Source organism: Homalodisca vitripennis, chromosome 8 (genome assembly GCF_021130785.1).
Source record: "Homalodisca vitripennis isolate AUS2020 chromosome 8, UT_GWSS_2.1, whole genome shotgun sequence".
In the NCBI taxonomy this organism is placed as follows: Eukaryota; Metazoa; Arthropoda; class Insecta; order Hemiptera; family Cicadellidae; genus Homalodisca; species Homalodisca vitripennis.
The window spans coordinates 21241321-21385499 of NC_060214.1; the positions used below are offsets into that span (position 1 = coordinate 21241321).

General features: G+C 36.1%; 1 protein-coding gene and 1 non-coding gene across 2 annotated transcripts; both read right to left on the reverse strand.

Annotated features, from left to right (window-relative positions):
* Positions 1-5385: 5385 nt before the first annotated feature.
* On the reverse strand, positions 5386-116832 carry LOC124367411. The gene is given in 3 exon segments (XM_046824208.1): positions 5386-5694; positions 112298-113808; positions 113810-116832. Coding segments are annotated over 3 exon segments (4452 nt in total). The 5' UTR covers positions 116684-116832; the 3' UTR covers positions 5386-5627.
* Positions 107922-107992, reverse strand: Trnav-aac. Its single transcript has one exon. It is a non-coding gene; the product is annotated as a tRNA-Val (tRNA).
* Positions 116833-144179: the final 27347 nt, after the last annotated feature.

Consider the following 144179-nt stretch of genomic DNA (forward strand, 5'->3'; position numbering starts at 1 on the left):
GAGTGCTTTTGAACTTCTAATCTACTAAACTTCACTTTTTCCGACTACAGCTGCAATGTGTAACCAAAATGCTCGTCAGTCGACATCATATAAAGTTTTAAATAATTATTAAGTTTGTATGCAAAATTCCCATAGAACATTAGAACCATTGGACTCACACACATGATATCATTTAGTTCACTTTCACTCTATTTGGCAGCAACGTATAAATACATTATTTTATGTTTAACAAGCATTTAGAAGTGATGCTTATATATTTATTTGCCACAAATCGAGTATTCTAAGTTTGTACAAAAGTACAAAGTTCTAAGTTTATTTTATTTATTTATTATAAGCTTCATATAGGTTTATAATTTTCAGCATAGCTAAAGATAAACATATGAATTGTCAATGTTAAAAATAAACTAATAAACTAAACTAAACTAATCAAGAAGCAGTTACATATATGCAAAGCTTAGTAAGCTTAGTCTAAAAATTCAATAATAGGAACTAGTAAATAACTGTTATTCATTTAACTGAATAGTATGCCCGGTTAATGAGGTAGCATTTTAGGGAAGTTCTAAATGCATTTATGGAATTCTCCTTCTTTAGATTTGGAGGTAATTTATTAAGTTTTAGCAATTAAAGTTTGGTTTCTATAAAGTTTATTTGGTTCTATAAAGTTATTATTGTAGATATATATACAAGGGTGAATTTTCTTTATATTTAGCAGATAATAGTAGACATGATTATGCAAATATGCAGAATTAATCGTATATCTTGAAGTGCATAGAATTTTTGTGATATTTGAAAGAAATATTGGTTGGTATAAAACCAAAACCGCTGTGTGTAAAATTCTTTCCTCACTGAATAATTGCCTATTCAACGAAGACGCCCTATTTCCTATTCCATAGGGGAGAGGGACAGTACTGGGTGACAAATCGTCTGATAATGCAGCAAAGTCTTTAAAGAAGAGATCGTGGTCTGGTAATCTTCTCTTATAAGGGATTATAATATTAGGAAGGGGCCAAAATACTAAAACTAAAAAACATAAACAAATACACGACAAATAGGAAATAGCGTTTTGTTCATAAAAATATTGCTAACTAAAAAAATCCTCTTTGAACTTTAATTATTCTATCAGTAAAACTTTCTTCACGAAATACCTAGTTTCATTCAACAAATTACAATCTTAAATTAGCTTAAAAGCCGGTTTTACAATAAACCATCTTAATTTTAGGTTATAAGAACTGTGTTAAACTTCAAGCCTTATTTTCAATTATGGAATTTATTTGATATCTAATTTTGTATAAATAATAAACAAAAAGCGTCTTATTCTTTGATTCTTCAACGGTTAATCATAAGAAAATCTGTATCTTTATTTTATCTTCACAAAATAAAAAATAGTTTTAGATGTGCATTACTGGTACTTTTAAAATGAGACGACGCGTTCCATTATTATACAAGAACAATAAGAGTGTACGAATGTTTGAAGCCTCAGCAATGTTCTTATGTAGTAAGACATGGTTTTACAGCATGGTGCAATTGATTCTGGGTTTGGAATATATGTTTTATGTTAAATTCATAGTCCCTTATTATAACTTCCCTGAGTACATAAAAATTAGAAACATATTTTTATATATCTCCACGTCAACTTATAGGAATTTAAAATAGGAAATTTAGACAATATTTTTGACTAAATAAAAGCCCAAATAACTGTTTTAATTTCGTGGATAAAAATATATTTTTACAGTATAAACGTGAGTTTTAAAAATTTAATCTTTTTAAGATAAGAAATATTTTATAAAGTAATCTTCTGAATTATATTTAATGATAAATAAAATTTTTTGAAGTCATAATTGAATTTCATACATATCACTTCCCGAAGGTGTGACGATTGTACATACTGTAAAAATACAGAGTGTACCTTTGACATTTTTATTTTATCTAGAATAAAAAAAAAAAAATACAAAATTTCCTACTTAAAACCCCATAATTACATATAAATGATCCAAATGTATTCTGTACTCAGGATCGATAGTACCAGCTATCGTTTTCACCCATGCATTCTTGTACGTGGTATTATTTTTCCTACAGGTCCATATCACGGCAACGATCTATCATTACAATGATGACTCAGCGCGTTGCTAACAATACAGTCGATCATTACAGATGATAATGCTCCGGTGTTGGTGTATATAATCACATAATGATAATGGTACTTCATTACAACTCCTCTCACTCAATTACTCGTAGTTTAAACCCATCATAGTCAGTCCTTCCTACATTGCAGTCATAGGATTTATTTAGGGTCAAGTGGAATATTAGGATGTATCGTGTATCCTTATTTTGGCCAGTCTTGTGTTGTGGATCTGAAAGTTGGAAGGGACAAAAGAAAAGAAAAGCTGATAGTCTTTAAGAATAAAGTACTGCAGAAAGTGTATGGAGCAACTTCACAACAAGGTGGATTGAGGATAAAGCATAACATGGAGAACAATGGTAGATACAAGGATAGTAAAATGGTTATTTAGATCAAGTGCAGGAGGAATAAGGTGGGCAGCACAACTACTTAGAACAGGAGAGGAACGTCGACTAAAACTGCTTACAAAAAGAAACCCTGAAGGAAGGCAACTCCGAAGAAGATTGAGGAAGAGATGTTAGTTGTCTCAGATCGTCTTAGCCAGGGAATGTTTAGTGGTAGAATTTATCTTCTACACTGGCTTGGATGGTACTCAAAGATCTCAATCTTTAACTGAGTCTCTAATCTACTCATTTGCTCAAACTTGGTTCCCCAAGGAGGCCGAAGGCGAGTGTTACAATCTACTCAGTTGAAAATTGAGTTCCTTGCTCTCTGTCTTCGAGTACCATCCAAGCCAGTCTGGGAGACTAAACTCTTCTACTAAGACAAATATGATGGAGCCAGGTAAAATCTGATATAGATCTCTTTGGAGACAAAGAAAAGATGCAGAACACTGATCAAGGTGGAGGATACATGTTGGTATGGTTGGATATCAAGTTAGATATAGATGGCCATGAGAGTAGGTACATAAATAAGTATATCTTTATTCTACTGTACTTATATAACGTTTCAATGTATTGTGGCCTTTGGCTTTTAATAGGCCTAACATTTATAATAGAAAAATAACATCAGTTCCAAATTGTTATTTAAACTTTCACGAGGACTGAGATAGAACAAGCCCATATTATGTAGAAGAAGATCAAAAATCTAGACATATTCTTTGTTAGGATCGTTAAGAAATAACTAAAGAAATAAATTTTACCTGAATTTACATCAAATTTACGTTTGTTACAAACGTAAAAATAAATTTATTCTGTAATATGTAAGAGTGATCTTTGTGGAAAGTATATTATATTAGTAAGTGAAGGTTACACTAAACAATATCCAGAGACTTAGAACAATATTTCCTCATGAATCAAAGTTGATACGAGTTAAATCATTATTTTCCCTTTAATTAAATAGCCTATTGTCTAACTGCCTTCTGCCACAGGCTGACGCAGTAATTAAAAGTCTATAATATAGACTTCAAAGTGGTGCTCTGAGCTTTCTTTTTGATCTGGAACTTTTGTTATCAATTTGCACAAATTATAGTTGGTTTTTTACTTAAGATGTTCCACGAAGTGATTGTCTCCGTTACCTTGTAACATAGATCTGAAAAATCATTTCCTCTTAATGATAAAATTTTCCATTTTGTACATTGTCCGAAAATATTGCCTCCTGATGGCAAACATTGTTTTATGTCTAATTAAAAAGAACTTATCTTTAAGAAGAATCACCGCAACTGTATTTTCAATGTTATTTCATTACTTACCTTTTATTCTCTAAAAAGACTACATTTTCTGTCAGAAGTTGATTGATCCTTGGTGAATTAGCGTTGTTTCCTACTGACATTTGTACTGTTCTAACCATAACCAATTCTGCTTACATGAATTAACTCTCCAAACCTTCACATCCGTGCTGTGGTAATAAATAATTTTTTGATTTAAAGGTTTTATTTTAACTAGCAGTTGCCCGCAATTTCGCACATAGTTTGGTTTTGAAAACAAGAAACCCCATGTGCATATTCTTTTTAAATAGCTTTCCAAAAATACTTAAATAGACTATTGTCACTGAAATATATTCTAATCTCTTGATCCATTTTAGATTTAAATGTAAAGACGTCGCGACAAAGAGTAAAACTTTTTTATGAGTTAAATTTTTCTAATTTTCCTCAAATTTTTAATATCAGTAAATAGCACCAACTATTTTAAGCCAGTGTGAAGAAATCTTAGACTAAAGTAGAAGTCCTCAGCTTTTCAGTTAACACAGTTACTATGTAATAAATGATGGCATTTTATTGCAGTTGTTAAAATCTCGATAAAAACATATTCAGACGAAGAAAAACTTCTGCAAGTTACATGACATTTGTAAAGTGTAAATGATTTTGACAGATGTATAACAACAAACATTTACTATCACCTGTTTAAATGTGTATAAATTATTATATTTATTATTCTTGACTTTGACAGGGGATTAAAAAGACTTTTACTATCTTCTGATTAAACCAAAAAGGGAGATTTCAAGACCAGTGGGGCCTGACCTAGAGGGATTTTATAAATAGAAACATGCTCAAATGTTAACCAAAGACCGTAAAAATGTTCATGTAAAATTTACGTACAATTGTTCCGGCAGTTTTTACGTGATTGAGTAAAGACACAGAGGAAATAGATTTTCAAATAATAGTATTGTATACGACAATTACCGTATTCAGAGTGTAATGTACTTTACAACTTACTCGTTTTAAACCATTAGTTTGTAAAGGAAAATAAATAAAAAATGCTCATAGTGTCTGTAATAATAACACGAAAGTAACATGTCTAATCTAGACTAGAAATAATTTAAACAGAAATGAAAGAGTATATGACTTTGTCATGATTGAGTTGTATATCAATATTCTGTTATGACAAGGCTTCGTAGAATAATATGATGTAATATAATGCAACTGAATACATCAAATGTACTATGCTTGAGTATGGGAAACCCCAGAAAACATGCTCAGGGATCTACTTTTGAGAAAGTCCATTTTTTTATATACTGTACGTTTGCATACATTCATATATTGGCAAATATAAAAAAGTAGTACACATTTATATTTGTAGATCTAAGTTATTGTTTAAAAATTTTAATAAAAACTTAAAAAAAATTGCTTGCTTGGCAGTTGTTCTATGCTATGCCGTCTTGTATTTTCTAAACATTTCACAAGTTTTTTACACACTTTGAGCTTATTTTTCTTACAAATATTCAAATAGTTTTGCTATAACTTGCCACCCATCTTCATAGTGCAGTGTGGAGAACACAATTGATTAAGGAGGGGAAAGGGGTTGAAATAAAATCCAAAACACAGCGTCTTACAAAACTTAACATAAACACACTAATATATTCATTTAACGATGTTTATAAATATTTGTATATAGTAGTTAGGTAGCATCAGCACTGTCGATCGTAGTCAGTGTGTCCAACGTAACGACAATACAGTAACGTGGGGTGGGGCACAGCCATGGAGGGGGGTGCAGTCACAGTCAGTCGGAGCCAAGGGGGCGCAGTCCCCCCTCCCCTACCAGTGTGGTGGCTGGAAGGGGGTCAGCCAGGGTCAGTCACCAGCCACGGTCACAGGGGTCGTCCACTGCCAAGGCGAGGAGTAGCTCTTCTGCTGGTGGCTGGAACAGAACAGAAAACAGAGTTAGTATGATGAAGAAAAAGCCAAATTTGGACATTAATACTGAAGAACATAGCCATGAACAAATTTGTGGGGGGGGGGGGGTAAAGCAAGTATAATAATAATAGTTTGCTAAAAAGGTTATGTGAACAATTCTAAATTTTGGGGGTCCGGACCCCTCGCTAGCTACGTCCCCGATACTACTGCATTTTCAATGGAGTAGTTCATCCTTAAAGTATGTAAAAATTACTTCAGTGTGCCGCCCAGAGACAGCGCTGCCGTCGCATGAAGTTCTGGCGGATTCTGCCTTGGATCCAAATGCCGTTAGCTGTACTTCGTGGCAGTGTTTTCTGTCTTGTAATTAACGTAGTGTTAGATAGATACTAATAGTTATTTTCTGGCAAGAATGATGGTATCATCTATTTCTTTATTAATAAACAGAAAAAGTCAGAAAATATTTTGTCAAAGGATTTACGGTGTTGCTTTGATTTACAGTAGGTAGAAGGGTATGGATTATATCTTCTGAATAAAGCTACCATAAATAATTCAATACCCAAAAATACAAAAATTCAATACAAAAATAATTACCAAGAGACACTACATCTAGCCTAAAATATTAAGAATTACAACAAAGACAACATAAATCGGCGAATCCGAACGGAAGAAAAATATAGAATGATTATCAGAAATAATATGAGAACGAATAAAGTGATAAAGTATAGGAACCATAATATGCCCTAATCATGTGGAAGCTAATTCAAATTTAAGTAATATATAAGAGATATTGTAATACAAAATATTTGAGAATGATACGTATTTGTTTTCTTTCTTAAAAATTCTTTTTTAATGTCTATCGCAGATTGAAAAAATAATTCATTCTCTCTAAAGTAACCTTGGCTCAAAGACAGATCATTGTAAATATATACTTTTGTATCTTACGCGTTTTAAAAAATCGCGTGAATGAAAAACACTGAAAACTCACTATGGCACTACTTGAAAAAGCGAGAACTCTCATCTGCTACACCTAAATTCTAAATTCACATCTTTAACTCTAATTCCACATTTTCAGCATTCAAGTCTATTGAATTCCAAAGTTATTCATTTGCTACTTACTACTAGTTTGGAAATTCTCCCTTTTTATGACTCAAAATACATAACAAATTAAACCACTTTTCCTTACTTGGTGAGCTAAAATTTAAAATATAAACTCAAATCACGTGACGTGTTCATTTTAAAAAATTCAGGACGATTACTTAACTAATTAAATTAATAGCTTTTACATTGGTCTTATAGTTACGATAGGTAACCATTATGGTAACTGAAAATCCAGAATAAACGAATTTGTAAACAAATTGCGTACAATCAAACATATGTAATTTTAACACGCAACTAAACTATCGCAACATCATATTTTGGTGAATTGGTTATGTACACTGGTATGAAACCAACTTTATGAATACTGTACAAAATGAGAACGAATAATGAAGTAAGAATTTTCGATAAAATATGTATCTGTAGACTTTTTGGAATTTCATTACCACATAAACAAGAATGACTTTTATGATGTGCATGACCAACCATGGAAATAGGCTGAGCGGTATTGAAGCTATTACTTAGTATGCTGACACAATTTTACTTTTTTTACTGGAGGATGTAATATTGTTTTCCGTATGTTAGTCGGTACTAAATTTTGAGAATGAAATGAGATACGGACTTTAAAATTTGCGTGTAAACTCAGCTATTCCTGACGTTCCGCATCAAAACAGTTGGAATTGTGCAAGTTTTACTGTACGTCTACAAACTTGGTACGTGTAGAAATTAAAAATAAAAAATTAAAGGAATAGAACGGCTTTATATTTTGACACTAATGTGTTGTGATATTGTCACAAGTTAAAATTAACTGTAATTTTTACAATATTATAAAAAATAAAATAGGAATAATTTTTTTACTACATTAGTTGAACGTAAAGTAGGAATTGTTTAAAAAAAACCTTTTTTACATTACTGATTTAGAAAAGAAGACAGTAATGGGCAAATTTATAGACATGAACAAGGTATACGTAAAAAACAAAGAACAAGAACAAAATTATTAAATTTAATAAACTATTAACATTGTTCATTGAAGTGAACACATATGCTAACAATAATAAACGCCCAAAAAATATTTAAAAATAAATAAATTACGATTTTTGTAGTTTTTTTATATATAATTAATACAATTTTAAAAATATTTTTGTCTTATCTGTTATAAATATTTCTATACAGAATTAACATAACCCGTAAATAAAATTGTTCATTCTATAACATCTAACTGTCACATCTTCAAACTGACTAAAAACAAAAATCAAATAAATTGTTTGTTAAATTCAAATTAGATCCGACACAAATAGAGTAAATAAATGCAAGAGCCACGCAAGCACACCGATGAACTTTTAATCAACACATTGATGTCATCGAATAACCAAGCACAGCTGAGACCTGACGTCAAGTTCTCATCTTCATTGTTACCGTCGTTCTCCAAGTACATTGCTGACGTCATCGCAATCGCAGTCATTGAGCTCTGCTGTATTGTATAACCTCGTATTGCCTAGGTCGTGTCAACATTTATTTATTTAACGATGGTGACTCTCCAACTGGCTACAACCAGTATTCGAATAGAACAATTTAAAAATCAACGGTATAGTCGGTTTATTTATTATTCGATTCCGTCTGTGATTCTATCATGATCACATCATGACCATGATCATTTGTTATAGAGAGTATTTGAATAGATAAAATTAATTTCGATTATACATTTCTTTCAAATTCAATGACGTCTGTGTTTCCATCATGATACCATTTGTTACAGAGAGTATTCGAATAGATAACATAAAAAGTCGATTATACAGTCGTTTTATTTGTTATTCGATTACGTCTGTAATTGTATCATGATACCATTTATTACAGCTAAGATTCGAATAGATAAAATTAAATTCGATTATACAGTTGCTTGATTTGTTATTCGATGTCGTCTGTGATTCTATCATGATACCATTTGTCACAGAGAGTATTCGAATAGATAAAATGAAGTCGATTAAACAGTGGTTTTATTTGTTATTCGATGTCGTCTGTGATTCTGTCATGATACCATTTGTTACAGAGAGTATTCGAATAGATAACATAAAAAGTCGATTATACAGTCGTTTTATTTGTTATTCGATTACGTCTGTAATTGTATCGTTATACCATTTATTACAGCTAAGATTCGAATAGATAAAATTAAATTCGATTACACAGTTGCGTGATTTGTTATTCGATTACGTCTGTGTTTCCATTATGATACCATTTGTTACAGTGAGCAATCGAATAGATAAAATGAAGTCGATTAAACAATTGGTTGATTTGTTATTCGATGTCGTCTGTGATTCTGTCATGATACCATTTGTTACAGAGAGTATTCGAATAGATAAAATTAATTTCAACTATACAGTTTCTTTCTTTAATTCAATGGTCGTCTATGTTTTCATTATGATACCATTTTGTTACAGACTGAACTTCAATAAATAAGATAAAAAGTCAATTAAACAGTAGATTGATTTGTTATTCAATGACGTCTGTGATTCTACCATGACACCATTTGTTACAGAGAGTATTCGGATAACATTTAAGTCGATTATACAGTTAGTTTATTTGATATTCGATGTCGTCTGTGATTTAATCATGATAACATTCGTTAAAACCAGGATTCTAATAAATTAAATTAAATTCGATTATAGAGTCAATTTATTTATTATTCGATGACGTCTGGGTTTCTATCATAGCATTTCTTTAAGTCTGATTCGAATATATTAAATTAAATTCGATTGTAAAGTCGGGCCTTTTGTTACTTTATCACGTCTGCATTCCATAATGGCCCCATTAGTTACACCCAGCATTCAAATAGATAAAAATTAAAAAAACCGACGGTACAGTTGGTTTGTCTCTAATGGCATCATCTATTAGTCTGTATTTCCTTAATTATGCCATATTTTGCAGTCAGTATTCATGAAATTACATCTAAAGGTTTTGAAATTACAAAAATTGTTGTTCTTATTTACTGTTTTAGAATATTACTGTCGTAAACCCTTACAACTAGAAAATAATTAGAAACGTATTAAGTATTTTAAAATTTGGTTCGACTTTCATAATCATTAGAATGTTTTGAAAGAAAATCTAATGTAAGGTTAAAATAAAATTTAAGAATTATTGACGGTTGCATTAGTTAAGTTATATCTTTTACAGTATTTTCATCCTGTTTTTGCGTCCATCCGAGTTCCCTCACTCGCCCTTGATGAGGGGTGAGCCTGACGTGATGAGATTCCAAGGGTTCGGATTAGAGATAGTCAGTCTACCCCCCTCCCCCCTCCCACCAACGTCCTTACCAAAGTTTGGCGATGAGGGGGGGGGCGAGCCTGATGAGATGGATCCATTGTAGGGTTAAGTTTGTGGTTAAAGGATTAGCAAGGATGTGGTTAATTGATTTTCAAGCGTTAGTTTGGACGCAAGACGTTTTTAATTAAAATTCTGTAAACGGCGCTGTGAAGAATTGAAGAACATCAATACCCTTATACTATCATTTTGTTCCACTGTCTTGAAGAGCTCCTTTTCAAGTTTTCCCTTACCGCTGACGCAAATAATAAAAGAAACTGGCAAAAAACAAAGTACGAAGTAAATTGAACAAAGTATCCATACTTGTATAGGATTGGATAATCTTGATATAGTAAATGGTGATAGGAAGGAAAATCTAATATCAAATTTCAAAGATCTTTCAACTCTCTAACTGTAATTTTGAAAACTTTTGGTACAAATTTCTCGTAACTGTACTAGAAGGCGACATAAAGGCAACATAATGAACTAGAAGGGGTTTGGGTAATAGGTGTAGGATAAGGTAGAGCAATGGTGGGAAGGGGTGATTCAATAAGATTATTGAGTTCAGCTGCAGTTCACCTTCCACTTGGTGCAGCGTCTGAAAAGTCTAACGCTGTGACAGATTTGACTCCTGGAATCTGGAATCAAAATCCATCTGAAGAGATCCAAAACAGTCGGCGACGAAGAATGTAATCAAGATGAAGTGGTGTTCTCATTGTCTCATAAGGTACACAATTGGCAATGAGATACAATGAGACAATGAGAACACCACTTCATCTTGATTACATTCTTCGTCGCCGACTGTTTGGATCTCTTCAGATGGATTTTGATTCCAGATTCCAGGAGTCAAACCTGTCACAGCGTTAGACTCTTCAGACGCTGCACTAAGTGGAAGGTGAACTGCAGCTGAACTTAACATCCTTATTGTAGGATAAGGATACCTACATTATCAATTTTGTTTTGTGTTTTTGGTTTCCATCAAAGTGATGATCACGAATTCCACAGTGTTCATGGACGAAGAAGAGACTCTCATGGTTGTGGCCCTGAGCTGTTGTTATCAGCTACGGGCATTAAACTCTATCAGCCTTGACTGATAAGTGCTGATATCAGTTATATAAATGCGTTATCTCGCCCGTACCACCGAATGGTGTTTACGTGTCCGTCACATTCATCCGGTTGTTGTTATGTTTATATAAGTTGTGTCTGAGGGCTTCTACATACAGACTACGCCATACATAAGGGATTTTTTTTTAGAATTTGTTCTTTATGTAAGCCCAGCTAATGCTGAACCAATCATAATTACTGAGTATTTTCCTCCTCCAAAGCCCTTCAGTTTCATTCCACGTAATCAACTTCAAACGTAGAACTGTTTTTAGAGAGATTGAATCAAACGGTGTTTTCATTAAATCGATTTGTGTTTGCAAAGCATATTCTTTACTTTATCATTTTACTACTCAAAATAAGCATCATAAAATAAGCAAAATAACATTTGTCTTTGACGTGCATATAATGTTTATTTATGGACGTATATAAATCAATTCAGGTATTGATTCGGAAATTGGATGACCAGTTAAGTGAAATTCAGGTAATATTCAAATAAGGTTGCACTCTTGATAATTATATACTCTAATATAAAAATTAATAGTTAAAGTTTGAAATAACACTCACACGGATTGATGTATTTATTTTTTAAATAACATTTTTAGTTATGCTGTGGTATTTAATTAACACCAAGGGAATGTTTGTCAAAGCTACAACATTTATAATTTAACTTCTAGTTCTAGACAAACTTTTTACAATTTTCGTTACTTTAGAACACTACTCTTCAAACTTCATAACATATATTTTGTTTTTAAGAGGAACAAAATGAAAATTGTAAAACATAATAATTTAAATGTAATTTTATTGTGCATTGGAATTATTATATAGGTTATAAATTAATGTCCACAATATCCCTTGGAGGTTTCCTTGACAGAAGTTAATTCGTAATACAATTCGTAAGAAATCTTGTATTCAATTTAGTTGTTCAATTTTTTATGAATGATTTACCTAGAGTGATTGGCTTGACGCCCGTACATGATTTGTGAGATTTCAGGGCCGCCATTTTTTTAATTATGTGAGATAGACCGTAATAAGCTCTACATATTCCAAACTAGTCCATTCCTCTGTCAATTCAAATCTGGAGATAAAAAACGTTTTGACAAGAACTGAAACAGCATCACTGGTTTCTCGCAGTCTTGTGGTGATAATGAAGAACGTAATTAACAACTTGAGACAATAAAAGAATTCTAAATAAAACCACCCAAAATAATATCTTGCAATGAAAGTCTACGTTTCTGCAAGGACCGTGTAGACCGTTCGATTGTTGTGGTCAACTCAGAAACAGTTGTGTAAATTTCATCGTGGCAGACCGTGGAATAATACCTAGACCAGAACAGGTTAGTGACCGAGTTACAGATGCTGCGGCAAAGGTAATGATTTTGAAAAAGGTCAGCATTATAAAGGGCCGTTCCTGTCACACTTTACCCCTTTTTACCGCTGTAACTTACTCCCTTCTTAATTATGTTTTTGTTGTTGGAAATTCAAGAAAATCAAGTCTTCTTGTCCAAACTTCCACAAATTTCGTGCAAATTTTTGGTAATGAAATTTGTGTTTGATCATGTTACTTATTTTTAATTGTTTATGTAATTGTTGATGTTCCACGAGAAGTTGCAGGCATTTATGCAATGTTTGGAAGCAGTTTGTATTTAGGCCCTCAGGTAAACGCCTATCGATAGGGATATATTTTTACAGGATATACATGAGAACCTCCTGAAGGGAGTAACATGTTTCATATAATAAAAATATAATTGATAAGGGTAAAATTTGTCAAAAAATCAGATATAAAAACAATAAAATTTATGTATTTTTCCATCTATTTTTAAAAGTATCTATTCCTTAAATATAGAGTTTTAAAACACGCCCACTACTGAAAACATGCTATTACTAAATAGTTCATAATAAAACTGATAAAAATCATTTCATATTTTTAGCTGTTTTTTGCTGGGCCTAAAAAATTTCCCAAAATACCTATTTTGCATGCTAACAGATCCTTTGGGGTTGCCAACAATTTATACTTTTTTTGTATTAAGGAATTTATTTAAAGACAGTGAAATTTTTAAAATTCATACAATCCTAAGACTCGTATTATCGCCTGACCACCGCAAATAGATGTTCAAGTACATCCCATATTGTTAATCATCCTGCACCCAATTAAAATTAAAGAAAAAGTTTTTGGCGAATCTTTCACCGAAAAGTATTTTAGTTTCGCACTGTTTTATTTAAAGAAAACAACCAACTATAAGACTTGCTTAACAGCAATGACACTCTTGCCAAGAAGTTATGGAATAACGCCAAGGACGTTGAAAGGAATTTGATATTTCAACATACATCTTTGCACATCGATGTATAATTAACTAATCGACCTTCTGTGTGGCGTCGGAGAAGGCTGTGGCCGAAAGGTCACGCGTTCTATTCCGTCCAAATGGATTTGGACATTTCCTCTTAAAAAAGTATGACGTCATTAATTAAAGCGCTTCTGGCGAGGAAAGAGCTCCAAGAAGAAGCACCTACATTACACGTTTGGATGGGAGCTGAACATTTATTACCTGTGTTAATACACTTAAGAGAGAACCATTCACTTGAAAGACATAGTTTCTGTGTAGATATTCAATCCCTCAAACGGTGAATTTTGCCTTATTACTGTTGTTACGAAGCATGGAATTTCTACCGAGTTCTCAATGGATGTATAAATAATTGTTAGTATGATTCACCTGTTATACAAGGCGCAAGCTACAGCATACCACGGGTCATGTACAGAATCCGCTAAGGATACAATGCCAGAAGTCCCATGATCAAATTCGAAGTTTCCCTGAAATTTTGAGTCTGTAGCTCAATTTGTTCTCGAGATCCACATTATCGTCTAAATCGATCTTGCCTATGTAGTAATTATGATTCATACAACATTTTAAGTCTACATCTCAATTTATTCTTGAGATATCCTGAAGACAGACAGACATGCAGGGGAAATATATTGTAAACCCTCTCAGAGTTAGGCTTCGCTTACGCTCAGCCAATTATAATTTTGGCTTTATTTTCTATGGAAAAAGGAAGTAACTGCTACAGTAATTCTTGTAAAATTATGTTAGAAACGTTTCTCTTTTAATCATCAACTGAATTTACCAAGTAATTTTATTGATTTGAACAGTGAATATGCAATTTCCATAATACTTCAAAATTTGACGAAAGTTTTTATTAAGACACTGTATAATCTTTTAGCACTACTCAACTTAATAAAATAATAAGGATAAAAGTTTAGGCAAAAATAAAAGTGTAATTTACAAAATTAACTGTAAATATTGTGATAAGATTTATATTGGCCAGATAAAAAGAACAATAAAAAGATTTAAAAAACATGAAAGATATAAATACGAACAAACTCAAAAATCTATTGCCAAACATACATTAGAAACAAATCACGCCTTTAAAAACTTCACATTATTAAAAAAAGTCCATAAACAAGAAGAACTCGACGCTTATGAAACATTAAACATAAAAAACAGAACTAAATTCTTTTTTTACTTAAACTTTTATACATATCTTAATACATTATTTTCCAGAATGTTAATGCATTAAAACACTGTAAAACCTTTTTTATAAAGAAGTTAATAAAGAATATAGCAATAATTTACTTGTGTAGTTATTTTATTTTACTTTTAATTATACACATCTTGTATTAAGCTTTATTCAGCTGATAATTGTAAAATAATGTAAAATATTTATACTATTTCAAATTGTTGATTCACACCTGACAATGGCATCTTAGATGTCGAAAGGTCTCGTGTGAGAAAATTAAAATTAATGGAAAACCGTGAATTTTCTTTTTTACAAAATAATAGAAAAAGTATAGTTTTTATTTAAAAATAAAAAAGCAAAAATGTAAAACAGGTGTGAAAAAAGAAATATTATAAACCCTCCAATTTAAAATATTCCCAAAAACAAGGTGTTTATACAAAACATAAAATGTGATACGTTACCGAAAAGGAATCTTATTCCTCCCTGACAAATTAGTATAGGCGTGATAGGATGAACGCACTGTCCTAATGATAATTATTAATTGACATGTAATTTGGTAGAAGATCGTAAACGTGGTGCGAACAAATTAATACGTAAAACATTAACAGAAGAAAGTTAAAACATAGAAAATGTGTAAACTAACGATATAGGCGAACCACTAGCGGTGAGTTGGTGTACAGACATTGCGCAGAGGCACCTGCGCTGTGTAACAGCTCTTGTGCGCATGCGCTTTGTTAACAGTAGATCCATTTCAATTAAAGCACTTTCACACCTGAGGCCGCTACGCAGTCACAGGTTAGAATGGCACGTTGCATAAAAGGGCCTCATTCCAATGCGTGCAAGTCAGTTCATCTGCAGTCGCTGCGAAAGCTGCAGCCGTTGCGAAACATTCTGATCATTCTTGCAAATCATGTATTATAACTCATTTACTCCAGTAAAGTTTATTGCTAATTTGAATATGAAATGTGGATATACGAGTGTATTATTGTGGAAATAATTTTGGTGCAAAAGGCAGCAAAATAAAATAAAAACCGCCTGAATATAAAATGATGCAACCCCAGCACTTGAGGTGTACAGGGTTGACTAACCTACCCTTATGAAGGCTCTCCTCATCTCTTCGTCCTCCAAAAATACACATGGTGCCATAGAGAGAAGCGCCTACCTATTCTCCTTCAGTAGTCAACACAGTCAAAAACGTGTGCTTACGATTAGACCTGTTACATAATTTAAAATAGTTGTATACTTTTAACTATTTTTTACAAATCAAAAAAATACAACTTTGGTTACAAGCCCTCTATACTAATTGCTACCTAGATTTAAATAGTTTTAAAAGACAACAGGATTTCAAACATTTGCTACGTTTCGAGGGTTGATATCCACCCTCTTCATCTGGTATAAAAATGGATGGATTCCAATTCTCGAAAATAGATTTTGAGTCCTATTAGCCTTTTGAAACATCCATCGTCAATAGCAAAATTTAAATATATAACACGGTTTATCATTTTACTTTTTTTCGTTCTGGTGTATAAGATATCTTAATTATTGAACAAAAACCAAAATTGTATTAGTTTACGGTTAGATATGGAAATAAAGATTAAATATATTTTTAATGTGTGAAAATAAGGGTATAAAATAATGTATGGTCAATTTTTAACATTTTATTTAAAAGTGTTGTTCTTCTTTTGTTTTTAGAATAGACAACTCTAAAGTGTGAAAAAAACTTACAAAAATGGGTAATGATGCGTTATACTAACCACAACCACTTTACTTCTTTTGGATACTAAAATAGTAGGAAGTATGGCTATGTTAGGTTTGCTCATTTATAATATTAATACAAGTTTTAATTATAATTATGTAAAAAGATAAGGTTTAGTAGTACTTTAAAAATAGGTATTTGCTCTTTCAAGTTCTTTTCCCAGCCTACAATGATGATCGGAAGCATTCGCGATAAGAAATTCTTGAATTTGACGTGTTAAATAAGTTTAAGAATAGAACCATAACTACTATCTATATTATAAATAAACAAAACTAACCTAGCCATAACTTCCTTCCAATTTCTTATCTATACAGTTAAAACTTGCTGGCGAGCATTGTTGCTTTCCGGGAGTTTGTTAGGTGGCATTAATTCGTGATTTTTGTCAATAAACAATTTTATAATTCCTAAATTTTCCCGCAAAAAACGGATAATCTTCCTATTAAAAAAATCTACCTAATATATAAATGAAGTGTGGTCGGTATAGTGCAGTTGTGTTTCTCTAATGAATGAATATTTTTTTGTTACTTTCTGGGAGTTTGTTAGGTGGCATTAATTCGTAATTTGTGTCAATAAACAATTTTAAAATTCTTAAATTTTCCTGTCAAAAACGTATAATTTTCCTATTTAAAACAATCTAGCAAATACATACATTAAGTGTGGTCGGTATATTGCACAAACTGGACAGTCTAACATAATCATTATTACATCATAAACTATATACCACCAATTAGAAAACAGGCTTTAAGTTTATTTGTAAGAAGAAATAACACCAGACAGAGTGCAGTGCCCAGAGGTAGTCCTCATTCAGCCGCCAGTTTCCCGCGCTTCCTTCTGCAACTAATTCGTAAGCTGTGTTTCTCTAATGAATGAAGTATTTTTTTATTTTCTCGCCAAAAAAGAAGAAGTATGAATACTGTGGTCGGTATATTACACAAACTAGGCAATCTAACATAATCATTATTACATCAAAAACTATATAGCACCAATTAGAAGATAGGCTTTAAGTCTATTTGTAAGAAGAAATATCACTGGACACAGTGCACCGCCCACAGGTAGTCCGCATCCAGCCGCCAGTTTTCCGCGCTTCTTTCTACAATTAATTCGTAAGCTGTGTTTCTTGAATGAATGAATATTTTTTGTATTTTCCCTGCCAAAAACGTATAATGTTCCTTTTTTAATTAATACTCTAATGAAGTGTGGTCGGCATAGTGCATAATCTACTCAATCATAATAATCATTATTACATCATAAACTACATAGTACCAATTAGAAGACGGTTTTTTAAGGTTATTTGTAAGAAGAAATAACACTGGACACAGTGCAGCGCCCAGAGGTAGTCCGCGTTCCACCGCCAGTTTCCCGCGCTTCCTTCTGCAAGGTCCACCAGACTCGGCAAGGCCGATGTAGAAAGGAATGGTAGGAGGGGGGAGGGGCGTGATAAGAGAAGAACGGCGAGGTGCAGCAAGACAAGCGACTAGCAGTTCCCGCGCAAGAACCGGTACTGGACAAGAGGCTAGAGAACGAACTTGTAGCCTGTACCCGCGGTGCAACTGCAGTGAAAGGAATGCGATTCCCGTTTATTCAACTCCCACAACACGTAGTTCTCACACGGGTCGGCTGTAGGCTACGGAATGCATTTTCTTACAGCTGTTAAGTTTACTTTACTGTGAGAAACGTGTTACCTTTCACAACACGAATACATAGTTGAATAAATTGCAATGCACTTTTGCCATTGCGTAAATGTTTACAGTTTAAGTACGCGATCTACCGCGAAACCGCAATTATCGCTAGCAACATTTGAGGTAATGCTGGTCTTGCACTTGAGGACCCCTGGATATTTCTTAATGAAGAATGTCTCATATCGAATGCGTTGTTAACATACTAGTAGACAGTCCTACTTGATATGGAGTAATTTTCAACACAATTTTCACATGCAAACTTCTATTACATTTCATAGATCCCTATTTTGCAATCATCCTTCTGGCAGAATTTCCGCTGAATCTGCGCCATTATCATACTTCGATCCCAAAACCACTCCTTACACAAATTCATGATTGATAAAACTAATATTCCGAGTGTTATGTACTGAAATTTAGTGAAGTTGAGTCAACGTAACCTCTCAATGATACGGATTAATGAACAATAAATTAATGAATGTGAGATATAAAAACCTATATAAAGGTTTACCTGGTTGAAAATTATTGGCATATATTGTAAATCGTATTAGAGCCACACACGCGTAAAATTATGGTTATGAGTGAATTATTTAATTGATGATTCATACAGAGAGGTTTTCATGACAAATAAAGTTATCTAAAATATAGGGCTTTTACCTTCATATAGCATTTTTATCTGGGTTCTATCTGCCCACAATGAGTTTTTTATCAATATAAAAATAAATGTTTTAACAATTCTATTTTACCGACAACAGGTCACGTTAAACCCGCGACGTTCTATTTTGCCGATAATAGTAATAAGCAAAAAAATAATTTTAAACAATGAAATAAAAATAAATGTTTGACGATTTCTCTTTTCTTGTTGATCAATGTTGTTATATAAAATACAATAGTTCCGCAAGAAATTAAACTTCGCGGAAGCCACTGTTTGTCTTGAACAAAAATAAATCTGGACCGCACGTTAGATTAGATAAGGAAATTGAGAGATAAACAATGCAAACTCAGTGGCCTATTTGAAGAAGACCAGACATTTTCTCTCTTCTGAGAGAAAAGGTAGATAGATATTATTCATTTAAAAAACTTTTCAATTCAAATAGATTACCCCAACCAAAAACTTTCTGCTCCACCAACATAATCATACCTGTATTACATTCAATACCACTATCAAAGTCTAGGTCACTTTGGAAACCCAAAATTGTATTGCGCTGCAATTTGACATGCGTTGACGCTGATCAACGATCGGAAATTGGAAGTCCGCTCATTAGAGAAGTCACGTCCAGAGTCCAGAGTGGACCTTCCGGTCTACTTGCGGCGGTTCCGGTGTGGCCATGGAAGCGGAAACGAGGAAGTTGGTGCGAGATGGAATTTCATCACTAATATGCTGCTGGTAATAAACTGCTGCAGGTCACAATAATCGCAAGTTACTGTTATTAGTTTCAATGAATATTGTTGTTCAATGATGTAAGTACAAATAGCAGATTAGCTTTACATTAGCAACTCCAGTGGAATTCAGCACAAGAAAACATAATTGTTGAAAAACCTCTTAGCTGAATTTACATAGAATGAGTGTTTAGTAAAACAGTGGAAATATGTTTTTTACTTACTGACCGATTAAGTGCAAAAAGGCTTATATTTATGTGTCTAAAATGTTGCTATTACGTAAGTTTTAAGAAATAAATTTGATACGTAGTTTAAACAGGCCACAAATTTGAATCCAAACTAAATATTTGTTTTATTTTAGCTCAAAAGGTATTTTTATGTTTTGAAATATATAGCCTACTGCTGTACAAGACTATCATAAATTATTTTTATTTAGGATTAAAGAGAGACATAAATTTAAGCACTGTTGACTCATATTTACGTAAATTTTGTGGTTGTTTTGACACAAAAATTAAAAAATATCACACAGGTGAATTTTGTATTTGTGTATATAGTGGTTGGAAATTGTTATACGTTTTGATTTTTAAAATGACCGGTTATTAATTCTCACACATATAAATGCCAGTTACATTGAAAGATTTTTTATTAATACATTATACATTTTGAAACAATTTTAACCTTAAACTCCAACTATACAGAAGCTGTCTTTTTATAATGGATCCCGTAAGGCTATCTCAAATTACAATTTCTATTGCAGCATTCTATCCTGACACTTGTGCACCTGTCTGTCTTTAGAAGCCACATAATGCTTTATTGGTTATACCTAAGGTCGTAAAAACTTCATTTGTGAATTATATTTTTAAATATTTTACATAAGCATATTATCTGAAACTATGGATTAAAATGAAGTAGGATGAATTAGTTTTATTAATAAAGAATATAAAATAGTTATGTTTATTAATCTAGTTTTTTAGTCCTCGGAACATACATTAATATTTTTAATACAGAGTTACTTTTTTATTTTTTATTTTTAGTAGATTCTGTGATTAGTAAAAAATATGGTATTCAGAGCGTTTTCGGTTTTTTTGAATATCCAGTGACCTATGACTTTGGCAAGTTCATTACCACGTATCCACAGAATATTAAGTTATTTGATTGTTCATACTTAAATTAAGTCTTTAGGTTTTTTTCACGTGATGAATGGGATAGATTCAAATCCTCGAAACATAATGTTGTGTTTGTTTTAACATTGATGACAAATGTCTGAAAATGTCACCATTTTTTTATATTCTTTTAACACAATTTTCGCAAAACCTTTCACGTTTCATAGCTTATAACAAATTTAATGCTTCACGGAGTCTGAGGGAACGTTAAAATTCGCCAGTAATTGCAAATCTTCAGTAGTGACCCCAGGGTTGAAGCATAGTGTCTATCAATTAAACACGAATAAGTTTACAAATACCTAGTACTTATAATTTCCAAATAGCTCTTGGTATTTCTATTCGTTGACCTCCAAGATAGACCCACTAGAATCAACAGAGAGACCCCACAGACCTTACAGTTCATTGAAGTATACAAAGTTACTGGGAGAGACCCCACAAACAGTTCCCAAAAATGTGGTGTGGTCAGTTTTATTTACGAGCCAACATTACAGAAGCCGTCGGAAGGACAGTGTTGACGTCGACAGACGTCCTTGACTCACACCCTCCCTGTCCCTGGGCCATTGTTAATATTATTGTGGCTTGTTTCCGGTGAGGGCTCTTCCTGTGAAAGTGCGACGCTGTCACTATAGTAGGGGCCACGAAAGAGTGCAGTTGATGGTGGCCAATAGAATGGACAGGCCCGTACGACGTTGCCACACAGCACTTCAAATGTTTTAGCGGAAAGTTTGGCAACGTCTCCTCGTTGGCTGCTTCAAGGTCACGCGCCAAAACGGCTCCTCCCTCAACTGCACTTTTTGGTGATCCCTGCTGTAGTATATTCGTACGTAGCTAATGCAGCAAAGATCATAGTTGACAAAGGTTTCAGACTTTAGGATGGATTGGTGCTTTAACCCTCCAATGGTTCATTGTAATATACCTGGTGGTTCAGCGTATTTTGTGGCTTCTGCAGACTTGCATTCAAAAAATGAGTTTCTCATTCAAGAGTACTCTACCAATTAGCTATCTATTTTAGAAGGTCCGGAAATAAGGCACTTGACCGTAACCTTATTTCGGAAATTTAAATCTCTCCTATCTTCCCTTCAGACTTAAAAATTATTATCTCTTCTACAGACAGGACATCTCTCCTAAAGGTATTTTACTGTTCACAATTTTCCATACACGGAAAATTGTGTATGGATTCCCTACATCTCTTGCGTCGCGAGATCACATTTGTACAACAGACACGAAACTCATCTCTCCTACTCATGGGACTCCTTTGTTCTTCTACAAACACGAGACTTGTTTCTCCTACGAAACGAATAAATTTATCGTACAAACACAATCTTTCTCCTACATACACGAAAATCATCTTCTCTAGAGACAAGAGACCAATGTCGTCTTCCCAACAGATATGAGAGTTATATCTTCTACGAATCGTTAACTCTTTCCACTCTTGAAAACAAAAGACTCCATTTCTCCAACAGACACGAAATTCTTCTCTCCTACGAAACGAATAAATTTATCGTACAAACACAATCTTTCTCCTACATACACGAAAATCATCTTCTCTAGAGACAAGAGACCCATGTCGTCTTCCCAACAGATGTAAGAGTTATCTCTTCTTCTACGAATCTCCTTACTCTCTTTCAGACAACAGACACGAAAATCGTCTGACGCACTACAAAAGATTCCTGTTTCTCCTATCTACATCTACATGAAGAAAAGTAATGTCATTTCTCCAGCAGACACGAAAAGTATATCTTCTACAGAGTCACGACTTTTTTACTTTTCTGCAGATACGAGACCTTTTTTCCCTACAGGTAGGAGTCTCTTCTCAGGTGTCTACGAAAGACCATATTAGGATTTTTTTTAATAATCTCAATATTTAGACTATTATAACTTAAATATTTTATTTATTTTTGAAGGAAATAGGATCTTTTCGGACATTTTGCCATTGTTCAGTGATACAAAAATATCAGTAACTCAAGTACCAAAGTAACACAAGTAACTCAAGTAACACAGATGGTGTTACTGATTATTTGAATCACTGAAGGATGGCAAATGTCCGGAAAATCCTGTTCCCTTCACAATCCTTCCATCGTCAAAAACAAACTTCAAACCAAGTATTTATTTTTCTTGTATCATTAATTCTGAGAATGTCCTATCGAAATTTCAATAGATGGTAAATTCCTTTAACTCTGAACTGATATAAGTGTACGTGGGTAAAAAGCTACCTCTAAAATTGTATTACTGAATCAACTAAGACAATTCGTTTTTATCAATATTCTCTGTGATTTTGTGAATGCGCTGGCTGCAACGTTGTGCAAAATTATCACGGCATTAGTTAAGACTTCATTCAGTCCGGTACAACTGGTAAAGTGTGGATGACCTTAGTGATTGTCACATACTCGGTGTTAACTTACACAAGGTTGAGTTAACCAGTCGTTGAGGCAGTTCCGTATGCAGGAAGTGGTTTTATAGGAGACCACAAACATCATGCAATATTAAACCGGATTGTGGTGGGGCCTTCATTTAAAAATAGATGATTTACACACGTAAGAAAATAGGACTGAATTAGTAGATAACCAGCAGATTCTTCGTTCCGCAACGCTTTGTTTAAAACGTATTTCCTTCTACCATGGACTAATAACCTGACTGATATAAACAACTATTCTCATAAAAATGTGTATGTCCTTTGAAGTTTATTTCTGACGATGGAAGGATTGTGAAGGAAACGGGATTTTTCCGGACATTTGCCATCGTTCAGTGACACAAAAATCGGTAACACTACGTTTCGAGATCTGCAATCTGATCTCTTCTTCAGGTAAATAACTAACCTAACACGTAATTACAAACTAGGTTAAAATAAACAAATCATACCAGAGCGTTGTGACACGCGTAAGTCAGGAATCACAACCGCCATGTTGTATGTCAGCTTCACTAACTTTACTCTAGTGTTGATTAGTTTTTTTTTTTTTAATTAAATGCATGTTTTAGAGTTGATCCTAACAAGACAAGAATTTGATGTTACACCAGGAGGCGTTTTCCTTTCTCTTCAATGCAAATAAAGATGCTTTTGACCCCTTTCAGTAAAGCATAGTATACGTTATCGTCATATTTGTACAGGTGTTTTGGTTCGGTGAATGCAAGTCAATTCAACTGAATTTCTTAGTTACATTTTCAATATTTAGTCATACAGAACAGTTTTTTTGTATGACTAAATATTGAAAATGTACGCTGTGCAAGTAATAAAGTAAAGTATTGTGTTGTGTGTCTACTTTTGTAAAAATGTATTATTACACTACTGACTATTCCCTTTCTCGAAGTCGTCAAATTTTATTTTTTTTCATCGGAATATAATATTATGAACATGGGCTTTTAAAATGAAAAAAATATTATGGTTTTAAATTTATAGGTAAGAGTAGATCACTGAAAATATACAACACGGAAGTATCATTGGATACGGTAAACGGACAGTAGGTCCATGCAATAAAACTGTCAGGACTATTAATTTTGTTACCCACTTCTGAAGGGGCGGACACTAGGTCCACGGTCACGGCCTAGGACCTACTGTCCGACTCATGAGTTTTTTTATGAGGGGTGACAAAGCATCTTACTCACACTGCAAGTACTTGAACTGATGTTTCGAGATCCAAACAGAGCTGTGTAATAAAGTAATCATAAAGTAATAAAAGTAATAAAGTAATCCCCTGTATTTCAGTTCATTACTGCAGGCATATATCATTCGTAAATTTTAGTGAAATATCTAATAGTAGAATTCAAAAATATTATTTTGTAATATGATATCATTATAATTTGTGATAAACATCTTGGATTTTTAGACTGTGCATACGAATATCTTAGCCTTGTATAATTAACCATTTCCAGTAATTTGTTACAGTTAGAAATGTGACATATATTGGAACACGATTGGGCAGTTTGTTGAATTAATGACAGTTGACGTGTAACACTCCTGGTATATTACCAGTATTACACTATTGACGGAACAAAGCGGAAGCAGAATTCTACTTCTACTTTACTTAAATGATCCATTAACAATTTATACGTTATTAGAGACATTTTGATGCTCTTAACAAACAGCAACTATTTATAATTAATATTAAGCATTAAAACCGGTAAGCGCAGTATTATTGCAGACGCATATAAGATATTAATCATTAGTATGATTATGTATTACTCAGATGTATCGAATGACGATAACACATGGGAGTGGTGACTTCTGAGGTCGTAGTAATAAATACTCGAATTGCAAAGTTTACTTATAAGTTCAATTTAATTAATGAAACATACAAGCACCACTTTTAGTTGGTAAATTAAATGTATGCCTTGCCACGTTGCTGCCAATTAGAGTACAAGAACTAAAAATGTTTATCTGATAGGTGGACCTAAAATATCCAATGTTCTACGGAATTATGCCTACGATATTTCACTTTATAAAACTTTAAGATTTTACTTCCTTTCGCAATATGTAGACTCACAACCCGGGCATCGGCGTCTTGGCACGAGACATTGAAGCTGTAGTCTAAGAAGGGTTATTTCTAGTCGGTAATTACTAGAAGAGGAGTAGAAGTTATGAAAGTGGTAGCCATCTACTCAAATAATACGTGAGCTCGCCTAAAACAAATTCGCGACGGTATTAGCCATTTAATGAGACAAAAACTTATCACGACAACGTGCTCGTCAGAAGGACGACGCCACAAGTTGTATTTATTTCAATCAAGCAAATAAAAGATCTTCAAGGGTAAGTTACTTTACTATTTACAACTTTACTTTACGTTACATTCATTTTGATATGTTTGGCATCAAAGGGCTAATTTATTAATGCGAAAATATAAATTTTACTTACGGACATAGCGCGCGAGGTGAAATCGGTCACGTAGTTGGGCTGCTACGAAGGGTTACAATAAAATATTCATACGCGTGCCAATTAGGTAGTTAGTCCGCCGATAATTTAGTTCCGGAACATTGGATAAAAAATAATATTAAGTTGTACTGGCTAACTAGGTTGTGAAATGTTGCATTATATAAAATGGAATTAACTAACGGTACACAGAAATATACTGTTGTTTGCAGTTAGTTTCAAAAAGTAATCATAATTAATTAAGATTCAAAAATCTGGGAATCGAGTGTTAACGATCCCATACACTTCTTCATTTTGCTTTTCGAAATACCCTACTTTTTTCCGAGCACGGTAACGTTTTGCGTTTAGATCGTTGAAACGGACAAATCTTAATAAACATAACTTTATTTGCCGTAACTTTTATTCAAACAATGATCATTGTATTCCTATTATTTGTGTTAGACAAATTCACTGCTGGTCCTGTATAATATAACATTCCTCGTTCGTAGTTTTTACCGAATTGGATATTATTTTAACTAAATTACGCGCTTGACTATTGGATGTGACTACAATAGTTCAACATACGTACAATATCAACAAACTTGTTAAGCAATCAAATACGTTTCATGTGAGTAAATATTAAAACTGCGTTAATTAAATAATTTCACGTTACATTTTATGACTTGTCGTGCCAGTATTTGTTTTCAATAACAACAGTTTCAATACAATGCGAGTTCTTGTTTACAGAAATACTAATATTAAAACCAAGCAATCGTAAAAATCTCAATAGCGATGACGCGATTTGGCTGTAAAACATATTTTGGTATAATTTTGCTGCCCTAAAAGTTCCTAGCTAATAAGACGAATATTGGTGTTTTGAATTTGTTCTAGTTTTGGTTTGAGTAAACTGTTGTTATTGTTTACTACCACAGCAATACGATATATTATGAAAGCATCACCAGATTGAACAGTGATCAGGTGGAAACACTATAGTAGGCGCCACGAAAGAATACAGTTGGCGGTGACCAATAAAAGGACAGGACCGTGCGACATTGCCACATATAATACTTAACTGCAACCAGACACGGATCGCTGCAGTTCATCGGTGAATAAGTTTGGCAACGTCGCACAGTCCTCATTGGCTGCTTCAAGGTCACGCGCCAAATAAGCTCCTCCCTCAACTGCACTTTCTGGTGAGTCCTACTGTAATGTTGAGCTAGGTAAAAGTAGGATCGGTAGTCCACAGGCATCAGCGTGGACTCACTGTCCTAACTTGTAGAAATGTGACGTCAGCCACCCTCGTCAAAATTAGGCGTGGACCTTCAGTCCTACAATCCATTGGATATAGTCGACAACTCCATCTACGGTCAGACCTTGAAACTAGCAATTCTACATATCGAGCTCTCTTTTACTTGTATTAGTACGAACCTTAACGTATCTATATAGCTTTGCATTGTCTTTGGTGAAACCTTTGTGCACGGTTTTAGGTAGGTATCTCAAAGACGAATTGGATATAGTCGACAACTCCATCTACGGTCAGACCTTGAAACTAGCAATTCTACATATCGAGCTCTCTTTTACTTGTATTAGTACGAACCTTAACGTATCTATATAGCTTTGCATTGTCTTTGGTGAAACCTTTTGTGCACGGTTTAGGTAGGTATCTCAAAGACGAATTGGATATAGTCGACAACTCCATCTACGGTCAGACCTTGAAACTAGCAATTCTACATATCGAGCTCTCTTTTACTTGTATTAGTACGAACCTTAACGTATCTATATAGCTTTGCATTGTCTTTGGTGAAACCTTTGTGCACGGTTTAGGGTAGGTATCTCAAAGACGAATTGGATATAGTCGACAACTCCATCTACGGTCAGACCTTGAAACTAGCAATTCTACATATCGAGCTCTCTTTTACTTGTATTAGTACGAACCTTAACGTTATCTATATAGCTTTGTATTGTCTTTGGGTGAAACCTTTGTGCACGGTTTAGGTAAGTATCTCAAAGACGAATTGGATATAGGTCGACAAACTCCATCTACGGTCAGACCTTGAAACTAGCAATTCTACATATCGAGCTCTCTTTTACTTGTATTAGTACGAACCTTAACGTATCTATGTAGCTTTGCATTGTCTTGGGTGAAACCTTTGTGCACGGTTTAGGTAGGTATCTCAAGACGAATTGGATATAGTCGACAACTCCATCTACGGTCAGACCTTGAAACTAGCAATTCTACATATCGAGCTCTCTTTTACTTGTATTAGTACGAACCTTAACGTATCTATATAGCTTTGCATTGTCTTTGGTGAAACCTTTGTGCACGGTTTAGGTAGGTATCTCAAAGACGAATTGGATATAGTCGACAACTCCATCTACGGTCAGACCTTGAAACTAGCAATTCTACATATCGAGCTCTCTTTTACTTGTATTAGTACGAACCTTAACGTATCTATATAGCTTTGCATTGTCTTTGGTGAAACCTTTGTGCACGGTTTAGGTAGGTATCTCAAAGACGAATTGGATATAGTCGACAACTCCATCTACGGTCAGACCTTGAAACTAGCAATTCTACATATCGAGCTCTCTTTTACTTGTATTAGTACGAACCTTAAACGTATCTATATAGCTTTGCATTGTCTTTGGTGAAACCTTTGTGCACGGTTTAGGTAGGTATCTCAAAGACGAATTGGATATAGTCGACAACTCCATCTACGGTCGGACCTTGAAACTAGCAATTCTACATATCGAGCTCTCTTTTACTTGTATTAGTACGAACCTTAACGTATCTATATAGCTTTGCATTGTCTTGGGTGAAACCTTTGTGCACGGTTTTAGGTAAGTATCTCAAAGACGAATTGGATATAGTCGACAACTCCATCTACGGTCAGACCTTGAAACTAGCAATTCTACATATCGCCTCTTTTACTTGTATTAGTCGAACCTTAACGTCTATGTAGATTTGTATAGCTTTGGGTGAAACCTTTGTGCACGGTTAGGTAAGTATCTCAAAGACGAATTGGATAGTCGACAACTCCATTACGGTCAGACCTTGAAACTAGCAATTTACCATATCGAGCTCCACGTATTTGTAGCTTTGCATTGTCTTTGGTGAAACCTTTGTGCACGGTTTGGTAAGTATCTCAAAGACGAATTGGATATAGTCGACAACTCCATCTACGGTCAGACCTTGAAACTAGCAATTTACATATCGAGCTCTCTACGACGAACCTTAAGTATCTAAATAGCAATTCTCAGACCTTGAAAACTCCATATCGAGTACTTGTATTAGTACGAACCTTAACGCCCCTATGTAGCTTTGTATTGTCGTGGGTGCAAACCTTTGTGCAATTTCTACATATCGAGCTCTCTTTTACTTGTATTAGTACGAACCTTAACGTATCTATATAGCTTTGCATTGTCTTTGGTGAAACCTTTGTGCACGGTTTAGGTAGGTATCTCAAAGACGAATTTAATTTATTCACTGAAAATTCCCTTTATTTTAATTTGTGCAAATATTGAAATAACACATTTTTTCTTCATATTAAACCATTTTTCACAGTAAAATTACCAATCTAATGAGAAATCTTTTAGTCGCTCAGGAGTTTGTTTTACCCAAAATATTCTTTTTCAAATTTCCGCGTAATTTCCTGACATTGTAAAACTAACATCAAGCAAACAAATAGGGAACAGTGATTACAAAGGACGGTCACGTTATTTGTAAAATTAGGAGTGGCCCTTCTCTACCTGAATGGCCTCTTCTCTTCCCCTAACTCAGTTTCAACTTCCTAGTTGTGACAAATAGAGAGTTGCGGGGTTGAGGTGGTGACAAAGGAGTTTCCCACTCACCACTTAAAGAGGGTAGCCTTTGTTGAGGACAATGGACTGAGGACAGGCGAGAGTCCTGGACCGCCGGCCACTGACTTGATTATGGCATTGTGGCCATTGGAATTGGCCACCGATTGGGGTGGCCTGACTGACTCTCCCCCTCCCCTCCCTCGACTGAGACTTCCTCTATTGATTTCAAAGCCTCCTCCACCGCCTTCAGTTAATCAACTGTTAGATAAGGTTCGAAAACTCCACGCTTCCCAATATCCTTTGGATATCCAGTTTACAAATTGGTGGATTTATTTTCACCCAAACAGTCGGTTTCAGACAGTTAGGTCTAGAGCTATGTCCAAAGATTTCATGAGATTTTCACGAGGCACGTTGAGTGTAATTCTGTCAATGTGTGGTTCACAGTGCGTTGAAAATATAAGTGCACTAATGATAAAAATAGATCAAGAAAATTATTTGGCCTCCAACGTAGATTAGTTTGATGGAAGAAATCGCAATGGAAATCTGGCTAAAATACGAAAATTACAAGTCTAAATGATACGATAGTTCTGTTTAAACATAAAACAAACGATCCAGAGTGAAAAAGTTCCAGAGTGAATTCTGAAAAAGAAATGTTCCCACAAGGGGAACTGTTGTATTTGTAACAAGATAAAAATCTATAGATATTGTAGTAACTATACAAGAATGCTTATAATACGCGTTATAATATTTTGTACGTTGTTATACGCTGCGTTCTGATGTTGTAAAGAGGTAAAGGTTACTATTTTGACCGCAAGTAAACACTTTTTTTTATTTAAAAGCATTTCACGAGTTTTCTATTGCACTTTGTACTGTAAAAATCTTCATCTAGACGGCCAATTTTTTTCAAAGCTAGCTCTTTTACTACCAAGAGAATTGTATAGTAGTGTTGAAAAATTCACGAACCACAAGGGTAATAATATAAATAATTGGAAACATTCCATATTAAAGTAATTATAAATTACATATGACAAAAGAATTTATTATTTTAAAATTTACATTCACTAAAAACCTTAAACGCCTCACTGAAGGTCGTATATTAAAATTGTATTACTAATTTATCGGCATTGGTTTCTACGACTTTAATTCTTTTTGCTCTACATAAGTAACTAAATATATCAAAATTGTTGGGTTAACATACATAATTATTCTGAATCCTTCTTATAATTGTTCCATTATTGTCACTTTAAGAATAAAAAAATTTAGTATAGAACTATAAAAAGCGTATTATTAAATTTTCCACGCGCTATTTTGGAATGGAATTGTGTTTCAGTTAGGAAAAATTCTAAAACTATTCTAACCCATTCTCAAAATTATGAATTAAACAAACTGTAGTATCTAAATCTAAGTAACGATAAATATCAGATCATACAAGGCCAACATTACCAACCGCATTTCTCACATGTTTTTGCGTCAAAGGCGTGAAAAAAATCGAGTCGTAAGCCGAGAGCCATCCTCCATGGGACAGGGTATATAGAGGAATCCCGGAAGGGTTGTGGAAGCCACGCGCCACAGTGCAGTGTCAGCAGGGGTTGGTGGGGTTTTTGTTTGGCACCGATTTAAGCCGCCGCAAAAAGTATTGTTTGTAGGGTCGAGGCTGCTATTTCCATAACCACCCTAAGGGGGGGGGGGGAGAATTAGGCAACAAAATTACACCACACCACCTTACACCCAATACTGCGATCCTGAGCAGGGAAACGGGCGGGACAGAATCCTGCACACCCTGTATTTGTAGGGACTTACATGTGTTTCGCCACTATAATCATGGGTCTTAACACACATGTGGAATTTATAGTTAAAGTGATACAATTGTAGCCCTACAGTTAAAGTTTGCAACTATCGAATATTTGAAAAAATGTAACTGAAAATATCACAGCTTAATAGTTTAACACTTAGTGAATTTACAAAATGAAAATCTTATTTGCATAGATAAACTAAACAACAACGTAGTACATCCCGCAAGTAAAATCTATATATATAAAAATGAATGTTTGTATGTTTGTCCTTTATGGAATCGTGAACTATTGGACCGATCATGATGAAAATTTGTACGTATATGTATTTTTCCACGGAGAAGGTTTATAAGCTATGCCCATCCCTTTCCCGATTCAGGATTCCGCCCCACTGGTTACAGAAATACCCATAAGAAATGCATTGCAGCAAACATATGTTAACGTCTTTTCAAATTTTTAATCAGCTGTTCTTTGTAAACATATATTACACTTATAGTTTTAAAGCATAGAGTAAGCTTAAGAGAAACGACAAATTTTGTTTAAACTGTTTTTGCAATCACTGTTAAACATAGACTTTACTATCCAGATAATACAATTCAAATTTGACGTAAAAATTCACCTTTAACTGCAATATTTATTTAATATAAACCATGTTCATGCTTGATCAGAAGAGTAATGCAGATATCATAATTACTATCTTACGTTGGCTACAAATATAAAGAATGTTATAAAATCAACCTTAGTTGTTTTTTTTGACAGAAGTATGGTTCTCAAAACTCCGTGTGTACATATTCTCTCGATCGAGACAACAAAGCAAGCTCAATCGTGGCATCGGAGATATAACTAATTTAATCTAAAATTTATTATAGTAAAAAAAAAAATTTACTATAAGGACTTCGGTTCTTAAGATTTGCGTGCGAAGCCGTGGGTAACAGCTAGATAGAGGCAGGAATATGGTACATACCTTCATAATACGCCCAAGAGGCTCACGATGGAACGACTATCAATTATCTCAGCAATGTTTAGAATGTGATAGAAAAAGAATAAGTGAATATAGTGTACTGTTTTCAACGAGAAATTGCGTGCGAAGCCGCGGGCAACTTTTGCAAAAAATTATTGAAATGCGCAGCAAAGCGCGCCGGGCCCGCTAGTATTATATAATCAGAAGGCTTCAATTTAATATGTAATGTGGCAATGGTAGGAAGGGTTGATTCAATTTGAATGTTGAGTTTAGCTACAGTTCACCTTCCTTTTATATTGCAGTGTCTGGTGTCTGTCGCTGTCTCACACTTGACTCCTGGAATCTGGAGTCATGTTCGTCTGAAGAGATCGAAATAAAGTGCAATGAGACTGCCACTTCACCTAGATTACACTATATCGCTGTACCTTGTAGTCGAGGTGTCTCTGATGTCGAAACGATGTAAAGGTTCGTTTTGAGCTTCTTCGCGCCGACTTTATTTACTACTCTTCGGACGAATATGACTCCAAATTCTAGGAGTTAAATCTGAGACAGCGTCAGACGCCAGACGCTAGAGGTATTTAATACGGTTAATAAGTACTTTTATAAAATAATTGTAAATAATATTATTCCAATATAATAATAACAAATGTTTTCCAAAAAAGCGTACAATTTATCAGCACACTAAAAACTAAAGCAATTTATGCACTGTAAATAGCGAATAATTAAATACTTAGCCTAGAAAATAAGAAAAAGTATTATTCAGTAAATGCCACACTTGCATTTACATAAGAAATTTTCGTTATAAAGCTGCAGGATTGAATAATTTTTTATAAAATGATTATGAGCTGTGAAACTGATTATTTGAATAGTTTGAGATTTATAACAATCACTATGCAAGTCTGACTTTTTAGTAGTGTATATCTAACGAATTTAAACTAGATATTTATATTTTTTGCATAATAAGTGGCTAAAGATTCCATAAAACTAGCCTGCATAAAAATTCATTATCTATATGATAAAAATTTATTTTTCGCGTAAAACTACAATTAAAACTATGGGAATAAAAATGAACGACTTAAAAAACCTAAAATGCCAGTACTCTAAACGGTACAGAGTTCATTACGAAACGAAAGGAAACGTTTGCTATATTTTGGCAGGATTTTCGCGCTAGTAAAAAAGGTGTAATTAAAAAATCTCCACAGAACGATGGTAATGTGTCATACATATTTTAAACATATATTACTTTTTCCAACTAAACGAATTGTGTAAAAACGTGAACTAAATTACGCCTGCCATTTTGAAATGTACATCCAAACGCAGATAAAAGATAATTTAACTTCCATCTTCTCTCCAAATCAACGTCCATTTAGACTTTACGACTACGGCTATTCTTGGCAGGGTAAGACGTATATGACCGTAACGGAGTCTGAGACGCCCTAGCAGCTGTCATTTGGTTTTTATTTTCATTGAAAATAACCCTTTTCATGTCACCAGTATCTTAGTACAGTAATTTAGGTTATGTCTTTTTTATCCTCGCCGGACGCACCAAAAGTATTAATTTAGTTGTATTGTACGAATTTGAAGCTCCGGAAAATGTGCTTAGTTATTAAACATGAACGGGCGATAATTTTAATTCCGTTCCTTGAACCCCACATACAACGACATCCAGATAATGTTTTTCTAGGTGTGTAAAAATATTTTCTACTTTTCCACTTTGCAATAAACGTTTAATTGACGTTTTTCACACGAATTTACCGTTCTTAAAAAAAAAATTATTTTAATACTTTCTATATTTTAAGAAGTTGCAACTGTTAATAATATCAACATTATGGTACATCTTTATCTTCAACCTTAGACGACGTAACCATATCACACCCTTCATCAATCAGTTACATCTTCTAAAATCGAACCTACTCCGTCAGTTCCACATTCTTAGGCCTTTTTTATTTGACTGAATGTTTTTTTTTCTGAAACAAGCAATTGGAATACTCGACGTGGAGCCTCTTTTATGTGTATTCCTGTTCATATATCTTCTATTTACAAAATCATTCACAGTCACTGCTTGTCGACTCTGGAATAATCTCCCGGATCATATCAGAGGTATTCGTAGTCGGGAGCGGTTTCAGAGGGTGCTAAAGACCATCTGTTTCGGGCCTCGTCGGGTTGACAATTTAGTAGCATTGGGTATGGGAGGATGGCTTTGTATGAATGGTGATGGGTGAATGTCTGTTAATTTCCTTTCAGTTTTGATATTATTTATTTATTTTTTAATGCCATTAAGAACCTTCTTTTCATTTTATTATTTTATATAAGTATACATTATCATTTTTTAGTGTAAAACAGTAATGCAGACTATACTGTGGCTCTGTTTCACGTGCACTAAAAGTAGCGTTTATAAATTTAAGGTTAGGTGTAAGAGAGGACTTAATAGTCCTAACCTCGCCAATTGAATATGTCTTTCTTTGTGTTCAATAAAGTCATCTTTCATTTCATTTCATCTTTCTTATACCTACATTTTGACAAGCGTGGTAGCAGGATTAAATGTGGGTAATTCTAAGCAATATATGGGTCAACCTCGATTTTTCTCATATCACAATATAATGTTCCAATAGTCAATTAGAAAAGGAAATGACTAGAATTTCTTGCCGGAAAGCAGTTATAGGGAGCAGGCAACTCATATTACAATATAATGTTCCAATAGTCAATTAGAAAAGGAAATGACTGGAATTTCTTGCCGGAAAGCAGTTATAGGGAGCAGGCAACTCATATTACAATATAATGTTCCAATAGTCAATTAGAAAAGGAAATGACTGGAATTTCTTGCTGGAAAGCAGTTATAGGGAGCAGGCAACTCATATTACAATATAATGTTCCAATAGTCAATTAGAAAAGGAAATGACTGGAATTTCTTGCTGGAAAGCAGTTATAGGGAGCAGGCAACTCATATTACAATATAATGTTCCAATAGTCAATTAGAGAAAAGGAAATGACTGGAATTTCTTGCCGGAAAGCAGTTATAGGGAGCAGGCAACTCATATTACAATATAATGTTCCAATAGTCAATTAGAAAAGGAAATGACTGGAATTTCTTGCCGGAAAGCAGTTATAGGGAGCAGGCAACTCATATTACAATATAATGTTCCAATAGTCAATTAGAAAAGGAAATGACTGGAATTTCTTGCTGGAAAGCAGTTATAGGGAGCAGGCAACTCATATTACAATATAATGTTCCAATAGTCAATTAGAAAAGGAAATGACTAGAATTTCTTGCTGGAAAGCAGTTATAGGGAGCAGGCAACCGCGAGAATTACCTATTAGTGATCAGGGGCACTGACGTGATCTGGGCTTCAAATTTGGAACTACTCGAGTTAATTTTTATTTCTAAAAGAGCAAGCAGCGCGAAGCGCTGCGCAGCGGGCAAGCATCGTGCGTGATCTTCGTATATACTGAATTGATTCAGGCCAATGGAATGACACAGATTCCTTTACCAGATTTTTACGGAGATATTGTATTGGGCGGATTATATTGGTTTACTTTGCTTTCCAGCATGTAATTATGTGTTTAAAATTGTTTTACATATATTACCTACATTATATTGTAATATGTAATAACAATTTATTAGAAATTTTTAATAAAAAAAGGATCACGCACGATGCCTGCCCGCTGCTTGCTCTTTTAGAAAAAAAAATTAACTCGAGTAGTTCCAAATTTGAAGCCCAGATTACGTCAGTGCCCCTGATCACTAATAGGTAACTCTAAGCAATATATGACCGTCTGGCGGTTGCCTGCTCCCTATAACTGCTTTCCGGCAAGAAATTCTAGTCATTTCCTTTTCTAATTGACTATTGGAACATTATATTGTAATATGAGAAAAATCGAGGTTGACCCATCTATTGCTTAGAATTACCTAAATGTGTTACTATATCAAGTGCTAAAATGTATATAATTGTACTCACTTTGTTTACCAATTTATTTACTATGCGATTTTACTTATTGCTATCATGATCACCCTAAGACCAAAGTAACAAAGTTCGCTAACTCTGCCTAACCCTCGTATAAGTGTCATGTAATATTGTCTTACTCTTGTTGCTTTAAATAAAAATCTTCGTAAGACATTTCAAGCCAATCACAGGATTTCGGACATTTGCCATCGTTATATGTTACAAAAGGTATAACACAAAGTTTCGAGGATTGAAATCTAACATCTTCGTCAGTTGAGGAAATCACCTGACGAAGAGGTTAAAGTCCAATCCTCGAAACGTTGTGTTATACCTTTTTTAACATATAACGATGGCAAATGTCCGAAATCCTGTTATCCTTTCAAACCTTCCATCGTCAATAACAAACTTTAAACAAAAAATCTATAGGTAAGTTTTTTTGAGGATATAAATGCCCAAGTACAATTTTCCAGCCCTTCAAGTGATACGTCCGAAGGAAGTGACGTATAGACTTGAAATATTCATAAAACTTCACTTCTTATACAGGCAACATCGATGATGGTTCATACCGTTCCATGGGATTATCTCTGAAGGTTAGCAAATATTTTATATTAGACCTACTCTTAGAATGAACCACGATAGAATGAGGAAATGTAAAAAAACTTTTTACCCAATCTGAGTACAATCATATGGCATTTTAACATGTGACACACAAGGTTATGACGTAATGAAATGAGCAAAATACTTAGAACTGGCATACAACCTCAGCAAAGCGGCATGTGGTGTGGCATAATCCTATATTGTGATGTATACTACCAAAGCCAGAGGTTTACAACCATTCAGACTCTCTCGAAACAGAATAACCTTTAATAGAATTTGTGACTAAGGTGATAATTAAAGTGCAAAGTAAATATTGGAGGAAGCTAGTTGTACTAAAGAATCACATTGGGCTTTTGTAATAAAGAACTAACTAGGATTGTACTCTATGAAAAGCATATTTTGTCAATCACCATAGAGAAATGTAGGGACTTCTGTTCTACTTGGTATTCTTCGATGATGAAAGGAAGAAGGTAAGGAGAAAAGATTAGGAACTATTTTAAAAAATTTGTTTGTAGTTTCACTATTTGTTTGGTACTCTATTACTTTTTCAAGATCTAGTTTGAATGGTTTTACTAGCACTTACCCGCGGCTTTGTACACAATTTTGTAGGTGTTGCACTTGAAAGAGCACTTCTGGTTTGATTGAATTATGTTTCCGACGCTAATGTTGAGTTTGCCTTGTTGCCACGATCAAGAAAATATATATCACAGACCAGAGAAACCTCCTTCTGTCAAAAGACAACTAAGTTGTACTTTATAACAATCTTTTATTTGCTAAAAATGTACAGTCAAAAGCAATTTAAAAAGGGCACTATTGACGTGTTTTTTGCTTTATAAACTGAAAAATACTTTTAATATTTTAGAACATTTAGACCTGGAATTAGTACGTTAGTTCAAATGCACAGGCCAGTGAATTTTCATCTATATTTTTTCATCATAGATCTTGCAGACTGCTTTAAAGGCAGTATTCGGATTCAAATTCTGACCCTCGTATGTTTTTTATATGGACATTTTCTAAAAGGTTAGGTTCTTACCTAATCGCTGAAATCTAAAAACGGCATGAAAATTAATGGTACCTGTAGAGTATTTACATACAATATAAGCAGACAAATTGAAAATAGTGGCTATATTACTTATGGTTGTACTGCATAGTACAATGTTTACAAAAGGGCTGTTTTTTTTTTTAATTTGGCATGCTCTTTCTATTAATATTTCACAACTTTAGAGACCAAAATAGGATTTTTCGCTACATTAAAACCATTGGGGTTTTTATTAGATTTTCGTAATAACAATAGGCCTATATTTATCCCAGAATATTCCTCACAATTTTACTGCAAAGTGCACTACAATGGGTTGAATAGTTTATGCTTAAAACAAAAAAAAAACAAAGGCACTTTCGCGTTTATTGTATTGTCATAATTAAGATTTTCCAAACGTAATACATTTTGGTATGCAAGATTGTAAACCGTTATTCAAATCGATCCAGTGCTCGTGTGGTTTATCGAAGTCCACATGTGTCTAAACTGTGGTAACTGCGAAGTTGATACGACTGTACCAGTGTGCTGCTGACCTTCACTGTAATACCGGACGCCTTGTGTCGCCGCGCCGTACTGATAACAGATGTGACCTTGAGTGTGAACTATTCTGTTGACCTCTGACCCAACACGACCTTGAGTCACAAGCCGCTAGTAGATATCTGACTATTTCGTCGTACACCAAAAAGAAACTGAAATATTTCTCTTAGGTTTACAAGGCGATGTACATTCTTCCCGTAAAGCGAGAGTGTCCTCTCTGGGGTTTTTGTAAAATAACCAGAAATCCACTGTAAGTCGTAAAGGTCCACATGTATTACTGTGGCCCTTCGAATATAAAGGGCTGCAAAACGACGGAAGTATTCCATTAGTTCAGTACTGCTACGTAAATGTTGTACCTAAAGGTTCTGGAAATCTAACACTCCCTACGGCAAAATGGGAATTACTTTCAAAATTCAAAATTCTCTCAATTTACTACAGGAAATTTATTTCTATCGCCATAATTAATATCTCAGTACACAAACTGGATTTCTATTTAAATTGCTTTTAACGACTCTAATCTTCCAAACTATTTAATGCCTTTTTTGGTGGTGAGGAAGAGGGATTTGCCATTTTATGGTCACTGATTTATCCTAATTCATACAATCTATTTCTCCCCACTAATAAATTTAAATTACATACCACTTTACATACTTTTATAACCAAAAATTGTTTGTACTTCTTCAGTATTTAAAACTTGGACTACTGTTATTTGTATTGTATTATATATGAATTATATTCTCTTGAAAGAAGAAGAATCATAGCATTAAATTGTTCAATCGGCTCAATTACTGATTTATGGAATATACGATAACTCAAATAAACTATCTAAATAGCCTACTTTGTAAATAAATTAGCCTATGTTGAAGTTTGGTTTTGACGACGGATGGATTGTGCAGGAAACAGCATTTTTCCGGACATTTACCATTGTTGAGTGAAAAAAAATCAGTAACACACGTTTCGAGATCTGCAATCTGATCTCTTCTTCAGGTGAACAGCTAACCTAATACATAACACAATCTAGGTTAAAATAAAAATAGTACTAAAACGTGTCACAACGCTACGGCATGATTAGTTTATTTTGACCTAAATTCTAGTTATGTGTTAGGTTAGCTAATTACTTGAGGAAGAGATAAGATCGCAGATCACGAAACGTAGTGTTACTGATTTGTTGTATCGCTCAACAATGGGAAACGTCCGGAAAATGCTGTTCCTTCACAAATTAAACCTAGGATGCAAAACTGCAATGTAAGTAACCTTTATAAACTACCGTTTTCGTAAAGGTCGAAGAAACTTCTTGTTTTAAAATTAAAAAATTTTAATTTAGGGACTACTATTCTAATATAAAATAGCGTCTGACTGAAAAAATTTGGTCCATTTTTACGAAAACATTGTATGAGTTAAACATGCATGGCAGAATTTTTTGGTGGATATTATAAATTAATCGAAAATAAAAATCACCAAACTCGACTTTTTGATACCGTACGGTTAGGAATTAAAATAGTAGAAAATAAAATTAAAAAGGTGCTTAATAATTTGATCATAATATCAACAGAAAATGTTGCATGGCTCCAAGTATATAGGATAAGTATAAACGTTTGGGAGAAAACAAAATATACTTAAAATATACAAAATATGTTAAAGAAGCGACAACACCAACTATATACAGTAAGTTGTAATGTATATTTCTGTCAATGTGTTATGGGGAATCTCGTACTTATTACAATACAATAATATTGTACTTACAGAATGACGAATTCGTATTCAACTCACCTGTAAAAACAAAAATAATTAGTTAAAAAATAAATTACACACTTAAAAAGGAAAAATAATACACATGAAAGTAGATAGTAAACGCTTCTTTCTTATTGCATATTATTCATTAATTTAAAACAAACACTCCAATAATAAGTACGTTTTATTTGTTTGAGGCCTTTTATTTCCAATGACACCTGTCTTTAAAAATAAAATAAATATTTAATTAGATCAAAAACAGTAACGGTGAACTTTGGAAATGCTCAGGTTAATTATTTACTTCATTTTAGATTTATTTGAATAGTTTTACGTTTGAAAAACAATGTCCGTTTAAAGAACATGTTTTCCATAGGCAACATCCTATGTTTTATATTTTATAATATTTTTCATTTGCTCTGTTTCATAGCACTCCCTTTTAACTTTTTGTGTTTGGCTGAGTATTTTAAATATTTTAAATCGCAGTTATGACAAATAATTTGATGAATTCCAGATTTTTCGTCCTCATTTATTTTATTCTATGGCTTTTGTAATATACATTTTAGTTTTACTTTGGAATTTGAAAATATATTAATGTCGACATTTTTATTTTTGTAATTTTCGTAAAGAAACTATTTTAGGAAATGGATATCCATTTCCAGGATCTTTTTATTTGGTTTTACAATGAGCTTTCTAGAATTTCTTTCAATACTTTTTTATCATTATACTGTCAATAATTTTAGTTTAGTAGCTATTTACATAAAAATTATACCCAAAAAAACTATATTCGTTAAATGAAAATTAGACCTTAATGAACACACGTTGAAGTAATAAACTAATACACATGTTTAATAACCTTCACTTTCTACAGGAAAATACAGATTAGCATATGGAAGTTCTAGTGATTGGGTCAGAAGTTCATTGAAGAGTCTGCAAGAGGAAATGACGTTTCAAAAAACTATATGGCATACATCTTCATACATTTACACATTTTAATACATTATCATGTGGCTTTTGTTACCTTCATACACTACACTTTATTGTGTTGATTTTAATGCAGCAGTCGCCTTCATGAAAGAATTTCTGAAAAAGGTTAATACGTCTAACCAAATCTCAAAACCAATTCCAGACCGAACTTATATAAAGGCCTAATCGTGCAATATAATACGATATCCCATAAGTTAAAATCGATTAAGAGTAATCTAAACACAGCGATCAGTAGCCTACTTGTCTTGCATTGGTTTGCTAGGCAGTCTTTTTTAACGAACGTTACAATATTTTCGGCTGCTTGCATTTGTACAACATTTTGATTTCAAAAAGTACAAAATATTTCCTAGTCCTTCCTTTCAGTTTGTTGTCGTTTACCGCGGTTTACTCTTCTACTTTTTTTCCAAAAGAATAAATTTACACTTTAAGTTCTATTAAAGAAAAATCTTTTCCAGAAAGTTATAAATCATTGTTTATCAAATAAACATGCACAAACATAAACATAAATATAACATTATGCATTGTTGTTAAATCAAATAAGTTTCAATATTCTTTTAGGTTTTCAGATAATGTCCGTGGATATTTTTGAGTTTACAAAAATGCAGCGACTAGACGAGACCACAATTTCCAAGAATTTAAGCCAACTATATTTTAATTTTTTGAAAAACATTTCACTAAACTCATAGGTCGAAAATTATTAGTATCAGTACTAATAAAGTCTTCTGTTGAAGAATGAACAAGAATAAATCTTGTTATTCGAATACTAACGAGGAGCCCCACAATAAAAATACAATTAATATTTTGAAATTATTGATTTTCTATTTTAGGGTATATCCAAAATCCGACACTATCAATAATTATACCTCAGCAGAAATTAGTGTACTGTACAGAAAGTATTCGTTGCAGATATCCAATCAAAGAACTTCAATGTTGGAAACAAATATATTGAAGAAAATTGCAAAAGTAATATACGCGGAATCCCTGCAATAAATCCCCCAAATCGTACAAGAGAAAATAGCACAATTGGACGAAAATCTCACACTGCAGAATAATGTCAATCAAAATGTAATTTCTATTTGGGTTTGAGTTTTAACTCCTGCACGTGACATGGGTCAATTATGACTTACCTCTTCAGCTAAATTTCACCGGTGGTGGTTTGAAGCGAGGGGTGTGAACGACCCTCATCGTGCCGTGTCGTGCACGCGACACGCGACACACAACACGCAACACGCGGCGTTCACGTGCGTGTGAGAGACACGACCCTGCTTATTGTCGTCTCACCTCTTCCAGCTGTCGAAGTCAGTTACGGCGATGCTTTTGTAATTAACTGACTTCAAGAGCATTTCCCTTCAAAGGGATCAATGCCAGATCCTAATTTTGTTTTTGGTAGTGTTTTAAATTTTTGATGCACTAACGAAGCTATTTTCGCAGCACTAACTCTTGCCACTGGAATCTATGAATCAATGTATTCAATTTTAAATTGAATACACGTAGTTGGTAATGAACCAATATTGTGGAGCGCCATCAGGCCTATCTGAGTGTTGGACTCCACAAAGTAAAACTAGCATCAAGCGCACTTCAAGACCGAGAGACGCGTCTGTTGCGTTTTCCAAACCAGGGCAGGGCATCAACAGTTAAAGATAATTTGCTTGCCAAGAATAATTCGAATTGACCATAGCTTCTAAATTTGAAATAATCTGGGCCTACTACAAAAGGAGAATGCTTATGAATATCAGAAAGGTGAGCTCTAGTTCTCATTGCTAAATTAGAAGAAGAAGCGTATGATAAAAAAGCATTGCTGACGCAATACATAATGCTGATCCTTTTTAACACACCTTAACTCCAATACAAGAACATGGCATAGATTTGCGAATTTCACTCAGCACTTCCAACGCAAGTGGCTACCTTTTATCAACTAGTTTCATCCATTAAGTGGACATACAGATTTTATCATTACAACTTCTGTCTACTTTTTATCGGATAAGTAGCATTAGATCCTTCGCTTGATTTCATCAATGGAAGCTTTATGTTAAGATTGAAGACAACAGCTGATCAAACGTGAAACTCAGTAAAGACGGTATAAATAACGCCCACTCAAGTGACAAATTTTGTTACGTTCGATATAAACTGATGGATGCACTTTCCGCTTACTCCAATTTACGAATAGTATATAACAATTACCTACGTAACTGGAAATCATCATCTTTGATAGTACACTCTCATTCAAAAACCACATGATTGAGTGAGCTGATAAAGTTTAATTGTTTACGTCCATACTCAAGTATGTCGTAGGGTCTTTCATACTTAAAGGAGAGAACACAAAGTCTACGCAAAATGTTAAAAAACCTGTTATATTTTCAAATTATCGATTGCCAGCACTGAAATGTCAAAAAAGAACATTTAATAATAGTTTTTACAAATTGTAATAATTATTTTCTTCAGACTGAGATCGGAAGCCCAACAAAACAGGCTACTACGGTGGCCTCTTCGACTCCCTGATATTCCCGGTACTACTAGTTTGGAGGAATACTTTATGGGCCATAAAACGGCGGCTATCTAGAAAGGACAGTCGGGGGAAAACAGGAAGACGCGTGTGCGGTAGGCAGCGATAACGGACCGGAAGTGACTGATAAGAGTCTAAAATAATCTCCTCCCTTCCTCAACACCCACAAAGGTAGCCTTGTAAATGGGGTTGTGGGCGTGCATCTCTTGCATCAGCGGTAGTGGCTTGTAGTTTTGTTTTGAGACAGCTGTTACTGACGTAGATTCGTCCGGATCATACGCTTTTATTGTCAATATAATCACTAGTAGAGAAAATACTCAATCTAACTCATAGGAAAATCAAAAAAACAATGACTGATTGAGACAAAATGTTCCCGGAATTCCAAACTGAGCAACCACGGAGCATGAAACGATGCAAAGAGCATTTCAAATTCTTTGTTCCTGGCAACTTTTTTTGGATCTCTTCAGTTGACGTGACTCCAGGTTCCAGTAGTCAGATGTATTATTTCGTCAGACTTCAGACGCTGCACAAAGTAGAAGGTGTACTGGAGGTAACTCAGCATTTTCCGGAAGATAGGGGCAATAACTGAGATAGAATTCTCTAAAACCGAAGTCTACAACTAGGTTCTATATGCAGACTAGTAAGAAACATCTCTAGAGACAAGAGAAGGCACCGCGGAGAAATTTGGCAGACTAGGTGAAAACCTCTGCACATGCAAGAGAAAACACCATGGAATAGTTAGCAGTCTATCTGGAAATATATTTAGAGACAAGAGAAGACACCGTGGAACAGTTACCACCCTAGCCAGTAACATCTCAAAAGACAAGAGAAGACATCGCGAAGACAGTTGGTAGACGAGGTAAAAAAAATCTATAGAGACAAGAGAAGCCACCGCGGAGCCTTTGGCAGACTAGCTGGAAACATCAACAGATTCATGAGAAAAGACCGTGGAGACAGTAACCAGTCTAGCTGGAAACATTTCTAGAGACAAGAAAAGACACAGCAGAGCCTAGGCAGACTAGCTGGAAACATCAACAGATTCATGAGAAAAGATCGTGGAGACAGTAACCAGTCTAGCTGGAAACATCTCTAGAGACAAGAAAAGACACAGCAGAGCCTAAGCAGACTAGCTGGAAACATCAACAGATTCATGAGAAAAGACCGTGGAGACAGTAACCAGTCTAGCTGGAAACATTTCTAGAGACAAGAAAAGACACAGCAGAGCCTAGGCAGACTAGCTGGAAACATCAACAGATTCATGAGAAAAGACCGTGGAGACAGTAACCAGTCTAGCTGGAAACATTTCTAGAGACAAGAAAAGACACAGCAGAGCCTAGGCAGACTAGCTGGAAACATCAACAGACTCATGAGAAAAGACCGTGGAAACAGTAAGTAGTCTAGCTGGTAAAATTTCTAGAGACAAGAGAAGACACTGCAGAGCCTAGGCAGACTAGCTGGAAACATCAACAGACTCATGAGAAAAGACCGTGGAAACCAGCGACCAAAGAAGAACATAGACTGGCAATCGGGGCGCGAGGCTGAAGCCGGTCATCACCAGAGTGGTGGGGGTGGCAGTGGATGAGTCACCCACTACCGAGCGTCCGTGTGGCGGCAGGATATGCTCGCTCTCGTTGTTTGCTTTTGCTTGCCACCGATTATAGAATTTGTATTATTGGAAATTGGATGTTTTTTTAAGAATGATCAACTAAAATATACTTCACTGGAATTTGTGTACATTTTATTTCATTGTAAGTAAGGGATATAAACTAAATACCATAAAGAAACTGTAAAAACTATACTGTAACCTGTATAGAATGTTAGAAATCATTCATTGATATATACTGTAACACCAAATAAACAGTAACATTGTAACCTGTAACATCACATAAAAAGTAAATTAACTATTTAAGTTAGACATTTATTCCGTATTGTAAAAGGTTTAATTTACAGGCTTAATTACATATAATGTTTCATTTTATTATGTACTTGTTGGTTTTGAAAACCCGCTACAACGATTAGTTGATTTAATCAAATTTAGATATATTCCCATAATAAGTTGCTAATGTTTATAGATTTGAGTATAATAAAGGTTGAGCATTTAAACATTAAACCTATTTGCAGCGTATGGAGGCGAGGCGGCGGGTACGTGTTTGCGCCGCATGAAATTTGTTTCTGCTTTATACCTCGTTTCTCGACAAACTGTTCACTCCAAAAATTTATAAAAAATACTACGGTAAAATTTGGTTTATTATCTCAAACTTTCTCGCAGACGAAACTCGCCTGACCAATAAATAAAAAAAGTAGCAGCCGACTCATTATTTCATGTCCATCGCCAAAGCTCAATTTGGTTTTTAATTAATAATATTTATTTTATAACACTTGTAATAAACTTTTAAAATGTTTATCTACTACATCATCATTGCCATAGTATTGACTACAAAATTGTGAAATTTCAAGTTTTTATCCCAACTCTAACTGTATAATCCAACGGTGTTAATGAAACGCGGCGAATTAAAATGCATACTCGCCGCGAGCTGGTGCCCGGCCGGTTTGTCACCAGAGTGGGTGTGGGTTGGCTTCAACTGCCGTAATGTATTGGGTATAGGGATTTCCAGTCTATGTTCTTCTTTGGTCGCTGGTGGAAACAGTTCTAGCCTAGCTGGGCACATTTCTAGAGACAAGAGAAGACACCGCGGAACCTTTGGCAGACTAGCTGGAAACATGTGCAGATACAAGAGACACCATTGTAAAGACAAGACTAACGTTTCCGGATACAAGTCTGCAAGTGTGGACGAAACTTTAGATCTTTTTTTGCCTAAAGTATGTCTAAATTACGCCCATATGTCTTGCTTCAACCATTTCTTGCCGTGTAACATTACGTAGCCAACTCATTACACAATAAAATGTACCATAACCTAATTAGAGCGGCGAAGACAGCAGTTTTTCACGTGTAAATGTATTGCATAATGTAACAAGCAATTTAAACGTAATAAAACAGACGTTACTCACCGCCCAACTAATTATTTCCCTCCTAACGAATGTCCAGTTAATGTCAAACATTACAAAATCAACCTAGTTCTTTGTGCCACTCGTGCCCTCATGTATAAACTGCACATGCGGGCACTCGCTACATGCGAAATAAATTAACAGTAGCTGCTTACACAGTAGTTCCACTTTCAGAATACTACTAGGAGTGTCTACAACCAGCATTGTATCAACGAGATTTCGCAACAAGCTAGAGTATCCCACTATCAGAATTACGCGCATAGGTACTACTAAAGTGAACGTTAATCTTCTTTATGAGTTCAAATTACGATGTTCACCGTAGCGTAGAGATAAGGGTTCGGCTGTCACGGGTTCGATTCCCGAGGAGGTCAAAAAATGTATAAATGTGTCTGGACCATGTTGTATTAAAAACGTTAAAGACTTTTTAAACTACCATTCAAGTAGGTAGAAACCCCTTAAACATGCTAAAAATAAATGCGCTTTGAATGAACGAATTTTCAAATTCGCTGCTAAATTCATTGGGTATGTCATAGTTACTTTTCCAATCACTTCATTCCTTTAAACCCAAGAGGAATATTCTCACTGGATACGTAAAAAAACAAACAATATAGTCTGCCGAGGAGGTAAAAAAATGTTCAAATGGGTTTTCCATGAAAACGTTAGAATCTGAGTAAAAAATCACTGGAGTAGGTAGAACCTCCTTAAAATGCTACAAAAAGAAATTTACAATCTCAAATGTATTGCAAAATCCATTGGAAATGTCATTTCCAAACAGTTCATTCCTTTAATCACAACAGCCATAATAAATTCTCACTGGATACGTAAACAAACAAACAATAATGCATCTAATTTGTTAAAATAATACAAAAAAACTTACAATCTGTAAAATCTTAACCAATATGTTGAAATACTTCCCCGACAGAATATGGATAGTCATCGTGAATTTTGAAATCCAATAATCGAACGAAACAAAATACTAAAATAGGATTTGATGAAATAGTACAAATTTACGTTTTTAATACGCTTTGAAATTGACTTTACTATGTTGGTTCCAAAATGATCTTAAATTTGTTTGTGAATACTTTGTGGACTTTCGTGGAGGATGTATATATGACTATTTGAGAGCAACCCTAGGAGACCTCCGTGGCACACTTCAAAGCCAATTATAACCAAACGGATCGAGTTCGCGCTAGTAAAAGTAACAAGTGTCCAACAGATCATTCCAGTTTTCAAACAGGTAGATTCTAGTCCGACCAGTAATTGTAAACCTTGGCTGAATTGGAAATTTTCCATTAATTTATTAACCACACGTTTGACCTTTCTAAAACAACTTCTCTCCAAATTTTTTGGCTTTTTTTTAAAGTACACGAGTACGAAAGCTCTGGAGGTGATAGTAAAGGGTTTGTTATGTTAAGGTTGAATTTTGCTCTATTATTAGACGCTCCCAGTAAACCTGGATCTTGCTACTTTCAGGGACAACTACAAATGATTGTTTCTAGATTGGGATTTATCCCAAATAAATAATCTCATCAAGAATATAAATGAGCCTCGCCGTTCATTTAGACATGAAATCAACTTAGACATGAAAATGTAATTTGGACATTAGACAGCAGGCAGAGCATTATTCGTCAAAGAAGAAAAATAAAATCCGATTTAGAAATTATTTTTCATGTACTTTAATGTTAAAAATTATCTCACTAGAAATAAAAATCGGCTTCTCCAAATTAATTTGCAAGCAGTACAAAATCGTACAGAAAAGCGTTAGTAGCCGATTTCGTTTTTACGTTCTAGGAATTGCAGAATCGGCTTAAAATACACGACCTTTTTATATATGAGATAATGAAGATTTGGAAATGTATAGAAACAGTAATATATAGACTAAAATGTTTCGTGCTCAAAAATATAAAACTCAAAGGAGTCTTCAGTCCTAAAACCTATTTTCAAAATCTATCATCAGAATTTTACTAAAACCTTTTCACGAGATACAGACCTGGAAAAAACTGCCTCTACTTTATCTCTAAACCACCGAAAAAAGGAATAAATATTTCTTTTAATAAGCATTTTGTTCAGAATCTCCTTATTAAGAATATAGTTCATCGTGTCCTTCATGGTGACCTTCATAATGAAGTTCGCCATCTGTGACGACCAAATCATCATCAAGTCATCAACGATACCGATATGGATTCATGGGTAAGAGCGATGGAGTTAATTTTTTAAAGATACAAGAACGGCTGGAACCACTGAAATAAAAACTTTGTATATTTATAACTAATGAAGAGTAAGAAAGAATAGAATTCTCAAAAAACCTAACTCTCCCAAAACAGTAAATTAATGTATGAGGAATTTCTGACACTGCCTTATTAGACGCTTTGGTATCGTGCCATGGGATTTATGGATACTTTTAATTTACTTTAGTATTTAAGTCTGATTTAGCACGTATTTAATTTCCATCACGTTAAAAAGGCAGAGACGTGGCGTTCCCCGGCAAGACAGCACGTCCCACGGCAAGTGTGGCGTTACCATAATAATACAATAAAACAAAAGCGACGGCCCATGTTTTTACAAGAACAGCGTTTTTATTGTCCGCCCCCTCCACTCGCTCCACCAGTTTACTGCAGGAACGTGTCGAGAATAAGGCTGGCTCGGCGTTCTTCACGAATTGTAGAACTCTACGAGCCCTACATGTGCCGGCAAATGTCAGTCTTTCATCATTATGTGACCTTAGGAACGCCCTAGTTCTGGCACAGTGGAAGTTAATGTTTTGAAACAGCGTGGGAAATAAATACAGGACGTGGAAGTGGACTGAGAAGAAGACTGAAACCAGGGGTGGATCAAGTTCTGACTTTGAAGGGAGGGACAGCACACTGATTTTAGTTTAATGTTACACTTAATATACTGTCCCAGTTGGTTTTGAATTTTTTTTTATATAAAAGTTAGAGAATGTATTGTTTTACCAGGTGAAGGACTAAAAAGTCCTCTCTAACACAACCTGGGGATCAACGGCTTAAAGGTGACTTACGAACCACCACCAATGGCCGGGCAGGCGGGCTGCTTGCAAGGACAGGGTCGCTCAGCGGTCACCCATCCAAGCAGCAGCCACGCTCGACGTTGCTTGATTCTGTTATCTCGCGATAACCGCCGTACCCGCTACACTGCGCCATTGGTAATCCGAGAGTGATTGTTTTCCCATTAAAACATTTTTCTAACAATACGCTGCGACAAGTATTAAAGGAAACTAGTTAAATTACTTTTTATTAGACTTCTGATGTCGGTATCAATTTCCATTTTGTAATTTCCTGCTTCGCCTTTATTACAACTCTTTGAGTGCCATTTTGAAAGTGAGGGGTCCTCAGTCAACTTTGAGAGCAGTTGTATACCTCGATCTTTAAGTAACTATAATTTGAAAGAATAATCCCACCTTGTCAAAATATATAGAGCGTTTCACAAGATTTCAATCTATGTTAAGATTAAGACTCGTAATTATTAGCTCGAAGAACAAGGGTTCAGCAAGAAACGTCAAGTCTATCCAAAGAGCATTTAACAAGTTGTACAGAAATGGCATTGAACCAGTTTGTCAAACCGATAATTGAGTTGGTTTCTGTAACAAGTATCCAAACCGGTTCACATTTCAACAGTGTAGCAATATGTTCAAGTCTATTAGAGCAGTTTATTGATACACATTACTAATCAAATTTGCAGGTTAGTAATGTTCCTATCGATCATTCAAACGCGCATGGAACTAATTGAGAGAATAAAAAAAAAAACAAATGAATCAGATAGGTACAAGTACAATGGCCAAGGTGCCAACCATGTTGTGACGTGATATTTTCAATAACATTTTGAGATTTTTGTTGAAATAAGGATAGGAAAGATATTGGCAAATATTTTTAATTTGAAGAATAAAACTGCAATATGTATAATTAGAATCATAGCCTTCTGACAGCTTTAAATTATGTATTACTTTCAATATTAACGTTAGCTAAACGGTGTTTTACTTCGATACAGAATTGGAAACAAATGTGCAAGATGTTACCATTTTTGTTAAACCGAATTATTTTTAAAATACACTGGTAGGTTAAAGAATGTTTTAGAGGGAAAATTTAGGAAATGCATAAATTGTGATTATTCGATGATCATCGTTCGCAAAGCATCAAGCGTTGTATAACGATTTCTCGTTATTTCTGTAGTTTTGGGAATATTAATTATTCTAGTTTGTAAATCAATTGAACTGTTCGCTGAGAGTTAGCAAAGCCTCTTATGTATGAGTGGGGCTTGAAAATTTAATTTCTGTCTATTTTGTCTGTCTGTGTCTTCACAATATTTCAAACCCGACTGACTTGTGTATGGACTGAAACTGTGCATGAAGCTATATGAGGAACTCTGTCTTTGATTGTGGTGGACATCACTCTATAGGAAAGTTTCCGAATATATTTACGTTTGTCTTATGGATAACCTTAATGGCAACGAGAAAATACCAGAATAGACAAATTAATAATCGAAATCAGTATACTCGTAAGATATGTTGCTGTAACATATTAATCTCAACACATCCAACATAATTTTATAGTGACTTGGAACGTAGACTTATTTTTCAGTTTTAATTTTTCTACATGAGACACTGATATGAATCCCAATCTAATGAACAAACATGTGAATGTATCATGTGGCAATATCTGGATCCAGAATATTTCATTGTCGGACTTGAAATTTGCTTAAAACTTCATTTTTACATAGACAAGTGTGAGTTTCATGATGTTGAATCTCCAACCATGGAATTAGTAGCTTACCTTGTGTAACCATTTCTCGATGGCTACATAAAAATCGATAACCATTGTTTGCAAAACATATTCTTTGTATAGAGGATTCCTGGGAGCTATTGGAACATCAGTGATTTTCGTTTGTAAATTGATTGGATAGTACAATTATTAATTAATGGCTTTACAAAAACCTATGATGCTTTTGAATCTTGAGTTTAGCTCCAGTTCACCTTCATTTTATTGAAAGGAGCCAGTAAAAGTTCACCTCCTTTCAGAATCCAGGAGTCAAGCTGCAATAAAAGGAAGGTGAACTGGAGCTAAACTCAAGATTCAATTGAATCAACCCCTCCTACCATAGCTACGATGATGCGTGTTTGCAAAGTGCGTTGATTGAACTCATAACAATTTTTATCGATGGCTACGGGGATATCGATGATTCTAGTTTGTGGCCTAATTTTACTGTAAACGATATCTCGATGAATATAAGACCATCGAATGTCGTTTGTAAAGTACATTGAGTGTATGACGATTCCTGGGGGGCTATAAGATAATCGATCATCTTCAATCGACATCCAGTAACTAATATTTTTGTTGGTTGACATTCCCCTCCTGAGACCGCTAGTGCTGATCTATTCAGCATGAGCATGAGCATGAGATTACTAGTGCTGATCTATTCAGCATGAGCATGAGCATGAGATTACTAGTGCTGCTATATCCAGCATGAGCATGAGCACGAGATTGCTAGTGCTGCTCTATCCAGTATGTAGGAGCATGAGATCGCTAGAGCTAGAGCTTATCTATCCAGTATGTAGGAGTATGAGATTGCTAGAGCTGACCTATCCAGTTTGTAGGAGCATGAGATTGCTAGTGCTGCTCTATCCAGTTTGTAGGAGCATGAGATTGCTAGAGCTGACCTATCCAGTTTGTAGGAGCATGAGATTGCTAGTGCTGCTCTATCCAGTATGTAGGAGCATGAGATTGCTAGTGCTGGTCTATCCAGTATGTAGGAGCATGAGATTGCTAGTGCTGATCTATCCAGTATGTAGGAGCATGAGATTGCTAGTGCTGATCTATCCAGTATGTAGGAGCATGAGATTGCTAGTGCTGGTCTATCCAGTATGTAGGAGCATGAGATTGCTAGTGCTGCTCTATCCAGTATGTAGGAGCATGAGATTGCTAGTGCTGGTCTATCCAGTATGTAGGAGCATGAGATTGCTAGTGCTGCTCTATCCAGTATGTAGGAGCATGAGATTGCTAGTGCTGCTCTATCCAGTATGTAGGAGCATGAGATTGCTAGTGCTGATCTATCCAGTATGTAGGAGCATGAGATTGCTAGTGCTGGTCTATCCAGTATGTAGGAGCATGAGATTGCTAGTGCTGGTCTATCCAGTATGTAGGAGCATGAGATTGCTAGTGCTGATCTATCCAGTATGTAGGAGCATGAGATTGCTAGTGCTGGTCTATTCAGTATGTAGGAGCATGAGATTGCTAGTGCTGCTCTATCCAGTATGTAGGAGCATGAGATTGCTAGTGCTGCTCTATCCAGTATGTAGGAGCATGAGATTGCTAGTGCTGGTCTATCCAGTATGTAGGAGCATGAGATTGCTAGTGCTGATCTATCCAGTATGTAGGAGCATGAGATTGCTAGTGCTGATCTATCCAGTATGTAGGAGCATGAGATTGCTAGTGCTGGTCTATTCAGTATGTAGGAGCATGAGATTGCTAGTGCTGCTCTATCCAGTATGTAGGAGCATGAGATTGCTAGTGCTGCTCTATCCAGTATGTAGGAGCATGAGATTGCTAGTGCTGGTCTATCCAGTATGTAGGAGCATGAGATTGCTAGTGCTGCTCTATCCAGTATGTAGGAGCATGAGATTGCTAGTGCTGCTCTATCCAGTATGTAGGAGCATGAGATTGCTAGTGCTGGTCTATCCAGTATGTAGGAGCATGAGATTGCTAGTGCTGGTCTATCCAGTATGTAGGAGCATGAGATTGCTAGTGCTGGTCTATCCAGTATGTAGGAGCATGAGATTGCTAGTGCTGGTCTATCCAGTATGTAGGAGCATGAGATTGCTTTCCTCGTAATACGGCGGTGCGGCAACATCAAAGCGACATCGGTTTAGTTTCGGTTAATCCGTTGATTCCTCCCACACCTACAGCATCCTGTCCCCCTCCTCCCTTCCCCACACCGGATTGTCACACAGTCCTGTGTGAATCCCTTGGGAAAATTAAACAAACACAGCAACCCCCGGTACTCTCAGTCGCGGTCCGTACTCCAGAACTCAAATACTAGTTAGGATCATTTAAATTCTTTGTTTGAAGTTTGTTTTTGACGATGGAGGATACTGGATTTTTTGTATCATTGATAGATGGAAAATGTTCGGAAAAAATCCTGTTTTCTTCATCATTTAAATGTTCTCTCCTGGACTGAAAACTTGTATATGTAACTCTTTCAACAGAAAAAATTAATTCAAAGCACATGCAGTTATAGACAATTTAATTAAGTGTTTTGCAAGTGTTCACTGTTGACAATTAGTACAGATAGTTTTGATGCTTTGTTTTGATTTTAATATTTTACATACATTTCTGATCTTCCTCATTTTAGGCTGATCATTTTAGAGTGAACGGAAAGAGAAGCACCGAAAAGTTTCAAAGCCTCAGTCGGTAATTAATACATTAGTGATGGCCACTAGGCTATCTAAGTTTTAAGCTACTAAGCTCTCCGAATATTTCTTCCGTTGCCTTCAATTTTCAATAAAATTCTATCCTACTCGTTTATTTTATATAAAATAATGGTATCAATTTACAAAATCGTGACCATGGAAAGGTATGTTCATTTTTTTTTCCTGAAAACTACAATTTTTCCTGAAAACAATAGTGAAGAAAAAATTCGTCGGCAACGAAAATCAAAGGAGTTACGATTTTTTGAAATCCTCTGAAAACTCTGTTTTTGACAGTACCTCTGGCAATTTTACTGAAATGATGACGTTAATCCTGTCAACGATGCCTGCCCGCTGCGCAGTGCTGCGCACTGCTTGCTCTTTTAGAAAAAAAATTAACTCGAGCTTGCAAAAGTCGAATCCCAGATCACGTGATGCCCCTGATCCTTAACCCTTCAAGTGTTGTTCGACAAAATTTTGTCGGTTATTTTCCATCTTTAATGCAATAATGCCCGAAAGGCATCAATATAATACAATGATATACTTTCCCCCCCAGTTTATATGCACCTGTGATAATAACACTTGGCTATAAATGCCCAACCCATGAAAAAAAGTCCATTTTTCATGGTCACGGTATTGTAAATAAATACCAAAATAATAAATAACATGAAATTAGAAAAAAGCCCATTTAATATTAATACTAAACAATTATTATGAAACCTATAGGTTTTCCTTTTTCCACAGTAAAACTATTAATTCCGAGTATACGACGATCAACCTGCTATTCTCTCCTGTTTTGTGAGTTATTTTACCAAATTGGTCTCGAAATACTGCCGAAAATATTTTGCTTAAACACTTACAATGAAGGCTCTACCTGGTCAACTAGTAGATATGATATAAATCAGCAGTGCTTTAAAACGTATATTCCATACTTTACAGCATACTTTTGTAAAGATTATCTTTGATCAATCTCTCATTGTTGCTAACATATTATAATTGTTCATCTTTTGAAATACTTTAGTCTCGTCACAGCGCGTTCCGACAGCCAGTCCTAGTACTACCATTAACGGCATCGGGTGTGATTTATGTCTAGTCTTGATTACGTATCTCGGTTAGAACTGTGATTTAAGGGAGAAACATTGTGTTAACAGCCACCTCTGAGGTCATTAACAACACAATTAAGGTTAATTAAGGTTACAACAATGTTACTAAGAATGAAAACTTTCTTTATGATAATTTACAGATAGCCATGTCGTTATCTAACTGAAGAATGTCACCGTAAATTTAAGAATTGTTTCCGCCTTACGGAATAAACACAGACGGACTCTGGAGAAAGAAGAGGGCAACGGCGAGGTCACCGAAGAAAACACAGAAAGGCCGAAGGTCAAATCCATTGCGGAATGTGTTAGTGTTGTGCCCATTCCAGTCCGTCGGCCGACGGCCTAGTACACCCATTACACCAGTTCTCCGTTAATACTCGCGTTGTGCCAGATACATAAATAACAGCTAGGGGTCAGTCACCGCTACGCTTGTCACTGCTACCGTACAAGAGTCTGTTACTGGGGATTCGTTTTTAGTTAAAGTAATGGGTTCGTATCCTTAACAGAAATCAGGATTGTATTTTAGATTTGAACAACTGATCCACCATGAGATTCATCCGCTGAGAGGAAATTTGAACCTAATCTCGGAAGGTCGAAACGATGCTGGATTTTTCCGGACATTTGCCATCGTCCAGTGATACAAAAAATCAAAAATTCTGTTTCCTTCACAATCCTTCCGTCGTCAAAAACAAACTTCAAACAAAGAAAACAATGCTCTTGAAATATTCACGTTCTCTCTTTCTCTTCATACACACTGTTGCCAAATTAAGTGATTCAGAACGGAAACAATCCTACGCAATAACTCTTTGCTGCTCGACAATGAGTAGGACGTAAAAATAAACACAACAGGGCTGTTTTTGTCCCCAAAGTTTCCGGCGATAGGTGTTCGTTAGAACGGAGGGAAAGAGGGAAGCCGCTTTATTCCCAGCACGCGCCCACCGTAAACGGCGTCCTAAATTATTGGCGGGCCCATAAAAACGGCGTTTCGGTGAAAACACGGCCTGTCACTCCTGCTTTATTGCGTTATTATACTAACTTCGGAGCTAACACTTGCTCTGGGCGGCATCGGCGCTGAAAGCGGTTCTGTTTGAAGTTGAAAACAGGTGGTGAAAACTACCACCGGCTTCTGAAACTACTTTCAGCGTGAACACTGGACCTTTGAGAGCGGGTATTTTAAGGGTAATAAATTAGAATTCCATTCACGCCCATGACTCACCGAGTCAACCACACTGATGGCTATTGATACTCCATCAGTGGAATCCCTAAAGATCAAATTTCAGAAACAACCCTGAAGCAATGGAATTTCAAATCACAGTGTGGATAAAAACTTGCCAATGTTTGAATCAGAGCAATCCAAACTGTCAAAAAGGATTTTTAACGCCACAACTAAAATTTCCGAATTGGAACAGACAGATGGAAATTTTGTACGATATGCCGTGACTGAGCATCATCCAATGAGTCAAAAGAGAACAGATTAGGCTCAGTAAGATCAACTTATGGGCTGGAAGGCGAAGTTTCAAAGTAATCGAAATCCATCAATATGAATAGAATTTGAATGTGACGCAAGTAAAGAGTCAATTAGGTATAACAACACTGTTCTTGCACTTCTTGACAAGAATAATTTTTTCGAGGTCCAATAATGTAAACATGAGAGTTACGAAGTTTACCTTAAATCCCAATCAAATCTTGGCTATACTGGAAATCTTACATTGTTTCCAATTCCAAATTTCATCTCTTCACCGATTTATACTGTGATCTTTAATGTAGGCCGATTGGCTTGCTTGACAACAGCCTTTCCACCCTTGAAAGGAATTGGTCATAACATTGTTGGTAGCTAAAGTCTTGTGTTCCTTGGCAAGAGCAATTTGTATAGTCCAATAATCAATGGCAAATCATGAGTAATGAGATTAGTGCAGCGTCTGGAAACTGATGCTATCACAGACTTGACTCATGGAGTCCGAAGTCAAAGTCCGCCTGAAGAGTTGCTCAAGTCGGCGACGAAGAAGTTCATAACGAAACATTTACATCGCTTCGACATCAGAGACAGGTAGACTACAAAATCAAGTGTAATTCTGATGAATAGATATTCTCATCGTCTCATCAGCAAGTTGGGTTTTTGCACATGACGTAGCGAAGTGTTTAATATGGTGGGAAACGTTGATTCAATGCGGAAGGTGACCTAGAGGCTAACTCAACATTCGCATTGAATCAACCCTTCCCACTGACGCGACGTGACGTCATCATGTACAAATCAGGTCTTGGTGATGCTGGAAACTTTGTAGTATAGTTTCCAATTTCCAGTTTCGTTCCCTCACCGCTTATATAGTGATAAAAACCTTTTTTTGGGTCCTGTTACCTAGGTTTATTTTCAATGCAGACAATACGAGCAACGACACAGCTTCTACCCATTTCCAAAAACTTGTCTCAAAGATGGTGAAAGGACCAATTACTCCCAGCCGATCTTCAAGAGTTTCAATCTTTTACGGAGTCCCACGGTCTCATGCTGAGAAATTTGCAATGATCATACGTACCCTTATTTTGCATCTCAAATTTAATATAAGGAATCAGAGACACACACTCCTAGTAAGAGACTAAGAACCTACAATACGAAGCTTGGGATAAAATTCAAGTTCTCATAGAGGAGCAGAGTTGAAGTCAATGTTTCCAATGTGTAGAAATCCTTTATACTTAAATCTAATTCATGTAGACTCCAGATATAGTTGATAAGTGTTTGACTGTGTATAATAAAGTATCGGTAATGAAAACGTCACAATCAAAACCAAGGTATTTACACGTTAAAGTACCAACTGAAGGTATAGCCTACACGTCCCTCGCCTCAGTTACGAACACGTTTTTCGACACCCACACGTTTCTGTGTCAGATTCGGCAAACATTTGACTACAGAAATTGGACGGCGTACGTTCGCAAACAGGCGATACCTTCAGAAAATCAAAGACGTCCTTGAAATCGCGTAAATATGACCATGAAAACAGAATATCATAGAGTACTTTTGACTGTTTAAACACATATATAAAACCTAAAAAGTGCTTTTTATTTCTAATCATTCGATAAATAAGTTTTTATTGTGAATTTCGCACTTCTACCATAAACAAATTTCTATAATTTTACTCTTTGACAGCACATAAGAAATAGAACATATAAATTGAAAGCTTGCAGCAATCTCTTTTGGAATTTTTACTCTAAATACCTTGCGATATCAAGAGGGAACTTTTTAAACATAGACTCTATAACCATTACTTTTAATCATTCATTAGCATTGAAACACTAAACTCAAAAGTTCCTGTAGTGAAACTTTTTTAGTTTTAAGACGAATTTCTGTTTATAATGCAAGTTCCTGTTTATTAACTTTAGCCCCTTGTTCAAAACGGAACCTCAGATGTACATGTCCCCGGGTTAGGTTTGCTCTTCGTAAAAAGATTCAACTTCATGCACGTTTGGACATTGCAACTTTATGTAACTCTGCAATCTTTGATCATTAAGATTATTAATACAAAACCAATCCCTGCTATTCTCATCGGCAAAAAAACGAAGACTTGTTCTGTACTTTGTTTCTCTCCGGTAAAGATTCCGATACTCTGGCTAAACGAGACTCTCTCTTCACCCCCCCCCCTCCAAGCACTCCGCGCCGCTCCCCCATCGTGTTGGCGTGATGCCACCAGATCGCTGCCAGTGCCAACAGATGTTCTCGTGTTCTTCTATATCCATCAATGGGAGGAGAAACTCATAGCTTGGTACTATAATCCAGTTGCAGGGAGTCTGCAGTTGGGGAATTTGAGGCGATGATGTTTAACAACGGTGTTGTGATGTTAGTGTGACTTTCCCATTCAACATCGCCATAATACAGTATTTGCAGCTTCAGCGGCTAAGTTTGGCATGTTCAATTGGCAATTCCACTTCTAATAACCATGTATATGGACACTTTTTCACTACATATATGTCAATAAAATATAGTTCCTGTCTAACAATTCCGGAAATTCTGGAGTACCACAAGGATCAATATTCGGGACTATTATTTTTTATGTGAGGAGATAGACTATTGATCGCCTCAACCAGGAAAGTTCAAGTAGTAGAGTGTAAACTCTGGCTTGGATGGTACTGTAAGAGAAAGAAAACTTCTAAATCTTCATTTGAGTATGCTGTAACAAAGTGATAGCTGAAATCTGCTGTCTATGTCTGAAGAGACGAAGGAGTATCTACTCCTTTGCAAGTTACAACTATGCTGTTATATTGGTTTGGTTGGCCTGTTGTTCCTGTACTGTCCGAGAGAAATGACGTGAACTCACATAAGTGCTGATCCACTTTGTCAAGCAGTACCTGAAGCAGTTCCAGCACGTTTGGCTCATGCTACCTGGGTAGGATGAACCTCCTACCTGGTCGTGCTCAAGCAATTCTTGCTCACTAGAAGAGGGTTGAATCTAAATTAAGGCTCCCATAAAAAACTCAGCCGCCCATAATTATCAACATCAAGGTCTGTAGCCAAGATGTTCTACGGACAGTATATCTTTCTCACGTTGAATCGATTTTTAGGTAAAGGTTGAGGTACGGGTCTGGGGTTCATCCAGCGTGGTAAATTTCAATAGAGTGTTTGTCCTCCAGAAGTGGTGTCTGCGAATCATCTCAGGATCTAGGAGTGTCGAGACTTGTAAACCTTTTTTCAGTGAATTGAAAATTCTTACTCTGGCGGGTCTGGTGGGGTACGAGCTATGCTCTTTTGTTATCGGTAATCCAAAGGTTTTTGTAAGCAATGGATACTACCATCAGTATCCGATCAGATCAAGAGAACTGATGTCTTTGGCTGCACTTAGTACCAGTGCATTTGAGAGGGATCTATACCACTTGGGTGCAAAAGCATTTAATAAATTACCATTGGATATTAAAAATGAGCACAATTTATGTTTATTTAGACAAAAACTAAAGACTCGCTTTCTTGATAAATGCTACTACTGTGTAAAAGATTTGTTAGGTTAGATTTAGTTCTTAGTATCTGACGTGTAATGTAAATATGTAGTTTGCATTTACGAATGAAGACCTCGAATCTTGAATTATTATGGCTTCTAAGGCATATGTGCCTGACTCCCTTACGAAAACCTGATCGAGCAAAGGAGAAGATACTCCGCCCAGTGAAGATATTGTTTGTTGTTGGAAGATTTATAGAAGTACGGAAGAGGCATGACTAAATGTTTGATAATACATCGCAGAAAACTTTTTTCAAGCAAATGGAATAGCAGTTTGGAACCATGTTGTACTATTTAATTCTTAATTATACGGGTATAGGGCACTTTACGCCGCCAACCCCGTCGATCGAAGCAACCATTAAGGAGGTTTCAACAGTATCACCAACCCGATTAGCACTTAAGGACATCCTCAATTCTTCAATACCAGCCATGTTTTAGGAGGGAAAATGTTAAAAAGGAAACAGTATAAAACTGAGAAAGAGATCATTGCCCTACTCCTTGCAGCGCATCTGTTCCGGTTCATTTGACAACTGTTTCCATTCGTTACGCCCAGAGGTCGCCACGGGTCGGACATTGACCGTGCGTTGATAACTGTCCTGTCATTGGCGGAATGCAATTACGAGATTTTCGCGGGCAATTTAAATTGTTATCATAGCATATTTTAAAGGAATTGCCACTTAAAACTTTTGCACCTCGAAAAGTACTTTGAGTTCCTTTGATTTCTAACCAACTGTATATAAAAAAGTGTTCATAGAATAAAATATAAATATATAAACGGAATTAGCTTTACCAGGTAAACAAATCCCTTTGCATATACATTCTCTCTCAAATACTCTATTCAATAAAGTACACAATTTGAACAGTGCAGCTCGAAACCTCTTTAAAGATGGATTTTATTAACGCTAGTGATAAGTTAATGAAACTTTGTTAGATTTGTGGGTGTTATTTAAAAATAAAAATAATCAGTAAACTGTAAAAACTTGATTTATCAAATTCCGTTTTATTTGAATTACACATATTCCGTACATCTTTAAAACAATTTTGAAAACTATTCCAAACGTTGTTATCAGTATTATCAAAAGACCTAAGGAGTAATTCTATCTTGAAGGGAAAGCAGAATTTAGGTCATTTTCCAAGGCATCCTTTGAAATACGGGACGATGACAATTGTCCTAAATCTTTTGTTCCTTTCAAATCAACCATTAAAAATGTTAATTATATCTCTAAACATAACATAATAAAACCTTGGATTAGAATAAGAACATTCACTATTAGAGAATATCTTAAAACTTCTCAAAATGCTTCAACATCATACGTTATTTAAATTAGCGCTGGCATGCACAGTATTATTTACGTCATCAGATATTGTGATTTTGTCCAATACTTTTTTAGAAAATCCCACAAGCAAAGAACAAAGTTCCAATACAATGCCCTCCGCTTTGAGCCGCAGTGTGTGAGGGAAAAGCTCGCCGTAGCGAGGGAGTTGGGGTTAGAAACATATTGAGTCTGTTCCATACCATATGGGATGCAAATACGCGTACAATCTTTACTCGCCGTATGAGGCCCCCCTCCTCCCGTGGGAGAGACAATGACAAGTGCTGGCCGTGGAAGGGGGGAATGGTCTAGAGGTCGCCACCGCCAGGCAGCGCCACAGTCATCTTCTCACCTCCCCGCGTCTGTACGTCCGCCGTCCGCTCCCATGTTTTTGTTTACTCTGACCGTCTCGCTCCGGTGGTCCTGACTTCACACTTGAGACCGCCCGTCACCGTCTGGCAGCGAGCTGAGCTTCCGTTCATTTTTTTTCGGGCGTGATGAGCATTTGTAGAATTACAGACCTATTTCCAGTATGACCAGCTTTTCGAAATGCAATAAAATCGATATTTATCCTATTTTCCTTTGATGTGAATTTACACAATTTAATAATTACTGACTGTGCATAAAGTAAATATGAGTTTCACTTCTCTAGTGGTATAAGATGTAATATACTGTAGAGTATTCAATAGTCTTCTTTAAAAGACCAGATGTACACGAATCAATAAAAGATAACATCATTTCTTTACAATTAAAAAACGTCATGTAACTGAATTTTCTATTGCAAACTATTTTAAATTACTTTGGATGTTTTAAATGTGATGATACAAATCTTATTTATCTAAATCTTCTTTCTATAGTAACGTGTAAGAAGTTTTCAGAAACAAAAAATGAAGATTTAAAATGAGCTACTATAGTTTGTCCTCCCGCTAGCAATATTGTAATTGTTTCAACGATGTAATTTTGTAAAATGTTCGCCATTATCAAAGAAAATATGCCAAAATATACAAGGGGTAAGCCAGACGCCAGGATTCGCTGAGGTTGTCAGAAAAATTTCAAGTCTGTAGCTCGATTCGTTCTAGATATCCTGCAGAAAGATATGCTTCGTTAATGCTCAACCAATCAGATGGAGGGATATGTGCCATCATTGAAATTGATGTTGCTTATGTAGAAATAAACCTTCGTAACGAATGTAGTATGTAGTAGAATTCGTTCTGTAGATATTTTACGGATAGACAAGGCAGAAGAAATGTCAGTCTCCTGAAAGGATAGGCTTTGTTAACGCTCAGTAAATTAGGCTCTCTGTTCAACATAAAACTTAAATTACTAAATTCGTTCGTTTGTGCCTTATTAGTTAAATTGTTAAAATTGCTCAATTGAACTGCTCTACAGTTACTTAGCCTAATTATTCAAATTCAACCATATTTTTATTCTCATATTTATTTAAACTAGATTTATTCTCCTCGTTGAGAAAACACTTCCAGAAAAGTTCACTTACAATAAATACTTTCACCTTTCTTAGTTGCTATACGGGTCTGTCCACAACCAAACACAATGTTTCATGTCATTTAATCCTTTCTATTTGACTGGGATGTGACATTGTTTTTCTCTGATTTCCTAATGAACTATCTTGTTTTAAACCTCTTAATAAATATATTATCTAACACTTCAAGGACACACGATTTTCAAATAATATTACTCAAATATCTCAAAGTGAAACCCAAGAGTAAACAAAATTATAGTATTTTTCCGGACATTTGCCATCGTTCAGTGAAACAATAAATCAGTAACACTACGTTTCGAGATCTGCAATCTGATCTCTTCTTCAGGTAATAACTAACCTAATACATAATTACAAACTAGGTTAAAATAAACAAATCATACCAAAGCGTTGTGACACGCCTAAGTCAGGAATCACAACCACCATGTTGTTTGTCAACTTCACTATCTCTAAAACATGCACTTAATAAAAAACTATACTGAACACTAATCATTAGAACTGAACTACAGAATACAGGTCACAATACGTCTGCATTCGCCTACCAACCACCTACGACGGTTATTCAACTTTTCACACGCAGTGTTACTGAAACGTAGTGTTACTGATTTATTGTTTCACTGAACGATGGCAAATGTCCGAAAAAATCCTGTTTCCTTCACAATCCTTCCATCGTCAAAAAAATAACCTTCAAACAAAAAATTATAGTAATAGAAACAAAAAGGGTTAATAAAAATGTGCACGGAAAAGCATAGCAAATCGTAGGCTTGCACATTTACAGACTAGTGTATAACTAAAAATACATTCTTTTTCACGTTTCCATGAAACTTATATACAGTTACTATATATACTTGGCATGTGTATTGAAAGTTAGACTTTTGTAGATCATCACTCACGGTCATATCTTTTATTACAATGGCTCAAACAACATCAATATTCCGAGGATATTTGAATCGAAATTTTCATAGTTCAATATCAACATCTATTACCATTCTTTATTGCTATATCGCATACTTGTACAACATTTCTTTTTTTCGCTTTGTTTTTCAATGTATCTTACTGTCAAAGAAACTAGTTTGCCAGTATTGTTTCAATTAAGAAAGTTTCAATTAAGAAACGGAGAATGTTTCATAGTCCTATGAGTATTAATGTTTACTTATACAAGTTTGACAAATCTGAGTTTATGATAATAGTTTGATTTAAATATTAGAGCAATAAAATTTACATTAAATTTGTTATATAGGCCTATGCATTGTAAAATAATTATTAATCAGATTATTACATAATTATGATAATAATAATAAATGTAACCTTTCGTTATTACGATTATTTGGAAAAGCTAACATTGAAAACTCATAAAACTGCAAGATTGCTTTGCGATTATTTGATTGGCTGATATTAAATTCCAGCTTTTATTGAAAATGCTTTTATTGAATAGTGATACTCTGTTCATTATATATAATAATGTCTACATTATTTTAATTTTACGCATTAACCATCATAATTGTAATAACCTTGTGATAATTGAACAGTAAAAAATTAATATCTTATTTAAAGAACTCCATATTTACTCATTAATTGAGTATCGATAGTTGGAAAATAAATTTTGTGACTCAGTTAATTGCTAAAACTATAGAGTAGTAGTGATTATTAACATTACATTATTCTTCACATTATTCTTCTCATTAAATAAAATGGTTTCGCTGCGAGCTATCCATGATGCATACAAAACGAGCCAAATTGTATGGATTCCTCAAAACTGTTCAGTGACAAAGAATGCTAATTATTTTATAAGCTTAATTTTTCAGCCGTTTTCTCTATTTTTCAGGTGTACCAAGAGTTTAAATACCGGTAACCTTTGTATTGCATTTTTTTAAGGAAACTATTAAAATGTCCGTTTACTATTCCTTATTCCTGTTGTAACAAAATGAAGTGAACTAATTTATTAAGTGAGCCGGGAAACTTGACCCCAAGACTTGTTTGAGTCACAAAATCCCCAACGATAACTATATACAGCCAAATGGATGTTAACATTCAAACTTCAAACACACAATCCTCGAGATCAAGAGACGTTTATAGAATTAAGTATCCATCAGCAAATATGGATTACTAAATGGATTGTAATCTTTAAGCCTTTTACATTGAATATTATCTATCAAGGTTAGTGTGCACGATCAAGATCTCTATTAGTAGTATCAAATAGACTTAAACATTCAGGCCGCAAACAATTAATTTTCCCGATCAAGAGTCTTTTGTACAATTAAGATCTCCATTGGGTATTATAGAAAACTGAATGCCTTTAATCTTCAAGCCTCATACAATATATTTTCTCGATGTTTTGAGTAGTTACATGATAAATATCACTATAGCTAAATACACATCTTTTATATATATAAGGGAATTTGAGAATGGTTTAGATTCACAATTTGGTACACTGGACAATATTTTAAAATTAACTTTTAATTTCTAAGTAGTTGCTGATTTTGGGATGATTTACATTCTATCTGCCAGACTGCGCTATGACACATAATACAGGGTGAACTTATACTTAATAGCTGTTAATACTTTCAGCTGAAATTCATCAAAGAGGCAGAAACATTTGTTTACATTTAAATTTTAGAAAATATTAAATTATTGTAAATTGCTTGCTCAGTAGATTACAATGCAGATTAAAAAGATTACTAAAAACTACCTTATTGCACAAGGTAGTTAGTTAGTACTTTATGAGCATGTTTGCTCATAAAGTAATCGAATCAGGTTAGATCGAAAGTAAATTAAGAGCCGAAAAAAGACACTTTATGATCGAAGTTGGTTTTTATTGGTATACGTTTTCTTGATTGAGGCACGAGGCAAACCCTACAATAATACTGGAAATATCTTGGACAGAAAATGAATTTAAACAGACAGAATTTGATTCTTTGTAATCAAAGTGTGATAAGTGTTCTGAATAACTTATCAACGCCCAGCAAAAACCACGAAAGATAGATGCAGGAAATATGGTACATATCTTCTTTATGAGCCTAAGAGGCTCACGAAGGAATGAATATCAATTAATTGTCTCAGGAGAGTTTAGATTGTAATAGAAAAAGAATACGTGAATATAGTGTCCTGTTTTTCAACAGAAAACTGCGTGTGAAGCCGCGGGCAACTGGTAGTAATTGACTAAAATTCAACATTCAATACCAACGAATTCTCCCGATCATGCGTCATTTTCAATCCCCATCATAAAGAAACGAATGGTCGAAAAGTATTAACATGATGTTTACTCCAATGTCAGCATATGCGTCATAAAGAGGGAACCTCACGCCCTGAGCTAATATGGCACTAAGCTGCCGCATGCCGCTAGTTGTGCAACCGGGTTTCATCATTGTCGGTCCGAGCTAGCGGAAATGTCGCACTAACAGGGTTACATAAGAGCGCTGGGACACGAGCTAGTTATGTGCGCCTGATCCTAAATCGTAACGTATTTCATGTTTCATTCCAGTAGGCGGAATACATTGTGAAACTGAGACGAAATTCATTATTTTCATCTTATATAACTGGTTTTGAAAATTAGTTGAAACACGTTGCGTGCAAGCTACTGTCTTTAACAGATGGCTGAGCGTTAGCGAAGCCTATGACTAATAAGACTGGACAAGGACGTAGCCAGCGAGGGGATCCAAGGAGTCGGGACTCTAACAGATGGCTGAGCGTTAGCAAACCCTATTACTAATACGACTGGACAAGGACGTAGCCAGCAAGGGGATCGAAGGAGTCGGGACCCTAACAGATGGCTGAGCGTTAGAGAAGCTTATTACTAATACGACTGGATAAGCTAGTGGGGGCGGGGGTCCAAGGGGTCCGGACCTCCCAAATTTTCGATTCCTTTTTTAGTAAACGATAATTATTATTTAAATAATTCAGTATTACTGACATGTGCTGCTAAAAGACCGTTCTCAACAAAGATACGGGCCAAAATATTTTTAAGGGACAAATTGGGGCCTTACTTTCTGTCCACAACGGGAAAATATCTGTTGTCTGGACCCCCCCCCCCCAATTTTCTCCTGGCTACGTTCTTGCGACTGGAAACAGTTTATTTCTGTATGTACAGCTCTTTGTCTGGCTTCGCTATATAAAGAGAACTAACTGGCTTATACAATTGATGTTTTGCATGAAACTTCTTCATTTTCATATCAGCAACACTGAGTAAAATTATGGTGCCGTTACTTCATTGGTATTGTGGGTGACCATGATGGCAACAAAAAAATCGCAGGATCAAGAAATTTGTAAACAAATTGAATCTAATTGTTTGAGATTGTATGACTTTTATTCATTGGAGAAAAGGAAAAAGGAAAGTCGATGAAACTCGGCGAACAAATTTATTTTAGCACACTCTTGCGTTGTAGTACCCTCTTTAGCTCACCGGAACCTGTATTACTGGAACACTGCTATGAAATCTAATTTAATGAACGAAAATGGGATTGCATTGTGTGACAAGATACCGAGAAAGATTTCACCTATAGGTTTTAAATTTTGCACGAATCTTCATTTCTACATAGACAAGAATGTGTTGTATGATTGTGCATGTCCAATTATGGAATTTGGCTGAACTTCATTGAGCGCAATGACTCAGTGGGCTGGCACAGTATTCCTTCATGATCTTTACCTTTCCATTTGCCCGCAGGACATTTCGAGAATGGAATGAGCTATATATATATATATATATATATATATATATATATATATATATATATATATATATATCGTATGGGAGACAAAGGCAGCTATCCATAAATAAATAAATTAAAAATTACAATTATTAAAAAGTACGTAAGAACAAAGTTCTTGAGTCATAAATTAAAAATAATATTAAAATCTCCCGTCACAAAGCTAAATCCAAATTACTGAGCCAGTTTAGAGACCCATCCTCTAAACCACTCAGACCAGCCAGACCACCAGAAAACAATCGCAAAGGGCAGTCGTTTACAATGTGCTCAATTGTCTGAGAGTTTGCGCCACAATCACACGTCTGGTCGTCACTAATACCCCACTTGAATTTCCAGTGATTGCTTCTCCCAACCCCAGTTCGAAAACGATTCAATAAAACCCATTCCTTTCGAGGAATTTCCAAGCCACCCGCTGCTTTCGTAGGATCGGATATCAAGAACTTGTTCCGTCCATCGAATGATTCCCAGGATGACGCCCAGTTAGCATTAGGCGTAAAGTCTTCGATAGCTGCCATAACTGGGAGATCACAAGAGTGACGGTCCAGCTACCAAAAATTGCTGTTCGTTTAGCGTTACCCAGGGAGCACGTGTAGCAAGCTACGGACGCGAACAACTTCACCCCCCTTGGAATGAGCTATACATTTGATAGTTATCATGAAACCTCAGCGTACTCCAACCATGAATATAAAAAATATCCAATTTTGTTATGGTTCATGTAACTCAATGGGATTTGGCTGAGCGTTAGTGAACATTTAAACATTTATCTTATGAGCAACCATGATGGCAACAAAAAATCGCGTGATAAATAAATTTGTAAACAAATTTAGCACATTCATGTATCATTTTTAAATGAGACGTAGTAACACATACATGTAGGCCAACTACCCTTAGATATTCTAGAAGGATTTGTACCTGTAATCTTGGCTGAGCGTCATCACTCAGTAGGGTAGAACGATAATTTGTCTTTTGTCTACGGGGGAGATGTACAACATTTTGTATGATGATCTGTCTAAAGGACATCTCAGAGCTATAGGAAATTTAATATACAACCTGAACGGAGCCTGTAATGGATACACATGTATGGTGTACTCCTACCTTGTAAATAGGAGTCTCTACAGTTGAGAAACTAAAGGGCATTCAATTCTAGCATCGGTACTATTTAAGTACAGTCAGTTTTATATCGAGTTACAGTTTTAAAGAGTTGTTAATTACTAATCTAAATATGAGATAACAAATTTTAAACCATACAAAGAAGTCTAGGTTTTTAATGATAGGTGGGGGTATCATGAAATCATACAGCACAAAAAGGAAATAGGGGGAAAAGGATGCATACAAATTCCAGAAGGAATGACACACTTCCTACATAAAAACAATATTAATTCCATTAAATGATATTTTAATTAAAATTTTCATTTACTTGAATAACGAAAAAGGTTTATTTGGATTATAATAAATGGTCACACTACATACTGCAAAATATTTATATCATTATCTTCACTTGTCCAAAATTAGTGAATTGGTCCAAAATTTCTAATTTAAATGTCTTACTAGGTGATCAACGGTTTTTCCTGTCTTAAAGGAAAGTTTCTTAAAGGGAACAGATTCTGTATGTTGAAAATTTGATTCTACTAAAGTCCAGTCGCACCATCAAAGACTGGAAATCGGTAACGTTTTCAATAAATCAACTTTTTACGGTCATTGCCATTGATCAAACCCGCAATTGAATATTCCAAACCCCATTTTAGAACATTTGAAATACAGCTGGCCTGAAATTGAATACGGAACTAAGTAACGTATCATATATTGAAATCAAATAGATAGTGGATCCAATCCTCTTCGTTAAAAAAAGTACTTGGATTATGTTAGAATGTACGTGAATCATTTTGTGGTCAAACACCGCTTAGCCTTCACCAACAATCCACAGAAATATTTTGAGGTTATGTTCAATAAGGTTACATTCCAGAACCAGTAGACTTGTTGATCCGCCACCACTGGAACAACCTTGTTTGATGATTTTGTTTTCGTCTGTTAAGACAGGAATAGATCAAATTACAGTTAAATCTTGTAGTACTTATTTTACTCCTCGAGCATTGGATAGATCAGGGGCGTAACTAGGATTTTGATCTGGGGTCTTCTGAGTGTACATTATAAAGTACGAAATTAAACCTGTAAAAATTAATTTTTACGTATACACTGTACGATTACGGGGTTTATGATATTTTGTAATTACTTCGAAAGATTTGTTTTTTAAATATTTCATTTATTATACATTAAACAGTTTTTGTAATCTTTAAGGTTTACAAGTAGAAAACCTATTATTACTCCGGAACTGGATAGTACAGGGGCGTAATTAGGAATTGGCTTTGGGGGAGGGGGTCTTCCAAGTATATAACGTAAAACGTTATAACCTGTAAAAATATATTTTAAGCTATACACTGCACAATGTATTGTGCAAAAAATATAGTAATATATATTATTATTATATATATATATATATATTATATATATATTATTATTATAATTATTATAATAATTATAATAAAATAATTATTATATTTGTGAGTGTTTATGATAATTTACCGTTATTTCTACACTGAAGTAGTGTTTTAATATATTTTCGGTTATTATACTGTGAAAGGCTTTTGTAATATTTGCAGTTTATAAGCAAAAAAACTCATTATTATTTTAACAAATATTATCATACATCGGAGTGATCACTAACTTACAGTTTTTATTGCCTTTATAATTCATATTACTTATATGAATATTCATATCATAATTACTGGTTCAAAACCCCAAGATACATTGATAATCAGCAACACTAATAATCAACTGAATGAATATTCAAAGTAAACTAACGTAAATAACTTAATTATCCCTTCCTACTGTAGCTACGTTATGTGTAGAAGACTCGGTTGCTCCACCGTGCTTAGAGATCGTGTCCATCACATCGTAGTGCACTCAATTGTGCACCTGATGACACAATGAGACTGCCTCTTCACCTATATTACACTATACCTTAATAAAGTACAAACTCTTCACTATTTACCCTATGTGGGATAGTAGATGCTCCTTGAGTGTGCAAAAGTTTCGAGATTATAAGGTAGAAATTTATTTTTGACTCCATTTTAATATGTGGAGTTCATTTTTTGGGATTTTTACTGTGTGGGTTATCTATAAATCAGATATTGAGCTTTACAACAAGGATTTAACATTAATAGAAAAAAATGTATGGTAATTGCTGTGTTACAAAGCGTATAGCCTACTGCACTATAGGTCGTATAGTAGTTATTTGCTTACGTGAATGCTGCTCCAGTTTGCCTTATTCTTTTTACAGAGTCTGGAATCGACTCGTAGGATCTTCATGTTTGTCTGAAGATATCGAAATAAGTCGGCGACGAAGAAGCTCACAACGAGCTCTTTACATCGTTTCAACATCAAAATAAAAAAAGGTTGTATTCTAGATGAATAGGTATTCTCATTGTCTCATCAGGTGCACAATCGAGGTATTTTTTTTATCCATTCAGACGAACATGACTCCTGATTCCAGAACACAAGTCTGTGACAGCGTCAGATCCCGGAGGCTGCACTAAGAGGAAGGTGAATTCCAGCTTAACTCAACATTCAAATCTAATTAGATTAATTCTAAGTGAAAGCGGGTGCCCAGAATATCAATCACAACATCATTGTTATACATCCTGACCTAAAATTACATCTGTCATTGTTACTAACACATAGTATCTACATATTAACTCATGTAAGTGCATGTTTAACAAAATCAAATCAAATCAATCAAATCAAAATCATTTATTTCTAATTGACATTAACATGTATCGAGAATGGTCAATATGTATAAATAACTAAATACTAAAAATATTCTTGTTAAAGTTATTGTTATATCTGGTAAAACTACAAATTAAGACATATATTGAAAAACAGTACTACTGATATTTTTACTAAGGTTTTTTTTAAATTCAGAGAATGAGTAAAAACAGTTTTTTACAAGAAAGTCTTTTAGCTTGTTTTTGAAAGATGCAAGTGAAGTGCTGGCTTTTAAATAGTCTGGCAATCTATTATAAATTGTATGTCCTAAATATTCTATTGCTTTGCGGAACATATTATTACTATGGTGGGGTACTGTTAAACTATTTTTATTTCCGGTGGGATATATATGATTGTGGGTAGGAAAATCGGTAACGTGTTTAAAAGTGTAAATTGAAACGCAACACACCCAACATTTAACATACCCAATCGTGTAAAATACAGCAAATACATTATAATTAAATTATTTAACTAATAAGATATAAACGAAAAAAGCGGAAATATATGAGCTACTATTCAGCAGTAAGCACTAAAAATCAGCTGATTAAAAATTTGCTGGTAACTAACATTAGTAACTTGATTGGTATCATTAGTTGTAAGTGAAGGAGGGAGGGTGCCCAGAATAACATTCGAAACGTCGTTGTTATTTACCGTACCGCAATAACATAGTCATAAAATGTTAGTAGATGAACATGTTTTAGCAAACATGAGCATGTTCAATGTTTTAGCAATCTTATGAATGCCACGTAAAACTTCTAGTTTATGAGTAACTAAGTTTTGAATTTCATCTTTCCACCATTTTGAATAGTTTGATTGCATGCCTTCGTCTGATAAATATGAAAAACTAGGCGAAGTGTATTTTATTTTAAGGCATGTTTTGCTTATTTCGACCTGACATATCATGCAGGAAGTTTGATGGTGAATTATTTATGGACACCCTGTAATGGAAACTACTAACTTTAATGACATAACAGACGGTGGTTTTGTCTACACACACATTTTAAATTTCACATCGTTCTATCAGACAGCTTCATATTTTAACATCCAACGCAGAATGAATATCTAAAGGTGACCTAGTAGAAAGTGGTAAAATATCGACTTATTGGACTGTCATATGATAACGATATTTACGGTCATACAGGGCTGACTCTTTTACAATAATATTTGTTCTTTTAACTGATAACAATGTGAACTGCGTCTAACAACATTTACAGTGCTCGCGACAAATAAAGAAGAAAGAAATTGTTCTGTTTGTGCAGGGAAATTGTGGTGGAATTGTTAACTTCATAATGGGGCTATTCTGTTATAAGAATTTTACCCAACACTATGTAATTAATAAAATTTGTTTTAACCCGAATATAAGTTTGCTGGCATTCAAATCAACTATGTTGATTTTGTAGACTACAGAGTGTAAAGTTTGAAAATATGAAATTCCAATTAGAAATAGTACCCTAATAAAATCAATATTGCAATGCAACAGTGGTCAAAGCTAGATAACTGTAAAATAAAACAACCAATCGAATATACAGGGTGAATATAAAGTCAGGACCCCCCCTCTACTTTTTTCCATAGGTAATATAAGGAGATATCCTTTAGGTAGTGGTGCAATATGGAAAGGAAGTTTCATTTTATGATATTGAAAATTTTTTGTTTCCCCCAAAAATGTGAAATTTTGGGGGCAACCCAAAAAATTCAAATGTAAACCCCTATCAAGTGACCCCTCATTTTAAAGAGCATGACAAAACTTAAATAGTGGTGAAAACCAGAGATTGCTATCTCTTTCCTAATCCGAAATAATAGCCAGTATTACCAGAAAGATTTTAATAACTCACCACGTCACGAAGTCAAATCAAATGTTCAAACTGAAGCCCTCCTACTATTTGGCAGTGAGACAAGCGTAGGGTGAACGCCTCTGACGTTCTGGAAAGTCTGAGGTGGTATTTGGTTGCAAGAATCAATAATCCTGCTTCTTAAATCTTCAAGGTTTGCTACTGGTGTTTTGTAAATTATGAATTTAATGTGACTATAGAAAAAAGTCCATGGGTGTAAGGTCCGGAGACCGTGCAGGCCATTCTATTACACCACGACTACCCATCCACTGACCACGTAGCTGAGTTCCCAAGGAAATGTCGTACAGCACGATGATTATGTGGCGGGGCACTATCTTGCTGGAAATGAACGATTTCTTCTTCAAATTCATGTTGATTCTCCCTAATAACAGTATTTATTGCAGGAAAAATTGATTCTTGTAACATTTCCAAATACAGTTGACCATTGAGATTCCCATTAATAAAAAATTGTCCTATAATGTGATTCCCTAAAATGAAATGTTGAACATTTGATTTGACTTCGTGACATGGTGAGTTATTAAAATTGTTCTGGTAATACTGGCTATTATTTCGGATTAGGAAAGAGATAATAATCTCTGTTTTTCACCACCATTTAAGTTTTTTCATGCTCTTTAAAATGAGGGGTCACTTGATAGGGGTTTACATTTGAAATTTTTGGGTTGCCTCCAAAATTTCGCATATTTGGGGGACACAAAATATTTTCAATATTATAAAATGAAACTTCCTTTCCATATTGCACCACTACCCAAAGGCTGTCTCCTTATATTACCTATAGAAATAAGTAGAGGGGGGGTCCTGACTTTATATTCACCCTGTATAAGTGACCTTATGTCTTTAATGGACTAAATTTAATGTTTAGCCATAAAAATGTGACGACGGAATTTGCTGTTGAAGATCCAACAATCGATAACAGTTTAAATAATAAAGATCGGTTTGAAGATAGTTTCCGTTCATTGCGATGCAAACAAAACCCATAGCACGAAGAAAAGGAATTTGCAATGATATCTGCTGCAAGTCTCCGCTACTTGCAAGAAACACTACCAGCTTATGCAGCAAGGCGCCTTCATGACGCTGTAAAACCACTAGCTACAAATCTCCGTTAACAATGATTTGAGACATAATTACTCAACATATGTGTTCTATTGTGGATTCAACAGGGAACTCCCAAAAAGTAGCAGGCGGCTGCAAGAGGCTTTGCTCACTGTAAGACTGCAAGAACAGACACAAGAATCAGTTTTCATGGGACTGAGCATTGATTACCTGTCGCAAAAAGCTTTGCTCATGATGGCGTTATGAAAAGATAAGATTTACGTTCAAGTTTATAATGAGTCCAGTTAGGCTTCTGCAAGAGGCTTTGCTCACTGTAAGACTGCAAGATCAGACACAAGAATCAGTTTTTCATGGGACTGAGCATTGATTACCTGTCGCAAAAAGCTTTGCTCATGATGGCGTTATAAAAAGATAAGATTTACGTTCAAGTTTATAATGAATCTGGTTAGGCTTCTGCAAGAGGCTTTGCTCACTGTAAGACTGCAAGATCAGACGCAAGAATCAGTTTTCATGGTACTGAGCATTGATTATCTGTCGCAAAAAGCTTTGCTCATAATGGCGTTATTATAAGATAAGCTTTAAGGTTCCAAATATAACGAGCTGAAGGGATAGGACGCTAATTAGTTGCTTTGCTCATTATTGATGTGCAGAAATGACAACAGAAGATCCTCCTCTAGATGTAGCAATGATGTGATGTGAGGGTCGCAGTCCGAGTAGATCAGGGACAAGATTGAGGTTGCCGAGAGATAGAGACATCGGAATCTGGCTCAGGACGCGTTCCGCATGCTGAGGATTCTTTGACTGCTAACCGTACCCGACTGAACTGTTACAGCAGCCTTTGCACCGCGAGCTATCCGACTAAAACTGCAGAACTGGCATCCTACACCTCACCACGGATATGTCAATCAGCCACCTTTAATTCTTCCAAAGATCCGACCCAGTAGAAGGCATTCTGTTTGACAAATTATCGGTATCTGCCACATTGGCTGTAATTCGACATAATTGCACTTATGCAGACTGGAGTAATACCAGGGATGTATGGAGTTCTGATATAATCAAACTGTCATAGATTGTCATTTATTGAAACAACACGGAGTAAGCATATCATAATGATATAGAATGATCACGAGAAAAGATGAAATGTTTAACAAAGTCAAGAGATCCTTCGAAACTACACCCAATAAACACACAAACCATGTATAAGCTTCAAATTGAAAATGTGCTGACCACCTAAATGATAATAGCAACACATAGAACTGTTATAAATAATCTAAAAATATAACACACAAATTCGGCATATTTTGAAAAGTATAAAGTATGTTAATTTATTTCAATTGGCTTATATAACCTATTTACTGTAAAATGTAGAACCCAATCATGATCCCTTTATGACCGAAATGTACTCGTACATAGTACATACATATTATTAAAGATGTTTCATTTCTATTTATATTCTTTACAATAAACGTTTTTATTTATAGTAGAATCGGGGCCCCTCTGTTGGGGATGTTTACGAATCGTAACAAAATGCTATTTGATTAGTTTTGGATTACACGATTTTAACATGTTTGGAAATATTTTCAGTTTAAATTATTTCCTCATAAATGGGGTCAAGAAGACAGTGTATAACTCTGTTCCATAAATTGCCAGCAGGAGTTGTAGTAGCTGCGATCAGCTGATTGCAACCCACCACCCACGATGTGAATGTCCTGTCCCAGGACCTGACAGACACGCGGAACTAAGCGGCACAGAGCAGGATTATCTAAATCACCAGGATACCAGGAATTTACCTTTCACTGGTTGGCGCAGGAGATAGGCTGACCTACTTTCTGCGTTAAATGTTAGCGTGATGTCTCCAAGAAGCTGTAATGGGAGAACTTGGAGAGTAAACATTCCCATACCTGATATGATTTTAGAATCACCGTACGCACGATAAAATACAGCAAGTAATTAAAGAAATTCAACTTTCTTTAAGGAGAGGCAAATCCCTTTTAAGCCTTATTCTGCTCATCCTCATGAGCCACTGGCTGTGCGAGGATCTTATCAAACTTCTGTAAATAAGGGGGAGAGTCGATACAGTACAAGGTTGATTGTGCCAATAAAAAGTGCAACGGTCACAGACAGGATTTCGAACCTGCGCTATCTCTAACTCAGACTCAAAGTCCAACGTCTTAGACCACTCGACCATCGGCACTCCCACCATAGGTAGGTTCCCGTTGGCAAATCGAATTATTTGGTTGGAAGTTTTCCATCGTTCAGTGATACAGAACAATGATACAGGTATTGAATTTGTGTATCACTGAACGATGATGGCAAATGTCCGGAAATCAAAGTATCGATACAATTTTCGTGCACATACAAGTTGCATCGTTACTTATGAAAAAATATATCTGTACGTAGTGTACTCACAGAATCCAATCAAACGTTTTTTAACTTTCTCTATGGTTTTATAGCAGTAGAGTTTTCAAATTATGACACATTGGTGAAATATATTACTCAATTCTTTGATTGAACATTTTGAACATATCTACCACGCAAAATCAAACCATGAGTCTAAAACCGTCTCACCGCCAAAATACGAATTGTAAAATTTAAAGTTAACTTTTGTAAATTCTACAATACACAAAATTCTCAATATCGAAACTAAATATAAAAATGGTAACACAGTACAAATCTTGAAAAACTTCGGTCTCACTGTGAAAGGAATTTGCACTCAACAATCTTCGCATAGCTGCGGAACAGTGGAACAGAACATATAGCTGCGGAACAGCACGTATAACTGTGGAACAGCGGAACAGTTCCGCATGTGGAACAGAACGCATAGCTGCGGAACAGCGGAACAGTTCCGCATGTGGAACAGAACGCACAGCTGCGGAACAGTACGTATAGCTGTGGAACAGCACGTATAACTGTGGAACAGCGGAACAGTTCCGCATGTGGAATAGAACGCATAGCTGCGGAACAGTTCCGCATGTGAAACAGAACGCATAGCTGTGGATAGTGGAACAGTTCCACATATGGAACAGAACGCATAGCTGTGGGTAGTGGAACAGTTCCGCATGTGGAACAGAACGCATAGCTGCGGAACAGCGGAACAGTTCCACATATGGAACAGAACGCATAGCTGCGGAACAGCGGAACAGTTCCACATATGGAACAGAACGCATAGCTGTGGATAGTGGAACAGTTCCGCATGTGGACCAGAACGCATAGCTGCGGAACAGCGGAACAGTTCCACATATGGAACAGAACGCATAGCTGTGGATAGTGGAACAGTTCCGCATGTGGAACAGAACGCATAGCTGCGGAACAGCGGAACAGTTCCACATATGGAACAGAACGCATAGCTGTGGATAGTGGAAAAGTTCCGCATGTGGAACAGAATGCATAGCTGCGGAACAGCGGAACAGTTCCACATATGGAACAGAACGCAAAGCTGCGGAACAGCGGAACAGTTCCGCATGTGGAACAGAACGCATAGCTGCGGAACAGTGGAACAGTTCCGCATGTGGAACAGAACGCATAGCTGCGGAACAGCGGAACAGTTGAACATATGGAACAGAACGCATAGCAGTTAAAACACTAATGGTGCACTTCACTTTAACAATTTTAAAATTTGAATTGTGTTTGCATTCTCTGGATGAGAGGGACCTATCATACATGTTTTCCGGCCCTTATTCAATAAGTCCAAAACAATTGCTTGTTAAAAGAAATTGTGCTTTTTGAACGTCTGTAATTAAAGTGTATTTAAGAAAGTCTGACTTAAAAATCCTAATTGTTTAAGGTACCTTTTGGATTTTTAATTTCTCTCTCCTTAATCTCCTAACCTTTCTAAATAAAATGTGTGACAAAGCACGTTTGAAATTTACGAAATTAAAAATATCTAATCTGTCTTTACTTTTACTTCATTGTATAGTAAATATTATTAATTATATTTATAATTAGTTTTACTCTTAGCTTTCGACTTAATATCCGTTTCCTCCCACCCATTATTACCGATTCACGTCTCTCACCTTACTTAAACTATCTAATGTTCGAACTAATACAGTCTAAGGTTAGTCCCTTATTTCTGTTTTCAACTATTTCAAACACTTTCTCATGTCCAAATCCAACTCTCTCATTTTACCTAATGTTTAAAATACCTATTGTGTCCATAGCCACTGACTGATCGATAACTCAGCCTATTTTACCTTTTATGTTATTTTCTCTTACATATATTCATTTGTGGTATATAAAATGCCTATTACAACTCATCCATAGCAAATGGTAAGGTATACTTTACTATTTACGACGCCTTATGCAGTAACAGAGTGCTATAAAGAACAATGGTGACTTGCATCCATTATCGGAAACGTGACAGTCGCAATAACAGCCACAATTTCTCGGTAATAAAACCTCAGCATAATCGACAAATCGGAACGTCTCGTCTCTTCTCGGAGTTTAGTGCTTCCAAACTCCATTAGGGGTCTGCGATAAGGCACGGGACCGAGATGGGAAAACATCACGCTTGTTGATAACTTCGACCGTGCGTTTAATTGGGTGCCTTTGGTGCACGCGTATTCTACCTAAACATTAGGAACCGTTTTGAAAAGTTCGGGACGGAATGATTACAGTATTCCTTTTCTAATTAAAAAAATAGCTCTCATTACTTGTAAAATTCTTTAAGATCACTCTTTGCTCAGTATTGTTACCATACATGCTTTGAGCAGAATTTAAATATCTGAATGTAATAGTTATCTTTTATGACAAATTAACAATGTTGCTGCTTCTGTATTCTTTAACCTCAGTAGATCTCATTGTAGATCAGAGATAAAGAAAATTTTAGATCCAATCATCATTATAGTACAACTATAAAATTAACCTTTTTTCAAACTAACAACCTAAAGTAGCTGAAAATTAATTTTAACTTTGGTCCATCTGAGCTGGAAAGAACATTTAAAGATAAATTCTTAGAGGATGTAACGACTATAAATTGTATTCGTGTAATGTTGAAGAATATAAATTTATGTTACACTGCATGCAACGATGTGTTGAACGATGGAAAATCAATCAAACTAGATTATTTACTTATTTGCTCCCTGTAGAGATAACATTGTGTTTGTTCAAATGCGTTTTATCTCACTTATCTTTCTGATATCGAAAACGGGATGGACCGGTTACTAATCTTAATCTCTTAGTTCTACTGTTTATCAGAAGTCCTTGGATCGTAGTTACAAACAAATACCTTAAAAATAATACTATTGGGGTCAGTAGAGATAACGCAGTTCATAAAAACTGAAATAACGCTGTATTAAGACCTGTAAGATAATTCGTTTTGTGTCTATTATACAACGTTAAACATTTTTTCAATACTTAATTTTGCAATTTATTTACGCCCCTTGAAATACAAGTTATACTGTTAAACTAAGGCTAACTAACTCTTTAACAGCTACACCAAGAAACCATACATACATTTCAAATAAAACAACTTTTAGTCTGCTATTGTTTTGAAAACGGAAAAATAAAAACTACATTAATAATTATTATTAAAGTCTTGGACTCTTCATTATTACGAATTACACGACGTCATGTTTTAATCCTAAATTCTCTTAGCGATGAAATTTTGTCAATAAATGAGTGAAAAAATATGAATAAAAGAAGACTTCTGAAAGGACTAAAAGCTCGACCGGAATGCAATTATGATGAAGGGGGATGAAAATGAGATACGACGCCCTGGTGTGGAAAACTCGCGGAATAAAAAAAGAAGGGGAGAAAAGAAAAACTGCATTAAAGCAAGTGCGTTTATGAAAATGAAAGAGGATTATCGTTTATGATTCCGTATTTAAAATCTTTAGAGAATTCTGTACAGATTCTTTACGTGCAGACTTCACAGCTCAAATTCAAGTCCTCAACCCACTTTAGTTATCCCGAATATTCCAAAAGGTTCTCCAACGTTTTATGGTTCAAAACCTGTAGAAACATGTATTTATTTATTTATTATCAAGGGTACAACAATTACAATTACATTTCTTAATTTAAATTACACTAAATATCGTTAAAACAATTAAATTCTTGAGAACCATTGCTTTAGAGAACCATATTCAGTAAAATTTTAATCGGAAACTGTCAGTAATACATATCCGCCTTTATAAGTGAATAGAATTTTGTAAAAGCGGATATGTATTATAGGCAGTTTCCGAGAGTGATCTGTATCATGGCTGAAGCTTAACCACAATAGAAATGAACTAATGTGTGATAATTGGATGTGGAGGACTGATGTAATTTTGCATGATTAAACAGTTTATACTAGTCCGGTACTTATGAAAGCAAGTTTTTTTAAGTCAACCAACATCAAAAGGTACACGAAGATTTAACAGAGGAAATACGGGTCCAACTCTGAGGGAGGAGTAGTTTCAGAAAATAATTAGGACCGTACGAAACAACAGTGGCGAAGCGAAAGGCACTGACACTTAAACAAAGAAGTGTCATGCAGGAGAAGCATAACTCAATTGCAGTCAAATTTTGAAAAAAAGTCACACGTATCTCTAAAAATATAGAGATCTCTGTAGATTTCAAAACGTTTTGGCCCGCACATAAACGAGACAAGGCGTTTCAGTAGATATACAGGATATCCAAGAAAATTGTCGTGGAAGAAAATTCAAAGTCTGTAAAATCATTCAAGAGGTACTAAAGGTTTATCGCCTTAATATAGCCACTTTAAATAATCTCGATTTTACTTTTCTGTTATTTGAAATCCACCTGCGTCTTAAACTACACAAAGTTTAAATAAAATTAAAAATAGGTTTATCATTACAACTGTACTAAAAGGTTTAATGATCTCTCTGAAAATTCTAAAAGGCTAATAGGATTCTGGATATTTGATATCGTTAAATATTGCAAAAATAGAACACAACATTTCGACGATATCTATCCCTATCTTCAGGTGCCAAATATATTAAGACATTCACAAAAATTGGAGTAAAAAATATAAGGCGACGAACTCACTAATCTCTGACCTAAGGAATAGAAGTTGTCAAAAACCCATCCATATAGCTTTGAGTCTAGACTGGTAAGAATGAACAATATCACTGCACATGTGCAGACTCAATTTTATCTGCATAAACCTTGTGTCTTTAATTATTTTGAATCCTGAAGAAGAGGAAGGCACAAAAATATAGCTTCCAATGCACGATAGCAAATGTCCAAAATCCTTTCAAACCACCCATTATCTATAACAAATTAGAAACAAAGAACCAAATATATCAGACACTGCGTATCAGATATTGGACCATCTTATTAGCAAATGGCATGAATACCAATTAGAAACAAATCCCTGTGTTGCCTGAAAGGTCGTGCCATTAGCTCACAGACATGAACGACGCTGGTCGAGCCGCGAGAGGATGGAGGGCGATAATCACATTACACATGCAATCATGGCCCCTTTACATCGTGTTGAGGAGCGTGCAATTTATAGTGCTGTTAGAAAAATAACCAAAGCTCTCCCCTTTCCACCCCGGCTGCCGCAGCCCCTACACGGGCGCAAGCGGAGACGTGAATTGGGAATTAATAGATCGCGTGTCACACACAGGGGGAGTCAGCTCTTTAAAAATTATCGCCCCATAGCAGTATTTCCCAATCCATTTAAAAATTAATGCTCTCTGAATTTGCCTAGGTAAACTTTAGTTTTTGGCTGAGCGCAAGCGAAGCCTATTATACATACAGTGTGGTCAAGAAAGGTTAGTTAGGCGACGTTTCAAACCATCGCAAGGAATTGTCAATGCCTCTGGACTGATTTAAAAACAAATGTCTCTAAAGCTCATTTCATTCTTGACATGTCCTGCGGATAGACAAAGATATAATCGCTCAGAAAAGAGATTTCTACGGCTCCCCGGCAGACAAAAGAGAAATCGTGCTAGCCTACCTAGATAAGGCATGAATCATCATAGAGTTCGATGTTGCCTACATAGAAATGTTCATATAAAACTGGTGGAAAAATACATTTTTCTAACCTATCAGGTGACAGGCTTCGTTAACATTCAGCCAGGTATATCTTTTTTAAAACATCATTATAACTTTTCGAAGTAGATTAAATAATTTAGTAGGGTATGATTTATTATTACTGCATGCTATGTAAGCGGTAGGGTACAAAAACAGGAAACAACAAAAGAAGGATGATATGAATGATGCTGCTGTAGACATATTGGCCAAGTTTCCAAACTTCGGATTTGTGTATGGCTACCGAGGTCCGCGCAGCCCTTACAGCTCTGGTAGTTTTCTTGTTTCACGTATAATATTCTTATGATTGGTTATAAGGATACTTGGCCGTGTTCTTGGCGTGCAAGGTTCTCAAAACAGGAGCTCTCGCCACTGCCTGAGCGGCAATAACAAAAGGTCGTCGTTTGTTTAGTAGATCACGTCAGGGTTACCATCAGTGTCAAAAACTGTTCCTGATCACCGTCCAACCAGAATCGGATAAAGCTGTCTCGATAGTGTCGCATGAATTTTAATGTGACCACAATACGTTCCTTGGCAATTTTAACCAACAGATTCCACTGAGGTGTTGATTGGAATTTGAGCGTTCACGAGTTCAGAATCATCGAAGACCTTCTCTGTTCGGGTATTTCAGTAAACAGCCGTTCTCCACCGTTACGTGGAAAGGCATTAAGAGTCCATGCAATAAGCTTTTTAAACCCATTCGGAACGTGAAATTACTCTAATGACCGTAAATGATGATTTGGTAGATGCAAGATTTGGAACATGCAAAGCATCAATCCAGGCGTGATGTAAGCCAAAGAGAAGGCACAGAAAAGGAAAACTGTGTTCTTGGAAAGAAAACAAGATGAACAGTGTATTTATTATTACAGTACGTAAAAAGGGATTTGCTGTAAATCTTTTCTCTTCTAAATACAGCTATTTCTGAACAAAACTTATTGCTTTCCAACATACACGCAAAATTATTCTTATAAACGTAACCAATTGTTTGAAATACTTGATTCAAATACAATTAGAATTGTGTGTGTAGTTTTTATACACATTCAGAGTAATTATAATTATAGAGTTTTAAGAAGAGTTAAAGACTTAATATAGGCTGTAACGATTAAGGATGAGACACAAAAGATCTCGAAAGACATACTAAATAATTTTAATGTAATGGAATAGTTTTATAAAGTAAACACGCGAGTAATCCTTGAAAATGGAGTGTAAAGAAGATTTTGAAATATTACAGGAAAAGGAGGAGTAGTGCAATAGGTCGGTTATTGCCCAAATATATCTGCTTCCACAGACCCAGCCACGAAGTGACGACAGGAGTGTCTGATAAAGGAAAGAACCGGTGTCTTATCAGTCCTTATCATTATTTACGGCGTTGTAACTCTGTCCCACCGTTAAAACCAGACCCTTTAACCCATATTGTAGTACACAAGGTTGTAAATTAAGCCATTTCGGAACGGCGGCCTCGATGTTAAACAAGGCCTAGCCCAAACATTGTACTCTGGTATTTAAATTTTTAAAGACTGCGTTTAACTAACTCTCACGTTTTAATGCAAAATTTATATATATATATATATATATATTAATATAAACAATATTGTTAAATGAAGAATATATTCATTTGTTCAACAATAGAACAATTGTTCTAATTCTGCTTCTATATTAAATATATTTTTAACTTCATTTCACGTTTTAACTATTATTTATACCTAAACATCTTTGTTTTATCGTAGTCGGTACAAAAATCCGTCTCGACGATCCGTTTTTTACGATAATAAAAAATATAGTTAAGAAACAGTGCCGGTCCAAAGACAGAACCTTGGGGCACTCCGTATAGCCTACCTGTTACTCCCATCACAAACCTACCTATTGGTACTTGGGGACGCTTTTCGAGAAAAAGCAAATTTTAAATTGTATACGAATTGATTCCTAAGAATCTTGTTGCTTTACTTTTGTTCACAATTTGTTCACTAGAATTTTGATCGCTCTAGAACCAAAATTAAATAAATGACGGTGGGAAATAAATTTCAAGAATTTGCACTTCCTCAGAATTTACAGAACTGTATCGAAACGTTGTTACAGTTTCAGAACTAAGGATTGCATCCCGTTTTGGAGTGTATGTTTTACTCACTTCTTTTATAGTTTGTGTTTTAATTTACAAATAAAAGATCAAACCTTCCCCCCTCATCTTGTTTCGAAATGATTGGAAAAATATTTTCTCAATTAGATAAAGCCACAGTCTTTGCAAATGAGACTTTTCAGCTCTTTTCAAGGGCCTTTGTTAATTTCTTTTTAAAATCAACAGAAGGGAACATCGTATCGATTGCTCAATTGGAGGCGGGTATGAGGTTGGGGGAGGGGTGTGGCAAGGGGTAGGAGGCAATTATCGGCGGCAGCGCCAATTGGGCTGGAAAATTAATTAGTTTGATCAGTCCACTACTGTCTCGCTTTCTTCCAGCGGACTGACTGGAACGGAGCAGCCACTGGAACTTGGGTGTCTTCTTCTCCAGCCACCATGGGGTTCATAAGATACGAAGTGTTAAGGAATTACCAACACGTTTTTATCGTCGTTATTTACTAGTTGGGACCAACAAGAAGACAACATTTGGTTTGCAAGAGCATTTAAAAAAATGATTCAGATTTTTGGAGCATCATTAACGATTTATTTTTTAAAGGCAAAGCTACTAAGGGGACATCCATTAATGAAAAATGCACATTTTTAATGTTAAAGTTTTAAGAGTGAATGTAATTGTGATACGAAGACATGTAAATGCGGGAACACCTTAATATTACAGTCTTACTCTCGAGAAAGACGTCCGATCAGAACTAAAAATATAACTGTTAAAAACTCGCTACGGGGATGTTATTAGCCTCAAGATCACTTTGCTGAATGAAAATACTCTTACCGAGATTGAGTTTTAAGTACTGGTACTTTACAAAATAAAAGTTTAGGACGATTATAGTGGTGTTCAGCAAAATATTAAAAATCCACCACGAACACTGGCTACGTTTGCCTTAGCAATGAAAATAGACAATATGCAGGTATAAACTGACAGAAAAGTAGATTAAGCAAAAGGAGTTAAGCAAAACAAAACAAAAAGTAAAAAAGAATAACCAAGGTATAATATTACGAAGTCTAAGAAATACCACAAGAACTTTTACACTACATCATAAAACAGAAGCACTGTACAATCACAGGCTGCACGCACTAGAGAAGGTGAAACACTGTCATCATTTGTGCTTAATTATCCATTAAACTTAAGTTATTTTTGAGACCTGAAGAAGAGGACAGATTCCAATAACCGAAACGTTGTGATATATTTTTAAAATACAAGGATGGCAAATGTTGGAAACCATGTTGTCCTATCAAATGGACATAGCTATCTCAAGCATGTTGTTTTTAACACATTTTCGCACGCTTTGTCAGAAATGTGTTATCCAAAAAACGAAAAGGAGATTATATTCGAAGTTATGTTCTACATTATGTTCGATCCCCCCTCCCTCAAGTCTAGTAGTTTTATCAGTTTTTGGGAAATAAATATTATCGAGGATTTTGAGCAAGCACTCCAAGTGTATTTAAGACACTTCTTATTGTGTTTCTCTAACACACGCGGAATAACCTTTCCGTTGCACTACTCAAAGCTCAATACATAATTGTTTTTTTTTTCAAGCAATATTAATCATTAGTGCTTTCTAAAACTTAATTTATTACTTCTTATTGATTTTGTTTATTACAATAATAGCAGCAAAATAGGAAAAGCAGTTTGTTTTCTTTTATTCATATTAGATTTTTTTCAAAGAAAAAGAATTTCTTTATTTTTATTGTAAGAAGAAATATGTTTAATATTTATACACTATCTTAACTTGTTTATTATTATAAGAATTATGTATTGCTGAATTAATGTACATGTGGTTATACAGGGTGAGTGGCTCTTAGTGTGACAAATTTTTTTGGGTTATAATGCAATGTAAATGTGATACAATGGCGGTTATAAAAAAGTCTAACTCCAAAAATTAGGTCTGAAATGAATTATTTTCTGTTTAGCTAAAAACCCCGTGTTTTTGTACGTAAATCTGATATTTCTCAGCAACGTATAGACCTATGTGAGCAAAACTACATCATTTTTTAGATTCTCCGTAAAAATTTTAAATTTTAAAAAGTTATCGGTTTCAAACGGTAAGAAAAATAAAATTAAGCTTCAAATCTCAAAGTTGCTAAGTTTCAGAAAAACTGAAATATCATTGAACCCCATCTTTTTGCCAAATCCTGTACACAAGAATGTGTCAAGTGATATTAAAAACTTTTTCATTTAATATGCTTTAAAATGGTATGCCATATGACCAGCTATTTAGGTGTTTTGCCATTAAAAAAAAAAAAAAAAAAAAAAAAAAAAAAAATCAGTATAGGTTAAAAGTTAACACTGAGTAGACATAGGACGGTATGATAAACATAATTTTTTTCATTATTAAAGATATTTTAATAATGGAAATTTAATCAATTATCAATAAGTTAAATGAAAATTAGAATACCTCATGAACACAAAAACATTAAAAGTAAAATCATTGCAGTTTCATTCTCAAAATGGCGGACCTTCTCTTCTCACACAAGCTCTTGCTGGCTTTCTCATTGCTGCTACGGTCATTTTAAAAGACAGTTTTTCCCCGAAGCATTTTGAGCAGCCAGACCAATTCTGCCTCGTAATTCTTCTTCTGAGTTTACCCCGGGTGGAATAAAACTTCCTACTGTCAAAAAACCCCACACAAAAAATTCCATAGGTGTAAGATTGGGAGATCGGGCAGGCCATGCAAGAGTTCCCCACGTTCAATCCACTCGGGATAGTTTTTCAGTCAGTCATTGACGTAGGCCTACTGTTGCATTAAAATGTGGAGGGGCTCCATCCTGTTGGAATATAAGCTCGTCTCTTTCAACACTGTTCAAACCATCTAGAGGGGTTAGATAGGTCGTGTTGCAAAAATCTAAGTAGTTATTGTTCCATTTACAGTTCCAATCAAATATGTGAGGGCCAATCAATTGGTCCGCCTATGACTCCACACCAAACATTAATACTAAAACGCGTTTGAAAGGATTGTTCCCTTGTCCGGTGTGGGTTTTGTTGATCTCATGGTGCATATTATGGCAACTGAAAATTCCTGCTCTTGTTAACAATGACTCATCAGTGAAAAGGTTTTTCGAAAAAAATGACGCTGCTCTATGTCTCTTGTTTAGCAACCAACGACAGATTTGTAGCCTACTCTAGGAGCATAACCAGTTGCTTTCAGACCTTGATCAGCGTAAAATGGTATGCATGGTACTTATGCTTATGCAAAATGTACAATACCTTCCATATATACCTACGTCTCTAGCAAGTTGTCTACTACTAACTTCTGGATCATTCAGAACTGAATTTAAGAACTACTTCATCTAATCCTACATCATGAACAATGTGTCCTACTTCGTTAGGTCTTTTGTGAACCGTACCTCCCTCCACAAGACGTTGATGGAGTCTTGAGAACACAGAATGACTGGGAAGTCGGCGATCGAGGGTAGCGAGCTTGATACTCTCTTTGGGCAGCACGCGCATTTCCATCACAAAATCCGTAAATAATGTGCATAACAGCGTATTCTCGAGTAGTGAACTCCTTGGCAGCCTACACTTGACTGAATTGAAGCAGAAAACCGATAGTTTATTGGAGGTAGAACTAATTCATGTGGATACTGGTTTTACAGAACAAGACAAGGAATGAATGTACAGTACTGGCGAAAGTGATAAGATAAGGAATTAAAACATTGATAAAGGATGTGACCATTAATCTGTAACTAGCATCCACAAATTATTTTAAACTTCTTTACTTTTTTGTAATAATCAATCCTTGTTTTATGAGGCAGTTTTATAAAACATAAAAATTAAGTACAGTTGTTATTAAATTGTTTTAATCTTTTTGTAGCTTGCATGTTTTTTAATATTCAAACCGATAAAATTAAGTAACCGATTACTTAAATATGGTCCATATACGCATACCATTTTTAAAGCCTATTAAATGGCAAAGTTTTAATATCACTTGACATATTCTTTTGTACAGGGTGTGGTTAAAAAGATGGTGGTCAATGATATTTTAGTTTTTCTGAAACTTAGCAACTTTGCCATTTGAATCGACCTGAAGCTTAATTTTTCTTTTTCTTACCGTTTGAACCGATAACTTTTTATAATTTAAAATTTTTACGGAGAATCTAAAAATGATGTAGTTTTGCTCACATATGTCTACGTACAAAAAACACGGGTTGTTTAGAAAAACTGAAAATAATTCATTTCAGCCCTAATTTTTTTGGAGTTAGACTTTTTATTTTATATAACCGCCATTGTATCACGTTTACATTGCATTTATAACCCAAAAAAATTTGTCACACCAAGAGCCCACTCACCCTGTATAAAACAATATGCATGAAAAGTATGTTCTCCCTCGACTAGCAATGCTAGAGGGTTAGATAAAGTTATACATACAATATACTGCAATGCAATCAATGCGTTTCTGAAAATAAAATGAATTTTGAATTGCCATTTCCATGAGGAGTCCCTTTTGAAGCGACATTTTTGATGGAGCATTTCATTGAATTTCGGAAGCTTCCCTTGATTCACAATTTAGTTGTACTAAGCAGCCCAAAAGATAACCAAATCTTGGGTCTGAGTAAGTTTACCTCGAAGGTATCAGACAAAGGCAGGAGCCTTGTGTTGGTGGGGTGGTGGTGGGGGGGGGGGGGTTCAGACAATTCGAGCTATTTACATAGTAAACTATGCACGACGGTGCGGCTGTTCGTGAGCATTATGCATTATAATCAATGCGGGTGTGGGGCCGAGCATTGCCGCAGCGCGGGTCGAGTTTCACACCTCCAGCGCGGGAATCTGAGACGAGCGGGATAGGAAACGAGAAACTGGAGGAGCAAATCTCTTACTTGGGAGGATTAGAAACAATATCTCGTCTGCGTGTGGTTTAACAGGGCTCAGGGCCACTGTGGTTGCCCTTTACCCAGCGCTGTAACAAATTAACATTCTTTACGAATATTTTAAGTGCCTTTTATGAGGTTTGTAATCAATCATGCCACCTGAAATTCACGAAAACCAAAATTTACAACTAGTTTGCCAGAACTTTGAACATTCATAACTCGAAAACTTTGGATTAAATCAATTCTTTGTTTAAAAGTTAGTTATTGACGATGGAAGCTCTGAAAGGATAATAGGTTTTCAGACAATTTCAGTCGTTATATGTTACAAAAAAGAATAACACTACGTTTCGAGGATTGAATGTCTCGTTTGCGTATGGTTTAACAGAGATCAGGGCCACTGTGATTTCTGGGGTTCTCAAAAATATAGCGAACGAGACAGCAAATTAACATTATTGACGAATATTTTACGTACCTTTTTTGAGATTTGTAAGCAATCATGCTACCTGAAATTCACGAAGACAAACGTAGTTTGGCAGAACTTGGAACATTCATAACTGGAAAACTTCTGATCAAATCAATTCTTTGTTTAGAGTTTGTTATTGACGATAGAAGCTCTGAATTGAAAAGAATAACACTACGTTTCGAGTATTGAAATCTACCCTCTTCTTTCGGTGAGAAAAACCATTGTTCTTTCATGATTCATTCCATCGGTTTATTTGTCACAGTATATTATTTGTATATTATTATATTTGTGTTTGTGTATTATTATTATTATTGTATATTTGTGTATTATTTGTATATTATTTAATCACAGAAAGAAAAAATAAAACTAAATTATTAGCATTTAAAACCACCGCTTTCTATAAGTGTACGACCTCCACCACCACACTCAGAGACCATTGGAGATTGCCACTCGATGCATGAATGGGGAATACGTAACAAAATAAAAACAGCGAGATAAAACCAGTGTGCCACAGCTATAATTAGATACAGCCACAGCCACAGCGATCACGTAACCACTGTCATATCATTGCGAAGATAAAAATTATCGTACTGTATTTATATTTTTTATACATGTTTATTGTACGTGGCCATAAGTAAAGAAGCGTGTTATCGAAGATATCGCTAGACTAATCCTATCTCACGGTCACAATTTTAAACAATAAGAACTTTTATAATGCCAATGTTCATGACAAATTTAATTATTTGCTTTCTTTTGTTCACTTACAAAGATAAGATTAGTGTTTATCTATTGAGTTTATTCCCAGAACATGCGGCGCCCCTTCTTGACGACGCTGGCTTTATTTGTCGCGTAACCTCAATTGTTCCCTCGGTTTGAATTATTTGTTGTAAACGGAAATTCACCTCAATTCCATAAATGTTTCGCTATATAAACTTAGACTCTAGTGTCTTAATGTTAATATATTGTTAAATATACGATTATCTGATAATACTGCGAGTTTATAAATTATGTTCAATGTAGAGTAACAAAATAAACAAATCAGTTTAGCACTTATAATAACGTACTATGATATTGAACTTAATAATCACTAAATTTATTAATCACAAGTTTACTATCACATTTCAAAACTGACAGCTCAAATGGACTTGTAACATTATTTTGAAATGCGCTCTTTTAAACTGACCTACTTAAAAGTGTAAAAAATTCTCTCACTATCTTGTTTCAGTAGTCATCATGCTTTGTAAAGTTCTCTTTATTGAAACTGTTTATTTTGAGGGCGATGCTCAAAGAATTTATGCATAAAATTGCACTAATCCTCTCACTATTTCCTTTCAGTACTCATCATCCTTTGTAAAAGTATCCTTAAATGGAATTACTTGTTTAGGGACGATGCTCAAATAATTTAAGGATAAAAGGACCCTTGCTTGTTTTTTTGGGGAAATGGTCAAAGAATTTAAGGATAAAATTGTATTAACTCTCTCACTATTTCGTTTCAGTAAACGTACCCTTGAGTGGAGTTGTTGTTTTTTGAACGATCCACAAGGAATTTCAAGTGTAATTACTTTTAAGTTTTTAAAGATTATACTTGAACATTTTTGGTATTTAGATCGAACCCATAAACTTAAAAGGTAATCTACCAGATTCTTTGTGTAATCTAGTTGATTCTTGACTTCAAAGTCCTTCATCCAAACCGCATCAGCTTACGTTACTCAACGATATCGTATTTCCAAGTCGCAGCAGAGTTCAGTGTAGTGTGGAAGCAGCGGTTTATCCTTACTCTGCCGGCAGTTACGTCAAAGTGTGAAGCAATATTTTCTATAAAATTCACTGGATTTAAAAATGTTTAAATTCTTCAAAATTCACAACCTGGATAAACATGATGAATACTGAAACAAGATGGTGAGAGAATTATTACAATTTATCCTTAAATTCTCTAACATTGTCCCAAAAACAAGCAATTCCACTTAAGCCCACTTTTAGAAAGGGATGATAAGTACTTCAACGAGATAGTGAGAAAATTATTAAAATGTTATCCTCATATTCTTTGAGGGTCGTTCCAAAAACAGGTAATTCAATTCAAAGGTGCTTTCACAAATGATGATGAGTATTGAAACAAGATAGTGAAATAATTATTACACTTTTATCCTTAAATTCTCTAAGCATCGCCACAAAAACAAGCAATTCCACTGAAGCACACTTTTAGAAAGGGATGATAAGTACCGAAACAAAATAGTGAGGGAATTATTAAAAATTTATCTTTAAAGTTTTTCTAGTATTGTCTCAAAAACACGCGATTTCTCTCAAAGTTGTTTTTACAAAAGATGATGAGTACTGTAACAAAAATTAATCAGTGAATGACTAGGTAGATTAGGTAAGATTTAATATGAATTTTCAAATTTAGATAACCGGTTAGATATGGGCTTCATACTTTGTCTAATACACATCATAACATTAAATATAGAGACTAATCAGTTCGATTTTCAGATATTCTAATCCGTACATGAAAAAACTCTATTTGCCTTGCACGCTTGAATTTTCAGTAGGTTTTCTACCTGTTCTCGAAAATAACTGTGCAATAATGTAAGGATTTGAATGTTATGTACTGTCTAAATAAGCCAAAATAGTAATGGCTACTTAAACTGAAAATATATTATCTGAAGAAGGTATATGCAGTTATTGTTTATTAATCATCTTGTTAAAGCTCAAAATCGATACAGGATGGTGAAGGTCTTAGTAGTAATACTCCTCTTAGTGGTGGTAATCGTTTAGCCTGATCACGAAGGTGACCATAAAGGGACCATAAAGGTGACTGCTTGTGAGCGTGCAGTTGTAAAGGGTATTGTAGAGAAATGCAATTTTATTGGATTTGGATAGAACAGATTCAAGTAGTTTAACAGTTTCTGCCCTATGTGTAGATTCGCACTTCTATTACATTTTACAGAAAGTCTAGCAATATGTACGTATGTCTTTAGAGAGGATAAGTAAGTCGCAAGTTATTTGCTATCATCGAATTTTGTCTTTCTACCAGAACCGACTTTCCGTCTGTCTTTCTGACAAGGGAGATGGAAAGTTGTAGAGATGACACGAATCAAATCGGGCTCAACTCAGTTCTAATTCCGTATGCACATAAACCATTCCAAGTTCCATCTGTATGGCGATGTCGTCAATTTGTGAGGCCATTGCCTGTATAGTCAGATTTTAATGGAACAAATAGAGGGTTGAATTTTCATTAAGGCATTTGAGCTACTTCTCATGTTGTCCATAATCTGGTACACGTCCTCAAGGACGGAGTTGTTCTACACCAAGAGTCTTTGACAATGAATAGCTAGGTCCTCATGTTCTTTAATCGTGTCACTGATCCATCTATTCAGCGTGCTCTTGGAAAGCTGAAGGAGCGATGTAGACTTAGTAGCCAAGCTTGCTCACGTGGCTGGTTTGTTCTACTTTTTTTGTACTACTGCGTGTATCAAATCCAGATACTCGATCCTTTTATTCAATTCACTTTTAAACCGAACCTATTTGAAAGCGCAGCCTTCCATGGACTTGCTGCTCACTGGTTAACAATGAAAACTATCTACAGAATGCTCCAGAACGTGCTGAATGACCCACATGGTCCTATCACGTCAGAGATTAAGTAGGCTAATTGAGCGAGAGACTGTCGTTCCCGGAGAGAGCTCCTCCCACCCGTCATGGCTATGATCCAGTTTTTGAAAATCAAACGGCCCCAAGTCAACCAAAGTCAACGACCTCAAACGACCAAGAGTCTGACGTGGCCTTGGGCGGAGGAGGTTTTCATACTTCGGTCCAACGAATTTCCTTGCTTTTGAGTCTGCTCCAGTTTATTGTTCGGTTGGGTTATTTTAAAATCGAAAGTTCAAACCTACTGGAATGATAATTTTGTGGTTATTTTGTTGTGTTTAGGGACATCTTGATGATAAGGTCAAAACAATTTTAAGTTTAAAGATGTAAACTTTTAAAACATGTTCATGAAAGTTTACTGAGGGAAAAGACATTTTAGTTTTATTCCCACAACTTTTAATTTATTTTATTCGATTTTTATCAAATATATTTTCTTAAATTCTGTTTTACAACATTCAAACACTCCCTTACGACATAAATCAATAAAAGATATGTGAATTTCTAAAGCAATACTTCATATAAAGTTTGCAGCAAAAATTTAAATAGGTAAGATATGGGCCAGTTTACAACATTTCCCGAATTTTAAAAGTAAATACCTATAATTCTTCATTTTTCTTAAAAACCTGAAAAATTAAGCAATTATCCCAACCAAAACTGCCCTATAGAGCCCTATAGAGTGTAGACGCTGCATGATACACTTGATAGTGAGCCCTATATAGTGTAGACGCTGTACAATACACTTGATAGTACTGTACGGAGTGGACGATGATGTGCCCTATAGAGTGTAGACGCTGTACGATACACTTGATAGTACTGTACGGAGTGGACGATGTGCCCTATAGAGTGTAGACGCTGTACGATACACTTGATAGTACTGTACGGAGTGGACGATGATGTGCCCTATAGAGTGTAGACGCTGTACGATACACTTGATAGTACTGTACGGAGTGGACGATGATGTGCCCTATAGAGTGTAGACGCTGTACGATACACTTGATAGTACTGTACGGAGTGGACGATGTGCCCTATAGAGTGTAGACGCTGTACGATACACTTGATAGTACTGTACGGAGTGGACGATGATGTGCCTTATAGAGTGTAGACGCTGTACGATACACTTGATAGTACTGTACGGAGTGGACGATGATGTGCCTTATAGAGTGTAGACGCTGTACGATACACTTGATAGTACTGTACGGAGTGGACGATGATGTGCCCTATAGAGTGTAGACGCTGTACGATACACTTGATAGTACTGTACGGAGTGGACGATGTGCCTTATAGAGTGTAGACGCTGTACGATACACTTGATAGTACTGTACGGAGTGGACGATGTGCCCTATAGAGTGTAGACGGTGTACAATACACTTGATAGTACTGTACGGAGTGGACGATGTGCCCTATAGAGTGTAGACGGTGTACAATACACTTGATAGTACTGTACGGAGTGGACGATGATGTGCCCTATAGAGTGTAGACGGTGTACAATACACTTGATAGTACTGTACGGAGTGGACGATGTGCCCTATAGAGTGTAGACGGTGTACAATACACTTGATAGTACTGTACGGAGTGGACGATGTGCCCTATAGAGTGTAGACGCTGTACGATACACTTGATAGTACTGTACGGAGTGGACGATGATGTGCCCTATAGAGTGTAGACGCTGTACGATACACTTGATAGTACTGTACGGAGTGGACGATGATGTGCCTTATAGAGTGTAGACGGTGTACGATACACTTGATAGTACTGTACGGAGTGGACTATGTGCCCTATAGAGTGTAGACGGTGTACGATACACTTGATAGTACTGTACGGAGTGGACGATGTGCCCTATAGAGTGTAGACGGTGTACACTTGATAGTACTGTTGATAGAGTGTAGACGCTGTACAATACACTTGATAGTACTGTACGGAGTGGACGATGTGCCTATAGAGTGTAGACGCTGTACAATACACTTGATAGTACTGTACGGAGTGGACGATGTGCCCTATAGAGTGTAGACGCTGTACGATACACTTGATAGTACTGTACGGAGTGGACGATGATGTGCCTTATAGAGTGTAGACGCTGTACGATACACTTGATAGTACTGTACGGAGTGGACGATGATGTGCCTTATAGAGTGTAGACGCTGTACGATACACTTGATAGTACTGTACGGAGTGGACGATGATGTGCCTTATAGAGTGTAGACGCTGTACGATACACTTGATAGTACTGTACGGAGTGGACGATGATGTGCCCTATAGAGTGTAGACGCTGTACGATACACTTGATAGTACTGTACGGAGTGGACGATGATGTGCCTTATAGAGTGTAGACGCTGTACGATACACTTGATAGTACTGTACGGAGTGGACGATGATGTGCCTTATAGAGTGTAGACGCTGTACGATACACTTGATAGTACTGTACGGAGTGGACGATGATGTGCCTTATAGAGTGTAGACGCTGTACGATACACTTGATAGTACTGTACGGAGTGGACGATGATGTGCCTTATAGAGTGTAGACGCTGTACGATACACTTGATAGTACTGTACGGAGTGGACGATGATGTGCCCTATAGAGTGTAGACGCTGTACAATACACTTGATAGTACTGTACGGAGTGGACGATGATGTGCCCTATAGAGTGTAGACGCTGTACAATACACTTGATAGTACTGTACGGAGTGGACGATGATGTGCCCTATAGAGTGTAGACGGTGTACAATACACTTGATAGTACTGTACGGAGTGGACGATGTGCCCTATAGAGTGTAGACGGTGTACAATACACTTGATAGTACTGTACGGAGTGGACGATGTGCCCTATAGAGTGTAGACGGTGTACAATACACTTGATAGTACTGTACGGAGTGGACGATGTGCCCTATAGAGTGTAGACGGTGTACAATACACTTGATAGTACTGTACGGAGTGGACGATGTGCCCTATAGAGTGTAGACGGTGTACAATACACTTGATAGTACTGTACGGAGTGGACGATGTGCCCTATAGAGTGTAGACGGTGTACAATACACTTGATAGTACTGTACGGAGTGGACGATGTGCCCTATAGAGTGTAGACGGTGTACAATACACTTGATAGTACTGTACGGAGTGGACGATGTGCCCTATAGAGTGTAGACGGTGTACAATACACTTGATAGTACTGTACGGAGTGGACGATGTGCCCTATAGAGTGTAGACGGTGTACAATACACTTGATAGTACTGTACGGAGTGGACGATGTGCCCTATAGAGTGTAGACGGTGTACAATACACTTGATAGTACTGTACGGAGTGGACGATGTGCCCTATAGAGTGTAGACGGTGTACAATACACTTGATAGTACTGTACGGAGTGGACGATGTGCCCTATAGAGTGTAGACGGTGTACAATACACTTGATAGTACTGTACGGAGTGGACGATGTGCCCTATAGAGTGTAGACGGTGTACAATACACTTGATAGTACTGTACGGAGTGGACGATGATGTGCCCTATAGAGTGTAGACGGTGTACAATACACTTGATAGTACTGTACGGAGTGGACGATGTGCCCTATAGAGTGTAGACGGTGTACAATACACTTGATAGTACTGTACGGAGTGGACGATGTGCCCTTATAGAGTGTAGACGGTGTACAATACACTTGATAGTACTGTACGGAGTGGACGATGTGCCCTATAGAGTGTAGACGGTGTACAATACACTTGATAGTACTGTACGGAGTGGACGATGTGCCCTATAGAGTGTAGACGGTGTACAATACACTTGATAGTACTGTACGGAGTGGACGATGTGCCCTATAGAGTGTAGACGGTGTACAATACACTTGATAGTACTGTACGGAGTGGACGATGTGCCCTATAGAGTGTAGACGGTGTACAATACACTTGATAGTACTGTACGGAGTGGACGATGTGCCCTATAGAGTGTAGACGGTGTACAATACACTTGATAGTACTGTACGGAGTGGACGATGATGTGCCCTATAGAGTGTAGACGGTGTACAATACACTTGATAGTACTGTACGGAGTGGACGATGTGCCCTATAGAGTGTAGACGCTGTACAATACACTTGATAGTACTGTACGGAGTGGACGATGTGCCCTATAGAGTGTAGACGGTGTACAATACACTTGATAGTACTGTACGGAGTGGACGATGTGCCCTATAGAGTGTAGACGGTGTACAATACACTTGATAGTACTGTACGGAGTGGACGATGTGCCCTATAGAGTGTAGACGGTGTACAATACACTTGATAGTACTGTACGGAGTGGACGATGTGCCCTATAGAGTGTAGACGGTGTACAATACACTTGATAGTACTGTACGGAGTGGACGATGTGCCCTATAGAGTGTAGACGGTGTACAATACACTTGATAGTACTGTACGGAGTGGACGATGTGCCCTATAGAGTGTAGACGGTGTACAATACACTTGATAGTACTGTACGGAGTGGACGATGTGCCCTATAGAGTGTAGACGGTGTACAATACACTTGATAGTACTGTACGGAGTGGACGATGTGCCCTATAGAGTGTAGACGCTGTACGATACACTTGATAGTACTGTACGGAGTGGACGATGTGCCCTATAGAGTGTAGACGGTGTACAATACACTTGATAGTACTGTACGGAGTGGACGATGATGTGCCCTATAGAGTGTAGACGCTGTACAATACACTTGATAGTACTGTACGGAGTGGACGATGTGCCCTATAGAGTGTAGACGGTGTACAATACACTTGATAGTACTGTACGGAGTGGACGATGTGCCCTATAGAGTGTAGACGGTGTACGATACACTTGATAGTACTGTACGGAGTGGACGATGTGCCCTATAGAGTGTAGACGGTGTACAATACACTTGATAGTACTGTACGGAGTGGACGATGTGCCCTATAGAGTGTAGACGGTGTACAATACACTTGATAGTACTGTACGGAGTGGACGATGTGCCCTATAGAGTGTAGACGCTGTACAATACACTTGATAGTACTGTACGGAGTGGACGATGTGCCCTATAGAGTGTAGACGGTGTACGATACACTTGATAGTACTGTACGGAGTGGACGATGTGCCCTATAGAGTGTAGACGCGCACTAGAGGAATGACCTCGCCTCGACTGCGGCCCGGCCCCGGCCTTAGTAATCAATTTAGTCCTACAGTCTGTGCAGTATAAGATGACCACTCACTGGCCGCGTACATGTCCACTACGTGGATTCCTGCAATTATTTGCACATTTTTATAACTACCTATTTTTACTGCAGTAATGTTTTAATGGTGGTACAAATTTCACACTATATCCTGCACGATAGCATACTGATTTGTTTTGTACTGCTCTTGTTGTGTGCGTTTGGTTTAAATTATTGTGAGATAATTTTCAAATCAGTTTTATAAATTAAACCACTACTCTTCTTTGTGTTTAACAAAACATAGTATCCTAATGCTGTTCTCCATTTTTGTCTACCTGAACACACATGTGGATTAAACAAACTATGTTGTTTATCTTTTATTTGATTTTTTGCTGTTCAAATATATAGCTTCCGTTATATAAAATAAACTTATGATATGAAATATCGACTCAAAATTTGTGTTCTTGTATATTGCCGTAAAACCCTATGGTTGTTATGATGCTATCCATGTTTTTTGTCTTTGTTTATTAACAAAATAATAGTAACACATTTCGTTATTCTATTAGTGTTATAACTTTATTACTGTTCATCCTAGAGCTAGTTATTATTACTTTTATCTTATATTTATACCCAATTGTTACGTTTTATCATTATCTCTGTTTTATTTTCTTACGCATTTAATTTTTATACATTTTGATGCATCTTTTATTTATTGCATACTCCTTAGGTACTCAATCTGCATGGTTCATTAATTTGGTCACTATTCCAATATTTATTTTTGTTTACTTTGAATGTACATGAAGCAATTCTTCGTTGTTTTGCTTAACTATCCAATGTATTTACATTGTAAATGAGGTTGCCCTTAAATAAATGTTGTTTTGAAGTTCATCTCCCGTTTTGAGTTTAAGACACCCGAACAGTGATGGTTGGGAGAAATGTATAAATTTAGGGGGGGGGGATCTGCACCAATGCAGTCTCAACCAGCTACAATCCGGCTGAGTGCAGGGTTTTTACTTCGTACCAGGTGGCAAAATCAAGAAAACAAAGATAGGTAGGCTACACCACGAAATAGAAAAAAATATTGGCTGTATTAAAAAAGTTATAAAATGATTAAATAATTAGGTAATAAAACAGTAGTTAGGTTTAAAAATAAAAAATTATTTAGAGGCGTGCTCTAATTATTTAATCTTACGCTTGGCAGACTTCAAACTTAAAAGCCATCATTCGCTATGTTAACATTTGTGTCAACAGGTGTAGATTTTGCACCATTTAGAGAAATTCTTGTCAGTTACCCAGAATACAATCCAGTTTGTTCCGTTTGAATTAATTGTCTGCGAACAAGGATGAGATACAAGGGTGATACAACAATACGAGAGTAACTCAACTCTAAGATTTGTCGAAGATTGTCGCTCCTGTTATTCAAAGCTATCACAAACATAATGGGGGTTGCATTGAATTGGATGATCCATTACGGGAGGGTTGCTGCGCCTTCGGCTTCATCCAAATCTGGCCACTCAGTTGCACAGGAATAATTGGTTGGGTGAGCAAACCTTTAAGCCTTATGCATCTAAAAAGGATGACCTGTGCGTCTCTGAATTGTCCAAGATGTTGCTGTAAAGGCTGCGTGTAGTGGTTGAACGCTGAGAAAATAACGTTATATCAAAGTTACCAGAAGCACTAACTATCACACCCTTTGTCAACAAAATGGATGATGAGGTAATTAGCATGATCTTATCTATGGGCATGAACACTTAGCAAGGCATTTGATAAGTTCAAGTGATTGCGGAATCCTCAGCAAAGGGCTTATAGATCATTAGTAATTTGCTAACTAAGGCTTTAGAAAGTGACTGAAACTTGAGTTTCTAATTTGTATATTCCTTCACTTCCACTCAGTGGGCAATTTAGATAAACTAAAGTTTGCTGAAAGCCTTTGTTGGATGAAACGGTTTGTACTGCAGGTATGAGGCAGATACGTTACTTTAAGACCAAAACTTTGAGGGCTTTACCAAAGCAAGACCTTTGGAACATCCCTTGCGAATAGTCTCTAATAAACTTTCATCAATTAAAGATGATGTCTTCAGTCAATGGAGCCAGTTTGGTGAACCAGTAACGAGGAAACCAGACGTTCCTTTACTATGAAAATGTCTAAATGGTCACTGAGGCAGGAATTAATCCGGAAGTGAAGGCAACAACATTGTCTTCTTGGAATACATGATCATTTGGTGCCGATTAGATCCATCAGAACTCTGTAAATTATGGAAGTTTTCTTAAGAAAGCCAGGATTATCCTACCACAAAAAGGAAGAATATTTGACGAAAAAATGCTTCAAACGACAAAATCCAAGTTTTAATCAAGTCTGCGATTTTACCGACGATCAGATGGTGACGTATCCACAAAGCTCCATTCGAAGCCTAACCTTACGATTCTCACAAAAGTCATCGACACTTGAGCAAAGTCAAAGAGTAAAGAAAGCTCATATTTACATTTTAATAAGAGTTGAGATTTTGTATGCTAAGTTTTCCCTTCAAAGTGATAGCGTTTAAAATAGAAGAATATAATGCTAAAATTAAAGGTGAAATCTCGGTTGCATGTTTCATGTTATTTATGAGGGGAACCTTTTGTATTTCTCTCGCATCTGTAATTGTGACCTATTGGGGGTTATCATGAGTTTGAGCGCTTTGGTATGGATATTTTTTGAGTTCATGGAAATGGGTTAAGATTATGTGTACGTAACTCTTTATCTTCCTACATTCTTTTCTACCCCAATTCTTCTTGTTTTCCTTACCAATGGTTTCATTGCTTGCAGTACACGATTTGGTCAAATAGGATTCAAAAGTAGTTCAGATTACTATGAAAACAGAAATTCGAAGTCTAACATTCCTTACTTACTTAGATACGACAGTACGTACAGCTGATACAACTCGAAGTATTCGAAGGCCTGTCATGTCTTTCCAATTCCACCTAAAGCTTCAACATTGATCGGTCTTGGCAAAACTGCCAACGTACTTATGTTTGTTAGGTACCGGTAGCAAAGCTGGCAATCTAGAAAGACAGTCAAGAAAACTCGCGCAAACTTTACACAAGGGCGTTATGAGTTCTTTTGCATCCGTCACTTTGTTAATTATATACTTTCTTGTGGGTATCTTAAAGAAATTCATAAAATATAACTGTAGAAAGGTGTTAGGGTTTTTCTTCTTATGCGTTCCACAATAATGTTTCAATATCCTCGTACTGAAAAATTAAGAAATTATCAGCTATAATAAATATTTAATAATGGTCAGTAGCAAACTTTCCTGAAATGATTAAGAGATGATAATAATTTCACACTAGGCATTGTATATTTGTGCATTGGTGTTTTCGATATCGGCAAGGGCATCCCTGCACTTATGGTGAATATTGCCTGTTAACATTTCCGGGAGTAAAGGCATTCAAGGAAGTATTAAAATTCCAATTCAGCCATTTCAATCCTAAGAGGTTTAGCAAGCCTTCGCTGACAAAACTAATCCTTGGACCACCGAACGAGCGGAAATCGCTGTCCCAGAGCCTGCCATTGTCTGGGACAGTCGGACCGTGAAAGTAGCGCGTGGAGCAGAGGAGAGGCGAACCGGAAGTGGGTTAAATCCTTGAGATAAAACAGATGTTGTTGAGCAGGAGACGGAGACGACTAGGTGCGCATGACGGGGAGTAGCGGGTCAATGTTTGTAGGACGGCGCGTACATCAATCAATAGCAGGAGTAATGCTCGTCTCTACTTGCAGGCGTAGTGGAGGCGCGAGGCTACGGCCAGATTTTATACCCTACAAACGCCCACATCAGTTGTAACACTGGCCGCTGGCCGCTTCACACGTTCATCAACTGTTTCATCAACGAATAACATAGTTGTAGCATCCTGGTGTCAGAAAACGCTAAATATCGGTAGAGCACTCGACAATGCATAAAATGCAATCATTTCCTCCTCTAATTCTGTTGTACCCTCACTACAAATTGATAAGCCATTTACTTAATGCGCATTTTCGTTGCTCGTACGTAATTATTATATTTACTACTACAAATTGAAGAAATGTTTTCCTAACAGACGATAAGATTACTGTAACAAGCGGTTACATGTAGGAAAGTGGTTGGATAATTACAGAGATATGGTGGCAGAAAATATTTGTTCTCTTAATTCCCAGCAGTTTGTAGAATTTTGCATAACGCCTTGTCCACTAACGATCGCGTGTTTCTCGTTATCTCGTCGTTAATGAGCGGAACTGTTATTGATAACGAGTTTGCGAGTCCACGCTGGCATGCCATTCATCAAGCTCAATTACCCGCGTTTCTCCAGACCGGAGTCAGTGACATTACAGAGAGGTTGCGGTTTAGTTATAAATCTCTGTAAATCACGAAGAAAGGGTGGCTTAGAAAATGCAAACAGTATCCAACCGATCAAGGCTGCACCTATAGAAAACAAAAAAAACTCTAGAGGCTAAATGAATTTCGTTGATATCTAGAGCTGGTCTCGAACCTAATAGGTGTTCTCACAACTCTAAACTCCACTGCTTTCTCGTAACTTTATTTTGGACTTTATAATCTCAAAGAGTTCTTGGTAAGTTTAAACCTCTCATCTACGCCGATGAAGAGTGGCACATCTAGAGCATTCCGAAAAGGGAGATGGCCAGCATAACCGACCTAGTACTGAGCAAAAACAGATAGTTCATCCAACCTTTAAAGATTTTGGGTTTTCTGTTGGTAATACCATCATCATTCTTGTCAAATATTAGTATTTACTCCTCGGATTACTTGCTACGAGGGTTAAACATCTCACCAGCTTGGTTGGAAGTTCATAATAGCTAAGGAAAAGTTTTGCTTAGCCAACCATCCAACATTTTCCAATATTAATTTTATTCTTGCAAGGCCTTTCAGAATCAATGATTCCATCATCAGGTAACTTCACAAATTTGAATTTGTGATTGGTCAAGTTGCCTGATGATGGAATCATTGATTCTGAAAGGCCTCGCAAGAATCAAATTAATACTGGAAAACGTGTATCCCTTTACTAATGAAATTAAATTAAACTTTTTCCAATGCTCGAAGATTCTTCATATAGATCCTGTTTCATATTTAGCTTATCTCTAATCTCATCATCACTAGAAGTTTCTACTTCTTAATTAAATATTGGTAATGGAGATTTCTTTTCTTGCTCCTCTTCTCTGTCAGTCCATATAAAAAAGCCGAAGAAGTTCTTATAACTCCACTGGACAGGCTACATGTTAAATGTGAAAGCCATCCTAAGCTGGAAAACATGGTGCCGCTCAAAAGTAACAGGGAAATCTAATTCTGCTCAGCAATGCTTGTTAATTCAGGGTCAAAAGATGATGAGCAATTAAGGTTTGCCGGATGCATTAATGAAACAGCTTTAACACTTGATTCATTCAGGTATAAGAAATGACTAAGACTCCATTCATTCAAAAGGTTTGTTAATTTTTACATGATAGTTTTCTGTAGTATTTAGAACTTCAGAAACATTTTCCACACATTGAATTCTCATCGTATTCTACTTGGTCATTAGCTACCGACGTAAGCACAGAATAAATGTAATTTGTGTCTCGTCCCCAATCTGTCCGACACACTCCGACACCAGAAGCCATAGAAATATTACTTGTTGGACTGTACGAAAGTCTTCAACCAAGGCAATAGAATTAAAAATAAATATATAGAACTAAGAATAAATGGATTAATCCAATCCACACCATTGAAACACTATGGTTCACGTGACAAAACTGAATAAACTCGCTGCTTGGAACAACATGCTTCTCGAATATATTCCAATAAAAATTCATACATTCAAAGAAGCTCCTTCTAAATAATGTGAAACAAGAAACGGAGTGAATGTATTTGCTCTGTATTGATTCCAGTTGGATGTGGCGAATCAATACGGCAGCGGATTATATTCCGCACATAGATGTGTCGTGTCTGCCAGCGATATGCCTTCTGAATTGCTGAGCTAAGAGAATTGTATTTGCTACTAACTCATCATCCGCATTACGATTTCATGGTAGATTTAGTCAATAGTATAGCCAGCATTATTGCAACCTTGCAGATTATGAAGCATTTCTGAATAATGATGATTACTTGAAGTACGGTAAATAACATTTCAAGGTTAACCTGTTCTTTGATGGTTTTAAGTTTTCAATGATCAGTGAAAATGTATAAACCGATGCAAAGGAGCATTGAAGAACGCGACTAAATAAAAATCGACCTTTTGACCTAAAAATTAATTCATTTCTTCCTTGGATCTTGACAAACCTACAAACCAATCAAAGGGATCGCGAACGTGTAAAGTAGGTGTTAAACAACCTTCTACGAGGTAAGGACCAACGGCTTAAAGGTGACTTCCGAACCACCATCAATGGCCGTGCAGGCGGGCTGCTTGCAAGAACAGGATCGCTCAGCGGTCACCCATCCAAGCAGCAGCCACGCTCGACGTTGCTTGATTCGGTTATCTTGCAATAACCGCCGTACCCGCTACACAACGACAGTTTGAATACTACTACGTTTGAGGAGTAGGGCTGTAGTACGGTGAGGACAACAGCTCTAAATTAAGCTCTGCTGCTGTTTGTCGGCGTTCAATATCCAGGTTACAGGAGAAGTAAATGACCTCAGACTATGTTCCCTGAGGAGTAGGGCTGTAGTACGGTGAGGACAACAGCTCTAAATTAAGCTCTGCTGCTGGTTGTCGGCGTTCAATATCCAGGTTACAGGAGAAGTAAATGACCTCAGGCTAAGTTCCCTGAGGAGTAGGGCTGTAGTACGGTGAGGACAACAGCTCTAAATTAAGCTCTGCTGCTGGTTGTCGGCGTTCAATATCCAGGTTACAGGAGAAGTGAATGACCTCAGGCTAAGTTCCCTGAGGAGTAGGGCTGTAGTACGGTGAGGACAACAGCTCTAAATTAAGCTCTGCTGCTGGTTGTCGGCGTTCAATATCCAGGTTAAAGGGGATCGACTCGCCCAGTTTTACAACCACCCCCCACCACCACCACCCCTTCACCCACCAACGCCAACCAGACAGACGTAGCCCCATATACGCTGCTTTCACTTTACTCCAAGACCAGAAATATTACCTTTCAGGCTCATTGAAATAAAGCAGACCCTATGTAATTTGTCTTACAGACTTATTTATAAGGTTAAGGGTAGTATATCATAGGTTTTTGGTCTAGACAATATTTTTATGTTGCATTCATAGCACGTTATGATAACTTCTCTGAAATTAGAAAGTTATCACTCATTACACATGACATAACAAGCATTTATCGTAAGAATTTTAGATCATTTGTAACCAAGCCCAAATAAGAAAGAATTTTAAGCAGTGTAGTACCACATTTAATTTATTGGTAAAAAACTATAGTGACATTTGGGCAAAGAATAATATTTTGAATCTTTCAGCCCGCTTTAACTATGCAGTATAATTTCCCCTAAACCTTTTACACATTTTTGCATCTGTGGGAGTAAAGGAAAGAGCGCTCTAATATATCTCATGTTTAAACTATCATGTTCCCTTCTGCTGTATATATATAACTGCTGTATTAATATATACAGCATTTTATTTGTCAAAGTTAAATTATACAAATTTTTACCTTGGTAACCTAAAATGTGAAATTGTATAAATATAATACAATTTGATTCAGGATGAAAATCGGTTGAATTTTATATACATAAAATTGTTTACTAGAATACATTATTTAGTACAATAGTATAAAGACATTTTGCGACTATAAACCTAAATAGGAGTGTTTCGTGTTGGTGTAGACTATAAAATTATTTTTCTTGTTCATTTTGGAATATTTACGATATTTACGTTTAACATTATTAGTTAATAAATTAAGGGTGCCAAACCTTGCTCTAATTGCAATACAGTTTTTATAAAACAATTTTTGTGAAACATTTTATATTTGAGCTGTTACTATAAACGTGAAGCGGTTAATGTCAAACTAATCAGTTACTTTTTCATTGTATTTGACCGACACATATTTTATCTTTCAACCCCTTCCCCCTAAAAATGAGCTCAAATTAACAGCTGTGGAACTTTCAAAATTCTGTGCATCTGTTATTATAAACATTACCCAATTTTATACCAAACCTAACCAAAATTCTACTATCACCTATAATCTTAAACTTTTGCTTTTAATAATTTGTTGTTAAAATTCCAACTGTCAATTGTTTTTACCGATATTGGAATAGCAAAATTTAGATATCTTTACTTAACTTTTACCAACAGTTTTTGTAAATGCATTCTTTAAATCCCGTTATCGAATCGCATTCCAATTTTACTGTAGATTGAAAATATTATTTTCTTTAGAATTTAGAAATTTCAGAGTTTTATACCTTCAAGAAAATAAGTTCTGTATTTACTAATGAAATGTTTTCTTTAAACATTATTTTAATGAAGCAATAAAATAATGCTTGTTAAATAATGTGTAAATAATAATGGTCGGGCTTGTTTATTAATCACCGACTGTGTTACAATGTGCATGGAACAGTTTTATTAATACCCATTTGAGATACATACATTGAATTTACATTTAGTAGCTTAATTTAAGCTAGAAAAAATTTAGGAGGTCTTAAACCTGAAAAATTACCAATTGGAAGATTATTGAGCCTCTATCTTTTGAGGGTATTTCATGCTTCCTAAACCCCCCTGTGAGTCAGCCCCCCCCCATAGAATAATCTATGTTCTATATTATGTTATGCCAATGGCACAGTGTAGCGGGTATAACGGTTATCGCGAGATAACTAGATCAAGCAACGTCGAGCGTGGTTGCTGCTTGGATGGTGGCCGCTGAGCGATCCTGTCCTTGCAAGCAGTCCGCCTGCCCGGTCGTTGGTGGTGGTTCGGAAGTCACCTTTAAACCGTTGGTCCCCAGCTTGTTTTAGAGAGTGCTTTTTAGCCCTAACGTCGCCTGGTAAAATAAGACATATTTACTTTATATACGCCACTGATTTCATGTACACCGGTTCGAGGTGAAGGCTCAGGACAGTTAGATATTAGGGTTGCGAAGCTCTTAGCTGTGTTACTGTGTGAGTGTAGCGGTGAGGGTTTATCATCCTTGAGGGGTTTTTAGAAGACACGGTACTCTGGGCTAGAATGTTACCTTTGTCCAAAAGGTAAAATGTGTGGAGTGGTCAGAAATTGGGGTTCCCGTGTTTTACCATGATTTGAAGCGTCTCTCGATGGGTTGGAAATTTTAGATAGTACTCATAACGGTTTTGAATTCCCCCCTGCCCCCTCTCCCCGCATTGTAGGGACGCGGGGAAGAACATTCCCGCCCTCAGGGCACGTTATTACAAGTTGCCAAGTGAGATTTGAAAATTCCAAACCGTTCAAAATTAAAGGTGGTTTTGATAAATATGGTATTCGTAAAATAACTTATTAAATAAGTCGAACTACAGTTCATAAATTTGTCTAATTTCCATTTATCTTTGTTCGAAATTTGACTATTGTCTTGTCAGTATACTGAGGGATTCATTTCAAAACAATACAATTTGAGTCATGATGAAATGCGTTTAAACTATATATATATATATATATATATATATATATATATATATATATATATATATATATAAGGCAATAGCCTTATTTAATTTCAATAAACATTGAATAGCAAAAAGTACTTGCTCCGCCGGGACTCGAACCCGGATCTCTCACTTGTTGGGTGAATGTGCTACCATTACACCACAGAGCCCTCACTTTTTACGATTCATTTTATATATATCGAGTCCCGGCGGAGCAAGTACTTTTTGCTATTCAATGTTTATTGAAATTAAATAAGGCTATTGCCATTTATACAAATTGTATGTGTATATATATACAATATATATATATATATATATATATATAATTATATATATATATACCATATATATTATATATATATATATATATATATATATATATATATATATATATATATATATATATATATATATAGTATACTAGAATATATTATCTATTGCGACTATAGGCATAAACAGGAGCGTTTAATGTTGGTGTAGACTATACGTTTATTCTTTCTTGACAATTTTGAATCATTTGTGTTATTTACGTATAAGGGTGGGGTGCTAACCTAGATTTAATTGCAATACAGTTTTTGTTGACACTTTCTGTAGGTAAATTCGAGATTTGGTATCTTTACCTGAGCGGTTAATGTCTCATTGTCGGGTTTTTCATGGTAATTGACCGAAAAATATTTTTTATTTGCACCCTTTCACGCTAAAATAAGCTCAAATTACTAGCTATGGAACTTCCTAATGTGATTAAGAAGAGAGTTAAGTCTCGTCAATGTTGAGGGATTTAGTTCAAAACTATATTTGAGACAAATTATCGAATTCACGCTAACGCTCAGAGAGAGGAGTAAATGTTGGCAAATTCGGGGTGAGAGAAAGTGGGTTCAGGGTGGGAACACAGGCGAGACAAGCGCGGCACACACGCGCTCGTAGAGCGTTCATTCACAGCCCTATTGATCGGGAGTCTGTGGGCCGGTCGCGCGCACCGTCCTTGACACGCTTGGAGCCGACCGGCCTGCCCAACTACCACACAGAACAATGGTGCTAAATTTGGAAAAATGCCACAGCATCCAATTGTGACTTTGGACGACGGAATCTCTTGAAAGATAGGCTCGTTTGTGTAAAACCTGCCCTATTGCAGGCTGTAAACAGAATAGAAACTTCTTGTCATATCTATACATTGATTTCTTCTAACATCGAGAATGTGAGCCAGATCTCAGATGGTCTACAGAAAATTCAGAAACCCCAAAATTTAAGCACTCTAGAAATAATGTTAAGCATGTTAATACACGCACTGTAGAGGGTCATTGGCAATATTTGAGCCTCGTTGATGGTCATTATGGACCCAATAGGGCCTTTATTGCAGTCGTCACTTTAAATCTTCTTAGGATTAAAAAATCAGAGGGCAGGTTGTATGTTTGCCTGTCTGCCCAACTGTCTGTGCGATTAACTTATGACAGAAAGATCCTAAATGGGTGAAATTTGATACATGGATTCCTTTTGGTCCAAGGAAGAACTCTATTGATTTTGGGATCAAATGGTTAAAGGGCCGTCCATCATGGTTGTCCAACTGTGTGATAGATAACTCTTGACAAAAATATTCTTGAGACGTGAAACTTGATACATGGATTCCTTTTGGTCCAAGGAAGAACTCTATTGATATTGTTGTCAAAGGGTTAAAGGGCAGTCCATCATGGTTGTCCAACTGTGTGATAGATAACTCTTGACAAAAATATCCTTGAGACGTGAAATTTGATACACGGATTCCTTTTGGTCCAAGGAAGAACTCTATTGATATTGTTGTCAAAGGGTTAAAGGGCAGTCCATCATGGTTGTCCAACTGTGTGATAGATAACTCTTGACAAAAATATCCTTGAGACGTGAAATTTGATACATGGATTCCTTTTGGTCCAAGGAAGAACTCTATTGATATTGTTGTCAAAGGGTTAAAAGGGCAGTCCATCGTATGGTTGTCCAACTGTGTGATAGATAACTCTTGACAAAAATATCCTTGAGACGTGAAACTTGATATATGGACTCCTCTTGATCTAAGGAAGAATTTTTGATTTTGGGGTCAAAGTCTAAAGGGCCTCTTGGTCCGAAGAAGAGCTCTAATGCCTTTAGGGTCAAAAAGTAAAAGGTACGTCCGTCTGTTGGGCTGCTTGTACGATACATCTTTTGATACTGCTTTGTATTGACTTATTAAGTTACGTAATTAATATTTTAGTAATTATTACGTCACAGGTTGAACATTTTCTCAATCAAAATGTGTTAGTACAATACGCGTAGGAAGACAAAACAAGATTCAAGAGGTAGATTACAGATGTCAGGGTAGGACATAGATCAATTAATTCACCTAGATAATATTATAATACATCTGACATATCTTGTAAGTATCTAATGACATCCTCTTAGTAAAAAAAACGAGCCCGGATGAAAATAGTATATAATATAGAGCCTCGATATAATATAGAGAATATATTGGATCAATCGGATAATATGAAGCTGAAGACGTACTTGTCTAAAGAAAAATAGACTTAAAAAGCAAACTGGCTTTGGTTTACTTAGTTTTATGTTAACGCCATAGGAAAACGTTCAACTTGTGTAGCTGAAGGAATTCGGAGCCTAAGTAGAAATATAGATACTACAAAAATTGAATTTTCCTTTTCTGATCACGGTTTTGTAAAATATATTGTAAAACCCCCATAAAATTATGAAAACGCCTGTCAAGTTGTGGGTTGTTTACAATTTACATTTTATTCTGTCAAAAAAAAACTGTATACCAATGTTATAAGCTACAAATCTTATACAGGTCGGCATAACCGTATAATCAGAAATAGCAAAAGTTTAAAAACTCTGACTCTACGTGAAGAATGAAAATTTCAACATTATTGAACACAAGTTACTTGAGAACCGTGCAATGTATAAAAACGGTGCAATGTCACGTTTTGAAATATTTCATAAATATTTATAAAATATGAAAAACATTGAAATAATTATTACTCGTTTTTAATAGGTATTTACAGTAGCGTGTTTCGAATCTCCATTTATAGAGATTTATTATCATTATTTATTGTAGGATTTTTGATAAATCAGTGGTAGAAATGGTTTCTTTCGCGGCAAAATTCGAAAGACTCTTTTGGATGGATGTAGTATTTATAGTTAATTACTTAATTCGTATTGTTATTTCTAAACCCAAATTAATTTTACTTCCTGTTGAGATTAAAGTAAATTTACCTCTCATTAGCAATATGCAGTTTTCTTGTGACTTTAATTCGTGGAACCAAAATTATGAACTGGAACGGAATGGAATTAGCTTAAAAGAAAAAGATTAATTTGTTGTAGATTATGTCGGGAAGCAAGGTGAAGTAATTATTTATCTCGACTGTAGCCACTAACAAACCATAATGATTACATTAATGGAATTCCAAACAATTGCTACTTTTGTAATCTCATTTTAACGAGTGTGAGAAAATGGGGACGGTAGACTAACGAACTCGTTGAGACCGGACTGGACTGTATAGTGTTTCTAAGGCCAATCATGAGGAAGCCATTAGAAATTCCCCGGAATCTTCCCGAGAGTCCTGATACCGTTTGACAGGCACAAGCGGTCAGACGATATCCAGCCCGGTCAGCCTACTGCCCTCAATAGGCGTTCACCACGTCTAGATCTAACACTGTTATAAGTCATCAGTACGGTACTTCTGTGACCTTCAAGGATCAAAACGTCGGAACTGCAAAATCACGAGCAATGGTTGATATAAAGCTACAACAATAACCGATATTACGATTAAGAACATCTGAAGGGACTCTTTGAGCAAATTCACAAATTCCCTTGGAATTCTTGGACTCTGCTGGAGCTTTTACTGCTGATGACAAAAATGAAGCTCTACCCCCACTTTATAATTTTCTTCCCTCAAATTAAAAATGTCTTTAATAGCTTTCCAGTTATAAAAAAACTCGTAATCAAGAAGTAGCTCGCAACTCTCTCGAAACACGTTTGGCAACTTGATAGTTGATACCGGAAATGAAAAACTGCCAGGAATGAAACCAGGTTAATTTGGATTTTAAAGGGTGAAGTGTTAAATCTCGTCTGGTCAGTAATTATAATCAATCTCTGATAATTATGTGTTCTGGAAATACTGTTCAACTAATGTCATGTTGGTTAGTTAGTGTACTAGTTAAAATGTTTCCTATGCATATCAGAGACTTCAGATGGAATAAAATAATGGAATTTTTAATCATTTCTATTCTTCTCTTTAAATGTTTTATATGAGTAATTTGATAATGTTTATGGCCGTTATCCACTTACAGCACTAATGTGTCACTGTTGTTTACTAACAAGCTAATTAAGATTTATCAGACAAGTCAAACAACACTGCAATAGAATGATAAGAGATAGTGCAATAAAAGAGATTGTGATAATGTGGGATTGCATGCTACAATCACTGGGGCTCAGCCCTCAACAAACAATGGAGGCCTACCTGCTGAACAGAGGGTGCCAGAGGTTGGGGTGAGCCTCGTCCAAGTGCGGGGTCAGGGATCCCGTGGTGCTCCCGACCTCCCCGTGCTCGTCGAAGTTGAGGAGTTTTGGCCTCGAATTGGGGTCGACGAGATGTTGAGGTTGCTTCACTTTCAGCTTGGGAGGTTCTTGCCTCACCGAGGAGGTCGTCCTTATCGTCGTCTCCTTGGGCAGCATTGTCGTCGACGTAGGGTACACTCTGTTGACGTTCTTCACTTCAGACTGTTTCGGCTTGGACAGGATGTTCATGAGTGACTTGCAACTGCTGCTGCTGCTGCTGTGTTTTTGCTGACTCTTGTACAAGTCCGAGGTGCTGATGGGCCCCACTATTGCAGGATCGACCTTGGGTACGCTCGGAGAGGACGGTATAGTTGGAGGCCTCATGCTGGAATATCCGCTGTTGTAGTTGTAACCTCTCTGTCTACTGCTTTGGTATGATTGTTGAGACTGGGATGACTGGGTGGTCCTGTAAGGTGCCGTTCCCCCGGATGCCAGAGATGTTGTCGGAGTTGATGTTGGGATGCTGAACATTGACGTGTACGGGTACTGACTTGATCTGTATTTGTTCTGTTGATAATTTAGAGTAATCGGACTGGTCCTTGCAGCGGTATGTTTGGGGTCCTGTTTGCTCTGGGAGTTAGTGTGCGACAGTTTTGGGTTGTATTTGGTATCTTGATAGTTCTGATATAATTTTGATGATATGTTACTGCTGTTGTTGGAACTGCCTAGAGTTTGCGCTGCAAATTGGTTTGTAGCCGCTTGCATCATTGCTTCATTCCACAGTGCAAAGGCCTGCTGGAACTCCATCTGGCTTTTATAGTCGTATGCGTTGATCCCTGGGGAAGAAGATGACATCATGTAGGGATTCATCTGGGGATAGGTTCCCGAGGGGAAGACCATGTTCAGCATAGTCATGAAGTCTTGCGTGTTGCCACACGCCATGGCGGCTGCCTCTAATTGACTGAGGTAAGGCAACCACATCATCTGGTTTAGAGCTGTTGCAGTGGCGGCGTCCAGAGTGGGTTGCTCTTGCTTCATCTGTTGCTGAAGAAGCTGGGCGTGTTGTTGGTATTTCAGCATTTCCTCTTCCTTGCCGGCGGCTTGCAATAGACTTTGTAGATGAGACAAGGAGACAACCAGCAAATCAGGGTCGGTTAATAGTTTTGGGTATGATAAGTTTTCTGATTTCATGGCAAGCAATCTGGGAATTTCTTTAGCGGGATTTGCTACCAACGCGGGAAGTCTTGCTCTCGGCACTAAAAGAGGATCAGGAACGTTTAAATCAGGATCTGAAAGCACTTCTTTCAACTGCGTCAAAGGATCTAACTTGTTGATATGTTCATCATTCTCATTGGTCAATAGCTCCAGTAATCTTGATTTTGTCGTTGAATCAGCTGATTGTAGTGTGTCTTCAGTGTCTTTAGACTTGTTGATTTTAGTTTTCGAGAGAGAATCTTTGCTGTTTCTGTTTAAAAATTGTTTTAAGCGTGATATCTTCTACTTTCAAACGTTTTGGCTTCGGTTCCAGTTCAGGAGAAGAGAATTTTCTCCCATCAGAAGAGCTAACTGTAGGACTGGCACTTTTTCTAGACACACCTAGATATAACGGTTCCTGTTGAACGGAGGAATCACCTTTTTTGTCACTATCATTATGACACCTTTTAGGACAAGACAATATTGATTCTAGGAACTTTGTTTTACTCTGTTGATGAGCTGGCGGAATAAGTTTCTCTACAGTTTCAACGTTCTTCTTAGGTGTTGTAATTGGTGGAAGAAGCTCAGACTGTTCTTTCATGGAGATAGGCGAAGGAAATATTTCGAGAAAGTCATCCGTCCTTAAAGAAAGAGGAATTCCACTATTATCCACTTGCTCTTTAGATTTCAAGTCTATAACTAAATTTACAGGTGATTCATGACTCACTGGATATTCTTCTGGTAAATCGTCATCATCAAAATCTTCTACGCACTCTTCTCCTTGAAGGATTTCTTCTATAGCAAGTAAATGATCTTCATCAAGGTCTGCTGTTATTTGTCGTTCTATTTCTGCATCATGCAACATAGACGCTTTTATATCGCTATGAGAATGATGACTGATCTCAGTCGCGTGAACAGACTTAGGATTAGCTAGTGAAGAACCACCAATGAGAGATGTATCGATTGTGATGTCTGGAGATTCCTTAATTGACAGCTTCTGGCCTAAAGAAATGTTAGTGCTTATCAAAAGAGAAGTGTCAGATTTGGTCGTGGTATCTGGAAGATGTATCGTATCAGAATCAAGGGATGTGTCAGGCAGAAGAGAAATTTCAGTAAGGCTACTTTCTGGCTCATTAATTGAATGTTCAGGTACAGGTTGTGGAGAGGGTTCTGGTGTTTGTAAATGCGGCTCAGGTAATATAACTTCAGGAGGTGTTTCTTCTTCATCATCATCTTCATCTATTTCTTCTTCAATGAGATCATTGAAATCTTGATCTAATTGTTCGTCTTCCATGTCCTCGATAACATTTGAATCTATACACAGTTTGGAATCAACCACCGGTTCACATTCAACGGATTTTGCTTCACTTTGATCTTCTAAGTTGTCAATAATCGGTGTTTCAGGTTGAGGTTGATCTACTGCTTCTTTTAATGGGCTTTGATGTTTAGATAGTTGTTCATTAATTGACTCTTCGTGAACCTCCACATTTTGTGAATGCATTGGATTTAAATCCTCACAAGACTTCTGCTGAGAATCGTGACACTTTGAATCTAAGTCACTTGATTTTAAATCCGAATCACAAGATTTCAACTCGGACTCACACGATATTCTTATCTCTTCATGTTGTTTTTCCTTTTCTTCCAACTTAGAATCGAGATCAATACTTGATGACAGCGAATCTGATAAAATTGAAGGTTTCTCTGATTCACATTCTTCTTCCTGTTTGGGGGAACGATTTTCTGTATCGGGATTTGATTCACAGATTTCCATGTTTATTAAAGCTTCACTGTCATTAGATTTTAATTCTTCTTCGCGTTTGGTTTCTTCAACAGTGGGTTCAGGGCTCTTTATTGACGTTTCAAGTTTGACTTTTATTTCTTCTACATTACATTCAGTTTTAGGGAGGTCCGGTTCAGGCTCAACGATCTCTTCTTTAGGCTCTGGCTTAATTTCGAGTTCTGTATTAGTTGGAATTTCAGGTTCCATATCAGAAACAGCGTCCTCCACATTATTATTATCTTCAAAATCTGTCTTTGGTGTTGGTACAAACGTATATACATCGAAATCGTCAAATGCTTTATTGTCTCTCGTTTTGTTTTTATTATCTACACCTAAATCTCCATGGCACGCCTTTTTATATCCAAAACTCCTTAAACTCGGTTCAGATAGATTCGGCTCTAAAATTACGCTATTTTCAATAATTTTGTTATTGTTACTAATGCTACAGTGATTATTATTTACAACATCTACATTTTTATATTCATCTACATAGTTATCTTCATGATTAAAGCCTTTGTCCTTTTTCCTATCACAGCGCTTATTCTTATTCTTCCTAGATAAACAGCGTTTCGCCTTTTTCTCTTTGGTATGAGGGAGCTCTTCAGCAGGCTCGGTCTTGATGACCGCAGGAGAGACTAGAGGGGGAGGACACTCCGAGGTGGGGGACAACTCCAGGGAACTCCTGGAGAGTGCCGAGTCCAGCCTCTCCGTCCTGGGCATGGCACGCCATCCGTGGGCCGTCTTAGTCAGCCGTAGCCTGTTCCTTTTGTCGTAGTCCTCGCACAGTACTTCTACTATCCTCGTGTCGTCCTGCTTTACCCACAAGAAGATCGGATTCACCCTCGGACTGGGATCCTCCTCTTTCCTCCTGTGTTGTTTGTGTTTCCGCCTGTGTTTCCTGGAGACGTCGGAGCACGCGGACGAGGTCGTCGAACACGAGGTCGACCTTCTACGCGACTTCTTCCTCCCGTGGTCACTGCGATCCCGCTTCCTGCGCACTTTCTTCGGCGAGTCCGCCCCCGGGTGGCGGGTGTCACGTGATCCCTCACCATCGATCTCGCGCGCCTCGGTTAGTTCCACACTCCGCCGGCGGGGCGCGCCGGACGCCGTCTGTTCCACTCGGTCCAAGATGCGCTCCACGATCTCGGCCACCACTCGCCGACCCGAGTCCTCCTCGAGGTCCTCGTCGCCGCTGTCCCCCTTGCAGGTGATCGACTCGATGAGTTCGGTCAGCGACCGGTTCAACTCCAGCTGGCTGTCGGAGTCGCTCCCGCGGTCCAAACATAACCTCAACTCGTCGTCCACTCTCTCACACGCCTTGAGCACTCCTTTGGCCTCGTCCGCCCAGGGGCCGACGTGAACACTGAGGCTCATCACTCACTAAGTCACCCCGCACAGCACACACATCAATCACCGACACACTCACTGGTTCACAACACAACACGGCACTGTTATGATTGATGCGACACTCACTACCGAGGAGTCACTGCTCTCACTGAGTTGTACGACGACTGCCCCGAGCCGACGCCCACCGAACCTGCCCGGAGATTGCCGAGCTCATGGGCGGGGATAACTAGAGGCGTGGTTCTCCGACCAATGGGAGCGCTCGGCTCCCACCACCCTCTGCAGCTCGATAATAGCTCCACGGAGCATTCGGGAGCGGTCGCTCAGTGGGCAGGTCACTCACTACTCATTGGTCCCAGCTCCCCTTCTCAATGTAATCATACACGGGCCAACATCCATTTCCAAAATAATAATAATAAACAAACGATCGCCTATCAAATTTCTGTTTGTGAAACCTTGAAAAATAATAAACAAGCAACTATCTCACATTGGTTTATTCTGGGTATTATTATTTTTTGGCGATGAAAACACCAGGTAAACAATCACACATAGCAAATAGATCAAAATACCCCGCCTATGATAGGCAAACAGGTACCAGGAACACATTCTTGATCCGTGCACTTTAAATGACGGCAGTTGGAATGTAAGGAAATGATTGCTAATGCAGTCGAGACTACCACATTCCGGAACTGTTAACGTTTTTATGAACCCAAACATCACAGCCGAAAATGTGCTACAAAATATTGCAGCTAACATACCGGAATAGGCTGTATTGGTTATTGTCATTTTGAGGAACCTTTGATCATCAAGCTAAGTTGATACAACGAACCTCTCCATGAATCAATTATTGTACACCCACATGGCTTTTCATTTGCATTTATAGAGTATTTCTGTCGTTTGTATAAATATTCAATATCACACTGAAAATAAACAACTATTCGGTATTTTAGTGACCAATGTTGATTTTAGATTCAATGACAGAGATAGAAATTCGTTGCTCCCCAAGAAATTGGACAAACATTATTTCCACACGGTTTAGTGTTTTAAACTTACATTAGGTTCTGTATTTTTGGTTTAACTTTGGATTAAATTGACTGATAAACCTTGTTTTATTCACACAATGGAAAAATGCATCTAACTAATGAGCATTATTACAACCTGTTTCAGAAGCGGTAGAAACCAGGTAGGGTAAGTACAGTAAAGTAGTTTTGTCATTCCGTTTAATTGTTTAATCATTTCATTCATGTGCACACCAGGCAGTACCAACATGGCAACAATGAACATGCAAACTGTATAAGCCATAAACCATTAATGTCGAACTTCCAATTTGTAGCTCAAATTGTTCACAAATTTGGATTACCACATGGATTAGTCCCAGATTTTGGGACATTCTTCAGAACATTTTTGGGACAGTAATGTTTAATTCATTCCTCAGGAGGCTTCATTTTTGGATGTTCTATAGTTGCCAGTAGGCCTAGACACATGGATACAGAAGACACCAACGCATCTGGCTTAGCTCACATTTTCTCAGATTGAATTACCACTTGGATTAGTCCCAGATTTTGGGACATTCTTCAGAAGCTTTTTAGGGACAATAGTAACGTTTAACCCTCCAGCTGGTATGAAACGAATTTTCGTCGCCAAAGTAGACATGTACAGTTATTGCAATTTTAGGCAATTAAGGTCATATAAATGATTTTTATTTTATATATTCTGGAAGAGCATTAACTATAGCACCGATTTACTGTTCTTACTTCGATTATATTGTCTTCTTTGTTTACCGCAAAACATCGTTCTCTATGGACAGCTGACGTGAACTTAGTACGGGTCAACCACGTTGTTGTGAAACTGTAAACAAGTGCCGGGTTTTGTGTTTGAGCTTACGAATACAATAGTATTTGTGAACATTGTATTTTATAGTGTTTTAGTGTTGTTATTATTGTTGTTTAGCTCTCTTAGGTTATAGTTTTAGTTGTTCAGTATGGGTGAAAACTTGAGAGACCGATCAAGTGATCTTAGAGAGCATTTTTTGAAAAAGTAAATACGCGCGCTTTTTCATACAAAGCCCTGTAACACATACCTTTTGAGGAAAAAGTTAACAATAATTATATATTTTTGGAATCATGACAAAATTTTTAATAAGTTGTACTTTTACAGTGTTGGCGTAAAGCCTATTGCTAAGCAGTTACACAACGGAATATTTACAAAAATAATTTCCAAAAAACATTTTCCTTACATTTTGTTAAAAAAACAAAAATATTTGTGTATGGACACAATAAGATATTGTTATTATAATGCTCTCCATGTAGCTGTGAATACATTGACATATAATAGTTTATATTTGGACTAACAGTTATGAAATGTGATACATTATAAAAAACATCTGCGAGGCTGTTAAAATAAAGGCGCCAGTACAGAGTGACACCATTGGCAGCTCTAGGGTTAATTCCTTCCCAAGGAGGATTCATTTTTGGACGCTCTATACTTGCCAATGGACACAGCAAAACACCGTCGTTGCTAGTTTCATCTTTGCGACCCAGTGTAAGTCCAAGGGTGGAACGACCGCAAGTTTGGAGATTCGGGGAGAAAGGAATGACTCGGTCTGTGTGTTTGACTGACTGCTGGTGATGATTGTTTTAGAGGCTTAGGCTCACTGTGTTAATGGTGTGGACAATCCCAACGTAAGTAAAGGAGAATGCTGGTATCGGTAGGGGCTGAGACAAATCCAGTCCCCCTTCTGTCAAAGTGGCATGGCTGATGAGATAGACACTCCTGATGGAGGCTGCTCGGCCTGGTGAGGCCCTAATCCCCTGATCCTTCCCATCCTTAATATCATTATATTCCAGAAGCACGCAGAGGACCGGTTGCAGTTGAGATTTTTTCAGCTTCTTTTCAAACTGAACGATGATTTCCGAAGTATCCGATACTAGGACAGGATTTGACCGTCTTGTCGTAGTTGTGATTCGGTGCTGATGAATCTTTGGATGTTGGTTCTATTTTTTGGGAATGCTGAACAACTAATTAACTACATCATATCCATCAGATAGGCAGAAGTTTCACACTCTTTAAACATTACAAAATAACACACTAGAATAATTTGAACTTCTAATATAAATAAATATATACAAATAATAAATGCTCAAGAAAAAATTAATCGTCTAGGAGTCAAGAGCCACGTTGCGCTGATTTTTCTGAACATCGATTAAAACCTTTTTGACTGAGAAAGAATTCGATAGCCAGCCACGTTGATTTTGATGGGGTCGAAATGGGGAGGTACCAAAGGGGTTAAATTTATGAAACGGTATTTACAGATTATATTTTTTCCCATCTTGATAACCAACTCTGTCACTCTGTCATTACATAAATAATAATGATATGACTGTCAGATAACTAGCTCAGGAGATATGGATGGCTTGATCTGATTTTAATTTTTTTACATGTCTAACAGTTGATTTTTAACTGTATCAGATGAAAAAAATCCGTTTTATATTATTAACCCTTTTGGTACCCTTCCATTTCGACCCTACCCAAAATAGCTCGAATTATGTTTGATTCCTTTCATAGGGGAATACAGCTACCAATTTCATGAAAAACAGGTTGGTTGCTTTTACAACGCAAACTAGCTGCCGGATACTGAAGTATTAACCAATTTCCATAAAATTTTTTATCCCTAAAGATTTTTGTATTATAGAAATTGCCACTGATCAACGTAGTAGACTAAATCTGTTTACTCTTTAAAGTGAGTCAGTGTAATTCCCGTGTTTAGATAGGAGGGGATAAAATACGTTATCGCGGGTTTATACAATGGATAATGGAACATTCCCAGCAAAATCCCATGAGTGTAAACTATATCAAACACAAATCATTGTTTGGCTGCTTTAACGTGGATTAAATTTTTTCTAGTACCGTATCTCTTTCTCTCCGATTATTTTGGGTTTCCTATTTGAGACCTCATTGAGTCCCCCCCCCCCCAATATAAACTTCCCATCTATGACGAGAGGTTTCAATTAGTTACATTTACTTGGATTTATACAGTAATTATACAGATTTTATGTTAACTAAGGAGACATGTTAGACATACTTTGACAGAACGTTAGGGAAGCCTATCGGAAATGCTGGCAGAAGATCAATTCTGTCTCTCTATGTCCCTGTAGTATCTAATTTGATGATGATGCATGTCCCTCCGTAGGATTGGGTTGAGCGTAAGTGAAGCTTAACTTTTCACAGGATTCCTCGCGAATGGAATGAGCTAGACCTAAGTGAATTTTAAATTTTGTATGCTCTGGTACCGCAACTTGGGCTGGAAGAATGCTTATTCTGTCTGTCTGACTTTTCAAGGACATCCCGAGAATGAAAAATGGTAAAGAGTTGAAAGATTGCGTGAACATTCAGTTCTGCATACGAAAGATCGATTTCTATAGTTATGCATATCCTTGCACGGGAATTGGCTGAGCGTTATCAAAAAACGTCACTCAGGAAGATATTTCGGGGAGAAATTGAGCTGTACGTCTATAATTTTACAAGATCGAGTTCAATGATGGTACATGTTCATTCAAAGGATGTCTCATCTAGGCAGGATGCCGTTAAGGATGTACCTGTTTGCTTCTTGTAGGGGGGGGGGGTACATGAAGACATGATGACAGGTAACTTGCAGTATTTTTTGCTGTAGTTAAATCTAGGCAGTCTTTCGGAAGACGGGATGGATGAACCATAACCCATCAGGGTGTCGTCGAAATCATCGCATCTTAAGTAACCCTGTGCAGCAACACATGGTCTGGTACCTATCTACCTTGTAAGACGTCTTAAAATTATTTCAGTAAACCCGTTTCCTCTTCCTCCAACACATCATTGTCCCTTTACTCATACACCATAATCGGTAATACGGTCTTTGACGATGAAGATTTGAATGATTATTAAAATTTTACTTTAGGTTGAATGCTATAAAAGAAACTCAACATTTCGAGAGCTGCTATCTCATGTCTTCATCAGCAAGGGGATTGTGTTGTTTACTCCACGTGCTCCCGGGTGGTTCCAGTATAACACCGGAAGCTGATCCGTTACTTGTTTTGTGGTTTGTCACATATTTAAACTAAGAGCTAAACGACTACTAAACATAGAGATAGGCCCTATTACTCCTACATGCCGTTCACAAGGGCCTGCCAAGAACGTATCCATTAAAATATTGGGGGTTTGGGGATCTAGACAGCTGGTATTTTCTTGTAGTGGACAGAGAGTAAGGCCCCATTTTGTTCCTTAAAAAGTTCTTGACCCGTTTCTTAGTTGAGAACTATATATTAGCAGTACATTGTCAGTAATACTGAATTATTTAAATAATACAAATTGTTTATTAAAAATTTCGGGGGGGGGTTCAGACTCCTTGGACCCCTCGCTGGCTACGTCCTTGTCCAGTCGTATTAGTTATAGGCTTCGCTAACGCTCAGCCATCAGTTAAAGACACCCTATCAGACAGTAGATCACACGCATCGTGTTTGAACTAATTTTAAAAACCAGTTATATAAGATGAAAGTAATGAATAATAAGTTTAATGAAATTGAAACTTTTGGGGGGCTTCGGACCCCTTGGAACCCCTCGCTAACTACGTTCTTGGAGCCGGACTTTGTAAAATGACCTGATTTTTACAGTCGCGTTATACCAAATGTAGACCCTTGGCGCTATAAGCTAATTGCCTTGAGTAAACCGATTCTCTCCAGTTACGTCGATATAGGCTAACAGTTATTTAGCACACTTGAGGATTACATTCCGTACAAGCTACAGTTGGCGGAGTACCGTTATGTAACACTTTTTAATCTATAAGCGAACGTCCTTGGCCACAAGCAGTGGCGTTTACTACAATAGTCGTTTAGCGCTGTAACGGATAAGAACTGAAGCCCGGGAGATGTAGATAGCTATCGCACAGTAGTTCTTATCAGTCGATTAAAAGGCTTTTCATAAACAAGTTGTCTTTAGACCTGTTAGTAGGCTTACCTACTTGATACTATTGTTGACAAGAATATCACGGCCGTTGTTTTTCAGGAACTCTCAGTAATTTACGATTCGTACGATCTAATCCTTTCCCTCATTATTCAAAGCTTGTAAGCTCTATGTTGGGCGACCGCTTGATTAGAGCTTTTTCTTAGGGCTGCCTTTAGTGTAACGCAGGCTATACAGTTATCGGTGAAGATGATATTGCAGAGCAGTACATAGATAATTTTTGGAAGAAGGAAGGCAATGTTGGAGTTTCCAAGAGATTTTTAAAGGGGTGGCTGATCCCCGTTTAAGCCTTATTCTGCCCGTCCTCATGGGCCACTGGCCTGTGCGAGGATCTTATCAAACAGAATAAGGGGGAGAGTCGATACAGTGCAAGGTCGATGGTACTGATAAAATGTGCTTAGGCCACAAGCAGGATTTCAACCTGTCATATCCCTAACTCTGATCCAAAATCCGATCTCAGACTGCTCGGCCATCCCACTAAGGGAAAGGGAAATTTTTCTTCCCAGATTCTGAGCCTTTACCACGAATCTTGATAGGCTATTTAGAGTTGCCATAGTACTCATGGTGATCCCAAAAAATCAATGATGCCTTTTACCACTTATTTTCTGCGGCGTTGGATGCGTATTGAATTTTGGAATTGGAATGCTTGTTACGTAGGTTGGGAACTTATAAAGTTGTGACATAGGCAGAAGTGGGAAAGAACACACAATCCGCATTGAAGCTAGGTGTTAAGTACAATATTAATACCACTTTATTGTCGAGCACAATTACCTACTTCTGAGAGTCTAATTGTTTTTTTTGGGGGGGGGGAGGGGTTTGGCTGGCCTGCCCTGGATAGTAAATAAAAACCAGTACACGATCAAGTTTTTTCAGGTTTAATTTCGTTTGAGATGATTTGAGTTTAGTTTCAACCTGCAGGTTGTACATAAAAGGTTGTACTAATAACAACTCTTTTCAAAAAAATCAAGTATTGCACCATCATAACATCAGAAATCAACCCTTACAATACCCCATACACCGATTAAAACTATTGGAGCAGGGTCCTTATTATTCAGCTCTTAAAATATATAATAAATTACCTCCAAATCTAAAGAAGGAGAATTCCATAAACGCATTTAAAACCTCCCTAAAATGCTACCTCATTAACCGGGCATACTATTCAGTTAATGAATATTTAAATGAATAAAAGTTGTTTACTAGTTCCTATTATTGAATGTTTTTACTAAGTTTACAAAGCTTTGCATATATGTAACTGTTTCTTGATTAGTTTAGGTTAGTTTATTAGTTTAGTTTATTTTTAACATTGACAATTCATATGTTTATCTTTAGCTATGCTGAAAATTATAAACCTATGTGAAGCTTATAATAAATAAATAAATAAAAGTCGATTGTTCATTTTGAATGGTAATAAAGTGTAGAACCACACCCCCGTCCCATAAGTGTATGTATATATACTATACACCGTTGGTTTACTTGAAATGGAGAGTAGGATTCTTTACAAAAATGTACTATTCTATTTATTGTCAAATGAATGTCTCACTATTGTCCAAAAATTAAAAACTCATAATCCAGTAAGGGCAATAAAACTGATATTCATTGCTTAAATCCATTTTTACCAATCATGACTATTGACCTACACACGTTCTTTTAGCCGATTCAAAGATTGTGACAATGAATTTGTGTGGGAACAAAACGAAAGAATAGGGAATATAGTTTTCGGGCGATATTTGGATATATAACCGAATAATAAAAAGTAAGATGGTATACTAAAGGTTTTTTTACAACAGATAAAATTTAGCGTCATCTTTGGTACAATGGCTGAGCGTTAGCGAAGCTTATGACTGATGGAACAGGAAAACTTTCATATTTCTGTCGGTCTCACTGCACGGTATCTTCAGAACGAACTATCCTGACATGGGATTCGGATATGTGTTAAAGAGCATATTTAGATAGGTCTTATAGGAAACTATGATAGCAACAGAAAATCTGAGGGTAAATCGATGTATAAACAAACTGATATGACATTTTAACATGTGGCATAGTAACATGTGTAATGAAATTTTGCATGCAAACTCAACGCATTTTGTTTCCAGGCACGTGGTAATACTCAAATTATCAAGAACTTTTTCTGTTTTATTAAATAGTGTGCTTTTATATATCCAATTCTCTGGTGGATAGGATATCGAGTAGTTAAGTGTCATTACGTACTGTATATCGTTTTCAAATTGTTAAAATTTTGGACAATTCCGAGTGGCGAATTAGATTGTCGATAGTACTGCCTCAATTAAGTAATTCAGTTACTTCAGTGGTATCAGAGTCGTCTGTGCTGACACCCTCGCACTTCTCGTCTCCTAATACCTCGGGAAGGCCCCCCCTATCCCCTCCACCCCCCACCCGGAACATCCCCCCTCTGCAGCGTCCCCACTATCTTCGCTGTCCTATTTCCTCGGATTGCCATCCCCACTTTCCTTCCACTTGATATCATTGTTACCAACTTTGTCGCAATTAAAACTACCGAGTACAATCAACTTGTCCGTGTGAGGGCAAGTGACGAATTGGTGATAAAACATAGATACCTGTACACAACCGTTGTACCTAGTCGTGAGTGTATTGACAGTTGCTTTTCTTCTAACATATGTTAGATTGAAATCGGTGTTTAGAGAATCAAAAGCTTTGTAAGGTGTTTTGTTAAAGTTAATCAAAGAACACCAAAACTAAATTTATTGAAGTGGGAAGGGGTGTAATATAATAACCGTAAAACGAATCATTTATGAATCATTTACATTGACAATATAAAACACGAAGTACGTATGTGTATGAATAGCCAATATAGAATAATAAAAAGTTTAGCGGTTAATATGTAAAGTGGGCAATAAAATAGTCTTTTCGCCAGAGTCTTTTAAAATCTACCTACATCTTGCATGTAGGTAGATTTTAAATATTACAATTTTATTCTCATGAGATTGACATGCACTGAGTATCTTGAAAACCGTTCGAGGTGCCAAAAAAGTTTGTAACAAAAAGTGTGGGACATTTTATAAGCACTCCAGAACATTTTTATTTTTGTTTAATTTTAAATTTTAGCAGTCACAAAAAGGAAAGAAATGTCATACTAATGTGGTCCCTAAACTTGTTGGTAATTTTTGTACGAGGTTTCACCAATCCTATCGGCGGTGATAAAAAGGCTCTTTCGGGATTTACTTGTAATCAATATCTCAAAACCGTCCCAGATACCAATGAAATTAGACGAAACATTTATAAGTTCAGTTTTTGTACCAAGTTTCTAGTTTGGGCTATTTTTGGGACAGTTATTGTGGCCTCACGCTGTGTTATATTGCATTCTTATGTAAAAATTAGGGTTCATATTCGGTGAAGTTATGCAGAAGTTTTCGGTGAGTGCCACCACCGTGAGGGCGATTTTATATAGAAAATCTTGAAAAAGGGAATGCCGACAAACAAATTACTGTACGGAATTCGTAAAACGAAACCCTGATACGAAAAAGTGGATGAAGTTTTAGAATGTCACAATGTATAATGAATTCTGTCAAAACTGTTTTATCATCATAAGATGTTATTGCCAAATTATCTTTACTATAAACTAAAATATAATTCAAAAATAAAAATATTACAGGAGTTCCAGTTGTAATGTGAATGTTGAATTTAATCCAGTTCACCATCCTTGTACGTATTTTGATTTATTAATCTGTATTTAAATATAAGTCTTGTAAACTCAGTTTCGTAAGAATCAGTGATTCATGTGAAAACGTACATTTAAGAGTAAATACTCATAAATATGTTTTAATTAGTTAAACAAACAGATATGATTTGTGAATGTTGAGGTTAGCTTAAATTTACCTTTCTCCCGGTGCAGCGTCTGGAATCTGACGTTGCAGACTTGACTCCTGGGAATCTGGAGTTGTGTTCGTCTGAAGAGATCCAAAAACGAAGAAGCCCGAAAGGAACTCTTGATGTTTCGACACCGGAGACACCCAGACTACAAAACGTAGTGCAATCTGGGTGAAGAGGATTGTCTCATCATTGGGGGGTTCGGTTCGTTTTGAGCGTCAACGACTATTTTTGGATCCCTTCAGACGAATATGACTCCAGATTTCAGGAGTCAAGTCTGCAACAGCATCAGATTTCAAATGCTGCACGTAAGAGGAAATTGAACTGGAGCTAAACTCAACATCACATCGAATCAGCCCTTCTCACCATAGCTGCTTTGTGTAGTTCGTTTCACTTAAATAGACTGAGTTTTACCTATTGGCCGTAAAACGCATATAGAACTTAGATAGTGTTTAGAAAGTTTGAAATATGGTCTCAAACCTGGATGTAATTAAGAGGAAAACTCATTTACAATTGGAGTTCAGAATACAGGTAAACCTCAGTCTATTCAGAAGTGCAATTTAATTACAACCATCTTTTAAAAACGCAATAAAATTAAAACTTTAGCACATCGGCTATTACCTAAGAGTTGTGAGTGCCCGTGAGTCTCGTGACCCCGTACGCACCCCCAAGTACACGCGCGGGTCAACAGAGACAGCAACTGCGATTGCGTGTATGAGGTGCCAAACGTAAAATTTTGAAAATAAATCTTTGAATGAAGTAACTAAGAATATTTAATAACTCAATTCTTTACGTAACGTACGTCTAAAACACATCCAAGTTTAGTATATGAGCACTCAAAATAATCTTTTTTATCTGAGCTTTATATATATATATATATACGTCATATATATATACGTTGTAGGTAGCACATCTTACGTTGATATCCTGAATATCCTGAGAAAAGGATTAGTAATTGACCGAGTTATTAATATCGTTTCATAGTACCTTAAAATCGCTTCACAATAGCTTAATATAGCTTCAAAATACCTATAACAGTTTTAATAATAGCTTAATGTAGATTAATAAAAAGCTCTAAATAGCGGTCAAATTATCTAAATTTAGCTTTATAATTACTCAACATAACTTCATAAAAGCTTAATGTAGTTTTATAAAAGTTAGATAAAAATAACATCACTATAGCATTTTATTATTTCAAATGGATTCGCAACAGCTTCATGTTCATTCATAAGGCTCAAAATATATATCCTTCACGACAGCTTTAAGTAGCTGCATAATAGTTTAAAATAGCTTCAAAATAACTTCACAATAACTTAATGTAGCTTCACGATAGCATAATGTACCTTCGTAATGCTTCACGATGGCTTAATGTTGCTTCACAATGGCCAAAAATAGCATCACATTATCTTAATACGTGATAATAACTCAATATAGCTGCACAATAGCTCATTATAAACTGGTAATAGTTATATAGCTTCGTAATTAAATATAATAGCTTCACTATAACTCAATATAGGTCGATAATAACTCAAGATACCTTCATAATAGTTTCACGATAGGTTAACATTGTTTCACAAAAGCTGAAAATAGATTCACAATAGCTTACTGAAACATTTCAATAGCTCAAAATAATTTCACAATAGCTCAATATAGCTTCATAATAGCCCAATTATAGCTTAAATTAACTGAAATAGCTTCACTATAGTTCAATTTAGCTTGATAATAGGTAAAAAGTTTTATAATAGCTCAAAATAGCGTAATAATAGCTGAATATAGCTTCATAATAAATCAATATTGCTTCACAAAAGCTCAATATAGCTTGACAATAGCTCAAAATAGTTCCTTAATAACTGAAAATAGCGTCATAATAATTCAATATAGCTTCAAAACAGCCCAATTTAGCTTAAATAGCTTCATGTAGCTTTATTGTCGCTCACAATAGCTCAATATAGCTTCACAATATCAGTTCACTAATAGCTTAAAATAGCGTCAAAATAATTCAATGTAGCTTCATAATAACTTCATAATAGCTCGAAAAAGCGTCATAATAGCTCAAAATAGTGCCATAATAGCTGAGTATAGTTTCATAATAGCTTAATCGGTGAGCGTGGGCTACCACGGCCTCGGTCAAAGTCAGAGCCATAACCTTGGTAGTCGCACTCTGTGTAGTGCGTCACGGCGGCGGTATTGTGCTATTATCTCCTTCCTTCTAACGCTCGATCTATGCTCCGAGGTGACCACAACTTACAATGAAGTAATGGCACAATCACCAACTGTCTAGCCACATTAAATTTAATTCTGGAATGCACTATCAAAGGTCTATGACAAAAATCTATTAACACATTATTTAAGTCTTAGATAAACAATTTTACTGTGTAATATAAGCCTAACACATCTATATACATAAAGAAGTCTTTTTAGTTACACCAATGGCTTTATAATGATCTTTGATTTGTTGGATTCGCCTCCGCCCCGAATAGCAGAATAACTATTTAAATATCGCAAAAGTTCACAAATAAATCAGGTAAATAGTAAAAAAAGTGTTTACAAACATGTATGGACTGAATCAGCCTGTTAAATTTAATCTACTGTTTTGTGACAAATACAACCATAATGTTTTATTAATTTAACCACTATTTTTAATTAGTTTACTTTTATAATTTGATAGTATAGAGTAAGCTTGATAGTAAACAATACTTCTTACTTCAATCTTTTCTGCAAACCACTCAATATAAGTAAAAATATATACTTTTAATTGTGTACTTTAAAAAACTTTGAGTACCTAAGCAGTGCTTGCTAACAATATAAAATAATCTAATATTTACTACGGTTGACATTTGCTTGATCTGGGAGGAAAAAAGCAAATTTAACTATTGGACAAAAAATATAAAAACGGAATAAATATACACTTTTTTACACATTTTCTTGATTGGGGCACCAAGGAAATTGAACATTGGCGTTGGAAATGTAATTCATTCGAACCTTAAGTGTTTATACTCGTGGAAGCCGCTGGTAAGAGTTAGTTGAACTATGATCATATGTCTGTGATCCTAGAGAAAGTCTTAACACTATGATAGTGTAATAAATCTTGGAAAAGTAATTTTTTTTAAATCTGATTAGAATTGATTTAGTAACACCGAATAAATTTTATCAAAGGAAAGGTAAATCGGCGGACATAAAAGTAGATAAATCCTTGCAACAGTTTTATCATGTTTTATTAAATCTTTTAACAAACCCTGGTATTTGTAGCCTACAGCAGTTGGCTGGCCAGATCTTAGCTGCATTGTATGAGTGATAAGAAGGTGTACATGTTATTTTTCACACTAAATTATTCGTACATGGCTTGTTTCCTACAATACTTTACAACTGTTGACGTTGCCCAGTCTCTACATCTTGGAAACAACTCTGTTAAATGTGCCATGACGAAAGGCCGAGACATACATGTGTATGAGACTAGAGGCAGAGATAACTACCGAACTGGTAGACACAGAACGGTGGTTTATGAACGCTTGCCTTCACAGGCAGGTGTTCATTTCGTCAATAAATTACCAGATTCAATAAAAAACGCTCCAACGCTCAAGGTGTTAAAAACTCGTTTTAAACTCTTGTTAATGTCACAGACATTTTATAATGTTGACGAGTTTTGGGCATATGATTGGGAGACCACCAATTAAAAAGACTGACTGAATTCGTCGCTGGAAGTGGGAATAATTGGTGAATGAATGGATGTAAGTAAGTTTGCAAATTGTATATTTAAATGAGATTTATTGTGGCGTGTACGACAAAAGTTTTAGTAAGTAAAAAGTAAAAAATTGACTTTTGCCATGCGTTGTATAATGTTCCGATAGTAAAATCTAATTTGATTCCTCGTAGTCTTGACTACAATTGAGTACACTACGATGTCTCAGACACGATCTCTAAGCACGGTGGAGCGACCGAGTCTTCTACACATAACGTAGCTATGGCAGGAAGGGTTGGTTCAATTTCAATGTTGGCTTTAGCTCCAGTTCATCTTCCTTTAGTTGTGCAACGCTGAGAAAATGAGACTGCCACTTCACTTATCTATACATGTCTCTGATGGTGAAACGATGTAACGATGTTGAGATTCTTCTTTTCCGATATTCTTTGGATCTCTTCGGACAAACGTGACTCCAGATTCCAGGAGTCAAGTCTGAGACAGCGTCAAATATGAGGCGCTGCAATAGATGACGGTGAACTGGAGCTAAACCAAACATTCAAAAGTGTTACGGTCTTATCATTGAATGACTCTGTAGAGATAACGGATTTTCAACTACTCAGCTGGGCTTGGAAATCCAGCTTATCGATAGGAATACATCTATAAAGATGAGTTTATAATATTTCATACGTCTCTAATGCATCCGTGATCAGACCCTCTTGGATTTTATTGTGTGACGTAATAGACACTATCTCTAGAGCACTTGGATGCACAATAGTCTAGGAGCTGATTACAAGAAAATCCAGTTTGTGTTTATATAGTCAGCGCGGATTGGATCTCGGCTCCCAACTATGGACATATTCACAAAATCCAAATATCTAGCGCTATGAATCCAAATTCTAAACTCTCACAAGTGTAGCTGTGGATGCATTACGGTCGAAATAACATAGAAAATACGTTTACTTTTTCGTGTTACGAAATACGAAAGCTTAACTAACGTAAGATTTTAACATAACAAAATACAAGATTGGAACTTAATAATAGTTTCAAAAAGCTTCTTAATGTAGCTTCACAATAACTCAAAATTGCTTCACAATATCTTAAATTAGCTTTGTAATATCAGAAATAGCTTCACAATAGCTTAATGTAGCTATATAATATTTCAAATAGCATTGCAATAGCTTAACGTTGCTTCCCAAGGATCAAAATATCTTCAAGACAGATTAATGTAATTACGCAATAGGTCAAAATAGCTTTACAATATCTTAATGGAGCTTCATAATAGCTTCAAGATAGCATAATGTACCTGCAACATAGCTTCACGATAGCTTAATGTAACACCATAATAGCTCAAAACAGTTCACAATGTAGCTTAATTATCGCTCAAAATAACTTAACAATAGCTCAATATGGCATCACAACAGCTCAATATAAATTCATAATAGCTAAATATAACTACATACAACTAGATTGGAACTTCTTTTATACACGAATTTTAAAACACTGTTCTATTCAAATTAATGTATCACAGTAACAGTTTAGTAACCTCTCATAGGTTCTCCTTAGTTTTTATTTAAAAAAAAAAAACCTTGAAGGACAGAACTGCTAAGACTACTTAAAAACAAAGCAATTTACATTTTTTACTCGTGTGGCCTCCATTAGCAATTCTTCAATATGGACGCGTAACCTTTTAAGGGACAAATTAGCATATGCAGAGATACATCTTTCTAAAATAGCCTCCAGTGGTACGCCTGCTGGAAGTACGAGTTCTGGAGTTCCAGCGTTCCCTAAGAGAAGTGACCGGCCTGACCTTGAGTGATCGATCGCCTTCGCAGTTATCGATCTTACTCCCCCTCCCCAGAGAGTTCCACCTATAGAGAAATCAAAGTATGAAATCGGAGACGTACAAATCAACCGGACATGATAAATGGAAACATCGGCGGCTAGTGGGGTGTTGAAACGGGAGGGAGTCTCGGAGTGAAAAAGAGGGAGACAGGACACTCGTTTCACTTATATTACATTTCCTGTGTGTCTCTCTATTCTATAGGTGTTTACACACATACGAAATGCTTGTGAACTTCCTTCCCAAGTGATAAGCATTTCTACTACAATAATAGCTATTTATCTAAAAAAGTTTTAATTTTCGCATATGTTGTGATGTTAAATTGAGTGCAGTAATGGAAAGAAATTTATTTACGAATTTGGATCGACGAGTATTTCCATTGCCTTACTGACTAAATGATTTACCGATTTGGGTCGACGGATATTTCCATTCCCTTACTGACTGAATTATTTACCGGTTTGGATCGACGAGTATTTCCATTGCCTTACTGACTAAATTGTTTACCGATTTGGATCGACGGATATTTCTATTCCCTTACTGACTTAAGTTATGTACCGATTTGGATCGACGGATATTTCCATTCCCTTACTGACTGAATTATTTAACAATTTGGATTGACGAATATTTCCATTCCCTTACTGACTAAACTATTTACCAATTTGGATCGACGAATATTTTCCTTTGCAGTTTATTAGCGTTTTCAGGTCTGAAAGTACGAAAACATCATCGTGATACGAAAGTTATTAAATGGTCTTCATCGGCATATTCTGGCCATTATAATAGGTCTGCAGTTGTAGGGAATGTGGTGTACAAGCAGTGGCACCGGCTGGCGTGGAGCCTGGCTCGTGAGTCAGTCATAAAACAGAGTGGGCAAGAGAGAGCACAATGGTGAGAGAGTGAATGCCTGCCAATAATAGTCGTGTTGTTGTGTCTGGCTCTCCACTGCTAGCAGCACCCCGCCCGCCACTCAACGTCTGCAGGGCCACGCTGTGCTGGACTGCGTGTATCTCCGGCCCCCTTATCTCTTGTGTCAGATAGCCTATCCGCAATCAACAACTTGTCGCAGTCTTCCGTCAATAAATACTGGATTGTACAGTACCGTCGACCGGGGTTACTTTGCTCCGATTATTTTGCATTGAGTTTGAATATTGCTCATACCTTCTTTTAAAAACTCAAACAAACGGAAGACGAAATATTTTTTACTAGACAACAGTTACTTAACTTAATTAAGAAGTTTCATGAAGCTCAGAAAATTATAAACTATATATATATATATATATATATATATATATATATATATATATATATATATATATATATATAATTTTTTTGAGCAGTCGACTAAATACTCGAGGATACTTTGGTCCGCACCCAAAATAAAATTACAAATCATATTTAGAGCTACGTTTTGTCCAATTTAGGAAATTAAAAATAAAATACTTACTCAAAATATTAATGAGGCACACACAATATAGTTTTACGAAAACCCTCTGGTATTAATGTTTTCAACAAAACCAAAGTTTGGTTACGTAAGTAACATGTTAAAGATACGTTTTCAAGAACGAACAAATACAGAAATTATTAAAACTAAGTTTAGTCCAATTCTGGGACTTCATAAAATTCTCTGTTTGATATTTGTTTGGGAGGATTTATGCCTCCGAGCACGTCTCCGCACGTGTGACTACGTTTATCGCATAGACTTCTAGATTGCAAACCTCTCATTGACCACACATTGTACAGTACCTAGTCGTATTTTAACATTTCAACAGTGAGACGGTGTTCAACTGTATTGAAACCTTCTGCTCTCCTGATACATCAGTCTCCAGCTAAAACCTATGTCTCCCACACTGACTCCGTGTGGAGCTGTCAGAGAAGTGAAGTTGCCATCGTTATTTATCTCTAAGACTCTGAAAAACAGTTAGCCAACGTGGTTAGTAATTTCCATGTGCTGGAAGGATGTGTCACCATCTGCACGCTATGAATTTTGAGTCGTAAAATTAACGAACCTCCATTCTTCAACTATTAGACATACGTGGGCTTGCAGCAGGTGTTCTTCATTACACACATTCAAGCACCTGGTCCTGTGCCGGTCGTGAGTGGCATTCGGTGTGTATTTGACAACCTCAGACATAGAGGGAATTTGTTGTGCTCAAGGTGGAAAATCTGTAAAGTCCTTTTACTTTTGGAAAATTAAATTACTATGTCCTTTCAAAATAGGTCATAAGGCACGCATAAATCATGTGTCAACTGTAAAACAATCCTTAAAAACACATAATTTAAACCAAAATAAAGAATACGGTCACAACAAAACGTTATACGTACGATTTGTTTATTTTTAACCTCGTACTTATATATTGGGTTTTTATCCACCTGAGGAAGAGGTCAGATTGTAGATCTCGAAACGTTGCCAATTTTTCCATCACTAAAAATGGAAAATACCCAGAAAACTTCTGTTCCTTCTATTGTTGTAAAAACCCGTAATTGTGGCTACCAAGCGGCGCGGCGTAGGCTCTGATAATGCGAGCGAAATTTCACACCACATCTTTGCCCTTCGTAGCGAACTGTTAAACAAAGAGAGTTTATTTATTGTTACTCAACTTACGTGACAAGATAAGTTCACACTGACAGATCAATAATTATTTACTTGGCTACGAAAAGCCACTTGTAGTTGAATGTTAGGCAGACGTTTTTTATTAAAAGAGAATTAAAAAACACGTCTTATTGTTTTAGTATTACAACCAGTGTTGCATGTGGAATGTGGTTTTTGAACACTATATATACTGATTTTATATACTGATGTTGTCTGGAACAAATTAGGCTCATTGGCCCATTTTTAAGTGACTCAGCCTTATTTCGAAAATATAAACTTAATATTCCTAATCCTGAACATATTCTCAAGATCACAATGTACATAAAAATTTCCTTTAACTGGAATAATAAATAATAAAATAAATAAAAATAAATATAATAAAAAATAAAATAATCTAACAAATTAATAAATAATGATTTTTAACTGGATCATCAATCTTGGCTCCACGGATGCTCAGACCCAAGTATAAGTTGGTAACTACAAAATGTTACCACTACAAAAACTCGAACCACGAAATTTTGACCACGAACCTCATCGAGCCAACACATTAAAAAAAGCTTCACCAAAACGGTTAAAGCACATGAACTTTACCACTGGCCCCAATTACCAGAAACATAACGGTAAAAATCGGATACATGTATTACTAATTGCAATATACATTGCGATTCATATGATAAATATTTAAAAGAAGTTTTCTGCTTGATAACTCTTACAAATACGCGAAATTGATACTTAGCAAACAAATAGTGGAAATTTGGTTTCTGGCAGAGGCAGGCTAAATTACATCACCTACACCGGAAGTGGGTGTCTATCTCGGCTCCGCGGCTGAGCGAGATGCTTGTACAGTACTATCCTACATTATAATTTATTACAATAGACATAACTGAGCAAAAACCATTAGGCCCAATAATTTACATAAAAGCACAGCAATACCGTTCTTATCATAACCAAATCCTGATAATGTTATAAATGCGAAAGTGCCTTTGTTTGTTTTGTTTTTACTCGTAAACTACTCAACCGATTGTACTGTAATTTTCATGGACATTCTTACGGTTTCTGGGATGAATCTAGGCCTATTTTCATTTTCGAAATCCCTTCGGTCTACGCTCCTCTGGTCTTTAAAGCAGCGAAAAATTCCGTCTTTGTCTCTATAGTTGTGTAATATTAATGGAATGAGCCTGTCACATGTAATCAACTGTTCTTTGTAAACATTGTTTATTATTTTCAATTTGTTTACTTTTATAGTGTGTAAATTCTCAAAAAACTAACCACAATTTTTAAGCCAATTTAGATTTCAGTGATTAGGGAAGTGTAACATACCTTAGAAAATACTCTAAAGCATTCCAGGGTCAGAATTTGACTCCGAAGACCTCCTTTGAAGCAGTCCACAAGAACTATGATAGATGAAATTTCACTGAACTGCTCTTTTTGAAGTAATGTACTATTTCCGACCCTGAATGTTATAAAATATTTTAAAACTTTTACTACACATTTAAAGAATGATATAAAGTACTACTTAATTCTCTTTTGACAGATGTAGGCTTCACTGATCTGTGATGTATATTTTATTGCTCGGAAATCCAATCAAAATAAGCTGTGGAACAATACATACTGAGAACGAAGTAAATTACAATTACCATGATTATACATCTTTGGGCGTATTTTCTTGATCGTAGCAACAAAGCAAACTGAACATAGGTATGTAAAGGACAACGTAATCTAACATATATTTTACATTTAAAGACGGTTATGGAACCTAAATTAGTTGTATTTTTGACAGAATTATGATTCTCAGAGCTGTGAATGTATCTATATTTTCTTACTTGCGAAAGAGATAAAATCAGCTATGGAACAAAGAAATACAAAGATTGTAGGAAATTAAAATCATTTTATTACTTACTTTTTAACATATTTTCTTGATCGTGGGAAGACGGCAAACTCAACATTGGCGTCAAAAACATAATTCACTCGAACCAGAAGTGCTCATACAGGTGCAAAACCTACGAAATCGCATGCGTAGCCGCGGGTAACTGCTAGGAGTTTATATTTATGTATAGAAATCATAGAATAAACATGAATGAACATTCACCACATTTCTCTCCTATTAAACTTTTTAATTTATTACACATTTTTTTAAATTAAACAAAAAATATATTACGGAATTTACTTTTTCCAATTCTTCCGTAATGCTTCACGATCATATGCTATGATCGTCTGTCTGGACTCTCTGACCGTTGTGTGTAAACAACAAGTGTTGACTTTTGTCAATGGATGCTACAAACATACACAAAAATGGCTTCAAAATAATAATTGATTGCTTTTTCACACCGTTAACCTTTATGGAGAGAACAGTCATGGAAAGAGAAAAGGACGTTAATCGAAATTAATAATTCTGGTTTTAAAGAACAGGGTGGCATAACCGCGGCTAAGGTGATTAGATACTATGTATTTTTAGATCCATATATGCTTATATCTTTGAGTTTTAAGTTAAGGAGTTAAGGAAGTGGTAACTTATCATTGCTGAGAGTTATGTGGGTTTACTAGCAGTTACCTGCGGCTTCACATACAATTTCGTAGGCTTTGAACGTTTCTGAGTACTTCTGGTTCGAGTAATCTATATTTCCGAAGTCAATGTTGAGTTTACTTTGTTGCCACGGTCAAGACACTATGTCAAACAGTTTATATTTATGGCCATTGTAATTTACTCCGGTCTTAGTTCTTTTAATCAGAAACGGAAAAATGTATTTAATCCTATGTTCTATCTTGCTTTGTTTGAAAGGATAACAGGATTTCGGACACTGGCCATCGGCTGTATGTTATAAAAGGTATAACGATGGCAAATGTCCGAAATCTTGTTACCCTTTCAAACCTTCCATCGTCAATAACAAACTTTGAACAAAGAGTCGCTTTATTTGGTGCACTTTTTTGACGTCATAAGCACTAAAGTAATATTTCACTACTTAAAAATCGTGGTTATCTTAGTTATCATGCGAAGTGACGCAAGATAAAAAAAATACAAGGAAGCAATCATAGTTCCCAAAACAGAAACCATTTGTTTAATTATTTAAGCTTGAATGGACTGGCAAAATTGTGTTTTGCAAATGGAGTAAACGTAAATCCAATGCAAACTCGCTTGAAGTGTGATTGATTGAAAACATTGTATTTTAATTCCTAACGTTTGTTTTCAACTAGATCGCTAACTAAATGTACTGTATTTAATTAACAGTTTTGGGTTAATTAATAATACCTGTCATGGTAAGGAAACATGTGTTATCATTGTAATGGTGTATTTATAAGACCTTTTGGTTTACCTCCCGCGATTATAAATCAATCACAAATAAAGAAACATTAAACTTTTTGAATTTAACTTAATGTATACGAAACGTTTGGTATGGTTTTAATAGTGGAAGTTTTCGTAAACTGAGTTGAAGGAACATGTGAAATGGTTCCAACTTCGACTTGTAAAATAGAATTATTATTATTAATGTGATAAATGATAAGCTACTGGTAATATACCAAGTAGTCTGTAGGAAGGAGGTTATTGCTAGCGACACTAAGTAACCTTGAGACTGCCTGTGCCAATGGTTGTGACATGTGATGTGTGGGGGACATTTTGGGTGAAGTGCACGCACACACACGCACACACACACGCGCCCACTACCTATCTGTGTTATCACATCAGACAGCATTTCACAACGATAAGCCAATGTCAGCAAACCTGAGTTCAATCCAAAAAATATTGTTTAGCCATTAGAGTAAGCAAGTTTGGAGATATTTTTAAACAAATATTATAAAGTTCCGATCCACGAGGAAGAATTTAGGGCTCTAATCTCGTCATGTCCCCTCGGAAGAAGGGGAAGCCAGCTCTGAACCAGCGTACGGTCAGTTAGACATACAGACACTCATACAGAAAAGAAATTTTTTATCCCACCAACAAAAAAGTGACACTACGTCTTTGCCTCCCTGAGTGATAGATAGGTTTCGATAACGCTCAGCCAAGTTCCATGTATGGACATGCACCTTCAAAGAACTTATTTTAACAAAAACAGATGAAATCTTTCTCTATAGATCTTGCAACATGATACCTTCACATTTTTTAAAATTAAGCTTTCATAGCTGTGTTCAAATAATAAAAATTTCTAATAGTTCTAAGACCAATGTAATGTTAAATCCCTACGCTAAGCCAAATCCCATTTTTGTGACATGCGCCATCATCCAACTCAGTGTTTCTCCCATAAAAGCGTTATGCGGACTTCAAGTCTGTACGTCGATTCATTTTTGAGATATCGTGAAAACACTGAGGCAGATAGACAAAAATAAAATTGAGTGATAGAATTCTCTAACGTTTAGACAGTAAAGAACGTTTTAAAAATAAATTTGACAATACAACTGTAATGCAGCCGAGCGAATTTAATAATAATTGTTCGTTTATGATGACAATGAGTAATTGTAACTATTAGTTACAATAATCAGCTAAATATTTAATCAGCAGGTGAACAACATTAACTCGATTAGTATCGAAGTGAGGGTTGTTGCCCAGTAAAACTTTTATTACTGGATTATTATTTATTGTAGCGAAATAAAATTGATATCAAAATGTTCATCTAAATGTATCGCATACTTAACTACTCTTGTAAAGTTTTAATTAAATCTCCCGTTTTTGAGTTATCACAGTTTGAAAATTTTGCATAGCCGTCTTTTTGAAACTTGCAATAATACATTTCTGACAATGTTTTGAAATCTGGAATTCATTCTTTTGTCCTCTTAGGACAAGAAGCTTACAAATTGCACTTAGCCCTGTAAGAGCCTTAGCGTTACTTCAGGAGTGACAGGATATTCAGGATGGGTAAGGTTAAGGGGTAGGGGCCGCCTCCTATCGAGATCCATGAGGAAGAATTAGAGCACTAATCTCAAAGTCTCCCCGCAAGAAGAGGAGGCCATCTCTGAACCAGCCTCTCCAGTCAAAGTAGGCAGGGGTAGCACACCCTTGTTGAGGCTAGCAAGAACCTCTGGTAGTTAGGGAACGAACCCTACCAACTCCAACAGTCATCTCCCACAGAAGACTAGACCTATCGAATAGTCCTTGCACCCCAGAATCTCGACATTTGCGGTTAGTGATGTGCCGCTCCTGGACATCCATAAGGTTACCCAGATTTTTAAGTGACACATCGGTTTTTGCTGTGCCCAGTGGTAGGTTAAACTGGAAGGTATAAACCAGCCAGCAGTGATCCCTGCTGGGAACTGTACTTAATTAGACTAAACGTTTTGAAAAATATGAACCTTGTACTTCAATTTAAAGGTGTAATTTTATCCTAAAAACGGAAACAGACAGAAATATGGTAAAGTAAGCAAGGTAGGACTCTACTTTATATGGCATTTCTGACTCATTTTGACGTAAATAATCAAATGGTGAAGTTTGATAGAGTAATTTGTGATATGTGATATGAAACTTGAAGCAATTAATAAATTGGTGTAAGTGGTTTAATGCTAGGGTTTAATATTTGGTCATTTACCACACAAACATATTTTCCGCTGAAATCCACGTGACATAGTGGGAGAGTAATAACTGGTGTATATTGGCACAGGTATGCCGTAACATGCAATTTGTAACTGCGATGCATTTTAAAACGAATTCCATTGCAGTCCAAACAGAAACCACTTGTTCATGTCGTATTGGTCAGCACGGGGCTGGCAACTATACGTTTTCAATAACTTGAACGCCAGAACTTGTCAACTTTGTGATTGTTATTGCAAGCGGAATTCGCTATCGAGTACGGTAACCAGAGTCATTGCTCAGTGGACGGCTTTGGAATTTAATTTAATATTTGCACACAGGGAATACCATGTCACAAGCTGTGGTACATGTCGATTTGGCTCTCAGAACATTCTAGTTCCAAAGATTCGATCGATCGATTTATTTAGATTTTTCCCACACAAAGCGAATCATATTTACACATGACTTAGGTACGGTAGGAAGGGTAGATTAAATGTGAATGTTGATTTAGCTCCAGTTCACCTTTCTCTATCCATAGTATTAGTAATAAAAGTCAGTAATAGCAAATAATAATATTATTTCAAACTATCCTCCCCCCCTCTCTCTCTCCCTCCTCTCCCTCCCTCCCTCCCATCTCTCCTCCCCATCTCCCTCCCTCCCTCCCTCTCTCTTTCCACTCACTCACTCTCACTCACTCTCTATCTCTCTCTCAACCACAATGTAAACTGCCTTACACGTAAAATAAGCTAAATGTAATTAATTTTTAAGCTGGATACAGACTTTGTTGCTTCCTTAAAAGTTTTATTGCTTTTATAGTTTTTAAATGTTTGGATTTATTAGCCTAAAAATTTATGTAAGTTAATTACTTTCATGGAGGGTTATCGCGTACCTTTCTCATAAAAAGAAGTACTCTCCTAAATTGACGTTTAGTGGAAGAGAGGACTTAGTTCTACCTTCGTCTCTAATAAAGCCAAGTTTCATTTCATTCATTACTTCCTTGGAAGGCACCACGAAACCTCCCCCTGTAATTAGTTCCAGAACCATTTTGAAATTTCAACCAATAAAAACGGATATTATGATAATACAATCGAAACTGTTGAAAAAAAGAAGAATTGTGTTTATTACCGCTTTAAAGTTCTTATCTTTACTCATAACTAACCTAAGGTAGAATTTTGAACACACAAATATAAATTATATGTATAATATTTCTCATATTTAAATATCATACATGGTATTGGGCTTGCAGCAATGGTTGTCTTGTACTACTTTTTAAAGTTAATACTGCATCTTGGTTAATTCTTTTCAATAATCCCCTCAGCAGCTGATACTCAAGCAAAAACTAATAAAAATATCTAAGACGATAATATTCTGCATTTATGTTATTGAAGGATATAAAGACGATTTGACAAGACTCACAGTAGAAGTTTCATAATGACAACGACAAGCAACGTCTCGATACGTAAAAGGAATATACGCATAAAATTTATTTTTCGTATAAACCTTTTTCGAAACTATTACGCGAATTCTCTGACCACCGGGGCTCCAAAGAGCCCTGGCAGAGTTAGCGGTCTATGTGACACAATGATGGTCCAATAAAGGCCACAGCAATTTCCTTTCTATGGATGCAACAGCACGGGACCGTATTGGGAAGCCCTCCCCGCGTCACTGGTGGGGAGTGATAGTTAATTCAGGCCGTCCTCCCCGGGGTGTCCACCCTCCCCTCGGAGCTGGACATAAAAGTACAGTAAACTTTTAATGGACAAACCAATTAGGGCATAATTAAACCAATTAGGGGCTACTTGAGCGACCAACTAGGAGAATAATAGGGGGTGACGGGTGTTGGGGGGGGGGGGGGGGGTGACGCAAGAGTGAGCATTGAAGGGGCGGTAAGTTTTCGGAAATAACTTTGGTGCCACCCTTTTATTTTGGAGCCTTCTAAAGTGCTTCATGCAATTGGGGGTAGCTGGTGAAGTGGGGAAAATAATTCGGTTATGATGGTCTATTCGCACTGTTATATTTAATTTGATTCTAGATTTTAATTTTCTTGGAGTCCATAGAGACGGCTTTAGTTTTGTTGGAAGTGTAAATGGGTACGTTATAAAAAGACGTTAGACTATTGCATTGAAATTCATACATAAAACTTATTACAATACCTCGCTGAAAAAGTATTGCTCACGTAATGACAATATTGTAAAATGTCTTTAAAATGTGAAATCACTGAAATTCAAATGTTAGTAAAGTTTTAGGGAGATGCAAAGTGAAATTTATACACGGATACAGTGTTTTGTATATTCAGTGTACAAAATATACAGGAAATTAGTGCTTCTGTAAAACAGTTTTATTAATAACCCTGAGTATATTAGCTGTACATTCTCAACTACATTGGCTCGTTCACATGGTTCGTTTTTCTTCATACTATACCGTAAAAACCACTTTCTTTTTTACTATATCCGAGTGTTAATATAAAGTTTATTAGACTGCAAAAAGTAAATGTCCTAAACAAAACCACCAGTTTTGACACGATATGTTTTAAAGTGACTCTACATTACATTTAACATGTGAGATTTTAATTGTAGATATTATGATTAGAGGGACTCTATATTCCCATTGTTTATAGAAATAATTGCAAGGTAGTTAGGGAATTATAACGTGAGCTTTTTCATATACCATAAATCGAAACATCTCCATCTGTATTAGTTTTCATTAACATCTGTAGAGAGAGAACTCATCTACGTTTATTGATGAAGATGAATTGCTCGTGAGTAAAACATACGTACATGATATTGTTTATGAACGCTATGTCAACATAATTGCGTTTGTGCTGGTTCACATTTGTGTTTATATCTTCCGTGATACATTTATATTCGGGTATTGTTACACGATAGTATGGTAGCCTGGATAAGTGTGTATATAACACGTAATTTAGATAAATTTAGTAGAAGTGACTTAATTGAACGTGAATTTGTGAATGCCATGATACCTTTAATGGTTGATAAAATTTCAGCATTCAACACGTCATGTTATGACGGACATATAGTCGTATTACAGTGTAACATTATGATTCCTATGAATCCTCTGGTGTGTATTAACATTTCTACAAGTCATGTTATGATATACTTATAGTTTTATTTCAATGTAACATGATGACTGCTATTCATCTTTTGGTGTGCATAATCATTTGAACAAGTCATATTACAACGTGCTTATAGTTATACTTGATGTGACATAATTGCTATAAATCGTTTAGTGTGTATTAACATTGTAAAACGTCATATTATGACGAACTTAAAGTTGTACTTAAATGTGACATTATGATTGCTATGAATCCTTGAAGTCAACACGTCATATTTTGATATATTTATAGTTGTATTTCATTGTAATATTATGATTGCTATGTAGCTTTTGGTGTGTACTAAAATTTCAACAAGTCATGTTATGACGTACTTATAGTTGTATTAGAGTGTAACATTGTAATTGCTATGAATTCTCTGGTGTGTATTAACATTTAAACACGTCATGTTATGACGTACCTATAGTTGTATCCAATGTAACTTTATGATTGCTATGTAGCTTTGGGGTGTACTAACAATTCAACACGTCATGTTATGACGTACTTATAGTTGTATTAGAGTGTAACATTGTAATTGCTATGAATTCTCTGGTGTGTATTAACATTTTAACACGTCATGTTATGACGTACCTATAGTTGTATCCAATGTAACTTTATGATTGCTATGTAGCTTTGGGTGTGTACTAACAATTCAACACGTCATGTTATGACGTACTTATAGTTGTTGTATTAGAGTGTAACATTATGATTGCTATGAATCTTTTGGTGTGTATTAACATTTAAACACGTCATGTTATGACGTACTTATAGTTGTATCCAATGTAATTTTATGATTACTATGTAGCTTTGGTGTGTACTAACAATTCAACACGTCATGTTATGACGTACTTATCGTATTCCAATGTATATTTTTATGATCTCGATGATTCTCATCGCACAGGGGCGGTGAGATGAGGGGAGACGTGCTATTAGGCTAGACACAAGCAAGAGTGTCGAGAAGAGGATTAAGTGGCCGA